The sequence below is a fragment of the Limanda limanda genome, chromosome 15 (genome assembly GCF_963576545.1).
Source record: "Limanda limanda chromosome 15, fLimLim1.1, whole genome shotgun sequence".
NCBI lineage: Eukaryota > Metazoa > Chordata > Actinopteri > Pleuronectiformes > Pleuronectidae > Limanda > Limanda limanda.
In genome coordinates, this window is record NC_083650.1 from 21714443 (window position 1) to 21858621 (window position 144179).

The window sequence follows — 144179 nt, forward strand, 5'->3', positions numbered from 1 at the left end:
GATTGTACAGTTTTCTCATTACCGACTTCACCACAGAAACAAACCCTGCACGTTTGAGGACGACCTGTAGTAAACCTAGCCTTTCCTTGATTTTACATTCAACCCAATCATTTCTCAATTTCTCCATTGACTTTTGAGTTGTGGATGGGAAAAAGTAGAATTAATAATTTAAGAAAAATAAGTGGTGAATGAGGGTTTACACTCATTCATAACAGTCTCATAACCTAGTCAATTAGAGTACAACAATATGAAAGAATGGAAAGTTCACACTTTTTGTACTTTCCTCCCTACACCAACTTCCCTGTAACAACACACAGTGTTCAATTCCTCACTAAAGGAGGTTTTTTTTTATATTTGAACATTTCCTTAATGTCCAGTGAGAAATTTCATCTCAGATTTGACACTTTTTAAAGTTAAATACTTCTTATTTGTTAAAGAGAAGGTGAAGTTTTTCGCATAATACAACACTTACATGCATGAAGTATGTTGAGAGGTATAAGTTGCTGTAATTGTTTCTCAAACTAAAGTTCCCCTTAGTGCTACCAGACTACTAAGAAACATGTTTTTGTTTTTGCATTAACAATACATATTGTAGCTGTGTGTGTACAAATAAAAGGCACCCCTTGTTCTGATGGATCCACGGAAAGGTATCTCCTGACTTGGTCGAAGCTTTTAGTTCAATGTTCTATGTTGTGCCAACTTTACTATGAAGAGCACAACTGCTTGTTGAACGATAGCTTTGGAAACATCTTCAACCAAAACCTTTTCCAACATCAGATTAGCCGGGGCTACATATGATTCTCCAGACCCGACATTCACAACAAGGTTCCTTGACACTGTGAGGAAATGAGAAAGTGCACTGTATCTCAACTTCTCTCCCTAGATTCAATTTGTTACACAATACAACACTACGGAGAGACAGTATGCTGTTAACACCATTTGTTAACCAATACCACATTTCCACCCTTTCTGTGATGGGTGGCTTTTAATCACACTTGCGATGGTGTGATTATTTGGCTCAGATATGGAAACTTACATTTTGGTAGTTGAACAACATGTCACATGTATCTCTTTATATCCCTTGCATAACTTGGGAAACATGGTTCAGTCTCACTGCTCTCATGAACTGTAACGGCGGCAGCAGCAGGCAGCTGTTTTCAGAAAAAGAAAACCAAACAAACTGGTGAATAATGAAGCATTTGGTTGGTGAGACACAACTGTGCTAAAAAGTGCACTTTCCTATTGACCAGAAACACAAGTCGATATAGTGATGTTATCTGTGTCTGTTGTATGTGTAAGTCCCAACTGTTTGTTAAGATGTTAGCCATATCGAATTCAGAGGGTGATAATATGCAAATGTTGCATTTACAGCTTGTCGTGCTGCCTCCATATGGCCGAAAAATAAAAGAATACAGTCGATTTAACATTATAAGTTAACTGCCAGAAATTTCACTTGTTTAACTCAGACTTCTGAAGCATTGGGTCAGCTTTGGCTGAACCGTTGTAGAAACGTTCTCTTGAATCTCTTGAATTGTGGACAAAGCTGTTTTCATCCATCATTAGTCACTCGTCTAACCCATTTTTTCCCACACCTTGTAGGGGCAACACCACTCTACAGCTTCATGTGAAAGCACTGCGAATCAGATCAGCTGTCTATTAAATCATTTCGACCACTTCTCATTGTTCTAAAGCCACATTCTACATTTCAGACTAGTGATGTCACATCAGCTGTAGTTTCCCCATCTTTGAAGAGTGTTGCTGTCGCACATCAGTGGTGTCTTCTCCAGCATTAATGAACATCTCCAAGCATCTTCAGATTGATCTCAGCTGTCCCATGGGGGGTGTGGGGGGGATGGCTCCATGGGGCAGGTTGAGGGAGAGTAGACAACGTGGAAAAAGATAATGATTAGATAAACAGAGGAGGGAAAAAAAAGTTTGATTGACAACCACAGACTGCAATTAGTGTGTTCTCTCAGAGCATCTGTGTATTGGTTATGTGTGTGTGTGTGTGTGTGTGTGTGTGTGTGTGCGTGTGTGTTCTTTTCGGTGATGTTTGGTTTGTGCAGTGATCTGGATCTGTAATCTGGCGGTTCTGATCCGACACCCTGGGATGGGTAGCACTGAGTGTGAGCCGCCACTGCCAGATGGCATTTTGTATACCCAACCCTGTCTCCCATGCACACACAGGCATGCTCAATCACACACACATACACACACACACACACACACACACACACACACACACACACACACACACACACACACACACACACACACACACACACACACACACACACACACACACACACACACACACACACACACACACACACACACACACACACACACACCAGTGGTCTGATGGAATGGTCAACTTGCCAAACTTCAGATCAAATGCATGCTGTTAAAGAAGTGAAAATTAATTACTCTGTTACTTTTTGGATCGTGGACTTTTCTGCATTAGCATATAGTTCTACATCAACTTTTCCTCCACACACACTATATTTATACTACAACATTCAAATGTATTACAGAAAGGAACATGACATCCCCATGTACTATTGCACCATGCAATCAACATATCATGTTCACCTGTTTCAATGTTTGGACAAAATAACTCAACAAGGCAAGGACGGTTTTTCACCAAACCTGGTGGGGAGGGGGAAGTCCAGATATTGACTTTTAGAGCAGATTGAAAAAAGGTGAGTAACAAATATATCATCCGAAATAAACATTTTCCAAGATACTTCAATCACTGTGAATGATAGGGCTAGAGAGACAAATTTAAAGCTTACAGGGATCAGAAAACGATTCTCCATCATTTATCATACGGTAAGTCGTCAAGAAATCACAGGCAGAAGTCAGAAAATTATGCCAAACGGTAAAAAAAAAAAACTATAGACACAATTGGAAGTTTTTAAAATAGATAAAAAGATGATTTATGATCATATGGTAGTCAGAAAGTAAAAAATAATAATAATATAGTGAAGTTATTATCTTTTATTAAAAGATAATAATAAGATTCACAATCTACAGTTTATGATTCAGTCAATCGATGAAAGAATGGAAAAGATTTATTCACCCTCTGTTTTCAGTGACCTTTAATTACATTTGTAGTTCAATTTAAAACTATAACACAGTGAAAAATAAAAATGAGTCTTAGAAAATACCTTTGTGGACTGGGCCAAAGAGAAGCAGCGTCCCAAGCGGCCAATAGACGCTTGATCATCACAATTATTTGTGATGAAATATTGTGACATTTATGTAATTCTTTGGAATCAATGAAGACAACATAGGAAACCATTTACCATTCGACAGCTTCAGTCTTGTTGTTCTTTCACATTGCTGAAACTTGCCTGCGTTATTATTTCTGCGCGGAAACAGCAGTTTAATAATAAAGATTTGGAGAGACATACACAGAAGCCCAGCCGCTGTTTTAAATTCATTTTCGACGTGTACTCATCACTTATTACGATATTATCAAAGGGCTTGTCAGAATAAAAAAAAAATCATGGAAATCCGCTGTTCCCTCGTGCTTCCATTTAACTCTGAATCACAGCAGAGCGCAGATCATACACAGGTACAGGACTCCTCACGCCCCGACACATGCAGCAAGTCTATTGCTGCAAATGAATGCCCCCCCCCCAACCCCCCCACTGATATAATTCTCATCAAGGTTCAATCAGTTTTCTCTTCCTTCGCCTGCAGCGGTTTATCAAAAGGGTTCTTCATCCGTCTCTTTGCCTCTTTTCTCTTTTGCACCCCCCCCCCCCTCACCCCAACCCCTCCCTGCCGTTTCTCCTCTTCAGATTGACACAGGGGACTTCAGGGGGAAGTGGGCTGGAATGGGAGTACTAGGTGCTCGTACGCTTTGTACAGAGATGGAAATGTGGAAAGGTTTCCGGAAGACTCCTTTGGGGTGAGGATTCGCTCAGCCGGGCGGAGGTGGGAGAGGCAGCGGTCGGAATGCAGATGCTCTGCTGTGATAAGCGCTACGCTGTGATGGTTTGTTGATGAGAGCTTGCATGTATACATCTGCACGCGAAAGGCAGAGGGCTACTGAATCAGAGCCGTAGGAGGAGGCTCTCTTTGGCTTGCAGGTCAGCTGGTTGTTTGAAGGGGGGGGGCAGCTAACAGGGGAGAGGTGGGCTGGGTTTCAGGGGATAAAGAGTGGATCAGAGGTCACCTTTGCCTGGGTGAAAGCTTGGCTGTGTGCACTGCCCCTTGCTGTTTCCGGAGGAGGTGATGGTTAAATGTTTTGGCAGACGGGTCAGGAGAAGTCATCCACTGACCCGCCAGTGAAGGCTGGAGCTATCTGGAGCTCCCTCAGTGATGAATGACCACTTAGTGCAAGAAGCTACAACCTTGCACCGGCCTGTCTGCTGGGGTCCCACGCCAGTACAGTCATGCACACACACACAGACATACACACACACAACCACACACACACACTTAGACAATAAAGAGCTATCCACAAAAGCACGGACATGCTTCCTCATTGGAGGGACTTATTATATCTGGTTTTCATGAATGGTATTTGCCCATTGAATTAAGTTTTGTTTGTTAAAAATGATCAAATTAGATTTAAATTATACAAAAAGAAACCACTTTGCTGTGCACATACTACTAATAATGTACTATGTGTTAATGAGTTGGATTGATATCAAGGTCTTGATCAGCTCTGTGTGTTCTAGGGCTCATACTCATGTTTAGCAGCATAGTCAGAGGAACATCAGGGGAAAAAACAACTATTAAACCTCAGTAACATTAAATCCAAATGAAACTCAGTTTAAGTAACCCTTAGTCCAGATATGATTCCATGGTGTATTGTAGTTTTTTGTTGGCACCTCAAACCCCCAGGCTGCTAGGGTGCACCCACAGTTTGGGTGTATGGATATAGGGGTGGGATTGGGGGCTAAACTACACACCCTCAAAGTGTGAAACCTTGTACCTCCCTCCCGATACCAGCGATTTAATGCATGCAAATACTACATATTAGACTCATATTCAGGTTTCTAATTTCTATTTGGGTTATTACTTGAAAAGGCTTAAATGCTGTAATGTTCAGAAAACACAAAACATTCCTGTATTGCTGCAGCACCTCTTTTGAGACTCTGACTGAAACACTTGGTTGGAAATGTTGGCCTCACTCCACGCTTAGTTGGGGGGCGTCCCAGACTAGCCGCTAGGCATGGATTATGCAAATGTGGGGTTTTAACATGTGACATAACAATTCCTTGAAAGTATCAGCCAGACTACTGACACAGGGTTTCAGGAGCTTCACTCATAATGACAAACTTTGTCATTATGTCTGTCAAATAGTTACAAAAAGACACAGATAAAAAAGGCAGTGGGATGAAGATAGGAGTAGGAGGAGACTATGGCAGCACTGTTTTTTGGGCCTTTGAGTGTGACTACTCAGAACAAGTTGCATTGAGACATGGTCAGACAACATTTCATAATAAAGTACACAAAAACCTGTCTTTAACCTGTCCTTAACCCTAACCCTAACTAAATAACAGCCATGCCACTGGTTTGACCTCTCCCTGCTCAGTCTGCTCTTTCCTGTCTGTATCTACACTATTCAATAAAAAGTCAAATGGACCTCGGGAAAAAACAAACACTCAACATACAGTTGCTAATCTAGTAGTTATAGGGCTTTCATTTGGAGTTGTGGGTTCCAGCCAAAGGGCAAATGTAAGTCTAATATTCCCTGCCCGTTATCCTTGGTTTTGTCAACACCAACTCTTAAGGGCTAAGTACGGCTCTTTGGTTGTTGAATTATACTTTATATTCACCAGCTAGTTGTATAGGTGCTAGGAAGGTTCTGTAGTGCGTTTTCTAGAGACATTTATCTTTAAATAGCTGCCTGATGCTGCCTTAATGAATGTTATGAGAGCAGGGCGAGTGAACCGAAACAGAAAGTGTATTTGCCGGACGGCCGAGGGGAGAATTCTCTGTAGGTACATAACTATGAGCGACCTCTGTCACATTGTTTTCACATTGCCATCAGTTATAGCTGCTTAATGAAAGACGTACTGTTTCTGGTTGCTTACAGTTCTTGTCCTCCCTAAAATGTGTAATAGAATTTAATTCTGTTTGAAATGTTAACTTAATGTTAATGCTCCAGAGCTACTTCAGAATTATTCGGCCATTTTTGAGGTCTGTTAGGCAATTCAGACCCAAGTTCACACCTTTTCAAAATAAAAGCTCTGCAATTCAGTTCAATAAACAGCATCACAGCAACAAGACAAACAAGACAACTCACTAAACAGAACGTAATTCTATGTATGTTGTTGTCATGACTGAGGGTAGAAACTGCTGCCCCTGTGATTGTCTGTTTCTGAGTTCAACATGGTAACATTTAAAACATAAATAAATGATCAAAATGATCAGGCTTTGATTTTGACCTTCAGTTTGACCTAGTGACAAACCGCTCCTGTAGTTTATACGAGACACTCACTGACACAGAGCCCTGGTCGCCAACTCGCACCAAACTTGACACTGCACTTCACATGACCACTAACAATAGACATCCCATTGTGAAGTTGATTAGATGCACAGTCCGCGAGATATACGTTCCAGATACAGACGGACAGAAATTAGTGAAGTAGATGTGGGATACTATGTATATTTCTATTTTTGATATATTCTAGAATAAAAAATGTGTATCTGATGAATGTATTTGTCAGTGGCCACTGGAACCAAGACAACCTGCTGACCCGCTCTGTTGGGACCCAGATGGCAATATGAGTCTGCCGGTGTTTGTCAGCAAGCAGAGATAGACTCTCTAACCTCTTGCACTTCCTCCCTCCTCTCTTCCCTTTTCTCCCATCACCCCATCCCACTTACTCACCCAACCCAAAAAGCAATACTAAACACAGTAATACCTCTGTTAGTCCCCCCTGCGTGTGGTGTTGCTGAGGTTACCCACTCAGAAGCCTCGGGGATGGAGAGAGAGAAGGTGGAATGAAAGAAGTGAAAGAGAGAATCGGACGGGGAGTCCCAGGGTGATTGTGTTGTGTCCATCAGCCGACTCCTGATGTGACTTCATTTAGATTTACATCAGCTGCTAAATTAGAATAATCACTTCCAGAGCACTCTGGGCTTTACCTCATTTCTTCCTTGCTTTCGTTTTTTTTTTCCCTTCTCTTTTCCCCTGTTATCTATTCCTGTTGCCTGTCTCTTCTGGTTTCTGTGTTTGCTGTCAATGTAATGTCTCCTATACCCATATGATAATATGCATAGAACAAACATAATCTCCCATTGTAATTCATCAAGTTTCTCCCCCTGAGCTGTGTTCGAGGAAGTGGAGGAATAAAATGTTCTCGTATACACTGCCCCACGGACATAAGTGTCGATGGACAATTTGTGGATGCAGACTATTCAAGTGAAAGAAAATTATTTAAGTAACTAAATTAGTCATCTATGAAAGAAAAATAGATGCTTGCTCTAACCATACACTTTACATACAGATGGATGACATGACCAACTCTCAAAATCTAAGCAGATGGAGCATGGAGTAGAAAATTTAAATAAAGAGACATTTTCTCTTAGATAATTTCTGTCATTTAAGGTAGCTGTCATCGCATTGACGTATGTTCAATTCCTCATTCTTCCTCATAAGATTAGTTTTTATTTGTTATTTGATGTTATAAAAACAGGGTGAAACATCTTGATTGACAGCTAAGAGTCGCTTGTGATTGGTCAGGCTGTTGTATGGGTAGAAACTCAATTCCCCTGGCTCCATCCAGCGATTGCTGCTGCACATACTGTGACGTCACGTGGACAAGATGGCAGCGTTCATATCTGAGATATTTTGGTTTCATTTCTGAACAATGGGAGGAAAGAGATACACGTTATCCATGTTTCTACTCATAGTTTGGTTCCAATTACTCCAGTCTGTAGACTTCCTATGTTTCTTTGTTGTTACATGACTGAGCTTGGGTTTGTTTGTAGGTTTTTTTTGCAGACCACTAACAGAGCTTTAGAAAAAGCTATATCTAAGGTTAAGGGGTTAAGCATCTTGCCCAAGGACACTGGTTTCGAGCTCCTGACCTACTGGTTGGAGGACAACTGCTTAGCCACAGCCAACCCCATAGCATGTCGGCACTTCCTGATAGCGAGTCACTGTAGCATTCAGTCTGTCCTGAAGAAGTAGCACTGCTCACAGGGCCTATTATATCTTTTTGAAAAAGCTGCAATTGCCGAAGAGCTTGGCAAGCAACCAGCACCACCTGCTCCCGGTTAGAAATCACATTCAGTGGCAGGGAAAAACGTACATATGAATCAGAGTCATGACTGAAGGCGCTTTTGTTAAATCAATGTACTTAACAATGTCACACTGACCTAAATTCACAAAGTTGTTTTTAACTTTCTTGTTCGCACTGAAAGTGAAGCTGATCTAGTTGCTGTGGAATTCCATGTAAACATCAAAAGAATTGGGGATGAGCAAAATTGAAAATTCGCTCAAGGCTTTTACAATTTACAGGGACAAGGGAAAAAAAAGGAAAATGATCGAGAGGAGAATGACAGTAAGAGCTGAGTCCTTGTGCGTCTGTGAGTTGTTGATGAATCGAAAAACATTTCTGGTGTAACTTCCGATGTGCAGAGAAGGGAAAAAAATCAATTTAAGAGACCTCGCAGTTTTGGCCTCCTGTCATTCACTGGACTCAGAGTCCGAGCTGTAACACAATCACAGAATACATGCATTGTGTACACTCTCACATGTTCACGGCTCATGGCGATGTGCTCAAGGTCTTTCTATTTGAAGTAAATAAACAGCCTACACAGTTCAGAGGTGAAACTTGTCAAATGAATCATGGTGAATTTTGTAGTGATCCAAAAGTAAAAGTTTTTCTTTAGGTAGTAGCTCTTCACATTTAGTTCAAACACAACTTTTGCTGTTAACCTTCCCTTTAGACAGCAAAGGCTAAAGTCCATTGTGTCTAAATGGTACGTATAAATCCAATACACTGGCTGTGCTGTAAAGTATGGCTTTTTTCTATAATATTTGAATCGTCATTTTCCTCTATGGAACATCACATAAAAATCAATAGGCAATGTAAGTTTGTCTCTCCAAATCTATAAAGGCAAAGGCCTCCCGGGTCACCATTTTCAATGATGGTCTGTCCGTACTCTCTCAGCTTTCACCCAGAAGTTTTGCATCTTTGGACATTTCCATTGACAATAAAATAGAAGTACCTTCTTCATCCAAGCATACAACAAACTGTGAGGTACATCTCGCTGAACTGACCACGATGGTTGAAAATAATGTAAATGTCAATTACAATAGTTGTATCTCTGTTTCTAATTGCAACTGTGTTCCACTTAGAAAGTGTAGTCATTGAACGCACAATTAGCCTTTGCACGTCACTGACCCTTTCCTGAGTCCTCTGACAAGGTGCAAGAGTTTTGAAACAGAATTCCACAGTCTAGATGGGTTTAACAAAAAGCTACACACACACACACATAAACACAAACACACAATCAAACACACAAACAAATGGAAAGTACATAGTCAAGTAAGGCAATCAGCACTCCCGCAAATGCACATGCACATACTGTCAGACATAACACGCATTGAGTCAAACCTCCGTACGAAAACGGAAACATGAGAACATTCTTGGCGCTCACACACTCACACACAAAAGAGTGGACAACCCTTCTTCTAAGCACCCCCACTCTCTGTCTCTCTCTCTCTCTCTCACACACACACACACACACCCACACGCTGAAGAATCCTCAATAGTCCTACTAGTCCTAATAATGCTGGAGTGTTGTGGCAACTAGGCTTTAAGCTACAAATTGACTGCTAGCTGCGGGTGGGCTCGTGTAGCGGCTTACTACTGCTACTCCACCACTGTCCATTCAGCCAGAGGAGACTGTTAGACAGATATATGGCCACTTAATTGGCCCATGATGGCAGTGTGGCGGAGTGGTGATCGCCAGCGGAGTGCTAGACACCGGGATGATTAGGGGGCCCGTGTGTGTGTGTGTTTTTGTGTGACAAACTGTGTGTCTGCGTGTGTTTATGTGTGTGCGGGATATGAAGCCACACTGAGGGTCTGCCGCTCTCTTTTTGTGTAAGTGTGAGTCTGTATATACAGTTTGTGTGTGTGTGTGTGTGTGTGTGTGTATATAAAGAGACTGCTCAGCCCAGCAGGACAGCGCCAGGCCTGGTCTTATTAGTCACTCGTCTCGAGCTGTCAACCCACACAAAAGGCATCAGACGATTAAAAAAATGAACAGCCACAAACATATTCTGCACACTGCTAGTCTTCTGCTATGTGTCAGGTGTGTGTGTGTGTGTGTGTGTGTGTGTGTGTGCGTTTGTGTGTGTGTGGATGGTGCTGAAATGCGTGTGTGAGGGTTTTTGATGGAGTCCCATTTTCCCTCTGAGTCCACTCCTCCTCTAAGTGGGGAAATCAATGCAAATAAGGGAAGCGTGGAGGACGGGAGGAGTGAAAAGAATGAGGCAAAAAAGGCTGAAAAAGAGAAAAAAAAAAAAAAACAAAGGCCTGGATTTAAGGGAAGAGAAAGACAGAGGGAAAGTGAGGGGGGAAATGGGATGAGAATGCACATTAAGGTGGGAAATTGAAGCCCTTTGCTGTTAAGCATTCTGCTTGTGCCCATATTTCCCTGATGGTGGTGCGAGATTCGTCGGGCCCTGAGTTATCCAGATGAGACCGGCAAGAATTAAAACGCCATATGTTCAGGACGGCACCTTCGCACAAATCAAACGCTTCTGTAATTTCTCTCAATACAAAAGAGGCCCCTAACATTAGGCTCTTTCCGCTTTGCTGGTTTGTTTATTTCCACCCTCTCTTTGCCATGTTGATGCAGTGATTGATTACGAGCATGCCAGCTTCTGCTGCCCTATAGGTTATGTGTAAGTGTGTGTGTAGACAACATGTTAGGTTGTAGGTAATTGGCATCTGTGTAGGAATCTCATTGTGGCCCCGTGACTTTTTCGTAATGAGTTTTCCACATTAGAGAGCCTCAATAGCCTGGAACAGTTCTTCCGTTCTGGTTTATTTGTGTCACTTAACTAAAGGGAAAAGTTTGACGGTTTGATTTGTTCTGTAGATGTCTTCAACAAGATGAGTGCATTTAAGACCCCTTCAATTATTTTGTCATTTGAACTTGTTTCCCCCCCCCCACCCAACCAGTTAAGGTCGATGAAGGAGTGTCCAAACATTGTCACAATTTTCAACAGGAATTGTTCTTATTGTGTTATATGAACAAGTGTGATGCCGTGGCCCGCGAGAAAAAATCCAGGTATTTCTGATTAAAAACAGTAAAGTTTTTGAATTAGTCTTGATAAGCCTGTACATAATAATGTAATTTAAGACGAATAGCAATACAATTTAGTTAGTTAATTTAAAACCAATTGTGTAAACTGTCCCAATTGATCTCACTTAGTGTCAAATTAAAGCCTTCAACAAACAAGTTACAATACCTACATATTAAAACAAAAAAATATCAGATCCTTTTGTAGGACAGTATATAATATTTGATTCTTTGTTTGCCTTTATAAAATGTCTGAGTACATGTAGCTGTGATTTTGGAATGCATACACACCACTTCTGAATTTAGTTCTGCTCATTCTCTCAGGGCAGAGGAGCAGTTGTATACATCCAAACCGTATAAACAATATAAAAGTGATGTTAGAAGTTCTTTGTTGGTTACAGGTTCTAAAGTTACCTTCTGACAGGACCTTTGCAACGCACGGATCACAAACTTTCTTTTTAAATCCCTCCACCCCGCCTGTCCCTGTCCTCCCCCCCCCCCCCACTGTCCACCATCGCCCCTTTTCAATAACTTCCCTATCTATCCCTATCATTTTTTTTAAATGCACCCCTGCCTCGCCAGTCCCCATTGGCCCGACTCGCACCAATAATTGTGTGTTTTCAACCTCTGCTGCCTTCGGCTAATTTAACCACAGATTGAAATGGAATGACCCCCCCCCCCCCCCCATCCAACACACACACACACACTGATGCACACACAACGTGCCGGAGAGCAATCAAGAGTCTGAATGAACTGTGTTTCCTCAGCAGACACAAGGCTGATTCCAAAGCTAATAGTCATTGTTTGAAGTGACACCGCTGCCCTGGCATTTGTTTAACCTTCTGTCTTATGCACAAGGCAGAGTCAATGCACAATCCCTGCTTAATTAATATCTTCCCTCTCTTTCCACTCTCCCACTCCTCCCTCCACCTCCCTTTTATCCCGGTACAACCACATATAGAAAAACAGAGAGATGGATAGTGTCATTTCTACATTTTTTTTTTGGGGGGGGGGGGGTGCAAAACAGATGTTTTTTATGTAAATTCACCTTTGTCTTCTCTGTCTTTTACAGATCAATGGCTGACAGCACTGTATTGGGACATGCGCCGAGCATTTCTGAGCATTTCTGAGGGACATTTTATATATATATATATATATATACCATTTTAAGAGATAGCAGCACTTACAGTTATAACCTTTAAGGATTTCATAAGTGGCCATCTGATTTTTTAAATTATTTATGGATGGCATTTTATCAGTGACAGCTTTTTAATGTATTAGAATTATGTACTAATTCTGGTGGAGTCTACCTTTGTCATATGGGATTCAAATTCACAAAAGAACCCCCACCCCTCCACACACACACACATGCACACACACACACACACACACACACACACACACACACACTAGCACCACCACCACAAAAGAAAAGAAAACACATACAGGAAACCGTGCAGAAGAGAACAGCTGGTGTTCAGTGTTTCGAAGGAGGAGCATGGTCATTATCAACTGTCATATTTAGTTCTTTTTGCGTCTTGTGTTCAATTCACTTGATAAAGAACAGACAACCTAAATGTTATAAACATACCAATGTATATGTCAGTGAAACCTAACTACTAGTAATGTCAATATCACCAATGTCCATGCATCTGCATAAAAATCATGTAAATTAAGCAAATTTGAAAGTCTTCATAGTTAGTAATGACCATCTTCAAGATCAATAATCAGTAATTCAGTAAATTGATGTGTACATCTATAGGGGTGAAGGTTCAAACACACAGTGGAAGTCCAAATGTAATGAGCATGACTTCTGATGCAAATTCAGCAGAATGTAAGGAACTAAAATGGCCCATTGACAGAGAGTTAGGAAAATGCATTTAACATCCACATGTGCACACAATTACTGCACACACAATGCATTGGCTTCACATCTTCACCTCACAATGCTTCCATGCACACATCCATTTCAATGGCAATTTCTTAAGACCTCTGTGTCTAAATTCACCCTTTTTCTCCCCAAGCCTTATTCTCAATACTGCACTACTAAATAGGAATCAATGCCTAGTTAAAAGTGAAGCCCTGCCAATAAGCCTGAGCAGGAGGAAAGCAGGATGTAAACAATACCGCGACTGCTCTGTGTCTCCAACAACCACTCTAAATTCTAATCCCTCTGCTCTGCAGCTTTCTTCTCTCTCACTTTTTTTTCCCCCTGTGATGTTTTATGAATGCTCCATCAGACCAAAGAGCAATGTAATCTATTCATTCAGTATTCACTCAGTGGTAGAGGGTGCCAAACTGTGACAACGTGACTAATCAAAGAGGGGAACAGCTGACTTGAAACTGCATCATAAACATATTGCAGAGACGTTATGTGCATCATTCCAACACTGAAATTAAATCAGTCATTCACACATGTGTTGTAATATAACAGTGATATGATCATATTAGAGGGAAACTGTTTGCTATGCTGCTGCCAGAGCAAGCATTCAACCTCTGGAGCTGACATGCAGCATTGTGTACCAGAGTATATTGAATATTGATTGTGCAGCAACATTGCCACAGAACTAAACTTAGGGAAACTCTTATGACTATGATTTGATTGTGATGACTGATGGAACGGGTCATGATATCAAACAGGTTTGATATTTGCGACTGACATCTCTAACCAATGAGGACACTGGTATATGAAAAGTCCACTCAACTGAGGTTCCTCTGTCTGCTGCACTGACTGCCTGGCCCACATCTCTTCATCCAGGATCTCACACAGACTCTGAACTTGTTTCACTCTTTTTCTGGCCTTTTCAGTACAAGTGTCACTCAGTGGTGGGAAGTTACGAAGTAGAAATACTTTGTTACTGTACTTAAGTAGATTTTTCACATATCTGTACTTTACTTGAGTATTTATTTTCCTGACGACTTTTTACTTTTACTTGTTACATTTGAACAAAAATATGTGTACTTTCTACTTCTTACATTCTCAAACTGGCTCGTTACTTGAGCAGCGGAGCACGGCGCACCTCTCTCTCTCTCTCTCTTAAGTAAAATTATACATTACCTACATTATATTCATATTGTTGTTATAATTTTTCAGTCAGTTGAGATAAATCTTGAGGAGAAACATTTTGGATTGTTTTGTGTCTGTATAGGACTACTATAAAAAGCACTTTGCATTTTTAATTTTGGTACTTGTACTTTTGATACTTAAGTACATTTCAACACCAGATACTTTTGATACTTAAGTACTTTTAATATGAGCTACTTTAAGACTTTTACTCAAGTCATTTTCTGACGGGTGACTTTTACTTTTACCGAAGTCACTTTCAGGTAAGATATCTGTACTTTTACTCAAGTATGGCTTTCAAGTACTTTATACACCACTGGTGTCACTGCATATAGAAAGTGCAAGATGCTGCTGGTTGCTGTGCGTGCTTGCTACGGTACAACAACATGCAATAGTTCCCATTGTCACAATATATGAGTGTTTGTCTGCCTCCAGAGCTCCAGTCAGAAGTTGAGTGTATTGTCCAGCGTGTTTATTCGGTTGCAAGGTTTATGCTTGTAAAAAAGAAAACACTTTTTTGGAAACAATCTTAATGTGTCCTTTAGATTTCATTTGGTCTTCCGCCTTGTCCCGAGCTTTAATAACCTTCCAGCCTTCTAGGTCACTTTAACATAATAATAAATCCCTTTTCTTGTCCATGACTACATGCAGCATACTGTGTACTCTATATTCAGACTGTTCAATCGGCTCCCAGTTTTCTTCAGTCACTGCCCAAGCAGCAACATAGAACAGCACTCAACACCATCTCCCTGAGTTAGGGTAAGGGTTACTGATGGAGCCTGTCTGACACTGGCTGTGTGTCAGACAGGCTCCATCACTCAGTCTCAGCTGTCAATCAGGAGAATTAATTCTGTTTTTATAGCATCACATAATTAACTACAGTGGTACTCAGTAGAGCACCTACCTCTGCCAAGGCCCAACCTTCCCCTTAAAATCAATCAAGCTGCACCATATGGGACGCATTCATATCAGTCCCCTAAATGGGCCTGATTTGTTTCATTAAGATCCTTGCATTATCCCCGGGGAGAACAGTGAACATGTTGAGAGAATGCCTATTTTGCAGAGAAAGTACAAATCAAATTACTGAACCCCCCCGATACCCCAGCCCCCATTCCGGATCTGCACCAAAGTTTGATGAGGTTATTCCCTGACCCATACCACATCCTTCCACCAGGTCCCGCAGAAATCTGTTAGGTAGTTGTTGCTTAAAAACCAACCAACAAGCTAATGCACACAGGTGAAAACATAACCCCCTTGGTGGATATAATTAAATCCAAACTCATCAACAACAAAAGCCCTTCAGTCAGTGGGATGAGAACTACGTAACATTTGTAATATCAATGATTGGCACCAGGCAGGTTGTTTTCGATAATTACCACAATAAGAAGGACAATAGATCAAACATGTATTTTATTTTCTCTTTGTTTCTCCTTTTAAGCAATGGACATTTTCAGGCCATCCTCCTTCGCTTTCGGAATACTGTCTCAATGTAATGCCATGTGTGATGTACTGTGTTTGTGGACAATGTTAATGTGTAACTCAATTCTGATGTGCCCACATACTGATGGCTTGGGCCCAAGACATCCATGGACAGTTAACCCCACTAGCCTAAGACTTATACCCGTGGCCCCCTGATATCATGTTGAAAATGATTGAATGTGATGTACTGTATGACTGCATTTGATAAAAGGAAATAAAAGAAGTTTAAAAAAAAAAGAAAAGAAGGACAATAGGTCAATGAATAAATGTCGTATTCATATTTGTGAAATTTCAAAGAATTAGTAGTGTGTGAAAGTTCTTCAGAGTGCTAGAGTAACAGGCTGAACAAAGACTGGTACTAGAAACAAATTTCAGAAATCAGGTTTTGGCATCAATATGAAAATACAGTGTCTGTCTAACCAGGTGTTTGCTCTGTAATGTACAGTATACCTGGGGTTACCTTGATGTGTCATTTTGCTGAGTAGCTGCAGAGGGGGAATGGCAATGTTAGACGTAGGGTTGCAAAATTCCGGGAATATTCAAAGTTGGAAACTTTCCATGGGAATTAACGGGAATATACGGGAATATACGGGAATATACAGGAATTAACGGGAATTAACGGGAATAACCGGGAATAAACTGGAAATGTTGTGGGTAATTTATACTAACTGTATTTACCTTGTCATATACAGACATAAATATAAACATTTTGTTGTGTCATAGGCTGATTTGAGCCCTGAGGAAACTTTGGGCACTTGACTATATGCTTCTGCATCGTTGTGTCATTCTTAACATAGGTCTTTGCACAGTATTTGCAAATGTACACAGCCTTTCCTTCTACATTGGACTGGGGGTGAAATGCCTCCACACATGAGATAGTGCACGTGGCATTGTTCTGTAGAATAAGATGAGAAAAAAGTTTGTAAAAAAACACTAATGCAATGCCAGAGATATAAATAGTTAGCCAAACAATTGGAATAGTCTGTAAAAATATTTTACAATTGATGGATAAATGTATGGAAATAGGCTAGATGAACAGATGAACAATCCTCAATCAGCATGCTAATATATTTCCCCAGTAATATCATGGAAACTTACCTGACTAGTCCTGCACACTACAGCAGGCCTCAATAGCCCTGCTGTAGAGTGAAGGATGCTGGGAGTTATCTGTGCATGTGATGGAAGAATGTACAGTGGAGGGTTGAAACTCAACGTGCAGCGTGTGCTGCATTCCATACATCTTTAAAATAGAGTTTTGAATGATGTTTTTATTGCTCAGGGTTTAATTTGCATAGTTTTATTTTTTTCAAAATTCCCAAAATTGCTGAGCTTAATATTCCCGTGGAAAGTTTCCGGAAAGTTTTCCGGAAATTTACCGGAAACTTTCCACCCCTTTGCAACCCTAGTTAGACGGCACATGTATTGCAAGTGACCGTCTGACTCTCTGGCTTTGTCGGACAGTAGGAGTGGACCCATCTGGACGGAGAGGTCAGCATGGTTTTCCTGCTGCATGTCTACAGTAGCCTCTCATTCTTTCCTCCTCTCTCTCTCTCTCTCGTGCTCTCTGGGGTTGTCCGATGAAGTGGTCAGCAGTTGACAGGTGCTGCCACGGCTGACAGGCCAAACACTGTGTGTCTGTGTGATGCTCGAGGGCACGGAGGTCCTGTGCTGCAGAGCATGGCAGGAACAAAGCTTCAGGGACCCCGAGTCAATGACATCTCTCTCTCTCTCTCTCTCTCTCTGCCCATCTCATCTGCTTTTGCCCTCTCGCTTCACCATCTCTCACCCTCAGAGAAAGAAGAGAAAGATCGCCTGAATTATTTCTTCTTCTTGTAACAGAGCGGACAGTTGTTGTGTTTGGGGCGTGACCGAAGGCAAAGAGGGATTTTCAGATTCATGAGCATGAGGATTTCAGGACTGAGCTCATAACTCACTGGCTGGACTCGTGAACATGGAAACTCACAAGAGACCATTCAGATGTGGGAGGTCGGTGTGTATGGGGATGGGGATGGGGGGGGGGTTGGGGGCGATTGGAAGCATCAGACGGCTACTTTAAGGAAACTTTGCAAGCTTGGCTGTGCACCATTACCAGACAGGCCACAGCCATGTTGCTGTGTAAGGACTGTCTGCACTCTTTCTCCTGATATTAGGAACATTGAATATGTTCATCAGACATGATTGCAATGTCCCACCCATACCAGAAAATCACATGTGAATATCATTGATTGATTGATTGATTATTTATTTAAGCCTCGGAAAACACATTGAGGAATAGGACCCCCATTTACAATGGTGCCGAGGGTACAATGAAGAGTCATAACACTTTCAATGAAAAAATAAATAAATAAGAATGAAATAATTATGCATATATATATATAAAAAATAAATAAATAAGAATGAAATAATTATGCATAAATATATATATATATATATATATATATATAGTAATACAAGGTAAGAGGTCATAAATAATCATTTGACGATTCAATATATAAATATCAGCAGTCAATGATGAGTTTTTATAGCATCAAATATATAGTTAAATCAAAACCTATCAGAAAACATGAGAACTTGACAACAGTGTGATACAAACTGACTATAATATGACAAACTCCATCTTTGGGAACTAATTTATGTGTTCTTTGACTCTTTAGTGTGTTCTTTGAATCTTTGATCCATAGCCCAACCACTAAACATGGTGGGGCTTATGAGCTGTATTGCAGCCAGCCACCAGGGGGCGATCGAAATGTTTTGGCTTTATTTTTGGAAGCTATCACATCTTCCATCTCACCGTGTTGAAAAGCTAACATACGTTAATCGATAAAAACACAATACAATGTCTACTGAAAAGCTGATAAAATATTAGTCTGAACATCGTTAAAAGGAAAATAACGTGACAGACAATTTGATATAAGACAGATCTTAAATAGCTCTTTTATAAGTGAGTCATTTATATTATTTTATAATGGAATTTCTCATTGAAAAGGTGCTGCACATAGATGCACTGTATGAATGTGTGTGACAGTCGGCAAAAGGCAATAAAACTGTACTGTAAAGTGCTTTGAGTGGTCATCATGACTAGAAAAGCTCTATATAAATACAAAACCATTTACCATTTACCATTTAGAAATGGCTTAAAAAGCTGCGACATCCTCTGCTCTAACACAGAGAGAGACACATGTGAGCGATCCGGGAACTGATTCTGCGATCTGTACAAATAGAAGTGTCGAGGCCGTCTTACACAAAACATTTCTGCTTAGTGCAGAGAGATATTGCTCCTAGTTGTTTAATCCAATATGTTTTTAAATCACACAAGCATTAATTATTTCAATGCCATGCTCTTTTTAAAAGTGCCTTTACTGCTCAGTCTATCTGGCACTAAGTGTTTGTACAAACCTCTCTCTGCATGTTACTGCAGCACCTCCACAGTCTTCACTTATGGCGCTTTTTTTATGCCATCACCCACCCACCCCCACCCCCCCCACGCTCAACCCCATCTGTTCTTGATGGAGCCTCGTGTTTTCCTTATCACACTCCCAGCTCTCCACCTACGATATGGTTTGACTGGTGCTAGTTGTGGATCCTCATCAGCTTTGACCAAGGGAATGCTGTGTGTGCGTGTGTGTGTGTGTGTGTGTGTGTGTGTGTGTGTGTGTGTGTGTGTGTGTGTGTGTGTGTGTGTGTGTGTGTGTGTGTGTGTGTGTGTGTGTGTATGAATGTCTCTGTGTGCGGTATCTAAATTAAATTGTCTTTATCTTCTCCAGAAAAAAAGGAATAAGAAGGATGGGAAGGGCTGTGGAGTGGGGGTGAAAATTAATTTGTTAGATCTAAAAAATATTTAATTTTGCTGCACATCAAACAAACTTTGTCTTCAGACAGGGTGTACTGAGGCGGGTCTGCTTTTCCCCTCTTCTTCTTCTTCTTCATCTGCTTCCTCTTTTTTCTTTAATTAAAAAAGCATTCTATTATTACAGCAGATGAAAAGGAAACATCTATTCAAACAGTACAGTCGTACCGGACTACCACTAATCTTTTGGTAATTATTTTTTAATTGAATCTTTTGAACACAAAAGCCCTGAGCAGATGCTTGCATTACCGCAGTCCCACATCGCACGCCACGCCATGTATACGAGATGATGCCTGTCCTCGCCGAGAGCAAACGGCAGGATAACGCGGGAAAGAGAAAAAGGAAAAAGGTGGGGTGGGCTTTGGATGCAAGGAGGGGAAAGCACAGGATTGGGAGCAAGTGTGCAGAGATGGAAAGTTTATGTATAGATAAACAGCTCAGCAGCTCTTCAGGTATCTGAACATTCAGGGCGTTTGCACATTTGAACACATAAGAATCCTTTTTGCTGATGTGCACACTCGGAAGTAAATCAAGAGGTCAAGCGGCTTGAATCCAAACTGCGTCTTCTTACCTCCGCGACTTGTTCTCACAATCCCTCTTTTCGTGAGGATGCCTCTGAACTTCTGCATCGGCAGAGTGCTGATTCCAAGCACATAATGATCGGTCTTAAGAAATGGAGAGGAGGAGGGTGGGGGGCCTCACTTAAAAAAAGAGAAAAAAAACCCAAAAGATGAACCCGGTCTAAACTTTCCAGCATTTGCCTGCCAGAAAGGACCTTCAAAAAACACCTTATTACCAAATAGCTCCGCATTTCACTGATATGCTCCTGTGTGTGAGTGAGGGATCCTCGACGATGTGTGTGTGTGTGTGTGTGTGTGTGTGTGTAAAGTTCTCCCTCCAAGATGCCTCTCAAGTGCTTAAAAGACATGTCGAGGAAGACGCAAAGAGCGGCTTAAGGAGCAGGCAAATAGGAGCGACTCGGGAGAAAGAGACATCTTTAGCTTGGCTGTATGCAACAGCGTATTGCCTCTTAATCATGTCGAGTACCCGTCAGAGCTCACCAAAGCAGGTTAAATCACATTACCAGTGAATTGTGCATGTGTGAGTGAGTGGGAAGAAGTGTGTAACCATGCTTTTTATGAGTGTGTGTTGTATGTGTGTGTCTGCGTAAGGCAAAGTGCTGGACAAAGTAAATATAAGAGGAATAAGCCCAAACTCTGCATCTGCTTGGTTTCGTGGCTCTGAGTGAAGCTTCTTTCGACATTCATCAAAAACCCCCGAGTAAGACATCAGTCCTGCATTACGCATTATAGGGCTTTATTTATCCTTACATTTAGACCTGGGACTAAGAGCATGCCAACAACCTTAACACTGGTATAGCCTGTCTCTCCTGGGATGTAGGTCAGCTCCAGCCAAGTCTCAACCTGTAATGCTGGTCAGTCAGACTCTCACATAGCACCACAGTAGAAAATGTAATCCACGTTACATTTTATATTTCCACGTTAAGAAATAGCAAATGGACTTCGACGTTTTATATCCAATGGTGTGCAATCTGTCCTAGGTGCTGCCAGAGTTTAAACTAACATTCGCAGCACCGTCTGGCTCTTTATTGGATCTAGAAAAGTTGTTGCTAGTTGTATCTGGGGCTCCTCCAATTATTTTGAGCAAAGATACATCAGTTCTCGGTTTGTCTTTTTTTTTTCCTGATGGTGAACGTGAAACCCTACCGTTTGAAAACGTAAGTAATCATGCTGATGACAATTCTGACCTTTTGCTTGGGAAATGAGGTTAGCGCAATAATGTTAATATGTAGGTAGCCATTAGGTGACCCCGTTTGCACGGTTTTCATCATAATGCTGGTCAGCCATACACGTTCAAAAGCTTTCAACCAACTCATCGAGCTGATGTTAGGGTAAATAGCTGGCTATAGGGATATCCATCCATTATCTTTACCACTTATCCTTCAAGGGTCATGGTTAAGAGGCGGGATACACCCCGGACAGGTCACCAGTCCTCATACTGGATGCCCGTGAGAAATTATCACTTCAGCCGGACAAAGAAGCTAAATATGATCTGTGCTCTCTGAAATCAAGAATTAGTTATTTCTGAATTCTGAAAGGTAAATCCCCAAGCTGCCACTGTTATAATTATAAACTGCATAGGTGCCGAACAAGGACAGACAGGAACGGAAAACCTGCCGGGGCTTAATGAATGGTCCGTCGGACAGCTGAAGATAAAATGAGGTTCTCCAAGGAGACGTGCGCCACTGGAACATCTTTGCTGAATGTGCACTATTGCACATCATATGCAAAATCCCACAGCCCCCTCGAGGGAACAGGGAACCAGACAATGTCAATGATGTTAGATTGGTAAATATCAATTTAAAGTGCAAGCTATTCATTCATTTGCATATCCTGCTCCACTTGGTAATCTAGCATTATTTACCTATGATCCCACACACGTGATACCAATCCATTCAGACTTGTCTTGATTTGCTCCGACACTGACTCTTTGGATCAGCCAGAGAGAACTTGGGGGGAATGTTTGTGTTTTAAGTCCAATCCCAAGGGGAATATGCTGAGATCAAACCCTTGTTTGCATACACCAGGACAAAAATTGTATGCGTATTTCCAGGATTAACACGAAGTCATCAATACTTGGAATGATCAAATTTGGCTAATGACAGCAAGAGGTGACGAGCTAGAGACAGATAAATGCGGCTGGGATGTGGGAGGGCGAGAGGAGGGGGGGGACTTGGTGACGGAGCGGACCCGACTCTGAGAATGTGAGAAAGAGAGATCAACAATGCCATAAATAACCTTGGGAGAAGTCACCTATCCTCCTGCAGGCGACAGCTCGTCAGGGAAATGAATGGGTTGTCACTGTCGTCTTTGTGCCCACGGCTGAGGGCACTGAAGCTGGCACCGCCGCCGCACTTGCACACAAATGGGGGGGGGGAAAAAAGAAAGGTTTTCCTTCCTTTTTTTTTTGAATGTCTTTGCAACAACCCCTCCCTCACTGCCACCACCGCTGCAACCAACACACGAGGACACGCGGGTTCACAAACACTCTTCGAAAGCACGCATCCACTTAAGCAAAAACAACACGGCGGAGTGAGGAGGTGTGCATGGGAATTCATAAACACACACACACACACACACTGACACACTCTACAACCGCTCTCATCCACCGCTCACACACCTTTCAATCTCTCCGTCCGTCGCCTAGTCTTTCCACCTCTGCATTTTGGTCTCTCTCTGGACTCCAGGTGTTGCTTGGATTTCAATCCTTTGGTGTTTGATCCTCATTTTCGACACTGATATTTACCCGCAGTTCAAAAGGCTCGACTGACAACAGCTAAGTGTCTCTTTGTTGTGACTCTTTGTGCAGATCGAGCTGTGCGGAGGGGACAGATCAACAGCTCTGAGCTATGTGCACGTCGTTCATCACACTACTAACGCCTTCATTACTCAACAGCTATTTTAGCAGAAGAAATTAATGTAGAAATATTGTGGAATTAGTGCAGATGCTCTAATGGATTGGTTGTTTAGCTGGTAGGTCTACGTAATATGAAGGGTTTCATTTTCCGCTTATGATGGATCACTAAAGTTTCACTCTCTTACTGTCCATCTGCCAACATATTCAGATTGGAGAAGCTCTGACTTGATTACATTCTTCATGTAGTTTGCCTTCGCTTGTTACCTCGCATTCACAATAAGCTTTGGAAGCAGCAGCGTGTGTTTTGTGGGTCATTTTGCCCGACGCAGGTTCTGTCCTTCTGTAAAACACAAGCTCACAGGTTGTCGGCCAGCACATAAATTGCGCGATAGACTATAAGATGAAAAATGATTGTCACTCATTCTAGATATACGAAAATATCCCAGATAAATCTGCTGCCATCTTCATTTCCAATTCATTTGGCATGTCCAATTTGCTAACTTGGAGGGGATGGTTGTATGGTCTCTACTGGAGCCAGCCACCAGGGGGCAAGAGCTCTCATATTGTCCGTTTTTATATACAGTCAATGATTGGGATCCATAATGGAATTTTAATGTTAGGTGAACTCTAGTGGCTGTAGAATTTAAGACGGGAGTAGAGGAGGAAACAGGAAGTATATTGCCAGCATTGCTTTACCTTGATTTATCTGTTATGGTTCCACAACCTTTTTTATAGGTTTATTGTGGCAACAATGGTAAATGGTCTGTATTTATATAGCACCAACTCAGAGCGCTTATCAGTAATGTTATGCCATTCACCCATTCACACACATATGCAGTGCATCTATTGGCAGCACTTTATCTGTGAGATATGATATTAGCATCAGGGGCAATTTGGGTTCAGGATCTTGCCCAAGGACACTTTGGCATGTGGAATGGGGAAGAACCGTCAATCTTCTGGTTAGAGGACATCAAACTCCACCCCCTGAGCCATGGTCGTCCCAATGAAGGCTAAGATCCTCTAGCTGAAACAGAATAGTTATTTGGATATATATTAACCTCATTATTTTACTTATTTTAAAGTATTCAAAATTATATCTTGCCTCAGATCTAAGATAGATTATTTATGCTTAAACGTTACTATTCCAACCTTAAGGGCTCAGTGTGTAAGATTTAGGTGGAAGGGATCTATTGGCATGAACTGAATATAAAAGAATCCCTGTGATGTTTTCACTAGTCTGTTATCACCAAACGTGTATGAATAGTTTTTTACTTCACCCTAGAATAGGCTGTTGATATTTAATAATATAATATTTACATCGGGAGCGGGTCCTCTCTACGGAGGCCACCATGTTTCTTCACCTTTTGAGTTTTTATGACAACGGAAGGCTTCCACTGGTTCTCTTTCATGGAAGGGGAAGGTGAGGTGAGGGGTATTCAGCTGCAACATGCAACTTCACCACAAGATGTCAGTAAATTCTACACACTGAACCTTTAACAGTGTGATTATTATTGTTACCTAGAGTTGTGACCTTTGCTGCATCTGACTCACTCTCTGCCCTTGTAACATGTCTTCCTCTAGACTACCAACTATCAAAAACAGAAAAACTAACCTCTTGCCTCATAACACATCAGAATTGTGTCAAATCTTTTCAAGTCCTCAAGTTAAGTTGCAGTGCTGTGTGTGTGTGTGTGTGTGTATGTCTGTGTGTGTGTGTGTGTGTGTGTGTGTGTGTGTGTGTGTGTGTGTGCATGTTTCTGTGTGAAATATGAAATTGCTGCTTTGTCAGTGAACATGCTGACGTGTCAAAAATGCATGACTCCAGCACTATTCCACATATTCACATCTCCAAAAGAAAAAAAAAAGTCATATGCCCCTTTTAATACAGAGAATGTTTCACAATTCATTTCAATTTCCTGCAGGGCCGAGTGACTTCAGAGAGCAAGTAATCTGACGAAGAACTCCATTTAGCCTCGCACTTACATCTTAACCCCAAAACCCACCATTTCACAAATATGACACTATTGCGTGTGGCTGTCGAGCTTATTTAATTTGAGAAAGACCCGGGTGTAACGCATCACAACCCCTCCCTCTTTTGACATCAAACCCTCGCCTTGTGGGGCACTCCACACAAGTAACATGACTACTTACATCACAAAATGGACTCTAAATGCAAACAGGCATAACCAGGGAAAGCCAAATCATACTCTTTCCCCATCTTCATTTTTCTTTTTTTTTTTGCTTCATCTGGAACCGAGTTCAGGGGTCTTTTTTCTTCAAATTTCACACTGCGTAGTATTGTGCTTGGATACAAATGAAGTGGAGAAATGAGGAGAAAGGGACGGCGTGAGTGAGAGGAGATGGAAGAAGAGAGAGAAAAATCAATAGTGAGGACATAGCTGGGGGGTTTCCATATTACATTTTGCATAGACGTCGGCTGTAATTTGCCTTTGATCTCGGTCCCAAGATGACTCACTGAAGCCATCTTCCAAAGCCAATTGGGGAGGGGAGGGGCAGAGGAGAGAGAGAAGAGAGCGAGGGAGGGATGGAGGGAGTAAGTGGAGGAGGGGGGTTGTCCACCACAGAGACTGTATGCCAGGCCAGGGCTTTCGTCTCCCGTTAACACATTCTGCTGAGATGTCTTCTGTGTAGCAGCTGTAAGTCCAGAATGTCCAGACTGATGCACTGGGCCCGGGAGACAGAGAGGGGGGGTTCCCAGGCCTTCATCTGTTCACAGCTGCACACTCGCCAGTGAAATACTCGCAAAACTGCTCTACTTTCATTAAATCAACAAAAACTGTGAATATTTAGCCTGTAACAGAATTCAAAAAAGTGTAAAATGAACAGAGACATCAGAGAAATGAAGCGTATGGTCGTGTTCAGTTTTCTAGTGTGCATAGGCCCCCTGAGAGTCTTTGTTCACTAATGATTATATTCCTCTTCAATATCGACTAATTCCAGAAATCAATGTCGGTCTATATGTGGAATGCATAAACCGTTGTTATTACTTTCACGCGTCAAATTTGTTGCGATTTGGACACACAATATGTGCATTTTAATACACTCTACAGCTGCGGCTCCTGGGACTCATCAACATAAGTGACGTCGTCAATCGCGACAACAGTGTGGTCACAGCAATGGGATTGTGTTAACTGCAATGGCAACAGCAACTGAGTTCTCCAGTTTGAGGTTCTTCGGCTTGAGCCGAGCTTCACCGAACTCTGAATAAAGAGGTGAACAGCTCTCTGTGCAGCAGCTGTTTGAAAGCTCATCAGTGAAATAACAAATAAAAAATGTCACTGAATACCTATACCCTTTTTAACTATAGCTGTCGAATGAACAAGGTGGAGAAAAAAAGTACCTGCCTGAGTATACCAGTATGTCCCCTATAGGTTACTTCCATTACTGTTGACCACATTAACCAAATGGGCCAAATTGAGTGCGGTGTGTATTTAGCCTCACATGGTGAACTGTACTGCCATAGGCTATTAAAAATCACTCTGGGCGTTGGAATGGTGTGAAATAATGAATGAAGACGTAAAAGTAATTAATAGATAGAGCCGTCTCCGAGAAAAAAGAGAGGAGGGTTCGTTCTCTCTTCTCCACACAATGCTATTGTTCCCTACGACATTCACTAGTCACTGTGTTATTAATGATCCCTCCTCCCCGAACATACATTTCATTTTTTTTCTCAATTGGCTTGGTCTCCGTCCCAGGAAACTTTTTTTTTTTTTTTTTTTTTTTTTTGCCCCCCTCTTGCAAATGTGAAGTTGTGCATGTTTTATGTCACAGGACTGGGAGGAAGAAGCAGTTATTTGTCTAGAAGTATTTTTTGTTCACATACCAACACAGAGGAAAAACGTTTGTTTGCCGTGTAGCTTGGATGTTTGTCAAGTTTGTAAAGTGTGTGTGTTTTGTGAAATATTCCAATGACAGCAGGAGTAAAGGATTTAAATCTAACTAATCACCTGTGGGAGATTTTGGAACGATGTGTCAGACAGAGCTCTCTCCGCCACCATCATCAATTAAGGGAATATCTTTTGGAAGAATAATGTTCATCCCTCCAGTAGATTTCCACAGTCAATGCCAAGGTGAACTGCAGAAGTTTTAATCTCTTATGGAGGCCCATCACCTCAGTAAGACACTTTATTTATATATATTGCAAATAATATACATATGTAAATATACTTGTTTGCATATGTGTATATAGTAAAAGTAAAACCTAAAAAGTCTATATATAACATCTTGTGTAACACATGCAAGCCTTTACTGTAACAAGTATGACAGTTCTCCTTGACGCTTGAATGAAACATACTACACATGAATAGCTCTAAATAAAGTGTCAGTCGACACTCTCTGCTGTGAATTTTAAATAAAGCTAGGAAAGTTTCAAAGTCAAACTGGCACCTCCCAATGCACCAGTTTCCACCCATGTTGCATTTCTGTCATCATTTGGCCCCCACTGTCAAGCACACTGGATGATGTTTTTGTTCTCAAGCTTGCAGCCAGTTTCTTGGTGCGGGTAGCAGAATTTGATATTATTTGAGGCTTATTCCTAATCGCCCAGACGGTAAATATTGCACACTTCTTCTGCGGTGGCCTAATGGGCATGTAACTTTATAGGCAAACATGTGAAGTGGTATTCCTGCAGTGACTGGGAGCTCAGAAAGGGTGCCAGGCACTCCCTGAAGATGAAAGACCTGTCAAATGGCACCGTCTAGCTCCGTTCAGACACTTATGAGAAGCAGGCCTTCAGGAGAGGCTAAGTGTCCAATCTCCTGTGACTAAGAACAGTAATAGAGCACAATTGTGGGTAAATGGAGGACTTTTTTAAAACCAGAGGGCCAATCTGCCTGTGTTGTGGCGTTAGCCCCCGTTGAAACATACACCTTTACCATTCCTCACAAGCAGCGCGCTGTGGATTAGTTCCATTATCACACTTCATAAATCCCCTCTGGTCACATGATTGATGATTTTCCACTGCACATTTAGTGCGGTGGATCTTTTCAAGAAATCTGCTTTCTTTTTCTGAAGTTTCAACTCTTAAGTGATATTTCTCGGCAAGTCCATGTGGCTGTCTGGGCCCATGTGGGCTAAATTAGCATGCAGCCTAATAATCTACCCTCTCGTCTCTCTTGGCCCAGTCCGCAATCCCTAATGATGAAATGAATTACATCGTCTATTGTCAGAGTGCTTTAATCATAGCAGCTTCTGCTAAAATGACAGAGCACTGTTCTGGGCCCCGGACAAAAGAAGATATCTTAGGTACAATGGACCTCGAATCTCCCTCAGTGAATTACATTAATTCCAAATAACGTCAAGTTAAGCTGTCTGTCCAAGAAAGGTAGTGAAAGAGGTTCGACTGTAGAGGTTTGAGTGGAATGGCACTTGCACCTTCATCATTGCTCCTAATGAGACTGTACAATACCGATAGATTTTCAGTGACATGCAAAAGGTTTTTTTCCTTCTCACCAGGGAATGGGTTCATTATATCCGCCTGTCTTTTTTCAGCTTTGATTATTATATCAATTCTGCTAATGTATATCTATTTGCAGATTATATGACAATTAAATCTAATTGTAGTCAAAAGTATCTGGGGCTTTATTTCAAGGTGTTGGTAGCTTCACTGACTTTACAGCTAAGTTTGTTTCCAGGTGTTGAGGAATACAGACATACATGCAACCTTATGATGTTGTTGAGGGCATTGCATGGAATCAGAAAAATGTCCTAAAGTGGTGTGACTTGAGTCAGCATCAGTTGGGGCTGGACACTATAATGAAATTGAAAATCTTGGGCATGAAGTTTGAAAAAAATGAACTTAGCAACTGACCCCTCATCTCCACTTGTGGCTGGAAGGTAGATGCTACATTTAGTCAACACCAGCATAATACAACATGATTGAACTTGCATAGTGGTTGTGACTAGGAAACCAAATGCGTGGAATAAATAAACACTTGAATCTTGAATCTTGAAAAGATGGGATCTCTGGATTGATTTCTACCCTCTGTTGTACTTAAACTGTCCATGTTACAGAAGTGCATTGCTAAATTGGCATGCATAATGCAAATATCAATGTTACATCAGTGTGTTGTAAGACGATTTTGTCTAAAGGCTGGCGATTAGTCCATAGTGAACCACGCCTCTTACCCGATGGCATCTGGGATTGGCAACAACCCCCTCGAAACCTACAAAGTGATATTTGGATGGATGGATGGAAAAGTTTTTTCTAAAACAAAGTCATTAAAACTATGGATGGTTGAAAATTGATTATTCAAGTTTTTTAGAGCATCACAAAGTCTACCGGTCTTACTAGTGCATACCTTTCACATAAACAGAAGGCCAGCTGGACAGTCAGTGAGGCAAAAAAAGTGAAGGCCTTGTCTTAGTAGCACATCCATTGTATTGATGTGAGAATGGATAATGTTACTATATTCACATAATTTTTGTCAAACCGTGTGTATTCAGTCAATATTGGCATTTTTCCAATTTCAAATGAAAAAAATGAATGTTAAATTATAGAAACATCAACTACATTTAATCCTGATGCAGTACCACTGAACACAAGCGAGAGTGCAGGCAGGCTGCAGCTACGGCTGCTGGAGAACTGTGGAGGAAACGATTGGCCGAGCCCTTAATTCAATAATTTCTTCTGGGTACTAGCCCACCCCTGTCGCTGTTCATTGATGAAGGCGCTTTAAGCAGAGCAATATTTAGCATATCTGGCTAAATGGTCTTAACAAGCCCCAGCTTGCACCGTGTTAAAAAATGTATAAATAATAAAAGAAGGAGAAAGTGTGATGTTGCCAGGGAAATAATTTGCCTCTCTTGAACTGATGATGGCATCCACTTTATGCAAATTGGTGTCTGGGGACAACAAAATCCCTCTTAATGCATATGCAGACTTCATAAAAGAGAGAGAGAGAGAGAGAGAGAGAGAGAGAGAGAGAGAGAGAGAGAGAGAGAGAGAGAGAGAGAGAGAGAGAGAGAGAGAGAGAGAGAGAGAGAGAGAGAGAGAGAGAGAGAGAGAGAGAGCGCTAGGGGAAGTCAGATGAGATGAGGAAATGAAAGGTAGTAGGAAAAGAGGTAGGTGAGAGTGATGAATGAGAAGTCATCACAAAACTTGACAAACGTGAATTCCATGTCCATAAAATCAATGGAATGGTCCAGTTCTTTGGATAGTAGGAGGTCTGGTTGGTGTGTGTGTGTGTGTGTGTGTGTGTGTGTGTGTGTGCGTGTGTGTGCGTGTGCGTGTGCGTGTGTGTGTGTGTGTGTGTGTGTGTAATAAAATGCTAAAAACTGAATAAATTCAGAAAGGACAACACATTTATTTCTTATGAGGCTTCTTAAAACATAGTACATATAAAAATAATTTAAATGACTAATATTCATATTGGCTACAAAATATAATTAATAATAATATCAAACTATCAGCTAATTTACAGTTTCAAGTAGGTTACTCTTTCCATTAACTTTATGAGTATATGTCGTAAATTTCCCAGTTAGACAAGCCACATATACTGTTTGATGATATTAAAGTGGTTATGACCTCATTTAATACAGAATGAGCTCAATTCAGACAAAACATGTTTACTTACAATTCACCAAAACCACAGTGAGTCACTGGCCCTGTCCCAGTTTCCCAGCCAACATTTTACAGAGACAAACAACATTGACTAACGTTTTTCTATTAACAAGTATTATCAACCAACATTATAGTAGTGACACATCTAACTACAGGACAGACGGGACAGGTTGATCTATTGATAAACAGTCAGTCAGCCCGTTAACATTGATTATTTCAATATAACATTAGTCCTGTCCATAGAAACTTCTGCCCGCACCGGGAGACGTTATAACATGAGTGGGGAAGATTGCAAAATGTGCGGCTTGACAATTTTTCCAACTTCATATACTGGACCCAGGTGATCTCACTCAGGCTGTTTACATGTTTGTTTTGACGGGACAACACTACATCTTTAGGGCCACACAGAGACTAAATGTGTTGAGCCAAGTTTTGAATCGGGACAGACCCTTCGTATTCCTCATGCCCACCTCAGCCCCCTCCAGGTGACTCCTGTCTATGAATGCAGCCCCTTTTTCACAGTTCTGAAGATGGTCCCTCGAGCAAATATGTTGTCACCATTTTTAAATCGATGAAAAAGCTTAATCATGTGTAAATAGAATTTTCACGATACATGTTTGTGATATATGATACTGTATATACAGCACATGTTTAGACCTTTTAATTCACACACACGTTTAAGTTTAATGTCAAAGCATGAAGTTCCTGTCAATGTTTGTTGTTGATGCTCTCTACCATTTATCATTTTCATACATAATGTCTTTATACTTTGCTCATATTGTCTCATAAATACCCCTTCAAAAACACTGTGAACATTATGCAAATTCAATCATATTGATAGATAATAACTACTAAGTTTATAAGGCCTCCCTGTTTTCTCTCATTTTCATTTATTGATGCTGTTTGCAATGGAAACTCAACGCTCCCCACATGTTATCTATTATTTTGATTAATTGGTATGAATTATACAAAGTATATATAAAGTATGACGTATACTCTACTGCATGAACTCCATCAGTGAAGACAAAATGAGTGATTATGACATGTCTGCTGTTTTTTAATTATTTATTGATTACTTCTACATGGTAGTCTCACACTACTGGGTATGAGACAATGGCGTGATACGAATACTTATTTCTTTATTAGAGAATTTACAGTATGCTGCTCCTGTCATTGGAGAACATCAGTCAAACTTTGGTGCAGTCACTCCCAATTAATACTGTTTGATAAGGTTTTTGACTGCACCTTTGCCCTCGTCTGAACAGATGAGTGACACAAGTATGAATCAATTCATGCTAAAAACATGATTCCTGGTAACCCATGACATCAAATTCACACTGTGCTGAATCAGTTGCAGTCGAGTTTAATTACTAAAAATCCAGATAAGTGCAGGTGACGAGAGCTCCTGCTCAACACGCCAAATGCCACTAATCAGTAATAAAATATTTGTAAATTGAGATTTCAATGGAAGGGTAGTGCTCTAACAGTAGATGATCACACTGTTTGTATGGACAGTGTTCACACACATGGTCACTCTACATGCATTCACCCACAAGTCCCCTGACCTGGACAACCCATATAGGTTAATGACATGTGTGTGTATATATATATATGCATATATATGTTCAGGATTTTGTGCCCAGTTCAGGTCAACGTCATTTACTCTGTAAGGGAATAACCACAACATGCATGAAGCTACTCAACTATTATGATTTTTACTTTTGATCCAAATTAAGCTCTTATTGTTTTTAATTTTCTCTTTATTTCTTGGGTGGGCCGTGCACCTGAGGGTCTGTTGCCTCGGTGGATAAAGCACAATTTTCAGAACAGCCAGGAGCAGAACCACCACTTGTTTATTTTCGCACTTTTCCATGGCCACTTGTATCATTTCCCTGTTGCTACAGTTGAAAACACAGAATGCATATTTTTCTATCTATTTTAATACAACTCAAGTTGTATTCTTATTAAAATACAACTTGAGTACTTGTTGCTGATTCTACAGCTAGTCCTAGTACATTTGTTTAACTTGAGCTCTGCATTTGATATAGTTGTTATGTTATCTTATCAACCACCTCGTAAAACTATCTTTGGATCAAGATCTTCTTCTGTTTTAATTCAGGATTCCCCTCTCATGGGTGGCATGCCCCAAGGATGGATGCTTGGTCCAGTGCTCTTTGTATTACTTTCTGTTCTACCTCTGCTTGAGATCATCTGTAGAAATACTGTTAATATACATCAACTCAGTTATCTATGTGTCACAGTCATAGATCAAACAAAACATATGTTTGTTTCAAAATAGTGCTCCCTGTGTCAAAGTCTTGTGTCTTGTCCATCCACTCTAACTTCCTCCTCTGTCATCATGACCATAGCCACTGGAGGTTGTCTGACAATAACATAGAACTGCTGGTCATACTCAGCAGCATGCACAGACGGCCTATGGGTTTGTTTTGTTGAAGAGAAGGGTCTCACATCAACACATTCACATACGCTGACTCCATTTCCTTGTCTCCACCACCACCACCCCCCCCACCCTACCTACCCCCCTTAGCTCCCCACCACATCCCGCCAGCTCCCTCTGAGGAAGTTTTGAATCCTGTCATTCCGACTCGGAGTTCAGCTCTTCTTTCATGTGTGCCTCGACAGCGGGCCTCTCCTCCTTTTGTATTGTTTTATTATTTATGCGTGGGGAGGGCTTGGGCGGTTGTTGGGTGGGGGTGTGGTGGGGTGGGAAAGGGGTGTGGGGGGGGGGCAGAGCATCTTAAGCATAAGCAGCAGCAGCATTAGGACAGATGGGGAGGGGGACTAATTCATATTCTGTTTCAGCAACATCTTAGCGAGCCGAAGAGTTCAAACATTCTCCAAGCAAATGCAGAGAAGGAAGGGGAAATGAAAGAGAAAGACAAGAAGAGAGGGACGACAAGACACTAGGGGTAGGTGCGTGTGTGTGTTAGTGTGTGTGTGTGTGTGTGTCTGAGGAAAGAGTGTGATTTTGCATGCAGTTGTCCATATGCCGGAGTGTGCGTGAGTGTGTGTATAGAATATACAGTAAGTGTTAGTATTCCACAACAGATGGAGATAAGAAGTGTGTGTGAGGGAGCGGGTGCGAGAGAGAAAAGGATGAAAAAAGGGGGAAACAATACACAGAAGACAGGATATAGAGTTAATAAGAAAAGGAAAAAAACAGTGGAAAGTGATTAAAAATAGATTTTACTTTTAGTGTGAAAGAGACACTGGGGCTATGAAGAGAGTGATGGGCCGCTCGTACTCCCACCCCCCCCCCCCGTGTGTGAATGTGCATATGTCAACGGCTGTTTGAGCGTGCACACACACACACACATACACACACACACACACACACGGTAACGTTGTCTCCCACTTTCAGACAACATGAAAACACAGTTCTCTTTGTGAAAAGTTCCAATCGGCCAAAGACGGAAGACGTCAGTCCCAGCAGAGTTTCGTGAAATTGGGACAGGATCTGTAACAGAGATATAAATAAATAAAACAAAAAAAAAGGAGTTCAGTCTGTTTTCAGTATTTATGGCCAGCTCTGCCTTGCAACAAGGTTTGCGCTTACCCACCAGGCCGGTGGAAACCTCTAGCCTTAGGTTTATCTATCTTTTACAATCAAATTCAAAGGCAAATCAATATATTTCGCATGTAAGTATCGTCTACATGTATGGCCATCAGAATGTGTTCTGGGAGAGGGATCCCTCACATGTGGCTCTCTCTGACGTTTCTACATATTTTTACCTGTTAAAAAGGTTTTTAGTAGTTTTTCCTTACTCTTGTTGAGGGTTAAGGACAGAGGATGTCACACCATGTTAAAGCCCTATGAGACGAATTGTGATTTGTGAATGTGGGCTATACAAATAAAACTTGATTGATTGATTGATTGACTTACAGCATAACATTTTCCATAAAAATGCGACACCACCTCGCAGAATATAATGTATTTCAAATGAACGCACGCTGCATGCCCTAAAATTCACTTGAAATATTCATTGTGAAATGTATTTTTAAAAGCCTTTTTTTAGTTTAAAGCGCAAATAAGTGGAACTCACACGTGAAAAGCTGCAGTTTGATCACTGCACTGTATAATGAACAGATCATGGACCGTGGGCTCCACACGGCTCTTACCGTCATGAACTTGTTTTAAAATATCTTAAAATAAACAAAAGACACAGACTGTGAAGAAGCGTGTCACACCTCATGCGTTCGCTGCACTCCGGCCGGTTCAGGCTGTGTTTAACCGGAGCTGAAGCCTGCTCTGGCCCCCGGGTGCTCCTGTCATATCAGTAGTCACCACAGCTGGCCTCGGCTCTGACACTGTGCTGGAGACTATTGCTCTACCGCCTTAACACCCAAACCATCTAGGCCAATCACAATCAGTGGATGTATGTCGGAGCATGTGTGTGTGTGTGTGTGTGAGTTGGTGTGTTTGTGTGTGTTTCCGCACTTTCCCTCCGCATCTCCAGTGCATGCCCTTGAGCATGTGCAAAATGGCTCAGTATCAAAGAGTGATGATTGAACTGAAAACATACTCACGTACTTTGAGGAAAATAAGGCCTCAGTGTGTGTTTTAAGTGTGTGAACGTCTGAGTGCACATTTGTGTGTGTGTGTGTCTTTGAGAACGCCAGATATGGGTGTTTCATGGACCAACCTCTCTCTTGGTCTCTCTCTGTCTGGTGTGTGTGTGTGTGTGCGTGTGCGTGTGCGTGTGTGCGTGTGCGTGTGCGTGTGTGTGTGTGTGTGTGTGTGTGCGTGTGCGTGTGTGTGTGTGTATGTGTGTGTGTGTGTGTGTGTGTGTGTGCGTGTGTGTGCGTGTGTGTGCGTGTATCTTTTAGAAAGCCAGATATGTGTGTTTCATGGACCAACTCCTCTTTCTGTCTCTTTCTCTCTCTCTGTGTGTGTGTGTGTGTGTGTGTGTTTGTGTGTGTGTATGTGTGTGTGTGTGTGTGTATGTGTGTGTGTGTGTGTGTGTGTATCTTTTAGAAAGCCAAATATGTGTGTTTCATGGACCAACTCCTCTTTCTGTCTCTTTCTGTGTGTGTGTGTGTGTGTGTGTGTGTGTGTGTGTGTGTGTGTGTGTGTGTCTGTGTGTGTGTGTGTGTGTGTGTGTGTGTGTGTGTGTGTGTGTGTGTATGTGTGTGTGTGTGTGCGTGTGTGTGTGTGTATCTTTTAGAAAGCCAGATATGTGTGTTTCATGGACCAACTCCTCTTTCCGTCTCTTTCTGTCTCTTTCTCTCTCTCTCTCTGTGTGTGTGTGTGTGTGTGTGACAGTTCACTGTAAAAACAAAGAGAGGCAGAGAGGCGAGGAGACATTTGCTAAAATGTATTGAATTTCAATAAAACCTGCAGTGTGGAGAATTAGGCTTGGGCGATTTTTCAATCTCTCATTGCTCTGTCTTGAATTAGTCGTGGTACACTCCATTTTCACCATGCCCAGCTAATCAGATCTCCTCCCGTCCCCTGGGCCTTCTCTCATTTGGTATGTCCCATGAGTCGTGTGCCAATCAAATTGCTCATCAATGTCTGCCTCTTTTTTCTCTTTGCTTGGTCTCTCGCTCCATTCCTCCTTTGAAACCCTTTCTTTAAACTGTGCCATGAAAAAAAGGAAAGTTACTGAAGCTGTGGACCGTCATTATGTTGAATTCATGTGAGGGTGAAAAACAGCTGAAGCCAATGATGAAGATCATTTTAGTTTAGTGTCAGTCCCATGGTCTTAGATACTTATATGAAATTATTTAAAACCCATCTGCCTGAACATATGATTTGTCAAGGTGCTATTACTGTAAACCACTCATCTGCTTTGCTTGCACCTTGATGCCAATGCATGGTTTGGTTATTTACATTTATTTGAAATAGGAATTCAAAAATACTGATTGTAGCAGCAAAGGAGACAACCAGGGAGAAAATTAGCTCTTTCTGTAAACTATTTTCAATATCCAGGTTGGATTGTCAGCGCAGTCAGACAAAGCGATTTATAGCAGGGTTAGTGTAGGAATGTCACTAAAATAAAATTATAATGTCGTCATATTATAGTTATCAATCATGCAGCAACAAATAATAAAATACCTCATTGCTTTGCATCCTGCAAACAGTTGTCTGTCTTTCGTTGTTTTTGTCTGTTTTGGATTTAACGAAAAAAGAGACAATACCACTTTTGTCCACAGAGGCGCCAAAATCAACGAAAATGAAAAGTTCCTTGTAGGGGCGTTGAGGATCTAAATTTTGTGAATAGTAACTTCACATTTCTGCCTCCTCTATTGGCCTGTTTGAGCAGTGACTTTGACATGAACACCATCATGTGAGCGTACTGCACTTGTTCCTGTTGGGCCCCCCCCAGCCCCCGCCCACCCTTCCCACTCCCGGTTGGCTGAGATATAGGATCTACTTCTACTGCTGCAATATATGTTTGTGTTTGTTGTGTCTACCAAGGTAGGGGTTGGGCCCCTTGTCTTAGACTTTCATAAATTAGGTGTCATTCAACATGGTTCGGTTTCACTTATCTTCTGCTCAGAGAAATGCCATTCCATCATAACACCAGGCCAAAGGTCGGCACAAGAACTGCAACCATGTCTTTAGGTATATCTCCCACTTGATAGAACTGTATTTCGAGCTCTTGAACCTAACAGCCCCCCCCACACACACACACACTACTCATTACAAAGACTGTTCAAATCCAAAGGATGAGTCCAAAGTTTAAAAAAAAACCCAAATGTTAAAATAGAGTAGCATCGCAGGTCTCCTGGTTAGTTGTAGTGTTTTGTATGACATTTTTAAAGTGGGAGGGGCCAATATATTCAAGGGGAGGCTGAGGGAATGGAAGTAATAAACAATGCATGAGCTGTTATTCAGTGGACTAGTTATATGTGTGGGATTTGGTTAAATATAGAGGTGAAATCATATTAGAAAGTTTTCCCGGTTTTACTGAATTTGATGCAGTCTGAAGTTCTAGTAATATCATCTTTGATCAAATTATGTAATCATGATTGCCTAAGTATCCAGAGTGAAACTAGGTAAAGTAAACCAGGGTGGGTGAGGGGGGGGCCTCCATCCAAACCTAATCTGAAGGGAGGCCAACAGTCTGAGATCACCTCCGGAATCGGTCGCTCCGTGCTGATCTGTTGCCAAACAAAAGACTGAATGAGCCGCTTGGACAAACTACTGAAGTTGAAATTCAGCGAATGTGTGTCATCGCCATGAGTTACTGTCTGTGCTGCTCCAGTGTGTTCACCCCGACTCCACCTGACGACTTTCATGTTGTCATGATGTTGGGCTGACATCATGTTATATGGTGCTGTCAAGACCGTGATTTAAAAGGCTGTGCGGGCCCCACAGTGTGCTGTCCTGCTGATATATTTAGCTATAAAGCTCCAACCATAATTTAGCCTTGTATACGTGTGGTCTCCCGGTCAGTGTGCGTCCATTCAGAGCCCAGCAACATGACTGACAACATTTTATTTCATTAGTATTATTTTGTTTTTGTCTTATTGGAATAAGACGTGCCGACACAATTTTCCTGAAAAGCAGAATATTTTTCACGGCGTGTGATTAAAGTATCACCTCTCACACAATTCCAATAGTTTCAGATTAATTTTTGGTCTCTTGTAATTCCCCTGGATAATGAAAAAAAAAGTTCTTTCCCTACAATTATACTGTTGGAGGGAACAATGTCCCATTTGAGATTTTAAGCCATTTACACAGATGATTCCAGTAATGCCATGCAAATAGAATTTAATTCAAAGTTAATTCACCCGCATTACTTTTTAATAAAGAAATGATAAATTGTAATCTCCCCTGCAATTTAATCTATTTATGCTGCTTCCGTTGCTGGAAAGTGTCCACTGCATGTCTCTCCATTAATTGGGAGTGAGACAGAGGGGGGACCGAAAGGAGAGAAGGAAAGAATAAAAGAAGTGGGAAAATAAAGGAGGTAGCAGCTAAATTTGTTATCTCTGCGCCGAACTGTGTTGGAGAAAGAAATAAAGGGTGTAATGAATTGATTTCATATTTAGTCTCAGGCGTGTTGATACGCATAGATCTTTAGTGGTCTTTCAGTGCCTGTAGCCTGCAGTATTTTCTTTCCTTTCATTAAGGTTGAGATTCTGCCCTTTGATAGTGTTATCGATTCTGCCTCCGAACACCGTGGCACCCCTGTGAAGTTGCTCTTCAGGTAGAATGAAAGAAGAAAAAGAGGAGAAGAAGAAGAGGACGATGCTATTATCTTTGGTGTTATCCTGTACGAGTGTAGCGGCAATTCACAAAACCGCTTTACTTCCCAGTGAACTGTTTTCCTCACTCTTTGTTCTTCCTCGCTTTTATTGAATTCAAGGGATAATTACAGATTCGGTGGCGGCCGCTGCAGCTCGGGCCCGCTGCAATTTCAGCAGACTGAAAATGTATCACTTAAATCATTATGATTCCGTCCCCCGCCTCTGCGTTGAATTCCTCCCCTTCGATCTGTTGCAAATGTGTGTAAAGAGGCGCAGAACTCGCTGCAGCTCCAGTCCAAATTTGACCTTGCAGTTTTTTTTTTTTTTTTTGTATTATCGTCTTAATAATGGAGAGCAAATATCAAGTGAACACTGGATCCTTCTAATCTGATACTTTGGCGACCTACATCTAGTAATTCATCACCTTCACCGAATGATATCCTCCCTGTCCTCAGCCGTGGCTCCACTTTGTCTTCAGGAAGGAGCTGGTGTGGATGTTAAGTGAGAGAAGATGGAAGGACCTTCCGGCCAAGTTAGTGGACGCCTCTGCCACTGATCTGGATCCAACGTGCAATCCGACATCAAACAGTAAAAACACACAGATGTTGTCAGCTGCTACAAACTTCTTTTATTCTTACCACAAACTGTGAGAAGGGACCACAAAAGATATGAATGAGTGTTGAGATAAGATGCATTTGAACTGTAATAGAACATGGAGAGAAACTTATAAATGAATAAATATACATTGTTTATCATCGGGGACGATGAATTGTGGTTTATACTTGACAGTTAAGCTCAGGGAAACCAAGGCCTGGGTTGCCAGACACCCAATTCTATCAAATCCAGACCCTCATGGGCCCTAACTGCCCCATATTCATCATTTCAGTTAGTTTATTTTAATTCCTATTCTAACTTGTTTGTGACTTTTGAATTTTGTAGCCTGAGGAAGTATTCGGGCCTCCTCAGACTTTGCACCTTAACGTGTTGTAGATTTAATTTAAAGTGGATGAAATGAATGTTTATGCCCATCAACCTACACTCTTTAACCCATAACGACAAAGTAAAAAAAACTGTTTTTTACATTTTTATTAGGAAATAAAACTGCGGGAGGTCCAGAAAAAAAACGAACAAAGACAGACACTATAAAATTAGTAAAAATAAGTACAAATACATATAACTCTACATATACTCGTTTATCGTTTCATTGACAAACAAGCAGTTTGTGGTGCTGTTGATTTGAATTATATTAAACAGGACAGTTGTTTTTATTATTTTGTCCATCCCAGTCAAAGCCTCTCTGTAGAATCCGCTTCAACAGCAAAATGAAACACATCCTCCAGAATGAGACGACATCTGAAACTATTTCACCACAAACAACATTATAACCTTTGTAGAGGAGGATTGACCTCAGCCATGTTGTGTTAGACAAGTGGACGTAATAACCCCTTCACTTCCACCACTTCTAGATTTTCTACCTGCTCTTTGTGATGAATATATATTATCCAAACACTCATTAAAATGAAATGTGTCAAGCAGTGTAGATGGGAAATAAGGAATATTCACTTTTCAAGACATCCAGATTTATTGGAATCCTCAAACCATGTGATTGAATATCAGGCTGACTCACTCTCTGTGGATAAATTTAGAATGTACCAACTGAAGAACTGTATTTCACATACATAGTAAAGCACTTTTGATAATATTCCAGACGCAAATTACGACCAGCGCTGTGTCAGAATTTACAAGGTGCCATATTCGGAATACTACTAATCATTTTAATGTCAGGATTTCCTGCGAATATAAAACATGCTGCCAATGGGAAGCCCTTTTTTTTCTTTAAAACTCAAAAACTTTGCTCAACGGAATACCGCATCAAACTATGAAAACAACTTAGTGAAGTTCAGGTCCGGCCCGAGACTCGGTGACCCGACTGAAGTGGACCCAGGATGAATGAAGGATCTCACCTGTGTTGTTAGAACACAGGAAAGTTCGAGACGGGTCGAGGAGCAGAAGACACTTAAAGGTGAATTTGAAAGTTTTTAACTACATCATGTGGCAGCTGGAGTCTCCTCCTTCATGTTCAGGCTCTTCTCTGTTTCTCTCTCTCGACAGGATTACGTGTTGAGCTGCTAATTAGCACCCAGAACCCGGCACACATTATTAGTAGCATGAGTGGCTTAAAGGACAAAAAGGACATGGCACTAAGTTTAAAAAAGAAACATGTTTAAAGTGATGCTGGTTGTATTGGTATTACAAAGCCCGTGGAAGCTGTAGAATGAGCAGGTGATCTCAACTCCCGAAAACAAATTCACAGAAATGACTAAATATCGATGTTATTTTATTTTTATCTCTATCCATGTGGCAATAAATGTTAAAAATAAATCACTCAATTGAAAGCGGCTGTGATTCAGTGTGTCAGTGTTTCACAGAATAAAGAAAATCTCCATCCATGCTGATCACAGCAACAAAGAAAGAATTTAGACGTTTGGCTGATGTATTCACTTTAAAAAAAAAAAGAAAGAATTACACAAGGCAGCCAAACCAAGGACATAAGATCAAACGTGATAATGTAGCAAAGCTCATTTTCCTCAAAGATCCTAATTGATTGGTTGATTATGCTTTCTCTGTTCCTCCATCTCGGTGGGTCTTCTTTAATAGCTCCATAATGACGCTACTGAACTGGACGTGTAAGACTCAGCCAATTAGAATAGTAATAGGCTCTAATTAACAAAAAAAAAGGATTTTCAATAAAAAAAAGGAGGAGATAGCGAATTTGATTACTCATATTCATTAACTTTTTTTTTCTCCTTCCTCCCCGCCGCCATCCCCTGGAACTTTGCTCCCTTCATTTTTTATGAATATTTTATCTGGTGTGAAACATCACAATACACGCTGTCCCTGGCAAAGGCCAGAGACATAACAGCAGAAGAGCCTTTCTTCTGCTCTCATTCAAAGAGCCTTCCTTTGTTTCTGCATAATGAACAAGTCGCTGATGGCGGCGGAATAAATTTTAATTAGACTTTTTTTTTTTTTTTAGAGGAGACTTGCAAGGATGATAGGTTGTTTTAAATCAGAACCTGACAGTGTGAAGGCTTTTCAGGAATAAACCAAAGTTAAGAGCTGAAATATGTTTGCACATGTGTGAGTGTGAGCGTGAGTGTGGCGTGTGTGTGTGTGTGTGTGTGTGTGTCTTAGTGTGAGTGAGACAGACAGAGGCAGAGTCGTGTTGTGCCAGCAGGTATCTGTAACAGTGCATCAATAATTTGCAGCAATTTTAACCACCTCCCTCCTCCTCCTCTCTGCCTCTCTCTCCCCATCGTTCCCTTTCTGTCTTTCTTGCCTCGGGTCAAGTTAGCACCACTTAAGGACTACAACACTGTGCCCAATCACCATATGTTGTCTGTGTGGCTACATGTGTGTGCGTGTGTACGATTGAGCGTGTGTGTGTGTGTGTGTGTGTGCGTGTGTACATACCTGCCTTGCTTGTTCCCTTACCTGATGCCTCCCGTCGCTCGCAGCCAAAGCATGTCAGCGTTTGAGAGACAAAAACAAAAACAGAAGCGAGTGGAGAGGGGACACCAGGTACACCACCATGTGCCTGCGTGTGTGTGTGTGTGTGTGAGTGTGTGTGTGTGTGTGTGTGCATCCTGCGGGCTGGTTTGCTATGAGACAGGGCCAGATGGTCACCCCAGGCGAAGCAGGTTGGGCCTGTTTACCTGCTTCACTCTGGGTCATGTCAGCTTCGTTTTCAGCTTAGCCGCAACACAGCTCAAGCCTCGCTGCCAAAAAACACGCCGTTTAACTCCCCATCTCTTCCTCCTCCTCCTCCTCCTCCTCGTCTCGCTCCCTCCTCCTCCTCTTTTTCGTTCCCTCCTGCACTTCCTTCCTGGCTCAGTGTCTTTAAAGAGTGAACTTCGGTCTCTCTGCTCCCGGGCGAACGGGCTAGGACATGACGCAAACTCAGAAAAAAATGTTTTCTTTTTTTTTTATCCAGAAGATTAAGGTTTTGACAATTAGTATTTTCAATATCGGTTCGTCAGTTAATATATTTTTGATTAATCCGTTAATGATGTAGCTAGAAAGAAACGGAGAAAAAGGAGTGAAACGAGTAATTGAAAAGGAACATGTTCCTGTTCCTCTGATGGAATCTTTAGATTGGTTGTTTTGACCAAGAGTCTAAAAATACAAATGCGTCCATTTACAAGCATGTCAAACAGAAAAAGATTATTTTTTAAAAATTTTGATAATGTGACATGTGTTTATTTATTTGATGAACAAAACTGTTGGTGATTAATTTACTAATTTCAGCTCAATTAAAAGTGGTGATAATGTGTCAAAATCTGTTAAGAAGTATGTTTTGAATTAAGTGCTTAATATTGTTGAATATAAGCATTATATTTAAAGATTCTTATCATATCTAGGACAAACCAATAAAAGCAGGGTGGCTCAGCTTATGATTTTTTTTAAATTAAGTTTAAAAGACTAATTCCATTAACACAATATGATACATACACACAACTCTACTGCTCTGAGTTGTTGTCTGAGTAACTTTACTTTTATTTCTACTTTGCCATTTTTTTAATCTTCAGACAGACTTAAAATGTTTCAAAGTAAAGGTTTCCCTGGAGCTACTAGAAGGCTTTTAATGTGAAATGTTGTTGCATGTTGTTTGAAGAGGAGCATCAACAATGAAAACTAATAGGGAACTATATTAACCTGAGATTGTTCGGTGAGTGGAAACTGTTTTTGAGAAGGGAAGAAAGGTGGAAGTTACGCGAGTGATGAGCATGGCATCTTCAGATTATTGTAGTGATCAGAGCGGATGATTTGATGCCTTATGATAAATGTGACAACTGTCAGAATATTTTCTATTCACTCAAACAGGAAGGTAGCGCCCCCTAAACATTTGTCCACGTATTAGCCTTTGTTTCGGCATTGTTTTTGCGTCAATATGTTATTTTCCTAGACACCAAGCTTTTAATTTAGCTCACAGAATCAACCAGAAACAGACCTTAATAAATAATTAATCATATACATTGACAGCATTGAGCAAATTGAAACAACGGCGATCCGAAAACAACAAATATACTAATGAAAACAGGATAAATTAAGATGAAAGGTTTGATACATATTAAAAGTCAAATTAGCACCAACTCCCTCTACTCTTCAAAATACACTTGTAACATCATATCTAGAAGCAACATTATTTCAGTAAAAAAAACCATCATCATTTAGTAAACATTTTAACAGTTAACAGCTCGATGGTGGAATCTGACCGACTGTGACCTGTGTTTGACCCACTGCAGAGGACTATCGCTATATTTTACCAGCCTTCCGGTTTCTTCCACAAAATATTGTTTTATTTTATTGCACTAAGGTCACAACTGAGTCTGTGAATGATTGCAGGTAAGAGGACCAATACGCATCTGCCAAAATGTTCTTTACTCCAGCAGCTAAGTTACACAGAATGCCTTAGACGGTTTTATGTCTTTCAAAGGCAACCCCACAAAACAATTACAAGTTCACATAGAACCTCATGTGAACTCTTATTTTAAGGTACTTTTGATTTTTTTTAACATTTGAGTTTTTTTAATGATTTATTTCAAACAGTTTTACATGTTGTTTTTTTCCAATACAAAGAGATCACCGGTCTGTAGCAGCCTCAGCGCAGCAGTGTAACATGAGGCTACTTCCAACCCGAGCGTGACAGGCCTGCCTCCCTGCCCCTGGTAACCCCCCCGCCCCCCCCGCCCCCCCGCTGCAGCAGCAGTTTGCTGGCACCGCGGCAGAGCATGATGTCCGGCCGCAGCAGTAACAGGTGCCTACGTGTTGCCTGCTGGCACCGTGCCGCGGAGCCACAGTCGCCGCCTTGGCAGCGTGTTCGCCACTCGTGCTCCAAGCTGGCCGCGTGTAATCTGCCTGACCTCCACCTCCAGGACAGCTGCCAATCAATCTGGTGACGCCGCGGTGCAGTAACGCTCCTGTGTGTGTGGAGAGGAATCACAGGAGAGATGCACTTTTTTACAGATTCGGCTGTGTTGTTTGCCTGCGATACAATCATTCCTCACAGACGCACACACACACACCCACACTGTGGAATCTGCCTTCCTTTCAACGTCAAACTCATCAGCCCCCTTTTTCTTCACATGCTACCACCCCTTACACCCCCCCGCCCCCCAAACCCTCCCTCACCACTGCACCCACTGCCCCTCAAGCCGACCGTCACCCTTTGCACCCAACATCTCCTGCCTCCCACACACACACACACACACACACACACACACACACACTCACGCCCTCCACCCTTTTTCCCATTTCAGATGCAAAGCCGGGGCCGAGGCGAGCCGTGCATATAGTCACAGCGGCAATCTCATCTATGTCCAATCTGTCATGCCACTGCCTTTCATTATTCTCCTGCGTGGGGGGAGAGATAACGCTGAGGCATATTTTATGGACAGTGGAGAGAGAGGGAGAGAGAGAGAGGGAGAGAGAGAGAGAGAGAGATGCCAATATGGTGGGGTAATGGTTTGAGAGATATGAGGGGGTCCCGCTCTGGCCGGTGGAGAAGTGTCACTCTTCACTTCATCGGAATCTAGGTCAAGGCAACAGAGAGGAAAAAAGAAAGGAACCAGATAAAAAAAAAGGCAAATGAAGTGATGAAATTCTTGAAATTGAGAAGGATGGAGGGGGTAGTGCTGGTCAGTGCCATCTCGTCTGCATTCAAAAATGGACAGCCTGAGGGGCCCTGGAGGAGGGGAGGGGGGGGTGTGGGTGGTGGGGGGGGCTGTAAATAGGCGGCAGCCATCCTTCACGGCCACTCGATGGCACCGTAAAAAAAATCGGAGCTCGTATGCACGCACGCAAGCGGGTCCGACGTTGAATATGGAGGAGTGAGGGAATGCGATGGGGGGCCGGGCAGATGAAGGAGGGAGGGCGGGGGGAGGGGAGATGGATGGAGGGACGGGTGGACGCACCGGGGGGGGTCAGGTGTTCTCTCTCTGCTGTCACCCCGGCTGCTGGGCTGAGTGGCTGTGTCTCTGCTCAGCCGGCTGAGATGATTGGGTCCCGGCCTGCAGGGAACGGGCCGGACGGTTTTACATATATACGTATATCACGGCCATTGTCGTGCTGTGTCGCATGTGCATTTGTGTGTGTGTGTGTATGTGTGTGTGTGTGTGTTTGAATATGCAAATGAGATTCGGCAATGCCTTTGATTTTGCGCATGCATTGGGGGTGTCCGTGTGTATGTGTGAGTGTGTGTGTGTGTGTTTGCGCGCGTGTGTGTGTGCGTGTGTGTGTGTGTGTGTGTGTGTGTGTGTGTGTGTTTGAATATGCAAATGAGATTCGGCAATGCCTTTGATTTTGCGCATGCATTGGGGTGTCTGTGTGTGCGCGCTTGTGTGTGTGTGTGTGTGTGCGTGTGTGCGTGTGTGTGCGTGTGTGCGAGTGTGTGTCGCTGCAGTTGTGCAACATCCAGATGTCAGCCCGGCGTTCCTCGATGTCTGTCATTGAGACAGTGGGGGTGGGGTTAAGGTGACCTGTTTTAAATATAGACAGTGTCACGACAACATGCCCGACTCGGCTTATAAAAGACATTTGCATAACGTTTCTCCCTTATCCCCCTGCTTTCTCTCTCTCATTCTTTTTTTTTTTTTTTGTTCCTTCCCCCCTTCTTCTTCCCCCGGTGGAGACAGGCAGGAGCAGGCACGTCATCCTTTTGCCTTTGTCTCCGACGTTCAAATGCAAAAAAAAAAGATGTCATGTCAAGGCTCCTCTTTCGACACAAGAGAGACACAACTGTATACCTGCGTCGCACAATAGAGAGCCGGGAACAAAATACAAACACGGTGCGTGAAGGTGATGAAGTGTGGCGTGTAAAAGAGGAAAGAGAAAAAAAACAACGGGGCTACCTGTGACATCACGTCAAATGATAAAGACTCACTAAAGCAGCTTGTCAGTACAGTGTGTCCCCGCTAAACAACACCAATACACAACTCTTAAAATAACTGACAAGACTGTAACTCAAACGACACTTCGATTCGCACATCTTTACACCTCACTCTGCATATTTTACTCCTCTTCCCCCGGAGGTGTTACTGCTCGGCGGATGAACAGATCTCTGCAGGAGGATCCGGAGAAAGGTTGTGAGAGACGACACTCGGGGGGTCGCGGTTTTTAAACAGACCTTAATAAATCTTGGACTTTGATTTTCTGATTTAACTTTTGGTGCACACCTTGTCCTTCTCGAGTATTTGTGTGCACAAGCCTTGTCAGCGTGCCCTTCAGTTTGAATGCACACTTCACTCCGGCAAACTAATTAATTATTCCCCTCTTCACCCTCCTTTATTCGTCCATTTGTTGTTTTTTTTATACCTCTGTGAAGAACACACGCCACATTCCTTCAATACCTTACCTTCTCTCAGACTCGGCGCCTATTCATTAGGAATTCAAATGAATCAGTATTTACTGTAGCGCTCGCCAGCTCGGCTCTCAAGTGCAATTTCTATCAACAAGGTTGAGTGGGCTTTTGTTTCTCAGAGCCAATTGGAATAAAGCTCGCTCTCCCTCTCTTTGTCCCTCTCCCTATTTTTTGTTTTCTTTTAGATGTTCAATTGAACGCATCAACTAGTTTGGCACGTAAGACGGAATTGACATTCTCCCACAATGCAATGCTACAAGGACTTTTCACTTGACATTCGATGAACTCTGAAATTAAGGCGCCTCAACAGTTGGAAAATGAATCTAAGCTAATTGTGGATTTTTTTTTTTTATCTATCTGTAGTGCTTGATCACAACAAACAGAGAAGCTCTAAGATCTTTCTTCACGGATGCTTCTCTCTACTACAACTTTGGTCCTACTTAGTTTGAGTTTCTTGGTTGTTTGCAACAATATTACAATAACATCATGACATTTCAACCCGTCTTCATCAGACAACTAATAAAAACCACACATCATCAGATCAGATCATCAAGAAACCATCTTTGAGAAAAGAATTGGAGGCAGGTTGAGGACGCTTGAGGAAGCAGGTTTTAGGTATCATCCTTCAGCCGGCCACCAGGTGGCGACCGAGACGCTTTGGCTTCCCTTTTGGGATTTTTTGATTTTAAAATTTGTTTTGTAGATGACTTCTGAATCACGAAGGCAGCCTACTTTTGAGTAAGTGATGGTTAAAGAAAAAATCGTAAAACATTTCCTGCTTCACAGAGAATGTTTCCAAAGTTACGAGTCAATTAACTGTTTAGCCAAATTAAACCACTTGATTTATGAGTATTGAAGCTGAAGGCACTACTTAGAATGCATCAGATTTCTATTATTGGTAGTTCATTCAAGTGATGATTGTACAGTTCATCTTTGGGTTTCATCTGTCTATTTGTGTATCTAATGTGTGTTTTTTTATTAACATACAGCGTTGTCCAAAAGGGGTTTCAGACTTCTGCCTGCTAGTTTCTACTTTCACTACGTGTCTTATTTAAACTTGTTCGTAGACTTAGAACAAAGCAAGTAATTTAAATGATTTGCCAATTCCTAGAAACATCCTTTACACTTGGAATACACACGGGGAGGAACCTTATTAATTGTTGGACCTCATTTTAGAGTCAACCAGTGAGGAAAGGTAAAGGTGTCTTTGTGTGTGAGTTCATGTTCATGCATCACTTTGTATCCAATCTCAGCTTCTACCTCGATATACAGTATGTCTTTCTTGTGTGTGTGTGTGTGTGTGTGTGTGTGTGTGTGTGTGTGTGTGTGTGTGTGTGTGTGTGTGTGTGTGTGTTGAGGGGGAAACCTGCTCCAGTTTGTAATGACTAGTGAAAAATGCAGCTACTGACTGACTGAACAGAAGTGAAGCCATTGTCTTCTGCTTTAACCGTAATGGTCTTTGTATTAAATTATGGATTGTTACTTTTTTCCAAACACCACCTTTTATTCAGAGCCAGGGTTGTGCTGACAGAGAAAGTTATGCGCTTTAATTTAACTAATCGACCCCTAGTTGGAAGTTGCCTTTTGGCTTTCGCATGCTTTCCCTTTACACAACTTCTTACTTAACAAGGCCAGGCAGAAAAACCCACAGATCTAATTGAATATTGATATGTGTGTGTATAGAGGGCCAGAGTGAGGCTCACCCATGTTAAGCCATTTAGCGCATCATCTTGATTGAAATTCCATTAGCTTGTTAGCGGAGGATAGTGGATAGTCGGTGAATACTTAGCCTTGTTAGCCGAGGCACAGGCTAAATGAGTGTGCACGGGGTCATTGTCCACTTAAAACTCTCTCTGCAAACTGCCGGCCAGCGTGAATAATTCATGGACCATGACCTGCGCTGACTGGGCTTTAAACGAGTGTAGCTTCTCTTTCTGTCTGTTTGGATAATATCTCCACTCTGGAGTTAATTAGGTTTCCACATTTTTTATTTCAGCCAGCTGTGTGTGCAGCGGTCAGGGACTTGTCCCAGTGGACGCACCGAGAGACAAATGAAGAGACAATGTGGCAAAGATGATTGTTAAAGTTATAAACTGATATTTTCCCACTCCATTTTTTAGAATATTATCACGCAAAATGCTCACTGACTGTGCTGATGTGGGATACAGACAAATGTCCAGTCTACAGGCAGAGTAAATGTTACAACCTTATATAGAGGAGAGTCATTTACGTTTTAAACCTAAGGGCACATAGCCAGCTGCTTAAGCTCTTTAGTGAGAGGAGCAGCGGGTCTTTGTGAAAATGATTTAATCAAATTGGCATATTTTTAAAAGCCCACTGAGGAAAACCCATCACACCAGCAAACCCATAAAAATCACCTCAGCACCTCTGCAAGGCAGTTTAAGATCCCCTCTGCGGTTTTTTTTGCTTTCAATACCAAAACTTTAATGATTTACTCAGCAGCAGGAAACAGGTTTCTGCTAAAGCGGGCTCTGATGAGTCCACTGCCCGGCACCTAATGGGAGTAAGCAACAGTGTGCCATTCTGCAGACAATAGCTTGCTAAACCGGCTCGTTTGCAAGCAGCTATGAATATAAAAAATCATTTAGTAGCTAAAGATCCAGAAAAGATGTGTGAACACAGACAGAGACACAACACTTTGGTCACTAGAAGCTCCACTGTGTCCAGAATTGTCCTTTTGTTGCAAGATGAAATATAGCTGGTATCGCCAGACCAATTTGTATTTGCAAAAGGATATAAAAGCTCTCAGTCCATTTTCAAGGGGCATTATCAGCCAATCACATCACTGTTAGATTTGATACACCAAATCAACAAACACTGTACACGCAGTTGTTTATATCGCTTTTTCAGAAAACATGTTTTTTAATTCCAGCGGCCGTCTTGCAAACAAACAATGCTTGGTCACTCCACCACCAGTCAGAGTATTGACCCACCTCAACTAGGCAAATATTTGTGTTTGACCCGGCAGGTTTCAGGATGGATCTGTCAAAGCGCAACACAAGCTTGCTGATTGGTCTGGTTTCTAGGCTGGATACATTTTCAAGAGAGTCAAAAAAATGGTTATTTAGTAAAACCTAATCATAACACCACAATATTTAATTTCAACCGTTTTTTTATAGTCGGATATCCTTTTTAAACTCAATCTTTTTTTTTTTTTTTTTTTACAACTTTATTTATCATTTTTCCAAATTGAAAACAGTTACATCATTAGTTATTCATTTCTTACAAAAGTTGCGTACCCGCCCCCCACCCCAACCAGGTGGCACCCCCACAAATATATCCACAAAAACACTCACGTATCACACTGACAGACAGAACACCAAAAGAAGAAAGCAAATATAGACAAATACAAAAAAGAGACAGGCCAAGGGAAAAATAAATAAATAAATAAATAAATTTTAAAAAAAAAACATCCAGGACCTTTAACATAAGAAAAAAGTCCCAACAGTCAGAATATAAGCATTGAGAAGACTAGGACGGCAATCAGAGAAGGAAGAGGGAAAAATAAATACATACTAAATTTAAACTCAATCTTAAAACATCCAAGACCACTGAAGTACAATCCAACTAATAGCTCCTCTCAAAGGCACTGTGACGAGAGTGAGATGATATCATTTTCACTAAAGCCAATAAAAGTTTAAAAAAAACTTGCAGGACTGAATAGTAGCTGTTTGTACAGTCAGCACAATGATCGGGATCATTACATTACATTACATTTCATTTAGCTGACGCTTTTATCCAAAGCGACTTACAATAAGTGCATTCAACCCCGAGGGAACAAACCAAGAACAACAAGAATCAAGAAAGTACAATTTCTTCAATCAGAATCATTTAACGCAACACCTAAACAAAAACAGCAGCTCAATGCATCTCCATCTAGTCATGCAATAAAGTTGTCGAACCTGCTATCGCTTACATGACCCAAGTGTGACCTGTCCATAACCACCTTCTTTCTAAACTCTAGCTCGAGCCCTCTAGCTCTCACTGTGTCCTCCCCCTCCCCTGTCGTAGACGTTTCCTCACCCCTTCCTCTTCTTCTTCCTCACCCCACCATTCTGGTAGCTGTCATCAATCTTGCTAAAATGACAGGCGACAGATGTTAGCCTTTGCAAAGATCAAATCTGCAGCTTCAGGGCGGCCCAGTCACACGCACGCACACACACACACACACACACACACACACACACGCTCATACACACATATGCATACGCGCATATACTGTAGGTATGCACACATGCATATGCAGTCACACATACTCAAACATGCATGCATGCATCCACATGTGCACGCACTCAGACACACACATGCACGTACTAGCCGTAACCACTGACAGGTCACATAGCTCACGCAGACATTCACATTTTCTCTCTCTCTCCTTCTGCCAATTGCTAAATCTATTCTGACACCAGAAAGACGGACTGGGAAAGAGAGGAAGGACGGTCACCATGCATGCACATAGAGTACAATGACACACACACACACACACACACACACACACACACACACACACACACACACACACATACATACACACACACACACACTTGAGTGCTATTTGTGAAATTATGAATTCATTTTTTTTGATATTTTTCTGTGGTTTGTCACTCATTGTGCCTACATTTGCTTGCCTATTTTAGAGTGTGTTGTGCATATGTGTGTGTGTGTGTGTGTTTGTGGGTGTGTGTGTGTGTAAGTTTGCTGTGTGGATCATCTTCTGGTATTGCTGTGAGTCACCCAGGCCAGACGGAAGGGGAGAGTGTTCCTTGTGGCTATGTTGAACCCAAACACACAGAAAGTTTGCAACACCTGCTGTGTGCTGCTGGCGAAGGAGGAAACAAGAGAGGGTCAGCTTCCAAACATGTCTCACCGCATTACCGAGCCAAAATATCCTATTCTATTCTTTCCATTTAATGTTTGGGGGAATCTTTTTTTTTTGCTCAAACCAAGAGGGTTGGGCTGTACTGACAATAAGACCAGGACTTAGATATTAATATATGAAAGTTCCAAGAAATGATCATGCCAAGTGAGTATTCATCAAACCATCAGTATGCTGTGGGACAGATGATGGCAGTACCTTGGTTTTTAAAGCCTGGCGTCACTGAGCAGCACACCGGGTTGCCTCTGTGCACAGACGTCTCGAAGGTTCTCTTATTCCTCACAAATAATCCAAACATCTGAAGGTCACTTGAAATGGAGACCCTAATTTGGAAAAGAAAAAGAGGGCTTCATATGACAGTACCTTGTATAAAAACACAAAGACATGCTACAGCTTTGTTTAAGTAAGAGTTAAAGGTCAAGCTCCAGAACAGGACGATATACAATATCCTGCAGACATAACATCATAACTCGGAGAAAATTGTGTTTTTATGAACACACGGAAACCTATTTATTCCAGATGGAGCGGCAGGGGTTATTTCCCTGTCATTTAAACACTGCAAAATAATAACAGCTATGTAAACTAGTCCCAAGCAGCAGAGTTCTACATCTTCATAAGCAAGCATTACAGTGCAATCACATTAGGCTCGCATAACGCATGTGAGGATTTTTAATAACACTACTTTATTGCCAGGAACTCTGTGTGTTTGTGTTTCACAATGTGTGTCCGTACTGTGAAGGATACACACACACACACACACACACACACACACACGCACACACACACAAATATAGTACTCATATTTCCCTGCGTGAGCAAAGAGCTGCACCGCAGGAATATAACTCTGCCTGATTGTTTGTGTGTGTTTTGTGTGTTGTTTGCCTGCATATGTGTGTAAAGAAACTTTTATCAGGTGAGGACAGAGAGAGGCAATACAGTCGTATTTATATACAATGGGGTATGAATACACATCCCCAAACAAACAAGATTACCTTTTTGGGCAAAAGTTATATATGGAACAATGTACATTCACAAGCAACACATAAAAACACACAATAGGAATGCTCACAGTCAAAAACATCCTTGACATTATATGAGACCACCCTCGAAAATAGAATGAAGCTGGTTTATTCAACCTACTGACTGATATGTATGTGTGTTACTGTCACATCGTAACTCATATTAACTGCCATGTGAAACTCCACCAGGTCTGTTGGAATTATGTAAATGGAGATTAGAAAAATTAAGTTATATACAATCAAGTTCCCTTAAATTACATATAAAATTGTTTCTGCTATTGCTTTTTCTTCATCTGTAACAGAAGTTAAATTACATCATTCGCCTGGATAATGCATTTAACAAAAAGTGTTGTTCCAGTTTTATTGCAGCTAAAGCTCTACCTCTATATACATGCATATGCAGTGTACCTTTGCATTTTTTATAATGTCATTGCTGTTCAGTCTCATTCTTTTAATCCTGATTGATGTGTATGGGGGCCCTGTGAGGTTTAATACTCACAACACAACCAAACCAGTGTGTTTGCATGCTCTCCCTGTGTCTGTGTGAGTTTTCTCTGGGTGCTCCTGCTTCCTCCAACAGTCCAGAAACATGCAGCCTGGAGTTGAGGTGAATTGGAGACTCTGGAGAATGACCTGAGGTGTGAACATGAGTGTGTGAATGACTGTGTGTGTCTCTGTATGGTGGCCCTATGATGCTCTGGTGATCTGTCCAGGATGTAACCCGGCCTCTTGCACAATGAAAGTTGTGTTGCGGCCTAGAAATGGTTTAATTCAACTTATTTTTTCTCTTGGCCAACCCTCATACATTTTTTATTTTTACTGTTGTTTATACAGAGGAAAATTATATTTGTGTTTTGAGCAACACAGTACGACATCAGTCTGCTTTACAGCAGTGTGGTAAATCAGTGTTGGCGCACAATCTGTACATAGATATGAATCATCCAAATGTGCCTGATTTGTTTAACCAAGATCCATGAATTACTCCCTGGGAAATTGACGAAAAATGTCCAAAAAATATCCATGCAATGTTAAAGAAAGTGAAGAAAATTGGGGGAAAAATCCTGGATCTGCCTTTCGTCTGGATCCATGCTAAGATTCAATGAGTTCCATGTTTCTTCCAAGTCTCCTGGAATCCATCGAGCAGTTTTTACATAATCCTGCTGACAATCAAACCAACCAATCAGCAAACAAACAAGCAGACCTGGTGAAAACTTGACCTTCTTGGTGCAAATTGTAAAAAATTGTACTTTAATGACTTTCACATACAATGAAAGATTTCCATTTGATAGTTCTTTAATATTTTCTCTGTGATATAGATTTTCTGTTTTCAGTCCTACACAATGTCGGATGTGAGTGTGTGTGTGTGTGTGTGTGTGTGTGTGTGTGTGTGTGTGTGTGTGTGTGTGTGTGTGTGTGTGTGTGTGTGTGTGTGCTGGTCGGGGGGGGTGACTTCTACAGTATTGACCAACACTGTAGTCGCCCTTCTGAGTGACTTTAGGCCATTTTCAAGGTGAAATGAAAAGAAGGATGAGGTGAGAAAAATGATAGGGAGGGAAGTGGGAAAGGAAGATGACAGGAAATGGAGAGAAAAAGAAAGGAAGAGTGGAAGAAGAGGGGCAGGAGGAGCAGGAGGAGCAGGGGAGCCCCTTCACATGGGACCAGGCTATTGATTAAATTCCGACATTGATTAAGCATCCCCTGATTCACAATGCCATGTGTTTGTGTATGAGTGTGTGTCAACTGTTCTGTGTGTGTGTGTGTGTGTGTGTGTGTGTGTGTGTGTGTGTAAACTTAGTATAAGGAGTCTATCAAGACAACTTTCATCATTATGTCTGCCTGAATTTACATGTATATACAGTGATGGGTGCTCCCCTGATCTGTGTGTGTGTGTGTGTGTGTGTGTGTGTGTGAGTGTGTGTGTGTGTGTGTGTGCGTGTGTGCGTGTGTGTGTGTGTGTGTGTGTGTGAATGTGCGTGCGTGCGTGTGTGTGCTTACTATAGGAGGCCTGACTTGCAATACCACTTCATTTATCCTTGTGGGATGAAAAAAAAGGTCCCTCACTCCTGTTTGTGCTACCCCCCCCCCCCCCCCTGCACTTTCTCTCCCTGTGTCTCCTTTGTGTGCACTTTCTTTTTTATTCATCATTAATCCTGCAGTCTGACTCTGGGATGTCACAGCCTCTCCCTCCCTCCGCTGCCCTCTCTTCACAGCTCTAGCGTTCTCTCTCTGTGTTATTGTCTGTTTGCGTGTGTGCAAGTGAGGGAGGGACAGAGAGAGAGAGAGAGAGAGAGAGAGAGAGAGAGAGAGAGAGAGAGAGAGAGAGAGAGAGAGAGAGAGCTTGACTTCCTGTGGCCCTGTCCCTACGCCTTTCAGGCCACCCCCCCCTTGCTCCCTCAACCTCTTCCTCTTTTTCCACCTCCTCATCCTTTCATTCCTCTTCTCCTCTCCCCTTTCTCTCCATCAGAATTATAATGCATAAAGTGCAAGTGTTACATAATCACCGGTATCACCAAAAGTGTGTTGTGGCCCCTAAACTGTAAACCCAGAGCCCTGCAGATCACTCCCAAGTCAGGAAGGGGGTTGGCTTAGGACACTCAGGTCTCCCACTAACCAGAAGGTCGGCCGTTCGATCCCCAGTCTCTCTCATTCTGTGAGCTGAAGTGTCAATGGGCAAGACGCTGAACCCCAAATTGCCCCTGACAGCTGTGCCTGCAGACTGTGGGGGATGTGTGATAGAGAAAGTGCTGCACATAAAGGCACCGTATGAATGTGTGCGTATGGCAAAACTGTGTGTGTGTGTGTGAAGGTCTGAACTGAAACCAAGGATCAGTGTATGACGCCATGCACACGCTGCGTGTGTCCACAGAGGCACTGCAGTGTGACAGTGTCAACATATACTAATGCTTGGGCTGATGCCTCTAACCAGGGGAGTGAAGACATGCAAACACAGGCCATTGACTCTTTGCCTGTGTCCCTTTTCCTTTGATGAAGACTAGGATTGCAAAATTCCGGGAATATTCAAAGTTGGAAACTTTCCATGGGAATTAATGGGAATAAACGGGAATATACAGGAATTAACGGGAATAAACTGGAAATGTTGTGGGTAATTTATACTAACTGTATTTACCTTGTCATATACAGACATAAATATTAACATTTTGTTTTGTCATAGGCTGATTTGAGCCCTGAGGAAACTTTGGGCACTTGACTATATGCTTCTGCATCGTTGTGTCATTCTTGACATAGGTCTTTGCACAGTATTTGCAAATGTACACAGCCTTTCCTTCTACATTGGATGGGGTGAAATGTCTCCACACATGAGATAGTGCACGTGTAAAAAAACACTAATGCAATGCCAGAGATATAAATAGTTAGCCAAACAATTGGAATCTTCTGTAAACTTATTTTACAATTGATGGATAAATTAATGTAAATAGGCTGGATGAACAGATGAACAATCCTCAATCAGCATGCTAATATATTTTCCCCAGTAATATCATGGAAACTTACCTGACTAGTCCTGCACTCTACAGCAGGCCTCAATAGCCCTGCTGTAGAGTGAAGGATGCTGGGAGTTATCTGTGCATGTGATGGAAGAATGCACAGTGGAGGGTTGAAACTCAACGTGCAGCGTGTGCTGCATTCCATACATCTTTAAAATAGAGTTTTGAATGATGTTTTTATTGCTCAGCGTTTAATTTGCGTGTTTTATTTTTTTTCAAAATTCCCCAAATTCCCGAGCTAAACTTCCCATGGAAAGTTTCCGGATAGTTTCCGGAAATTTATAGGAAACTTTCCGCCCCTTTGCAACCCTAATGAAGACACACACATGCCAGAAACCAATTGTATTGAAACTTCGCTCTCCTACCAGCATGGCATCTTGCACGATACAAAGAAAAATATCATTGTATGTTCTTCAGAAGTAGTAAAACGAATAACTTTACAAACGTCCTTGGCTGTTAATGTTCAATGCACATAAGGTAACAGGAAAAGTGCATTGTTAGTATCAAGACTTCAAAAATAGAAGAATCTGGCGTATTCACCCTGAGCACAAAACCGATTAAAGTAAGAGGTTGAAGTAAGTCTACCCCAATGAAACTATATTTAAGTTTGAAAGCTTTGATTTGCAACCGCATCAAACTGCACACACTTAAAGATATCACTCCCGTTAATATGTCAAGATCTGTGCATTATTCCCAGGGAAATTGGTGAAAATATCAAAGAACTACTAATATTGTAAAAGAAAGAGACACGTAGTTTTTGCGTAATCCTGCTGACAAACACGCAAAGTGGTGAAAACATAACCTCCCTGTTGGAAGTAATAAGTTATAAAAGCAACTTCATGGTAATGCTCAGCATAACAATGTACACCTCGATATTGACGCAGGGATTTTAACTTTAAAGAATTTAGGATGATTCTAGACGCCGAATGCTTGACAATGAAACGTTAACTCATGTTTATTTTACTTTAGCAAAAAAAGGCTTTGCAGGATCATATTGTGAAGAAAGTTATTATCACAAGATCCTTTCCAAGCTAATAAATTATCTCCACGTCCTTGGCTGTTAATGTGCCACCACCCAGAAGTTCAATGCACATAAGGTAACAGGAAAAGTGCATTGTAAGTATCAAGACTGCAAAAATAGAAGAATCTGGCGTATTCACCCAGATGTCGTGTTTCCATCAGTGTCGATCGGAGCGAGACCTGTGTCTCCTGCAGAGTCATTAGATGATCCATTCCCATTGCAGGCAAAGGCCAGATGTTAGCGGGTGTCAGTGGATTTTGCCTGGTGGAGAAGGGGCTCTACAGACACAAGCAATCATTCATGCTCACATTCACCGCTAACGCCAAGCAAACCCTGGCCAATCTAGAATTTGAAGAACCCTCTTGCTGTGAGGCAACAGTTCCAATCTGCTCACCACTGCTCCGTCGTTCTCATTCACATCCTATATTTAATTCAAATGTGTTCTAGAAAATCCACCGAAACAGCACTGAGTGTAGAGTGTAGAAATCTGTGGTAACAAGGAGCATTTGGAAATCTATTTTTGACTTTTTGGATGTTCCGAAATGATCAGTCTCAGCTGATGGTTCAAGATAACAGCGTGATGGATGAAGTGTCACAAGATAACGTGACATCAAAGGAACATGTAATATGGAGCTTTCATGAAAGATTGCCATTTCTGCACATAAATACGACACTGTTCAAAAAGGTTTCAGGTTTTTCAACGAAAACTTAACCCATAACGCAGTTTTTCATACTGTGAAAGAACATTGTTGTTATTGCTCTATTGTGTGTGTGTGTTTGTGTGTTTGTATACTGCTTACTGTAGGAGTTGGACACACACAAACACACATCTCCATGCGTACTGTACACTTACACACCTTTCTCTCTGCTCCCCTCTTCTAATTGGTCTTGAATGCTGACCCTCATAAAGAAAAGGTAGTTCAGGGGCAAATGAACAAAAGCATGTCTTGTCATTTATTATTGCTCCTTCATTCTTTTTCTTATATTTCCACATGGCCTGTGGTCGGTCAGAGGGGAGGGGGGAGAGAGCGGGAGACAGCCCTCTCTCTCTCTCTTTCTCTCTGTCTCTCCCTCTCTCTATCAGATTCCTGGTGTGTTGCGTATTGATCGCAGAGGTTCAGTAGCAGAAAATAATGGGGTGGTGAAAGCTTAGCAGAGAGAGGGAGATGGAGGGAAAAGGAGAAAAAGAAATCTACAAACATGTTCACACACACACACACACACACACACACACACACACACACACACACACACACACACACACACAGACACACATCACTCAACGTACACAATCCTTTTTCCCTGCCTCCTCTCTGCCCTCTGCCCCCATATGAATATTGGTTCTCCCCTAACTCCTCCATGTCGCTGGTATGTGTGTGTGTGTCCAGGCTGCCTCATTTGCATGTATATATATGTGTGTGTGTGTGTGTGTGTTATCTATGAGAATAAATCCTTCCAAGCCCTGTGCGCCTCAGGGTGATGTGATGCGGCCAGTGCCCGCGCAACCATACCCTAGCTAATTTACAACCAACCTAGTGTGTCCCCCCCCACTCCCACGCACACATACACACTCACCAACACACACTGACATACACACGGCTTGATGACACCATGGTGAAACATGTCGTCTAGACGACATTGAACCCTGAGTCCGCCCAGGGTAATTGTTTTATGCAAATGGAGGGAAGCTGGGGCTGACATGATTGGGCCAGACTTGGTGTTGATTGAAGTGTGTGTGTGTGTGTGTGTGCGTGTGTGTGTGTGTGAGTGCGTGTGTGTGTGTAGGGTTCTTGTTATGGATGTGGCCATGATTGTGGTGTAATGTTGGGCCATTAGTATTATTGTTATTGTTGGAAATGTTCTATTTCACAGCTGGCCAGGGCGGGGCAATATGGATATGTAACATGCAGAAATATGGATAAAAATGCAAAACACACACACACACACAGCGAAAATGAGAGAGAGAGAGAGAGAGAGAGAGAGAGAGAGAGAGAGAGAGAGAGAGAGAGAGAGAGAGAGAGAGAGAGAGAGAGAGAGAGAGAGAGAGAGAGAGAGAGAGAGAGAGAGAGAGAGAGAGAGAGAGAGAGAGAGAGAGAGAGAGAGAGAGAGAGAGAGAGAGTCAATAAATACAAACACACATCTGTGTAATATTCAACCAGTCATTGAACTGAATCATGAATCCACCACACAGGCTGCACGTCACACTGTTAAAGAAAATATCAATCACTGGAACGATGCTACTTAAAGAATGTGATAGAGTTTGGAGCATAAACACACTCACATGCCCACACACACACAGACACACTCATAAACACACACACACACACACACACACACACATCCAAGACCCTGTGTTATCAGGACAGCGATCAGAAGAGAGATTGTGTGCGTGTGTGTGTGTGTGTGTTTTGGTCCAAGTCATAAATTTAATTTCATGCTGGATTTCCAGAGCTCATCTGAATTGCATGTGAGCACAGCCTGATGGGCCTCAGTCTCAGAGCGGGAGAGTTACACACTAAGAGGCAGATGCTGCCGTCCATGGCAGGCATGAGCATACACACACTCACAAACACACACACGTACACACACACACACACACACACACACACACACACACACACACACACACACACACACTCACAAACAAACACATACACTCAAAAACACACGCAAACACACACAGACATACACACAATGCATCTCAAGGTCAGGACACCAACATGACCTCTGGGCATGATACCAGACATACAAGCTTTTCTATTATAGTAATCTGAACAGTTACTTTGTATCAATGGCGACTTCACGTAAGCAGCAGGCATGAGCCAAATGTCATGACCACTTTCCATGGCCTCAAATGTCAGGTAAATGTTGTCAGGTCAGGTTTATTACCCACAGTCCTTATTGTTTATGCTAATATGTTTTATCATGGAAAACTCATCAGCCTCACAGCTAATGGAAGCTACCTGTGCTTAAAACTGTTGGTGTAACAATGTTGTTGTTACCAAAGCAGGAGGCAACACACCATTTGTATTTCACATGGATTTTGAAGGGCTGATTTCTGCGTTGGGTCACAAAGGCACAACGGTGAATTTTATTGACCATAATCTTCAGGGGAATACAACAGTAAATGCACAAATAACAAATGAGCTTCTACTTCCACCAATGCCCTATCTGGCAATATTACAGAAAGTCCAAAATCATGGATCTTTCTCTTTGTTTGGATCTGGGCGCAAAACCGATTAAAGTATGAGGTTGAAGTAAGTCTACCCCAATGAAATTATATTTAAGTTTGAAAGCTTGGATTTGCAACCGCATCAAACTGCACACACTTAAAGATATCAATCAATATGTCAAGATCTGTGCATTATTCCCAGGGAAATTGGTGAAAATATCAAAGAACTACTAATATTGTAAAAGAAAGAGAGACACGTAGTTTTTGCGTAATCCTGCTGACAAACACGCAAAGTGCTTAAAACAAAACCTCCCTGTTGGAAGTAATAAGTTATACAAGCAACGTAATGGTAATGCTCAGCATAACAATGTACACCTCGATATTGAAGCAGGGATTTTAACTTTAGAGAATTTCGGATGATTCTAAAGGCCGAATGCTTGACAATGAAACTGTAACTCATATTAATTTATTTTACTTTAGCAAAAAAGGTTTTGCAGGATCATATTGTGAAGAATGTTATTATCACAAGATCCTTTCCATGTTAATAAATTATCTCCACACTTAAACCACTCAGGTGAGGTTAGGCTAACACGGTTAAAGAAGAAGATGTGCAGAAGGCAAATGTCTGTCCAGCACCCTGACCTCCACACTCTCGGTTTATACAGTTTTACTAGAAGAACCTTACCTCTGGATTAGCCCTGACAGTGCCATTGAATTTAATTTACCAATGTAGAATAGCAGGATATGAATGGAGGCCAGGGGTTGGGAGGCTGTTTCGTAAAAAAAGGATATTCTGAATAGCAAATGAATCTATCCTTCAGGTCCAACAATGACTGCATTTCCTTTCTCATAAAACATTTGCAAGCCATTTTTAAAAATTTCAGCTCATGCATTTTTTACACCCATGTTTGCTTGCGTTCTTCTTCACTGGCTCTGTGGGCACAGTACCACACTCCTCTGCACATTACATCCTCCAACTGTGAGAGCATGAAACCAGTCTCTTGTTGGGTGCATGTGCATCCTCACACACTGGAAACCTGTGTAGAAGAACAGCTCTGTATATTGACAAGTGGTCAAAACCCCACAGGGTGCCTTCATTGTCTTATTGTAGGACAAAAAAACATATTTTGAATTGTGTGTGTGTGTGTGTATTGATATTGATCTAAATCTCTTCACACAGTCACATTTTGGGGATTTGTCCCTCTTATGTAAAGCATGAACTTTTAAGGTGAAGACATATTCTAGGTTCGGAAAGAAGAACTGAGCTGGTTTCCTGTGAAAGGATATGGCAGGTGAACCATCTCTCCCTCAGTAAAAGCTTTGTCCCCCTGGTCCCGAAGTGCTGACAGGAATCCTAGCGGACAGGGACCACATCTTTCCCATATCTGGTCCACCCATCATCCAAATTATAATTAACTCATGTCTTTTTTCACAATAAAATTTGTGGTTTAAATGAGTTTTCAACTTTAACATAACATTTTTAAATTGGGTGGCCTGCTGTGCATATCGAATGATTGTGATTTTCTCTCTGCACTTGCTGGTCAGAGAGGAACTTAGTTAGGATAGTTTTAGGTTTCGGGTAAAGTTAGAGTGAGGGCTACTAAGTGTTAGCTATGGTTTAAGTTAGAGGAGGCCTCCAGGATCTTATTGTAAGTAAATGTAGTTTCCACTGAAGTCTTGGAGAAATATGTATGTGTGACTATTTGCTTCTGTAATGTATTTACAATTTATTTAAATTGTGCTATGTTTATATGAATGTGCTATGTTTTAATAAAATATAATAATTTCATATTTAAATTACAAGTCTCATAGATGGCTGTTCTTCATAACAGATCCCTTTACTTCCAGAACCTTGTACATTTTGTGTTTTTGAGAGTATCAAATGCACCACTGGTGTCAGTGAGCATTTTGTGCAAGTCCATTAGTAGTTCATCTGTCTGCTGTATGTGAGTAAGTGTGCTTTCCCCATAAGTGTGTTTCCTCACTGCACTACATCTCCATGCGCATGTTGATGCTGTATATAAAAGTGTCCGTACGCTCCTCGCCCGTCACCACTTCTAATCAGCCCCACACCCGAAGCTGTCACAACCATCATCCAACATCCATTAAGATAAAACACTGCCTCCATCTCCCTCCTCCCCTCCATCTCCTCTCGGTGATTTTCTCCCTCCCTCTGCCTTCCTCTGTACATCGGCCTGCCATGAATTGGAGCGAGGGAGCAAGCGACCCTACGGATCCATGCAGGCTGAAGTTAAAACAGAGAGCAAAAGAGATAGAGAGAGAGAGAGAGAGAACAGTGCAATTAGGAATCAGGGATTGGAGCAATTAAGGAAATGTACAGTTCAGCCAGGTTCAGGGTTTCAATTGGCCGTCAGAGGCGTTCAGAGAGCCTCATAAAGGCCTCATGAGTCACGTTTAGCTGCTCAAGGCTCTTCGCTCACGCACGGACATGCTCGCACTCTCACTCTGGCATTACAGCAGTTCTTTAACCCTTCCTGCTGCACTGAGGAGACCAAGTTTTTAGGCTGCAGCACTTTAATCTGTGACACCATCAGTCTGACCCGTTTCACCAAATAATTGTAAATTATTTGCAGGATACCTGGGCTTGTTGGCTGAATCCTGCTTGATTCCCATGTGGTTTTAAAGATACTTTTTCTATGATGTATATGATTGATTGTTGCACTTGTTGTTAATGTTTTTTTGTGACTTTCAAATGTATGACTCCAACTTCATAACTCTCTTCTAGATCAACAACAACTGTAAGTGAGGACATGTGGAGCTTTGCAACATGGAAGCTGATCTACCTGTCGCTGCTGTCAAGTCAAGAAGGAGAAACAAGGTCTACGAAAATTGTTGAATATTCAAAAGGAAATCAGTTTGTTTTGTTTTTTGTTCAACAGTTTACTTTTCTAATTGACTTCCTCACTTTAACTGTGCAGGTACTTGCTGAGGTCGGTGGCAATTCATTCTGAACCATTTCAAGGACAATTGAGAGTTTTGTTCTAAAAAGCCTTTATTTTATTCATTTAAAAACAAAAAACAGTGCTGGCTGAATATCCTAAGAAGCCAAGTGTACATTTTGTCTCCCAAGAACTCTCCATTCCTGCTCTCCTCCCCATATCTCCTGATGATGTCAGTGTCGTCCGTCATTCACGTGCACACAGAGCAATGCACTCTTTCATAATTTCAAACAGAACTTTACAAAGAAAGTTTGAAGGCGGCTGGTATCTGCTCGACTCTTGTCACTACAAAAACTCGCAGAACAAACCAGATGAAAACTTAAAACCAAAGGAATCTTTTGAACGCCATTGGTTCCCTTCTTTTCTTGAGACTACGAACACGCTTGTTGGGGGAAGTTTCTCTCAGAGCACGAGGAAAAAAGGGAGATGTTCCCTCTTTGTGGTCTTTAATTCAGGCCATTTGGACTAAACGCTTCCCCTGTTCTTCCAGTCATTGACTCCGCCGACAGCCTGAGTGTCCCACGACAGTTGGAAGGAGGCTTTCTGCAGGAGGAGAGCACCATTGTCACGGAACAAAGACAAAATGCAGAAGGAGCACATCAATATTTTACCGCCCACTGCAACTATATACTCATCTTCTAATTGATGAATCATTCAAATGGTCATGAATCATTGTGACATAAACTCGCACATCAAGCTTGGTTACGATCACTGTGTAAATTATACAACAATCAGTCACGCAGTCGGGGACGCAGGTTTAACCTGTGGCGGGCTTCCATCTGTATCAGTCAGAGCACGTGAGCCACTTCACTCCTCTCGACCAGGGTTGAATACACACGTTGCTGCCACGGACACAAATTAATTAAATGATAGAGATGTTTAAGTCATTTAAAGGGACTCTTACCTTTGTTGCATTTTTACACTTTTTTTGGATAAGGTTAAATTGGTATTAATAAGGTAATGACACTCTAAAATGCAAGACAGACCCACCAGGAGTAAAAACAAACAATTATTTCACTCTCATAATATTTAGTGAAAACTTCAACCAATAAAATTCTTCGGACCGAAGGACCTTATTGGCCGACAGACCTGTCTGTTTGCTGCATGGACATGCAGGTTTTCCGTTTGCTTCTTGTGGCGCATTCGGGCCCGCGTCATCAAGGCAATATATATAACTTACCGGTGCTTCTGAATCCGAATCCATTGCTTTGGTAAACAAAAACTCACGTGCGTGCGCGGAGGCAGTAGGTTGTAAGTGTAAATAAAGTTTCTTCAAAAAAACACAGCGGATGGGAACGAGGGGGTGGGGCATTGGAGGAAGGCGGGATGATTTGAATGTGCTGTAATTCTCAAATGCAACAAAGGTAAGAGTCCCTTTAATCGATCCAATTAAAAAATAAAGAAAGAGAAAGAGAAAAATAAAGAGTGCACACACGGACAGTGGATGAACCGGAAAGCCAACTCAGGTTTAGCCATGAAATGTTTGAAAGAAATCACAAAGACCGGAGTCTCTGCCCGACAGTGAGAATCAGAGAGACAGCTGTCTCATGACTGGGTCCAACATGGGTCAAATGCATGTTGACTTGACCCACGTCTGCTGCCTGACAGTGATGAAATCAAACTTTTGGATCAACGTCAAAATAAAGAAAAGGCTGGTAACACACACCAACTTTAAAATAGAAGAACCATGGTGTTCTCAACATGTTGTTCCATTACAAGTGCAAGCAGAATTATTTCTGTTTGGTTATAAGATTTTGGGAATGTCTGATTTTGACTCGGTGTCAGGCCATGCCCTGCAAGAACATGAGGTGTGGACATTCTGGAATATTACCCCCATAGGTTGTTTCATTTAAAGGAGTTTTGGAAGCATGTGGAGATACACATTAGATGACTGACACTCAAATCACAGCTCGAATCACACACTCAGCATAAATGACAAGTTATCAGGTGAAGGAACATTTGGAACTTGTTTTGCTGGCAGTGCAGTTTCTTTGTGGGGTCAGATGTGTATGGAGTCTACTATTTGCATGCATATCCCAATGTGCAGGTGACGTTGAATGGCCGTTATATTTATCTGAGTCTATCTAAACACACAAGTTGTCCATCCATCAACTATGGGCTGGAGCCTATTCCAACTGACATTGGGCGACAGGTCGGTTGCACACTGTAAAGTTCGCCTGTGCATCACCTACAGTCAATTTGAAGCTGCCAATTCACCTAATCTGTATGTTTTTGAATTGTGGGAACAAGCTGTATTTATACAAACAATTGTTTAAAGTTTAAACCTTAGTTTCAATGTATGGAATCAACCTTAGGATCAGGCTGGCTGTCAGCTGACTCTGCAGCACTGCTAGAAATCACAAAACTCAAGTTTTCTCTTCTTCCTTCCCTTCTTCCTTTGACAGACGTTTTCAAGTTTCTCTCATTTCCACACACCATCTCTGGAGCTCAGTCCAAGTGCCCCTCAGTGCCCCTCAGTGCCCCTCAGGATCCTGGTCACCGAGATGAAAGCAATGTCCTCCTCCCTTGATTGCTGGGTCTGACCTGGTTTGTTCAAAACTGTTCCATTTAAAATAATGGAGGGCACTGTGGCTCTTAGGAAGCTTCAGTGCAGCAATTTTTTTTTGGAGCCTTCCCCAGATCTGTGCCCTACACAGTCCTGACTCTGAACTGTGCAGGCAGCTCTTCAACCTAATGGCTCAGTTGAATTCACCACAGGTGGACGGTCAAGGTGTAGAAGCATCTCACACGTGATCAGAAGAAATGGGAGCAAAGCATCAGAATACTTGTGCCAGTGTGTTATTCCCGTATTTCATTGGTAAGAAATATATATATATATATATTAGGGCTGGGCAAGTTAACTCGTTTCAATCGAGTTAACTCAAGTGATGAGTTAACTCGATTAATTATTTTATCTCGCATAAACTCAGGTTTGATTATTTATTGTTTTATTGTGAAAGTCAGGCTTTTATTTTGTGAAAGTCTGTTGCTGACTGCTGCAGACCAGGAAAAAAGAAAATAATTGGCGGATTAAACAATCGAGTTAACTCATCACTTGAGTTAACTCGATTAAAACGAGTTAACTTGCCCAGCCCTAATATATATATATATATATATATTCATACATGTGTTTATACAGAAGGCCTACATAAGAGACAGTGTAAAAGTGTGATTTACGAAACATACAGTATTTTTTCATAGCATGCTGTGCTTCTGCAGACACACAGTGTGAGAGAGGAGGCCTTGAGATGAAACAAAACAAGCCTCTACAAACATCTAAGACAAGACAACTTTCACAAACATCCACCACACAGTGGCTCCGACTGTACTCCCTGGGTGCGTTACCTTCTGAAAGCAGCTCCAGCAACAAAGACAAAAGCCAGACACACAAACACTTGCACAAGTACACACACTCAAAGTCTTCTCCCCCCCCCCCCCCCCCCCCTGCCTCGCCTGGCCGGTCTCAACATCCCAGCGCTCTTTGAGGCGACATCCCAACAATTCCACCGGGTCCCTCATTAAGGCCCAGGCGCAGACTCTCCAGGGGAGGTGGGGGGGAGCTGCTAGGTAAACTTTGGAGAGGTCACCTCCTTGTTTCCATCTCCCACCTCCTCTAATCCCTCATTCCAGCCCATCCTCAGGTCCTGTCAGCGCAGAGTGTAAACAAGTAGAAAGGTTAGCGCTGTTTTCACCCGAAACCATCTTCTCCCATTAGGGACAAGGGGACAGGGAGCCAGTACCACCAACAAAGCCACACTTTGTTGTTTGAGAAGCAACTCCTGTGATGCTCCCCGTGTCCTGAAATATGTTACGACGCATAAGAGGAGTTTAGGCACTAAGTGGGTTAAGTTAGAAGTTAGCTATCGTCAAAATGAGCTAAAGCTAAGGTCCCAATGCTGCAAAAAAGTCAGTTTAATCATATTTTCTATGTATGATCCATGTAAGATTAAAAAGCCTAAATGCATTATGTTTAATAACCTCTTCCTGTTGTGTCATCCAGTCTGTCAGTGATCTCCTCTCATTTTGGTGGCTTCTCTGATACTAGATATTTGACATTTTGAAAGGTGCAAGTTAGGTGAATCAAATGGTCTATATTTATGAAGTGCTTTTTCTTTTCTTGATGGCCACTCAAATCTCTTAAAAGTTTTTGCCATACACCCATTAACATTCATAAAATGCATCGATGTGCAGCTCTTTGTCATGTATCGCTCCCGCTGGCATCGGGGGTGTGGTCTTGCCACAGGACACTTCGGCTCGTAGACTGGGATCCAACCGCCAACTATCTCCTGAACCACCCATGTTAGGAGGGTGCAAGTAATGTACATAACATGCACCCTTGCTATTTTTTAGGGCCCGAGCACTGATCAAAGGTCAGGTGAGGCCCTATTGAAATTGTAAGGATTATTATTATTATTATTCAGGCAAATTAATTGGCTTTTTGAGGGCTTTACCATGCTCAAATTCTTACCAAAATTTGCAGAAAGTTAGAAAGTGGTGAAAATTTACGTATTCTGGAGAAATTTTCGATGGGCGTTGCAAAATGGCTCAATGGTGCCCCCCGAGACCCCCGGAATGTGTTCACATTGACCGATCTTCACAAAAATCGATACACAGGTGTTTCATGACCAGACAAACAAAAAAGTCTCCGGTGCAATTGGAAAAACGCAACAGGAAGCCTGCTATTTTGCACTTTGTGGCCATTTTGGCCATATTCCACATTTTTACTTCGATGTACTTGTACTTGTAATTGTATTTAGTCAACAGTGGCACACAATACTTATTACTGCATCTATACTTAAAGCTGATCCGGTGGTTTGTTGAGCTTGGATAAAATACAGTAAAGTCAATGGGAGTGTAGCTGATGTAATCACCATTATGAGTACAACTGTGTATGGAGACATTTGTGAGCAGGGTGTCATATTTCCACCACCTGCAGGATACCTGGGCTTGTTGGCTGAATCCTGCTTGATTCCCATGTGGTTTTAAAGATACTTTTTCTGTGATGTATATGATTGATTGTTGCACTTGTTTAATGTTTTTTTGTGACTTTCAAATGTATGACTCCAACTTCATAACTCTCTTCCTAGATCAAGAACTACTGTAAGTGAGGACATGTGGAGCCTTGCAGCATGGAAGCTGATCTACCTGTCGCTGCTGTCAAGTCAAGAATGAGAAACAAGGTCTACGAAGAATGATGGAGTGATTCTTCATTGTGTTATCATTATTAGATATTGTTGATTGTATAAATATAGTGTGCATATTGGAAAAAAAACTACTGACTAACTAACTAAAAGACAAACATATATTGAACTGTTATTCAGCTCCTCTGTGTGTGAATTCAAAGAGAGCAGCAGCTGGTGTCCTGACCTCTGTCCAATGTCATTTTGTTTCAACACCTCTGTATATCACAATACACATTTTTCATGTGACGTTATAATGATACCAGTGTCCAGAAGTACACGCTAGTTGTAGTAATATCGTCTTCCAGGATGGTATTAAGCTCTCAACAATACTGCCTTAAGTGTCTTAGTGTAAGGGGGGATTTGGCACTATACAAATAAAATTGAAATGTGCTATAATTCAGACGTTGCTTTGTACAATACAACGATAAAACTCTTACTGTCCTGTGCCTTAAAATTATAAAAAATAACACGCTTTTGTTGCAAAATACATATTTGCATAACCTCTTTACTTACTATCTGTGATTCTAGTGTTAGTTGGACGTCATCCACTCTGCTGTCGGGTGACTCTCACTCCGCTCCACAGTGACGTCTTCAGTTAGACTCCTCACTTTTCATTCAGCTGCACTAAAAGAGGACTTCTTGCTTGCTTTAGCAAAGCTTCCTTTTCATGTCTATTATTACTGTCGTAGTTGTAACTTTTTGATGATGAACGCAATTGCAATAAAGCAATTCAAGTAATTTATTCATCAAAGACACGTCCTCCAAACAGCTTCAGGGGAGGCTCAGTGAATGAGAAGAATATTACCTTAGTTATCAAAGAGAGATAACATTGAGCCGCCTAAATGGTTGAAGATAAGGTTCAGAGATACAGTAAAGATACAGTTTTTACACACAGTAATATTGAACTACATTTGAATTTATGGTTTTCAATCAAAATTATTTAAACCGCAAAGACATCCAGAATTTGAGTGAAAATTAAACAAAGGCAAACAACTGCTGACAAAAATTTGGAAAATAAACTATCAATCATTTATTCTAGAATTTATAAATCTACAAATAAGGAAAACTGCAATTGTAAACTACTAGAAACTAAAAAAGGAGGGCCTAAAAGCAGGCCAGTGACAAGATGAGTTTCATTTAGCTATTGAGCTATCCTTTTTCTAGTCTAATTTATTACAGTTTTTCTTTAAAAGCTTGTTTCAATACTGATTCCTGTAGAGGGCCTCTCTTCCAATAACTGCCGTCCATCGTGCTCTCTCACACACACACACAGACACACACACAGACACACACACACACACACACTGTCCGGCCCTGGTGTTCCTCTCTGCCACAGTGATGCTACAGAGCTGAATGTGTCCCTGCCTGCCCGGCGATGTGTTTGCTGACTGGCTGTGGAAGGAAACCATTTAACATGCTGAATGTCAAGGTCAGCATGTGTCGTCCCTGTCATCACTCTCCACTGTAGAAGGTCAGAGAACAGCTCTCCTCAAATGGCCAGTGCTAGACAAAGAAGAGCACAGGGAAAGAAAGAAAGAAAGAGAGAAAGTCAAACACCCTTTTTCAGCTCTAGCTAACTGATATTCTACTTCTTTTGGCTCTAGTTGAGCTGCTATTCTAAGTCTCGTATTCATCCCATGTTCATCTTTCATTCATCTGTGTCATTATGAAAACCAATAATGTATTGGCAATAGCACACACATTGGCACTGCTTCCACTGGTTTACTGGAACATTTTAAACCTAAATTTAAGTTTCCTTTGGAATTTGTATTAGTAAGAGTTTCAATAATAATATGAATGTACTGTAAATACAGTACAAGGGGAAATTTGCTTTGCAGGTCACAGATTGGGGACATTGAAGGAAAAATCTAAATAAATGGATGGGGAATCAATAAGCATGCAGACGCCTCCACACAGGTGGACATGGTGCATGCTTAGGTTCAATGTATGGAATCAACCTTAAGATCAGGCTTAGGAAATCACAAAACTCAAGTTTTCTCTTCTTCCTTCCCTTCTTCCTTTGACAGACGTTTTCAAGTTTCTCTCATTTCCACACACCATCTCTAGAGCTCAGTCAGTAGGGCAACTGAGATCCATGTATGTTTTCTAAGGCTTTTGTGACTTGACTTTTGAATCCCCTAATTTAATCAGCTAATCCGGCAGTCTAAGTGGACATACAGTATGTGCATACATACACAAGTATTTTAAAGATAACACGTTCAAAGAAGGGGTTTTGTGAGGTCACAGTGACATTGACCTTTCTCCACCAAATCTAAAAACTTCATTTTTGAGTCAGATTTTTGAGACTGAACATTTGTACCGAATTTGAATATATTTCCCCAAGGTGTTCAGATGGCAATACATACGTATGTAGTGACATCCTGCGAACATAATGCGAGCAGCTGCAGTCAGAGGCATGACATTATTGAGCAGAAACAGTTGATTCTCAATCCCAAGATTCAAGATTCAAGATTCCTTTATTGCATTGGCAGGAGCTTCAGTCACAAAGACTGCTCATCTCTGTTGTGCTGCCATGGTCTAGGTCCCCTTGTTGAGTTAGGGGGTCACTGCAAAACTATTCAAAGTTGTTGTGAGTGATAACCCTCATCCTGTGATGAATGATGAAACGCTTCCATCTTGGTGGGAGTGGTGTCCTCCAGGAGGAGAGTGGCCCGACCATCCAGCACGAGGGCTTACAGGATGGTTTGATGAGTACTGCGATAGTTTAAATTATACAATCACCATATCTCAACCTGGTATGACACCTCTGGGAGATTCTGGAGTAACGTGTTTGACCACTCTCTACACTACCATCATCAAAACATTACATGGGGGATTATCTATTGGAAGAAGGCAGTTCATCCCTTCACTTGAGGATCAATATTCGTAGAATCAGCTCCAAAGCACACTGAGCCTGTTCTGGAGTCATGTGATGTCTTTAATAAGAGTCTCGAAACAATATGTTCACTTTATTTAAAACACATCAGAATTTTCGGCGAGCCGTCAAACAAGCATGCATGTCTTTCCATTCCCCTTCATGCTGCCCTCTGAGCTGCGTGTGTATGTTTGCTGTCATGTGGAGTAATGACTGCTGAGGGAGTCTATCGTTGCCTCTTCAGACGTCACCATTCCCCTTGTGATACATAACATAGAATGATTTTAATGCAGCGAGAAATTGCAATATGCCCCAACCTGCTCTCTCGCTTTTTTCTGCAGAAATTACCCCGACAGAAACTCATTCACACACGCACACAAACGCAAACAAACTGCAAACAGAGACGTTGCACAGCAAAGCATAAACTAATTTAATTCAGTTGTAAACCCTATAGGATTACACAGTGCAAAATGCAATTCATTTCTAGTTCACTGGAAATACTGGATGTGGTTTATATCAGCACCTGGCAACTTATTAATGTTATTATTTTTATGCAAACTGTTGGACAACAGATTGCTGTACATATAATTTGATATTTCATCACTATGTGTTTTTTTTCTCGGCAAGAGCAGCGCAAAAAACATGGTTATGTCATACTCTTGTCATTTTTTGCAGGTATTTTACATTAACAGCTTGTAAGGAGATTGGAAGAGTGCACCTTTTGAGCGACTGCCAGGCTTTTAATGTGAAACATTTGTGAAGGAAGTCTTTAAGTGTTATTGAGAGTACTATACCACCAGTCAGAGAAACAGCAGAGCAGAAAAGACTCAAATTAGTTCCCGACCTCAACAACATTGCTGTTATTGTTTGTCACCTCATTTATGAGTTTGCGTGTTTGTCATTCTAGCAAAATGTGGTCCTGGAAACAGGTATGGTTCTTTGAATTTTCGCAGGTGCTTGCTGATCTGTCGTGTTTGTCACCATGATAGAGGCACAGATCTGTAGAATACATGTTACATCAGACATTACATTTAGTTTCAAAACACATCGGTTTCGGTGTGTTTATGTCTGGAGTCCACACTGCTCTGCCTCAGCCCTTATTACAAAGACTTTTGGGTCAGTTTTAGTTCGAAAATTGGAGGAATACATTGTTGTCTGGATGGGCAGAAATGGAGTCATTTGGAAACGATGACACAGTCGCCCAAATTTTCTTCCAAATTAGAAGTTAAGTCACAGCTTGTTTACCAGAGGTGAGTGTAAAGAGATGCTTAAACTCACTGTAACAGCTCCACTTTCTCGTTGGTACAAGTAAAGAAATTCCTTGTTTACCATTGCGGTTCCTCATTCATCAATGTTCTGCCTTGAAGCAACCAATTCCAAAGTGGACAATCTGCTTCCTGTTTACACTAACAATAACAAAATTTAATTGGTCAAAGCAAAAAATAGCCAAATCCATGTAATCCTGACTTTTTGGGTCAAAGCCCAACAAAACCTTCATATTCCAGAACTCAGAGATCTATTTGGGTTGACACTCCATTGCCCACATCAGTAAGACTTTGTTTTTTGTAAATTTTGTTAAAAAAAATGTTTTGTCTATGCCCAAATAGTAGTAGATAGAAATAGAAGTATCCCTGGAGACATCATCAGGGGAATATTTTTAGACTTTGGACATCTCTTTGTAGAGCCAGTGGTCCTTTGGTGGTGTTGACCTTATATAGCTGAATGAATGTTGCTCTCTCCATGACAAGCAAACGGAAAGTTTTGATTACGTGGAGATTCTCTTTTAACACAGGGGAAATGTATATTTTTTATGATTTTATCAAGACAACAAGTAAACACAAAGTAAGAAATGCATTTACAGATAAAATAATCATCAGAAAATTCAAAAAACTGCAGCAGATAAGAGCACTTTCTTAAATTCGAGTAAGTATATGAAAAGAGCGACCACTAATATGAGCCTGTTTTGAATAAAGACCTGGCTGCCTGCGCAGTTGAAATAAATAGGGCCATTATTTGAGAATTTGGAGTATTTATGTATAGGTATATAGACCAGCTTGCTGTTAGCCATCCTCCCCACTCCTTCGTTCATTCTGTCTCTGTGCTTGTGCCTACTTTCCACAGCTTGAGTAAACACTGCCAACTCTCTCATTAGCCCTCTCACCACAGTCCCTCTTTCACTCTGCGTGTCTTTCATCCCCTCTCACTCTGTCTCTACGTGCCCCTGTTTAAACAGATGAATGTGATTAGAGCCCGTTTTAAATGACATTGGAAGTTTGTGTTTAATGATTCAAATAAAAGGCACGGTTATAATGTTTAAAGATAGGCCTCAACAGGAGGGCTCTGAGTGCTGCTTTGTGTACACTGTGTGTGACACTCCACAACCTCTGTTGAGGTTTGCTTTATTATTTTATGGTGCAGACAGTCAGATGATTGACTATAATGTCTAGCTTTGGAGTGGTATTCTGTACATCAACACTAGCATGCTTTGTGGCTACAAAACACATCTGTGTTCACAAAATGACTCAACGATTCTAGTTTTCTGAAGACCCAGTGTGTCAAATGATAAGATTCTAGTCCTGCGTTTTTGTAAACTTTTCATGACAGTAACAGTAAGTCACTGTGGTTAAAATGTTGTTTTCTTAATTTACAGGCAGGCAGCATGGTGGTGCAGCTGTTAGCACAGGGAAAGCAAGAGGCCATTTCTGTGTGGAGCTTGAACTTCCCCGGGTACTCCAGCTTCCCCCCACTGTCCACATGCAGCTTAGGTCAATTGGAGCCTCTGAATGGCCCGGAGGCGTGAATGGTGAGTCTCTGTATGTTGGCTCTGTGATAGGTTACATCCATATTACTAGTTTTTGTTTCACAAGCCCTTTCTGGCGCTGTATTAGTTTAAATTCCAGTCCATGCCAACACGTCTGAAATGTAACCAATCAGGTACCCTGGGCAGGCATGCACGTGACATGTTGGGCCATTAGACATGAGAATTGATGCAGATTGGTCGAATATTAGCTTGTCTCTCCTTAACATGTCAGCAATTATATCACTGCAAAATTTTAATTTTAACTACACAACAGCTGTTCGAAAAGACAACAGGGTCATCACCGCTTGTAATAGATTATCCATGTTGTGCTGCACACTGGTAGCCAAGGGCAACGCTGGTTGTTTTCTCTCGGAAGGGGATCATGTGATAGGGGCTTGACAAATCAGCAAAGGCTACATTGTGACCTAAAAGACCAAATCAGCAAGTAGTAATACGAAACAGGGCCAGCAGGATTTGTAAATGTCCCTGTTTTAGCTGCTTTAATGTGGATGGCAGGGTTATGTATTCATTGCAGAATCTATGTGTTTCCAAACAAACAAAACTTTAGTGGTATGGACGTAGCCATGGACTCCCACACTCACAGGGATTGGCTCCAGCCGGGCTCTGGGATCCTGAAACGGTTAGTGGCACAGCTAACAGATGGATGGAGGGAATTCACAGGAAATATCATCAATTTTTCTTTGGCTCCATCTTCTCTTGGTCTTGATTTATTGAGCTATGATCTCACTTATCAGTGCTACAGTTTCCACTCAAGAAGCAGAACAAGCCAGCACCATAGAAGCTGTTAGCTAAATAAGCAAGATAAAAATGCACAAACCAACATTTTATTTCCTGTATGTGACAGATCCAAACAGAGTTAATATATATACAAGGATATCTACACACAATTTTCATTTTCAATTTACACTTGCTTGGGGACAGTTGTTCCAGCTATACATTACTGATATATTATGACCCTTAAAATTGCCTGATAAGGGAAATTTGCTTTTATTACACTCCACACAAGAAGGGTATTGATCAGCATTATAAGATTAACAATTGTTCTCTTTATAAGTCTCATCTCTGCTATCTACTGACTTTTACATCATGTGGTCCACCATGTGGCCAGAATGGACTGAACCAAATGCACGAGCCCTTTCTGACATTCTGACAATATTATTGAGCACATAAGTACAGTGCAGCACTGAGGTTTAATACAAAAAATGTCCTCTGTTTATTGTGTTTTTGAATGGCCTCAAAAAAGAAAAACCTTACAGCCACAACTTGTATTTTATTAAATTTATAAAAACAAGTTTTTACTTCAACCTTCTGTCTTAACCATACTAATTAGGTGAAAAAAGATATAGAGGCTAATAAAAGGAAAGTCCTGAAATTGCACTTGGTGAGGACTTCTTTATCCTAAAATAGCAGAAAGTATGAATCATTGGCACCGGTCAACAACCGCCATCCCCACCAATTAATGTCAAATAGTCTTGTGCTTTGGAAAAGTGTTCATTTTGTACCCAATTCCTTTTCAACATTGTCTGGTCTGGTATGTTTTTTTATTTGCCCAAGATAATTTTGAGGTCATTCAAAAATTCCTTCTTATCAAATGTCATCTTAACTGTCTTTGACCTATAAGCCACAGCATTAAACAAGTCATGTGTTTGGATCAATGAGAGTCACAAGGGTTTCTATGAATGCCCAGCGTGAACCCAACATTGCCCTAAAATGCTCGGCCACTTTTCACGGTGCAGGGAAACAGAGAGATGCTGTTTGAAGGCCCTCAGGGGAGATATTCAGAACAGATTCCATGGTGTATGAATCACTGCTCAAACATGTGATGATATAAATTTGACTTTTAGTGACGAGGGATAAGACAATGATTGTAAATCCGTGTTTGGCTCAACTTAAGTGGCAAGTTTCTTTCTTTTTTTCGTGAAAAGTTAGATTTTTACGGATCCTAACCCTAACCCTAACCCTAACCCTTGCACTTATTAGTAACACAGTGTGTTGATAATGTACATATGGACAACAAGCCTGTTTTTCTTTTTTATATAATATCAAATTAATCCAGGCATTTGAATCCAACACTCATTTACTTTTACATGCTGTTCTACATGTTAACAGGGGTTCCAGCAAAGGGCTTTTCAAACTTGACAGTTGGTGAATTGGGATTATGATTATATTCACCCTGACTTGCCAGCATGTGAATCAACAGAAACTTGTATCAAGTTTTCAGCCCATGAATCCCTAAAACCAAGCCTACAACTAGAAGGCTTCCAAGGCCTTACAGTCCCCTTAAATTCAAACCAGCCTCAACAAATTTCACACACTAATGCACTCATCAGTCCCCAAAACAACGTTCCTCAAGATCCATGAAAATTTTGGAAATCAGAGAAAAGGTAAAAAAAATCACATAATGTTTAAAAAAAAGCGGTAAAAAATATCTGGATCCTTTAGTCAAGATTTGTGCCTGTTTTGTCGAAGCCTGTTCAGTCGTCCTCAGAAATCCTGCCTACAAACCAGCCGAGCAGCAACTCGTTTTACTTGTTTAGTGCTAGATCAGAACAATATTTCAAAGTACTATATATAGTAACAGGTAGAAACCTCAAGCAGAATGGGATGCAGTGTTTGTTACCCTTTGTTGCCTTAACTGGGTTGGTGAGAGGAGAGATAACGGGAGGGAGATGTGACAAAACCAAGTGAGGGGTGAAAACATAACCGAGCAGAGAAATAGTTCCATCTCACAGTAGAACTAAACCAGATGTGACACTTTGACAACATTATGTTCTCAGGTAGTTATTATATCAGGAAAGCCATAAACAAATGAGTCAAGAGACCAAATGCCTGGAGTTTCTATATTACCCAAACGGCGCTATTTTAAGATAACAACACCTTATTACCACTGTGACCATATTTGTATGAGATCATCATCTCTACATTATCATAAAATGTGGCTAGAGGCTCTCTTCTTTTCCAGAGTTACCCATCAATCAAGGTTCTGAGCAGTTCTGGGGATACTCACAACCTCCTGCCTGGCTCTGCCTGACACCTCTCCTGCAGGCAGTCCACCAGAGACCTCCAGAGATCTCAGATTCCTGGTTTCCTGATTTGGTCGTGCTGTATGATGTTTTTTAAATGTTGCTATGATCATAGCTGTTCATTTTCCGAGCAGCTCTCCTTGCAGAACTGTGTCTGCATCGGTGGCTGATGACTGATCACCATTTGGCTTTGTGTCTGCAGCCTGACTGTCTCGGGGCGTGCAGGGGTTTTGAACTAGATCACACAAGCTCCACACCTAACCTCCACACTGCTGCTGCCTGGCCACTACTAGGCCATGTATAATAATACATGAAAGATTAAGTGCTGTAGGCCCCTTTATCATACCACACACATACTATACATGAAAACACATCTGCCTGTACCCGCAACACCCTTTGCACTCTCATCTGCATATCCCTTGCTCTGCACTATAAATTCCACCAGAAACAGGCACTTATACTTTCATAAATCTCCTCCTTGTCACCTTCAAATTACAGAGATTTATTCACAGAAGAACAGACCTGAACAGTCGAGAGAACAAGGGAAAGTGCAGAGGAGAGAAAACACTTTGTCTTTATGACCTGGCACAGCATTGCAGGGGCATTTAGATTCTATGAAGTGTGAATGTGCACGTGAATCAATGTTTGTTTCCATTGTCCTGGATCTACATAAATATAATGTTTTAGCATCAAGTATTAATTGTGTGTGTGTGCGGACGCACATGTGCACAATATGTGATGCAATCATCTACTGGCCACTGCATCAAAACCATAAAATGCATTGCAGTGCTCCATGTTGATTTGGCTGAGAAATCACTAGAGGTTTGTGAAACAAGTTATTCTTGGTTCTATTGCAGAAGCAAAAAAAAGGAAATCAGAATCACAAGGACAGCCATGAAACATAACCTGCCTACAAATATGCTCATTCAGTTTATTTATATATGAAAATACATTTGTAAATATGTCCATGCCCCTTGACTATTGCAGGTCAAACCAAATCAACCGAATGAAGTGGGTCCATGGACACGTATAAGGCCACTGGCTGAAAAGGACAAACATGACACATAGCAAAAGAAGACTATGTTGCTGGATCATGGTTGTGGCAGAACCAAGTTGCAATGGTTAGATTCTCATGGTAGCTAAACTTTTCTAGTACCCAATGCAAACAAATGAATGAATGGGCTGCTGGGAAGTGCTGTAGCAGCCATTTATTTATTTGAAATAATGGCAGCAAACCCCTAACACACCTTTCACTGTAACACAAAGGAACCGAGCTACAGCAGCCCACATCCTCCACTCTGGTTGCAAAGATAAGATCAGTTACAATCGCAGCATGTGATCGTCCTCATCTAGTGAACACCCCAGAGAGAATGAACAATTATGTGCATTGTCAATGGGGGGTTTTCTATGGAGCATTTAATCCCATGTAGTGATAAACTTGGACTGAAAGAGCCACGGTTTGAACAGTTTTTGCAAGTCAGAAACTGGTGATATAATTTCACGGCACGTAGTATACAGTATGTACAGTTTATAGCGGATACCAGTTATTCACTGCTTCCTGTAGAGCATCATGTAGAATCTGATTCAGGCAAATCCGGTCTGCACAGAAAATCAATTTAAATGACATAAATGTGTAAAATAACTTTATCATTATTAATGTCGGAGTGACCGAACCCATTCTCGTCTACTTCCTCCTGTCTTCTATGTATCAGAATGATTCCTCTCGCCCTCCTCTCCTCCCTCCCTCTTGCTCCTCTGCCTCTGTCACTTTGTCAGAGGTGTTATGCAGTTTCGTTAAATGGAAAGACCTTTGAAGTTGTAGTTACTGAGCCGCCAGCTCTGCTCTTCTTTGTCTGCCTCTGTCTTGCTCTCTCTCTCTCTCTCTCTCCCTCACACACATACTGTAGGGGAACACTGTGATTCATGTACTCCTTGAGAAGACCACCATTAATTTCATGTAATACAGCTTTTATCTCCGTCCCTGGGCTTGCTATCGCTTCCATTTTCTCCCCTTCTGTCTCCGTGTCCTTTCCGACTTCGCTCCCTTACTTTTCCCCTTGCTTGTACAGTCTGCCTTCCCCGGCTTCTCAGCTCTACCCTTCAACTCCTCAGTGTCGGCGCCATCTTACACACGAGCAACATCAACCATCGCTGGTCCTTTTCATCCACGACGCTTTAGCATTATCACCATTATTATTATTATAATTATAAATATTATTATTATTATTACCTTCATCATAATCAACGCCACAATCATTGTCTCAACTTAATCCACATTATCATTTCAAAACAATCAGATCTTAATTAACAGCAAAATCATTCAATTCTTCCTATTGACTTATCATCATCATCATCATCACCAGAATTAGTCTTTATCCACACTGATGTAATCTTAATCATCCAATCAACTGCCATCCTCACAATTTTCAGTAGTATCAGCATCAGAGTGTCACTCATCAGTGCTTCATCTATAGAAACATATCATCACATATCATCAATGTAAAAACCATTACTTGTCCAAACAGAATCTATCTCCCTAATCACACAGCCGCACCCCCCCCCCCTCAGCCTACTGAGCCTGCAGTGCCACTGAGCCGTGGAAATGTCAGGGGTCAAGTTTACGTTCATGCTAAAGCGCCGGTCACCCTGGGCCACCGTAAAGGTCGCCGCCATGGCGACAGCTGCTTGGTGTCATTACTGGGGAGGCTCTTGTGAGTCACTGCTCCAAATCCTCCATGTGGCATTAACATCATTTTCTGATTTCTTTCCCTCAGTTTTTTTTTTTCTTTTGACAGATCCGCTCCATGCAACACGTGAAGGGAAAGGTCAGTCTGTATAGAGAGCATACGTTTTTTTTTACTTTGAGTATTAATTTGGATGAATCACTACAATTTTTTTAATGACTTGAGCAAATTCTGGAAATGAAACATTCTGTGAAAGGTAATTCAAATATAGCTATAGTATTGTATAATGAAAACACATATCTTATTCAAAGATAGCTGATAGTGGCTTAGGCCCTTTTTATTAAACCATCACAGCCTACACGTATGCATTGATTCGGAGAGGAGGTTAGAGCTAATGAGCAGTGATTAGACAGTTCTGCCAACAGTTCACGGCGTATTGAATTTCCTGTAAATACAAGCTGTCCTGTCGGAGAACCCATTCACGTAACACTGCTTGGGGTAATTACAGGTGAGACATGGGTTTATTTTAGAGGGCACTATTTCTTGAACTTGAAAATTATGAATGAAACATGTGACTCACAAAGCAAACATGGATGACGTTGGCAGGGGATTTGAAATAATCAGTTACAACTTCAATTGCCTGAAACTCTATGACGGGTTTTGTTCATTTTAGTTCATTTCTTGATAATTGTATGAGTTGTAGCAATGTCATCTTATCCGGCCTGTTTCTGTAGAACCTGCTTCCACGTTGATTATTTTCTGAATGTGTCATGCTCATATAATATATAATTAAAACTATTAGTAATAGTAGCACTTACGTTACAAAAAACAATTAAATAAATGTTCAGCACTAGGACTACATGAACAAAAAATCTCTGAACTAATTATTCATTATAAAATAAAGTAAAAGCGCCTGATTACAATAAAAGCTTCTCGTTAAACATTTTACAAGATGCTACAGATGTGGCTTTATCAAGATGCTGACATGGGATTTATTTAATCTGTCAATAAAAAATAGATAGAAATGTGTGACTACAAACCAATCCAACAGAAAACTGCAACTGGAGCTCAGCATGGCAACAGTAGCTCTCCCATCCACCCCCAACAGTTTCCCTTCTCCAAATTTGCTCCTGCTACAAATTGCCAAGTAGTGCTTGGGTCTTGATTTCCACATGTGTCAGTTGATTTAAAACTGCAGTCTTTGATTAATCATTCACCATTACCTTGGAAATCACAGCAGGTAAGAAGGAACCTACGGGGGCTTAACCTTGCCAAACAATGAGCTCAGCAATATCTTGGTATATTTTCTTTGTCTTATGTAATGTTCCTCTTGCTTTTTCAACCTCCTTTGCTTTATGGTTACATTGACAATGCAGTCAAAAAAAAATATATAGATTTTCACCGACAGTTCCGATGCATCATGACAGAGGACACCTAAAAGGAAGGGTCAATGGACACTCCCAGCAGCACTGTGAAAACATATTTACATGCTCTTACTTTGGAAAGGATAGAGAAACCACTTTACATGCAAAGCATACAGAGTGTATTTAAATGGGCTCTATATTCCTGCCAGTCCACTTTTCTGTCTCCAGCCTTTACCGATTCCCCAGGCCCTTTGTAGTCCCCCCTCTTTTACTGGCAGAATGAATATCTACACTCTGCCGCGCCGCAGGGGGTCTAATGTGTGTGTGCTGGAGGAAGAGAGGGAGTGTTTAGACAGCTAACGTATGTTGAAACACCAGAGCAACAACCACTCTCCCCACTGCTCACACACACACACACACACACACACACACACAAGGGTTCATATGGCCACCAGCCGTGTGGCGTAGCTGACTGGCCCACCTTCCATCTTGCCCAGCCAGGCCCCATGCTGGGCATGACACGCCCGCCTGACAGTATGCATCTACCAGGCCACGGCAGCTCACATATGGAAACCTTCCACCACCACCAGAGAGGGGGGGGGGAAGGAGGGCAGTGTTGGTCCCCAGATAGGGAGCCATACATTCTGTAAAAACAAACTCAGTTCATACCTCGGAAGACTTTTAGGGATAAAGCAGAGTGTGTCCGAAGTGGGCCAACATGCACATTTGTTTGCAGGATGGCTTTCATTGGAAATGCATTTTGACAGTGGGAGTGAATAAGTATGTGTGAATGAATCTATGAATGAACATTTACAACCAATTTCCATTGTCTACCCTGCATGCGACATAAAGTGAAAAAGATAAAACCTAGAAGGAAAATATAAGAACATATCATTTTAAAGATGACACCTCAAAAGAGAAAAAAAAATCCACGAGATTTCTATTTTGTTTTTTTTTAATGGTTCTTCAACTGGAAAGACTAATTCTGGAAACTGCAGCCTGTTAATATCAGTAAAATATCTCAACTGCAAATCATCTATCATTCCTTCGATGTTTTTTTTTCATGTAATTATTAATAAAATTACAAATAAAATCAGCAGGCTGAAAAGGTACGTGGGTTCATTTCGGTTAATCCTACAGTGTTTTTAATATCACTGCATTACTGTAATAATATTGGACTGAAATCCAACAACAATGAGTCCGCCTAAAAATACATCTACCTTGTGACATTGAACCACGTCAAGAACTGTCAAATTCAACAAAAATGTGTTTTCATTTCTATAGCCCCGGTCACAATATACATTATCTCAAGGCACTTTTTACATAGGAAGGTCGAGCCTTTACAAAATCAAACAGTTCCTACAACGAGCAAACACTTGGTGCATGTGGAAGGAAAAAACTCCCTTTTTACAGCAAGGAAACCTCTAGCAGAACCAAAGTGAATGTGGGCGGCCGCCTGCCTCAACTGGTTGGGTTGAGTGGAGAAAAATGAACACAAAAGAAGAAAACAAAAGAACAAATCTTGGATATTCATACTGGTCACCTTTCCAGCAGCATTGACAGGGACAGAGTGGAGGCGACTCTGAGTTCACCTCTGTCCTGACCTTTCATGGATCATCAACAGCGATGGCCAAGACAGGACAGCAGAGGCTTCATTCCTGGGGGAACGCACAACCTCAACAACAGCTGTCACTTAACTTCTATAGGTGTGCTATATCCCCCTTTATAACTCCATTACTGCATCACTACATGGTTCCTCTGGCTGCACCTCTGAGAATAGCAAGGCTAGGAAGATAATTTTAAAGGTTTGGGAGATAAACGTTCTACTTTGGAATAAATCCAGACAACCTGCTGAAGTCCCAAAGTCATCCACATCTGACCTGACCCTCTGCAGTCTGGCAGGCGCTACAGAGCCCGGCATGCCCACGTGGAAAGGCTGGACACAACTTTGACCACAGAGCTGTCACCCTCTCAATGACCTCCATGTGAGCTGAGGGGGCAGGTAAAGCTAAATATTGGTATTATTTGTATTATTATTAATATTCTTATATATATTTTTTTATTTTACATTAATAATTGTATTTTATTTGCATCACTTGAACTTTAACGTATGTTTAATGTATTACTTGTTTTTTAATGTATTACGTTGTAACTGTCCTTTGGCCGTGCCACTCCTCCTGTACAGCTCTTTGGTCAACAAGTTGTTTTAAATGAGCTATATAAATAAAAATTGACATTGACATTATATAAAAATAACAGTAGTGCTCAATTTTGTAATGTAATTTGTGCATGTTGTTAGTAATTTTCAGGTCAGTGTCATTAGGTGATCCTAAGACGTAGAAGATGTGGATCCAGTGTTTTGGTGCATTTTTGAGAATAATATAACTGTTGCTATGAGCTGCGGCGAAAAGAACAGTTTGAAAGTGTTTTGAAGAAGTGATCTCAGTGTAGAGAAATGTCCGTTACCAGCTGTGACGATTTTTGTCACAATCAGTTCACCTGTCTGCCTACCTATACAAAGTACCTGAGTCCCTATATGGCCATGAAATTACCCACGGCAGCAATCTAACAGAAAGACACAGGAAGAGACGGATAGCTGGAAAGGGAGGTGAGTGACATTGGGTAGTTTATGAGCGTGTGTGTGTGTGTGTGTGTGGAGTGTAGCTATCTGCAGTTCATCACAGCTTCCCCAAGTCTCAATCTTGCTCTCGTCTCTACCTTTTGGAGGCACTAAGGTCCCTGATGCCAGCAAAGGTCAGAGCCTGTGATTTATTGGTCCCCTTCTGGGAGGCCGTCTGTGGTCCTGAGATGCCTGCCGTGCCCCTGGATCACAGCCAACCTCCATGACACAAACAAGATGCTGCCAGCGGATGAAAAGATGATCTCACTTTCCCGGCGCCAGCGTTGTGGACCACACTGTATCTGCTGAATTTAGTGTGGTATGTGATCAGTAGAATGTCTCTGATTTTGATTTTGAAGGTCAAAGACAGTGGGTTATTTCACTGCCCACGGAGCTTGTTGTCACATTTTTCATCATTCCCAACAATTGCATCTGCAATGGAAACACAGTCTTCAGCAACCAATTACCCATAATTACAGCCGATTACAAATGTTAAAGCCCTTGGTGTTGCTGATAGTCACTCCGTGCCACCTCCACCGAAACGGAACGGAGCAGTCATTAATGTTACCGGTTCCACCTGTACATATTTCATCTGTGTCAAAAAGGGTAATTTTCCCTTTGACCCTTTCATGATCAAGAGCAATGTAACCAAACAGAGTTTCCAGCATTACCATAGAGTTCAATAGAGTTTTAACTGAAGGCTTATTTACCTCATGCCTTGCACATAAAGCTATTATGAAGTCATCCGGGTATGTGAATAACAACGTTCATTCAAAAAATAGTCGACCAGTCATAAAATCTAGTTGGAAAATTGCTCAAAGCGAAACTAGATGACCGTAGATACTTAGTTGGCCTCATACCTGTTGGATAATAATGCCTTCTCTCAAATATACTAAATAACATCTATCACATTGCTATAAAAACCAAAACACAATTTAACAAGTGCGTTACAATTATTTTCATACAATAAGAGCTGTTTCTTTCCACACAGACAGCCCCACCTAGATTATTCCATAGAAATAAAATTGCGTTTCATGCGATGTGACTCTTCTGAATCTTAACTGCCGGTTATGTTTAAAGCATTTTTATTTTAAGCTTCTTGAAAATATAAATGATAAAAGGAAATTGAAGCCTGTGGCTAATTACTCTTTAATATTTAATTTCGAATAAGGAAACTATTTGAATACGGCCTTGTGATGTCAAGACCTGATCAACTATGGACAGTATCTTGCCATGTCAGAATCTGAGATGTACGCAAGTGAATTGACTCCTTCCTACTTGCCCAATCAATGCTATTGATTAACTGTTAATGCCAGAGGGGATCATTGATTGTTCAGCCTGACATGACAAGGTCTCCTAAAATCTCTTTAAAATGTAAATGTCAAATTTAACTTTTTAAATGATTTAGAATTGCCAGTTGATGCTTGTCTGTTGAGGACTTTCACTAGACATAAAAACAGAAAATCATTAATTCACTGATCCTTGGAGCTATCACCGGTTATTCCTCACAACCCTTTGGCTAACTGTGCATTCACTGAAGTCATAAAAACATAAAAAGGAAAAGGTCTTACTATATTTCTTTCTTTTTTCAGCGCTGCAAAGACAAATGAGTGTTTGTGTCTGTGTCTAGGTTTGTGTCCATGATATAATTGGCATAAAATGAGAAACAAAAAGCGTAAAATCCCATGAGGCCCTGCAGTGTGTTGAGTCCAGCGTGACAAGAGCTGTGGGATATTACGCAACAGTAAAACAGAAAGTTGATAAGCGCTCCCATTTAAAAGACTTCTATGGACACTTAACTTCAGAGTTGCTGCAGAGTGCATAACCTTGTCAACTTTTTTATTTTTTTTTTTATGTAAGTACAACAATTGCATGTAAAAAAGATGTAGCAAACTAAGTGCACACATGGGTTTGCACTAAAACACAACGCAGACTGGATTTCTTCATGTTTTCAATCATGAGAATAAACATTTGTGGGGTGACTACAAATAGCAGAGAGTGCAAGTGAAACTATCAAAGCAACACATCTAGAGTAGGGTCAGAGTTTGGATTATTACCCCCTCACTACTGGGTTTGTACCCCATCTGTGCTGAGTAGTGTTCCACAGCTCCTTTGCACTGAGTACAATGTCAACACAAGCCAGTGGAATGTTGTTCCACTTGTCGACAAGCACTTGGCTGAGATGTTGGATGCTTTCTGGCTGTGGAACACACTCCCTAAGTTGCCGATCCAGAGCATCCAACAGTTGATCAAAGGGTGAGATGTCTGGCGAGGCAGGACAGGGACATCTCCTGTGTCCAACAGGGCAGTCGGATCTACGAATCTACGTTGGGATGTTAGTCTGTAGCACCAGATAAGTGTGACATCTCGAATGGACTTAACGACCTGCATTACAACGATTGTTGGCTCTCATCATCTATGGGATCTTCTTGTTTGGTCCAACTTGTTATTTTTAGGTGGCCTTGTACTGTCCTCAGTCCAAGGATTATCATGAAACTGTTTGCTAGTCGTATAAACAGTTTTTTACTGTAGCCATGCATGTCTACGTTACTTACTAGCTGTGTTTTTGCTTAATGGTCCTTCGGTAAAAACTATTTCAGATCAATCCATAAACATACAGGAAAGAAAATGTGACAAAAAAGAGTTGGTTTTTTTCAGTGTATATACATTATTCTTTACATTTCTTAAATAATATATGCATTAGAAGGAAACATAAACACTGTATTAGGTAAATGTACTTATAATTGTATATGTTATTGTTTCTATGTTGATCATTTTAAAAGTTTCATCTGTGAATGAGCACATAAGTCACTTGGTCTTCAGTCAGACCCAGAAATGTTTGAACACAGCACAAGTCTTGAATGCCATCATATTATCATGATCTTATTCCGCCTCCTGAAGAGCACTATAAACCAGAAAAGTGTTATCAGCTTAAAAGTGTCATGCGCAAAAAAAACTGTGTTCGCCTTCAGCACTTGTGAACAAAACACACTGTGTGTAACCTCGAGGTCACCAGAACATTTTGAATGCATTTTTCTTCTCCATAACAAAACAGCCTCTTAATATATTTTAAAAACTCTGCACTGCTTATGACCCAGATTGCATCGACCTGGAGTCTCTTTCATTCAGTTTTTCCGTACATTTCCGTCACCAACTGCTCACAGGAAAACCATGAAACCATGGGCAGAGAAGTCTGGATGTGTCTATAACATGTGTCCTATGTTGAACAAAAATGGGATCTGCTTTTTAAGACCTCATGTCAAGCTGCTACTGGTGGTCATTCCATCGCTTGCACACAGCCTGAACATAGGTTCCAGATTCTTGTGCTGTCTGAATAAAGCTGTAATGGACTCACACTGTACATCTGAATGTCAACTGAAGATGAAGCCAACACTGCTACATATTCCATATCTTAAAATGACTATAGGTTCACTAATTGTTTAGCATAGGACAGTTATTGGTACCAGATGAGCAATTTAACTAAGTCAGTAATTAAATAAAGTTGTCATTTCGTCAAATGTGTTGAAAACAGTGGAAATCTATTCTATTTTTGCTTTCTTCTCTTACTTATAATTCTACCTCTCTCAGCTCAATGCCAAGCCTAAAGCTGCAGAGGAGGCTCTGGCAAAGTGTCATTTCAGTGAAATACTCATTTCTAGGTGAACAAACACACACTATTGAAGGTACAAGCACGTTGCACTGCAGTTGACATGAGTAGTAGTTGCCTCCATTCTGTCAGATAATAAGTGCAGTCATTTAGTGTATGGCATTTTATTTAGAAAGTTGCGGTGTATGAATCCTTTCCACATCCCAGTCTTGCATTGCTCCACCTGCACCCTGACAGGATCACATAGCTGCGCTGTGACGAGACCACAATTTTTTCTATCCGCTTTATGGCAGCTCTGAGAAGCTACCTTGTGTTTGTTTGCTTGAGGCATGTGTAGTTCACCAGCAACAGCTTTTCATCAGTGAAGAAGAGAAAACGCCGCTTTTGAGTGAAGCGACAATAACGTGTAGAAACTGCGAGGCTCCTGCGATACAGGGATGAGAAAAATGTGAGGAAAATAAATAGAAATGTAGATGTTTGCATCGGTGGGGGGGGGGGGTGCATCCATGGAGATTCACCCTGACCTCACGAGAAAAACATCCCTTGACCTTCATCAGGATGGTCGTGATTCCACTCTTCAATAAAGCCACTCATAAAAGCTTATCTGTTTACACTAGCGCTGTATTGTAGAGGCACGGTTTCTTGGCTCACTTAGTTTTTTAAAGGATTGAAAGACCTCTGGTTTGGTGGGACACAGTGCAGCCAAAGATGGTGGGTCGGGATATTCAAGTCCGGTCAAAGCCATGAATGCACAACAACACGAAAGGACGTCAAGGACAGGAGCACATACAAGCTCGGAAGCTGAAATAGAAGATATGAACAGGAGCTGAAACACATATTTTAAATCTTTAAAGCTAAAAATGTTTGATTCTACTTTCATATTTATTTTTATTTCATTCTATGCCGTAATGTTGGCTTCCAGCAGATTTGTTTTTATTGTGTAGATGATAATTGTGTCATACAGTGTCATTTCCCCTGGAACATTTACTATTGAGAGACTGTGTTTTTGTTCCTGATTTTCTGTTTGGACACTTTGTCATGAACATTGATCTAGTTTAGCTTGGAGTGTTTTTTGGACCCTGTTTATGCTTTAAGTACCTTTGCTCCGTACTTGGTCTGTAATAAAGGGCATTTTTGTTATTTTCACCTGAACCTGTCTCCTGCATCTGGGTCCTCCAGCTCCACACTGTGCCACTGAATGCCAGCTGACATGCACAAAAGTGGCAACTGAAAAGGGAGCCACTCGCTGTATCACTGCCAGGGATAACACGTTAAAGAAACTAAAAAAAATATTCTTGGATCTTACTTCAAGGTTTGGTTATTTTTTTCTTTTACAGTGTACTTTTATTTCTCATTTGAATTTGTTTGTTTTGCTTGTATCATAATGTAAATGAGTAACAAATATAAGAGATAAGCAATAAAAAAAGATAATGATAAGACAAATAGAAAGCAGCAGAGCACAAAGAAAGCCCGGATGCACTCTCTACTCTGTGAATATTCAAGACGATTCCTGGTGAATCTACATTAGAGGTGAAAAACTGCTGTGGATAGTGGAAATAATCCTGAATTCGCCAAATGCCAAAATGCCTCCCCATCCCCCAAATTACAGAGGCTCTTATTTGACTGCGAAATACTTCCTGGATTAAAGGTGGCGCGCAGCCTAACGCTAAACATTAATCGAATAGAGGGCTTTCAAATCTGGCATTTTACCGTGGGAAAAGACAAACTACTTTGCTGTCATGTGAATGAATGGGAGAGGCATTTAGTGACAAAGAGGTGGCCTTTTCCCTTTGCTGTGTAATTCAAAGGTGAGGAGAGGGGTAGGGCGGAGAGTTAGATTGCAGCTTTATCAAACTCCCTGAATGGCTAAATGCAGAAGCTGAACACTGAAAGTGCTCATCATCGCAGGAAGGCAGGAGGAGGTAAATGCACAGGAAACAAGGCAGAAGAAAATGAGGGATGAGATTGCTGGTGGAACACACGCTGGCTCAAAAGTAGAAAAGCAGGATTCATTTTCAAGCAGATCCACGTGATTAAATTAAATTCCAGGATAACGAAAGATGAGCAGAAAGAGAATTCCTTTCCTTTTCTTGTTGGTCACCTGGCTCTCCGTGTTTGACAGATGTTTCTGCGGTTGTCAACACCCCCTCCTCTTCTTCGCCTGATGGGGTGAAAGGGATCCGCTGCTCCCTGGGACAGAGGAGACCTCGTTTTTATATGTGAACGGCTGTGAACACTGCTGAATGACACACTACAAAGGTTGGATGTGCCGCTGCCCTTTCTCTCTTAAATGGTACGTTGGCATTTAGCTTCACACATGTCAGCGGAACACACACCTCTCAAGTATTTGCACCCAAAATGTGTGGAAGTGTGTGCGGCCACATCAGCGCAGAGGCCTTTTTATCAGCTCCCCCCGAAACAGGAAATAAAGAAGAGAAAGGGTATGTGCATGCGAGAGAGAGAGAGGGATGATAAGACAGAGGGGAGCAAGAGAGCAGATTCACACGCACATTACATTTCACAAAAAGACAATTTACATTTTGAGTCTGTATTATGTTAATTCTGAGTGGCCTCTCCAGATAATTCTATTACACAGATAGCTCTCCCATGTCGTCCAGGGCAGAAACATCTTTTCACCCTGGAACACACACCTGCTGACGAGCTCTGCAACATGACAGAAAACAAGGGGCTGAGGCAGGCGGGTGTGTGTGTGTGTGCGCGCGTGTGTACCTGAGTTGTGTTTGTGTGTGAGCGCATGAAACAGGATGTGTGTTCACGGAGGCCTTGCAAAGAGCAACCATCTATTTAAACGACTGGTGATCCAGTGAAATGGTTTATCAGTTTGTCTTTCAACAGAGGATGTGCTGCCAGCGAGTGCAGGACAGTGTTCGAGCGTCTCTAGGAATCCATATCACTGCTGCGATCCCGCAAGCCACCGCACCGCTGTAATACCCTGTCATTCTCCCACAATCCTCTGCAGGCTCAATGCTCAGGGGCTGAAGCCTTGGGTGGCCCAGTTCTACAGATTCTTATGGGAAATATTGGCCTGTCAACATGAGTCATGAGCAAACAAGGAGCGGACTAGGACACAGTTTATTAAGAACAGTCTCATACAACAGTCTTGAAACAAACCTGGACTTGTTGAAGCCTTTATTATTCAGGTTTGTGTTTTAAAACTGCGTAGTTTAAACTGTGTGATCATTGTGGCGCCTGCAGTTTGTGGTGCTGTTGAACTGTATTGCATTTTGACAGTTTGGAGAAACAAAAGAAACTATTGTTTGTATAATACAATACTGTTAGAGGTGCTGCACTCAACCATCCATTTCCTTTTTGTCCTACAGTGTTTTCTACTTTCCATTATATTGTAGCTGCTTTCAGACATGCACTGAACTCTGGAAGCCCTCTGCAGTTTCCGTAGACACAAGATCCTCTGCAGGATTCCCTGTGAGCGAGTGGAAGGGTTGATGATGCTTCTAACACACAACTGACAGTCAAAGAGAAGAGACCGACGAATATGTAGAGAGTTTGTGTTGATGAAAGCAGACAGTGGTGTCTGCCTGCCTCTATCTGCAGCACCACCCCTCACCTAAATCCTGTGGAGGACTTGTTGCTGTTGTGAACGTGCTTGAGTAGAGAACCTCCCCAGAGTACCACCGTTTACGTCTGTTATGTATATGATGTGTTGTTATTTCTGTCTGGGACATTGTGTGTGTGTGTGTGTGTAAGAAAAAACTCAACCCAACAGTCTCTTCACTGCCTCTGTCTGACCTCAGTGGAACTGGTTGGCTCCTGGACCCAGGATCAGTTGGATCCTTGCCTTCAGTCCTAACAATTGTCTTACCAGTTTGCACTTTCCATCGCAAATTCCATTTATCCCCTTTTCGAATGGTTTCCCCCTCAGCATCATCATCTGGTTTTCAGCAGGTGCTATCTAAGTCATAGAGACAAATGCCAGGCCGCTGCCATCTAAAGGTAAATGTGATCGTAGCTCTTTGTTACTTTGTGCAAGAACTGCTGGGATTTTCATCCAACATGTTGAAATGGTCTAATTTTCCTAAAGTCTGGTCTTTTACCAGGTTCATATCTGTTCATTAATACCCTTTGTATGATGATGTTACTATATAAAGTAGTGTACCATTTAAAAGTAGTTTATTCATTCTGTGGTTACTATTCTTGCAGATCAGTAAATCTTTTTCATCAGTAATTATGAACTCAAACCAGTGCTTATTTGTAAAAATGTCTTGTGCTTAACATTGTTGCTCTGATACTTGCTTTTGTCTTATCTTCAAGATGATTATTTTTATGTAGCCAACTCAGTCATCTAGTTTACCAAAAGCTCAATAGAAGTGTGAAAGCATCAAGGCATGAATTTTGGCCGGTTTTACCGTAGAGATGGATACGCCTCCTCCGGCTACACATCCCACATATTGTGCAGGGAAACACTATACTGTAACATCAAACAGCAACAATTCAGTGTGATCCAACATTTACATTCTAAAGGAAAAATGCACGATATAATGAACACATTCACTTTGTTTTCGTGGATACTGTATATGAATTTCTATTCCCATCTATCTACCATCTACTGCTCTCAATATAACCGCAGAATACAATTTTCTGAAATATACTTTTAACTGTCAGGCACTGCATCTTGCTGAAAATAAAGTCTAAGCCCTTTGTGTTTCTCTCTGGCCTGTCAGAGGCCACTTTCTCTCGCCCCTCCATCCCTCTGAGCAACTCAGGATCATTAATGAAGTGGCCTTCTCATGGATATTGACTAGCCTGTCAGCTGGCCTGCCACACTCACTAATAGGAGCTATTGGTCTTGGCTTAAGACCTGACAGTGGAGAGAGGCTGAAAAGGAAGAAAATGAGTGAGCTTGTTCCTTCACCTCAAGGTGGGTTTTGGGTTCAGCCTTCAACCAGCAAAGTTTGACTCTGGGCTCAAGAAGACGAGGAGCAGCCAAGGTTTTCTCTTTAAATGTCAAGAGAACTTCCCACTGTAGAAAAGAATGCTTAGTGAGGGGTGGAAAATGCAGTCTTCTAATGCCACAAGTGCTTGTAGAATGCAAGCAAAGCCACAGTGGGTGTTACAGAAGCACAGCAAGCCAAGGAGAGCTCATTAAAATATATGTGATGGCAAATTGGCACTCTATAAAGCCTGAGGGTCCTCCATGACTTTTTGTGAATTTATGTAATAATATGTGACACATTCATATGAATAAATGGCCATGTATCACTGGTTGATATAACAGGGTTTCACTCCAATCAGTGCTATTTAGACCAGTTCCTGGACTGGGTTAAACTGAACTTAACAGTTCGTATGTCATTAAAAGCCAATTGGCTCCATGGAAAGGACGGAAACAAGAAAGTAAGTTCATCAGCTTCAGCATGGGCAATCATAGCCATATCCAAAGAGCGCCTCTGATTTCAGTGGGCACCACTACAGTTTTAACACTTGTTTATAGGTTTTGCTATATGATATACACAGCAACTGCAGAGTCCTTATCTCTACATTCAGTGGTTATAGTTTTCCGTGCTAATGAACTAAGCCTTTGGCTGAACTTTATTTCAACCTGATTTGCATAGAGGCATGGGCTTTAAAGAGGCATTTCAACGACTAAGCAAATGCATGGTAGCACATGTTCGGATGCCTTTTGTGTGTTCACTTTGTGTTCATGGTTGCAGTGCTGAGGAAACAAGATCCTACTGCCACGGTCGAAGCTGTGTTAGACTGTTGGCACAGCTTTGAGCTATAGGCTACAGTCACAGGGTTTTAACTTCCTTCAGCTCAGTTTTGGGGTTTAAAATGCATTGTCATGACTATTAAGCGAAATTAAAATGTTACATTATTTACAAATAAAAAAACAACAATTGCAATGTGCAGTGCATGTAAGGCATGTTTCAGATAAGCAGTTTGCATATACATAAAATATTTAAAAAATGCAAACATTACAACCTGAATGATTATTCATAATTTACATACAGATTTTAACTTCAACTTCACCGATCTTTTGGAAAAATTTTTTGCATTTAATTATTTTGTGTATGAACGGATGCAAAGCAGTTGTTTTTTGGAGCCCCGCCTCTTTTCAAACAGCTAATGTACCCAATGTAAGCTATTGCTTGCTAGCTCAGACTGTTTGCCCTCTTATTTTACTCCCAACACTCTGCATAGCCTCTTGTCTATGTATTTTAATAGATCAGACTTCATAAGCCTTTGGGAAAACACACACATTTTGCACAAATTGAAAGAATTTTAAGCATCTCTCTCCATTAGTGTGGCTTCTTTGTCTTGCTTTGCGCTGAATAAAGTGAGAGGATATTTAATTTATTTTTGCATTTGACCCTGAATACATCGCAAATACAGCAGTAAGCCATTGGTTGTCATAAAAAGGGAAACAGAGCCTGATATGAGGAGACGAGAACTCAGGGACAAAACAAGCCAAAATAAATAATCAGACTTATGGGGAGAGCAAGAAGTAAGAATGGTGCTGCAAAGGTTAGCTTGCTGGCCTTTCTACAGTAGATCACCGGGTGTCTGCTGATGGGAGGGTCCCTGAGTGGATGAGGGCTGAGATAGTGCGCGTGTTCTTGTGTGCGAGGGGAAGGGAAAGGCTGATGAACTTCACTTTCTATTAGCAGCCGACAGGGGCTCGCCAGCTCGGTCGCCAATCAATAGGCTGAAGGACAAGGGTGTCAGAAAAAAATGAAAGACCTTCACTTTCTGCCTGGCTAACAGAGGAGAGAGGAGGCAAGAAGGTTGAAGACGGGAAGGGAAGGAAGTGGGACTGATAGAGAGGGAGAAACTTGCAGCGTTAGAAGAAAGAAACAGTAAATAGAGAGCGTCAGTGTGAATGTGCAAGTGTCTACACCAGAACATGTGCATGAGTAACGTCTTCAGTGTGAACCGTCAGTGTCAGCAGGGTGATGAGGTTATCAGTTCAGCCATATTTCCTTCCTCCTCAAACTTCAACTCTTTTTTTCATCCGTTTAAGCCACAGGGTCCCAAGAGACCCAAGGCTCACAGTGTGGAGAACACAGAACCACCAACTATTACCAATCAGATTATCCTGGACAAGGGAAACATTCACACTAACAAGCCACTGCAGAGTCATCATAAGAGACCTTTGCACATGAGCTGTTAATTCAATCGTTCTATTAGAATAGTGACTAGTTCAACTTAAAGAGTTTAAGAGTATTGCTTTCATAACGCAATCTTCCATTAATTTTGTTTCGCGAATCAACAATGTATTATTGGCCTGTTCTGTAATTGGTTCTTAGTTGTTCAGATTAGATTAGATACGATAGAAAGATAATAAAACAAGCAGAAACGCTGGTTGACCAGGCCATCTGTTGTTGTAAATATCAAAATAAAATGTGTCATTTAATCAATATACTACAGATATAATCATGTGTAATGTATTTTATACAATAAGGTGTATTTATTTAATAAGTATTTGTTAATGTATTTAAGTCCTCCAGACTAAATTATCACATAGGTCTCTGTACCGTACTGAACTGATATTAGCATCTTCTGAAAAAGCACCCAAGTGGTGCCAAGCACACTGTTCCTTGGTTGTCATTGTTTCAAAGACCTTCCGTGGTTCCAGGGTAACATAAGGAACACAAAGTTAAACTCATCGAACAGTCATGGTTTAGTTACGATGAGAAACCAAAAAGGTTCAATTTATGAAATAATGCAGGTTTAAATTAGAATAAGTACTTCCTTAAGATTACACAATATGGTGACAAAAAAAACAACTTGATAACGCCCTTAAAGACAAATAAGGGCGATTATCTTTGAAGCCTATCCTACATACTTATTTAAACCTGGATGCATTTAGTATGACAAATGACGGCATTTATCAGGCCAGAAATGTCTTATGTCTTATTGGGAGATGTAGGATCTGGCATTTTCAAAGCTTGACACTTTCCACAGACCCTCTTCAGGTACTCTGACCAGTGTCCGTGCTGGAATTTAAAGAGGGGAAGTAGTGAATTGTGGGGTATCCTTTAAAAAGACAACAGCCTTGGTCCAAGGTTGTTTTGCATTTTTGATGCAACAAAGGGTTTTGTGTCATCAGAAGGAACCAGCATTTTCTCCGTCTGTTAAGGAGAATGTAGTTGTTTTTGAGTGAGTGTAAATATCACTGAGCATGGATGTGTTGTTTTTACAGGCGAGTGACGATTTATTTCCAGTAAAGTTTGACTGTGACTTGAGCGAGAATTTAAATAAAATTGAATATAAATTAAAGTACGTGTTCCACTTCTCATAATGTGGAATTCTCCTTTCATATTTAAAATGCCCTTTGTGGTTTTTCTTTAGTCTTGTAAAGCAAATCCTGATATCAGTATTTTACTGGGTAAATATCCTGGATGTGAGCGCACATCAGCCCAAATGAATGTAACACAACAGCCTTTCCTCTGGTCCTGTCCTCCTGACTAAAAGCCTTTTTGACATGAATTAGCATGTCGTCCTTAAAAGGTAGACAGGTCCAATTTTCCTCTGAAAGGTCTGTCTGTAATAGGTACTCCTTCACAAATTCCCGCTTGCTCTAACCTTGGCACGTATACTTCTTTTCCTTTCTCTATTCCACCCTCTCCTCCTCTTTCTCTGTGCCTGCTCTTTCTCTCCTCTCTGCAAATATAAAGAGAAAAAAAAAACTTGTCATATCAAGGATTATATATTTTTTAAAACAACAACAACAAAGATTTCATTTCCATAATGCATTCTAATGGACGGGCAATGTGTTTCAGCAGGTGAGACCAGAGAGCAAAAGCCTCCCAGACAAACACAACAATAAACCTGACAAGCACCATTATGCCATAGATATTACCGGCTGTTAGGGAATGGAAATGATGATAATTAGCTAATTCAGCTATAATCTCATTTGTTTGGCCTCACCTTTTACTAATATGAATTTGACCTGGACGCCTCAATGTTCCAAACGGCATAAATGAGAGTGCCAGGATGCTAATTTCGGAGGTATATGTGTTGCTTGTTGTACTGTTGTTGGGATAAATGTAGGTGTGTGTGTAACAGAGTGTTTCTTAAGCGTCTCTTGATGGGGGAGACATTTCCAGGTGTTATGGTGAGTTTAAGGGTTGCTTTGTTTAATGTTTCTCCTTGTTTTATAACCAACTGCTGCACACAAAATATCTATATCAACACATACGCAGCTCTGAGAGGCCATTTATTTGACATAAACTAACAATATTACTATTATAATTGACACATTATTACAGATAATGTGAACAGCTACAAACAGAATCCCTGTCACCCATCCATAACTGAGGCCAGTCTGCTACTACTAGCTGTTGTCCTGAAAAGGTTTCTCCCCATAATGGGTGGGGAACCTTTTTTTCCCTATCAAACCAATCATGTAATTTATTAACATAATGTATGGGTCATTCTAAATACGTATAATCACTCAATGAAATTGTCGAACTGCTCATATTTGGCGAGGTGTCTGATGTCAGATGGCAGTGATGATGATGATGCTACTGTTATGACCAGCTCTTTTTAGGTCACTACAATTAAGGGAGGTCTACACAGATAGCTTGAATAAAAACAAAAAAAAATTTATATAATCAAAAGAATAACAAAATGTATGAATGAAAAGTCAGTTGTCAGAGGTGTGGGATGTATTGAAAGCCATGTGTGTGTAGCTTGTGTTGTATGGTGGCGAGCAAAATTACAAACAAGGAGCAGACGCTTGGCTGTCCAGGGAGAGATTGAGCCCGCCTTTTATGTCAGCAATCATGAGTAGGCGGAGTCTCCCACTAACCAGGATGTCAGACAAAACAAAGTAGGAGACCCGAGCACAGAGGCGAGCAAACCACTTGCAACAGAGAAAACAGCCAGGAAAACAAATACGGCCACGGCAGCACACTACCCACAGCTAGTTTTAGCCAGACACAACTTCCTTACACCAATCCTCACCTATGGTTGTACCATGCACAGCTTACAAAGACATTGTATCAATCTCATCAGTGATCGCACAATTGCAAATAGGGGCTCCGCAGTATGCTGGCTTGCTGTTTTGTCTATTGTTTCATCACAAGCCAGGAGGAAAAACTGGACTTTTATTGTGGTGACCCTGTGTTTTCCAGTAACTTGCACAATATCAGTTTTCTGCTCTGATGATTCTTTGAGACAAACTGACTCTTTGAAGCAATTTGACTTTGTCTGGTTCTCACAGCTCAGCAGCAGCAACAAGGCTCCTTCACAAATTCTTCTCTACGATCAAAATCACCTCACTCACCACAAAACATGCCTGCATGATATTTCTCTCTGCCAAAAATGTGATCCTGTAAAAGCTGCGTTTTGGACACACAGCGTTAACTTTATTCAAGAGCATTCGTCCTTGCAACTCATCCAGTTCAGCTGCATGTTTGCAGCTATAATGACACTTGAGATTGGCTGAGTGGTTCCCCTGCTAACGAGTAACGCTGACCTGTCTCTTCAACAAAGACATAAACAGTTTGTCTCACAGGCCATACACAGCTAGAACGAGTGCAAGAACTTCACATCTAAGCTCATAATCACCAGACTCAATTTTTTGTTTTCATTGTGGATACAGATGTTTTATGGAGTAATGGTCAAGTAGTGTTTTTGTAGTTTTTTAGTGACTCCTCAAAGGGCCTTACATTTCATGTTGCATTCACCTATTCACACAGCGCTACTGTGTACTATCACACGATCACATGCAGAATCGCTGTCAGGGGCAATTTAAAGTGCAGTGTCTTGCCTGAGGACACTTGGCCATGCTGACTGGAGGAGCCAGGGATCTCCTGGGTGTCCAGATGTTACCGCCAAGTTGCACAATATACATTATACAAATTAAAACAAGCACAGAACCAACACAACAATCTTCAACAGGTACATGTACAAACATAGTTATTATTGAAAAAAAACACAAAGTGTGCTGGCATGCTTTTATATATTTTTACCTCTAATATATCAGCTTTATCCTGAGAAAAACATTGTGTACTGTACGGAGAGTATTCATACTACATGAAAAACAAGCTCATGAGCATAAACACGTGCATGCATAGCTTTGTTTTCTCAGCCATGTGGTCCATTGTGCAAACACCAACACATGCAGTTTAATCTCTATCATAAAATCACATACATGCATCCGCACGACGCAGCACAAACAAGGCCCTTCCTTGCAGTTACCTCCACACTGTAATCTGCTGCTGACCAGATACATTCCTCCAGCCCGGGCCACAGCACATGCTGCTCAGTCTCCTCTCTAATAAACGCTCCATAGGCGCTGGGCTGCGGGCCATGGTCCAGGCACGGAGCTGGTAGGGGGTGAGCTATGGTTATGTGTGTGTTTGTGTGTGTGTGTGTGCGAGTGTGTGTGTGTTTGCGCGTGAGTGTGTGGTTAGGCTAAGGGTTCCTTTCATCCGGTGCCAGCCCAGTCTGGGTGTGAGCAGCTAGGGGTTGAACTCCAGGATTTATTGGTTCCTCTGGTTCCCTGCTTCATATACTGCGAACCCAGGATGCTGGGCTGGAAGCAACAGTTTACGATCCACTTCCCCAATGCACCACGACCGGATGTGGGTGCAAAAACCTCACTCTTCTCTTCTCTCTGGCCGTTTTGAGCAGGACTTGCATTATGAAGACAGTCTGGAATTTGCTTGGCTCCGTGGACCCGGCTGTGTAAGGACTCTGCAGAGTGAGGCCTTTTTTTATGTTAGCTGAATGTTCTGCTTGTTTATTAGAAGTGCCCTAGATCCATGGGTAAAGTTCAGAATCTTGCTGTGGCAAAGACTGGACGGTTTTCTTTGCCCTCTCGAGCCAGCTGCTGATGATTTCCCTCAGGTTTCCTACTGCACCTCCACATCTCAGTCGTCCTGCTGCTGACGGTGCAAGCTGTTTTGGTGCCAGTTTGCTACTTTGTGCTGACTTTCCAGCCCGGGACTGTGGTCGACACCAGTTGTTCCTAACCATTGGGGCTTCCTGGCAGCCCGTTGTTTGCTGGAAAGTCTCCGTTCAGGCGCCTCTGCGGCAGATGACCCAGTCACAAAGCTATCGGCTGCACAGGACACAGGGGACATGCAGATGTTAGTCACCACCCATTCATTTATTCATACATAAATCAGGTTTGAGCAGGGTCCTATAATGTACCTCTCAATGACATTCATTATCTTAAGTCCACCCCCTCCCCCATTTGCACAGGCTGTACCCCTCACTCATGCCCCCTCAACCCCCATCTCCTTTGTGCTGTGATATGAATGCACTTTGATGCCTAATAAGTGGCTGTGTCCTCTCTGACATGAACAGCCTGTGCCTGCCCTGTTCAGCCAGCAATTAGCCAGCTCATATATCGAGCCGTGTTCAAATTAGACTGCTCCGCCTTTGTCTCTCTTTCTCTCCCTGCCTGACTTTCAGTCATCTGCCGGTCCTCCACTCATTCTTCACCTTTCTCTTTCCCTCCTTTGTATTAACTTATTCATCGGCACTGTTTATCCCTTCCTCTTTGTTGATGTGTTTAATTCAATTCCGTTAACTTTAAAATATCCTTTCACTGAATTTCAATCTTTATTTAGAGGCTTTTTTTACAGACACTATAGGTGTACCGGGTGGCAAGGACAGTTTTTTTTACAATAGATTAGGCAACTGACAGATGGTATTCTTCATCAAGAGGCACATTTATAGTAACTTTTCACAACATTTATTATGAAATGATGAAATTAGATATTGATATTGAAAAGCAGAAGAATCAATTGCTCTGTTGGCTTTGATTCAGTTTTGTTTTCATTTATTATCATGATGTCAAATCTTATTTTTCATACACATCTCTTTGAATAAATCACTGCTGGATTTATAGCCACAGTATTTCCAAAGTCCTGGTTATAGCCTTGTTCCAGCACTATCTATATGATGTGTGTTCAGTTGTCACTGAGTTATGACTGGGGTGTAACTTTTGACACGACGGGAAATGTCATTGATGCACCTCTTCTCCTCAGAGCTGCAACTCACGTAACACAAAGTCACACGCGGCAAACACACACTGATACAGATCTACAGTTTCCTGCTGTGTGTGCTGCTGGCTGGACGTAGCCTTGGTTCTCCCGTTATTCCGCCATTTTGCCAGATCTTTCACCTTTGACTTATCTGCTTTATTGTATTCTGAAGATTGTCACCGTGCCCTTCCACCTAATTATCAAACTCAACAGCTTCTTATACATATATATGGTTGTGGCTGCTCACGGGCCGAGTTGCTGTGTATCAAGTCCAATTGCAAAAGCAAACCGGTCTCCAAACGTAATTGACGAGGTTGAATCCACTAAACATCGGGGATGATATTATCTGAATTTTAATTCGCAGTCATTTAGGCCACTTTAATGGAAACGGCGAAATAACTGGATAAATAAAAAAAGGCAATGTGAAGGGATTTCATACCTAAAAGCACCAGGCAATCAGATGAAATAACAACAGTTAGGAGTTTGGCAGGTGTACAACGTCTAAAGCTTTTTGCTGTAATGGCCGGCGCTATTATGCACATTAGTCCAATTCCCTTACGAATTCAGCCCTCTGTGGTAAAATAGGTTAGAAAACACAAACACACGTACACACACACATACGCAAATGCACCCCCACCCCCTGTGTCAGGTCCAGGGGTGCTGTGGTGGTGCTGGGAGTGTTTGTAGGTTGAGTATTGAGGAGAGGCAAGGGGGCAAAAGGGACGTGCTGGCATAATGCATTTACTAATAACTGTTTATTATTGTTGGCTCCCCAGGGGAAGCACTTTATGGAAATGGCTGTATATGAAGGGCAGAGGTGCCAGAAGGCCACAGGGAAAATTAGCTTTTTAGATTCCCCCACAATGTCCAACCAGCGTCATAGCTTGTCTGCCTGCCGTGTCACCGTGAGAGCCTGGATCATATACATGTGTTTGTTTATGGTGGTGAATTATGAAAATGAAATCCCACCCCCCCTCAAAAACATTTTTTTCAAGCATAGTTTTAGCAATATGTGTAAATGTTCTCTGACAGACTCACAACACATTCCACCCTGAACCAGGCAGGCAGTATATCTCCACTTCACACTTTGGAGGACAGCACGCTAATTAACACACACTGACACAACACGCAACTGCACCGTCTCATACTTTGGCAAGGTGTGATCTTGCACTTATTTGCATTCATTAATTAAGTGCTTTGCTTCCAGTAACGCAAAAATGACAACTGCACTACATTAATGAACTGACTGGTCCAGTGACACACAACTGATCTTTGGAGTCAGTAGCTCCATTTCAGCGAGACTTCAGCATATTTGAACACAGGCTTGACCCGACAGGAACACTCACAGAACTATATCGGTGCAGAAATGCACTTTGCACTGTAAAGTACTTTCTTCCAACTAAAAATCACAGTTGGTTGTGTAACTTAGATCTCTCAAGAGCAAACCAAATTAGTGAACATTTTTTTTTTTTTATACATTTTACACCTTTCTGGGATTTAATATCTTCCGACAAGGCACGTCAGAAGTAATGAAGCGTAACCACTGGTCTTGCATAGTATCGTTCTTAGGAGGAATGTGCAGGGACAAATTCTCTTCCTTGCAGCCCTCCACGCTCTAGTGTAACTTCAGGGTTATTTGTTGAGGTTAGCCTGTGGTGGCTAACAGCTCCTAGCCTAGCAACATGTCTGCTTGCTGCTGCGTTCGGTGTGGAGGGGAGGAGGGGGGGTGGTGGTGGTGGTTGTGGGCATAGACATATATAAAGGCTAGATGTCTCGTCTGCGTTGCCGGCCAACGGAGCCGGACGTCACCACATGGCGGCCATCTTGCTAGGGGGCATCTCGCTCACCCATAACATTGTGTTGGTATTGGTAAATAACCATAACTTGCTCAATTTTCAACCGATTTTGAAACGGTCTTGTTTGTTATAAACGTCAGAGATGTAGTTATGACACTGCATGAATTATTCAATTTTATTTAGAAAATAACATAATTATTCATAAGTTGCAGTGTCATATCTAGCCTACATCTCTGACGTTTATAACAAACCAGACCGTTTCAAAATCGGTTGAAAATTGAGCAAGTTATGGTTATTTACCACGACCAACACAATGTTATGGGTGAGCGAGCTGCCCCGTAGCAAGATGGCCGCCATGTGGTGACGTCCGGCTCCGTCGAACGAGACATCTAGTCTTTAAATATGTCTATGGTTGTGGGGAGCAGTGGTGGTGGGTTCGGAGGCTGGACTGGTACCGGCTGGGTGGGGCTGAGAGAAGAGTGCGATACCATGATGACATCATACGAAGAAGAAGTGAGAAACAAGACGTTTCTATAACATATTTCTTAGAATGGACTGAGTGAAAAAGTCCGTGGAGTGACTGTTTTCATATGAGGGTCCCCACTGACCCCACTTTAAATAGTTATGGATAGTAAAAGCGCAGAAAATGACATACATTTTTTTTTTTTTGAATATTTAAAAGCAGCCACACAGTTGTCAGTCATTTAACCTAAAGCTCCACAAGTACATTCAGGTTAATATTTAAGTTTTGGAAATTTAACCTTGATGCTAATGTTTTGCATTGAGCACAAATGTATCCCCACAGAGTCTTAATGTCTAACCCTACACTGTAAAGTCTGAAAAGTTATATCTAATTGTTATTTTAACACAAACTTCAAACGTTATGGTATTTCCATAGATTTGTCAAGTTTTTCCTTCTCAAAAGTGACTTGCTCTGACTGAGTTCTAGTGGTTCGAATTAAAAAAGTTAGTCCGACTTACCTCAATACTTATTTTAACTCACAGAATTAAGGTAACTGATTTTCTTAGATAAATAAAGTAAGCACACAACAGAAAGATCTGTTCACGTTGTTTATTGATAAATTGCCAATTTGAGCCGATGTCAAGAAGACAAATAAACAAGACAATCAAACACTGTCGAACCATTCAAATGATTTTTAATACAATCTACAAAATATTGAGACTCGACTTCTTGATCATGGACTAGAGTTAATCTATAGTTACAATATTCTATAGTGTCAATAAATGAAGAACACTGATGTAATATAAACAAGCATTGGTATTACCTTTTACAGCTTTAACTGTATGGATGGAGCATTACCTTTGTAATTTTTAGTTGTCATCAAGCAACCTTTTCTAGACCACAACACAGAAGGCCGGAAATGTACAGATATACTTGGTAGTGGACCAATCCTGTATATAAATGAAATTAGCATTGTATATTATTGAGATTATACACAGGATTGGGACACATATGAGGAGGAGGGCGGTTCAACATCACGACAAACTGTACAACTTCTTGATCAGATTGTAACCCACACCTCACTAACACGATTTCAACAAAGACTGTTTTGTTAAACTCTATTTGTCTTTTTTCGCTGTCCCTAATAATGTTACAACTAAAAGTGTATGAGCATGTCCAGGCTCAGAGTTCCTGTTTGTAGCCAATCATTGTGTAACCTTTTTTGATTTAAGGAACTGCTGAAGTCATATACATCTGTGCTCTGCAAAAACTGCTGAGCAAAGTTCTGTCTCTGGCTTCTTCTACAAACCGCAGCAGTATTTCACTGGTGGGTAGAAACTTAATGTTGGATACTGTTTTGTTGGACTATTGAGGGAACAAAATAGTAATAAATTAAAGAAATTGTACGACCAAACCCAATGAAAAACAGATCATTTGATTTAAAGAGGGATCTATTTTAGTGGAAAAAGAAGAACAATGGAAATATCTGACAATGTGCCTGGTTATTCACAAACAATTTCACTTGGAACAAACTTAATCCTCCATTGAAACAAGTGCAACTTCTGGAACCAGAGCAGAAGAATATCTGGCAGGACACTGAGGTCCTTTTATTGAACATGTCTTGAAATAAGCCTTGCGTAGCAGGATTGTAGAAAACATTTGTCACGCATGATCATTTTTTACAGAGTGTGTGCGCCTACGTGTGTGTACTTTGTAATGACATGGCTGGATGAGCTTGTTGACCTCACAGCAAAGCACCAGGAGAGGCTATTTTCCCCCATTCTCCAGAGGACGCAGGAGTCCAAACCCCGCTGGTTTTGGCTGCGGGATGCGTTTGTCTGCTGTGTTAGTCTTCAGCCTGTCCGCCGGTGCTGTTCTGCGGTCGGGAAGAGTCCACATGGAGCGTGAGCCAACTATAATCCAGTCTGGACCCAGATGGATCCCATCGTGAAGAAACCCCAGATGTATGGTTAAACACATTATAACTGTCTCTCTCGTGTCCCTCTTCACATGTGAGGATGAAACAGATGCAAGCCCTTTGTGCTGGACAGCCTCACATATATATATATATATAACCCAATCAGCCTACATAATAAAGTGACTCTACAAGGGGAAGAATGTCTCTTCACCACTAATTAAAGGGGGATTACATTTCATTACAACTTGGAACTTCTGTTTTTCCAGCATTCCTGTTATCATTCCACTTGTCAGACTACTTGACAGGTTTTCAACAAAGTTCCAGATCAAATAGACTTACTTAAAAAATACACAGAAAACAAGGGGAAACTATTCAAACTATTACCTACTCTGTCAGTTGCCAACTTCCATCACAGCTCTTTTGATGGTTGGTCAAAACAGTTGGATCATCCATTAGATTACAGACACTATTTTAAGGAAACACAGTTCATACAATAAATATTTGTTATACACCGTTTTTAAATATTTCCTATAATTAAATGCATGCAATCAAATTAATTGGAGATGCTAACTTGACTGTAGGTGTGAGTGTGAATGATTGTTTGTCCCCGATATGCCGCCGACCTGTCCAGGGTGTCCCCCACCGCTTGTCCAATATCAGCTGAGAGTGATTTCAGTCTCTCCTCATGTCCCTCAAAGGATGGATATATATATAAAACTAGGCTCTATTGATTCAGTTGATTTAAGGATATTTGTTTATTGTTAAAGTTGAGTTTGTGGGATGACCTGATGGCCAAATGTTCTAACTTCAAGGGGTTTAAGTAAAACAAGTGATTCCAACTTACCAGAATGGTTGTGGTAGCTCAGTAGAATTAAGGTAACTGATATATTTGAGGAATAAAGTAAGCACATCACAGGAAAATTTGTTTCAATTATTTGTGGCTTTTTAAGCCAATGACAAAAAGACAAATACATGAGACAATCAAACACTTGTGACTCCTTTTAAAATGATTTGACATTGGTGCATATGCCATTGGCCAGCCGGACTATATACCGTCTCACCTCATTTCCTGTCTCTCTTTCACTGTGCAATACAAATAAAAGCCTAAAAATAGTGCTCAAAAATAAATAAAAAATGAAACTGTAGGAACACACTGGTATCAATTGATAGAGCCTCAGTGGATAATTCTCCTGTGAAACATCAGGTCTTTGAATAAAGTTTGAATAAAGTGGTTGAGATAATCTGCTTCAACTCATTGTTACAACATGTCAGATCATCGTGACATTTTGTAACAACGTCACCGTGTCCTCAGATCACAAAAAAAACAAGTTTGAATACACTGTGGTCACTGTTTTTGACAGAGGGAAGGTCAGGATTTGGTAATGGTATGAGCTGTGTAACAGTTATCCATTATTTTCATTTCAACAATCTGTTAAGCTTTATGAGAAATCCTGACTGAGCCTGTTCTTTGACCTCCACCAGACCACACACATGTTTGTTTTGAATCATGAATTCTTGGTAATGAGCTTTGTAAAGTTTAACTAGATAGTCTTTGGGCCGGGCCCATTTGAAATCGCCACATGCATTACATCATGTCCGTTTGCCCTCTTTAAGAAAACATAAACAGATTCTCAATCCAACTGACGAAAGGCATACCTTAGCATGAGGAAGAACCGGTAAGGCAGCCAGACAGCCGGCCTGAACTGTAATTAATGAACAAGTTTCTCATGATTAACTTTTATTAAGCGATACTCCTGAGTCCTCTAGGCGGCAGGTAATAGGAGAGGCCTGGGGAGCGGGATGGTGTGAGAGAAGGACGAAGGAGGGAGACACTCGACCCCATTATTTCTCCTTAGTCACTCGTAAAAACAGCATCCCGTAAACTCATAAAACCCTTTCCCACTGTAACTGGGCCCTTAAGCTGCGGCCTGGCGATTTAGAAGGGCACAGCCAAGGAAGCCTACTATAGAAGGAATGTTACACGTTTGCATTTTGAGATGTTATTTATTTTATTGTGTATAAAAATACTTTTTTTCAAGAGAGATTATTTTTTTATTATAAATGCACTGCAAAGTAAGAAACGGTGCTGTACCTGATTGATTACAGAACAGTCTTCAGCACTTTTCCATCCACTCAACGATAAAACACTTTTGCAATAAGACACATCACACCACACACCAAAACCCTTGCAGGTGCTCAAACAGGCACAAACAATCTCCACTAAGTTTCCAGTGCTCAGTGGGAATTCTGGCAATCCGTCAGAAATCTGGCTCCTATTTTGCTGTGGTCACTGGACAGCTCCAACAGAGTAATGCTTGGATTTCATGTGTCTCATGGTAAAAATTAGAAGAATCAAGAGTCTTCAAAAACAACACTCAAATTCAAGCTCAACATGAGAATGACCAAGTCTGTTTTAAAAAGTGGATTTCTGAACCTTCTCTGTTACGCTTTGTTCCAGGCAAAGTGAAGTGTTAGTGTCTCTGACTCTTATTAGTTCATGAATTTGTCATCATTCTACAGATTAGTAGCACAAGCAACATTTCTGGCTAGATGATGCCAAACCACCCACTGTCTGTCTACCTGTCTGTCTGTCAGTCTGTTTGTGGAATGCATTTTTAGAAAACTATTCATATTGTTGACTACACACTTGGCATGTCCGTTGAAAATTGCCTGTTGAAGTGCGGTGTCGAATTTGGTGCGAATTGGACGTGTAAACGTTCAATATTTTAAATTTGAATAAACAATCAACCAGCTCTGTCAGTGGGGACAGGGCAGTGTTGAGCATGTCTTCTTCTATGCGTTTGGATAAACTAGAGCAGTGGTCGACAACTGGTCAAAATTGATGGTATTTTTTCTTCACCATATCAGACTGAGATACAAGATTCAGATAGACCAACCCGCTGTGAGCGCCAATCCCCGTCACTACAACAACATTAGGAGAATCATTTCCTGTTTGGCAGTATGTCTTCAAAGTAAAATCATGTTTTTTGAAGCAGCAGAGCTTTATACTGAGCAGATTGGCAGAGCTTTTTTTTAAAGGTAGTGAACTAGGGTGTGAAGATTGTGTCAGTTTTTTTTACAAACCTCTGATAGAACTGAAATGAAATGTATGGAAAAAAAGTAGTAGTTCAGTGAATCAGTCCAACTTACACATAAACCAAAGAAATGAACAGTTATAAAGCAAATTCTGTTTCATTATGTGAAATAACATTGACAATAATATTGTCATTGAAGATATGTTTTCTAACAGCACTACAGCCTGTTTATGAAACGCTCTGCACACAAGGACCAGCACCCAAACAATAAAAAGTGACAGCATATTGTAGTTTGAGGAGGACTCACTAAAAACAAGGAATAATTCTTAAGTAGCTCCGTAGCATTAACACCGACCAAGTCTACAGCCCATTCCTAACAGGCAGGTTTAGAACGGACACTGCACTTAAACTCAACTCTGAAAGTGTGGTACATTTAATTCTAAAGCAATCTAAAGCGGTCTTTGGGAAGCTTTCTACCTTAGGGGACCTCCTTGGATTTGTTTGCATATAGGTGAGGGAATTGGGGCGGGAGATCAGAAGTCCACCATGTCCTTCCCAATGTGATGAAAATAGTTGTGCATTTTGGGGAATACAATAATTTGCCTTTCCAAGAACGAGAAGATTGATTCTTCTCTCGTGCCTGTGCCACAAGTGCACACGAGTATAAAGGATGGAGCTCAAACCAGGAGGCAACTAGCCAAGGGTAGCACAAACAGTGGAAAATGAGACGTTTAAAATTCATTAATCACACCTACCAACACCACAAAAGCTGATTAATTAACACCTTGTGTCACAGTTTTAAATCCGCACACGAACAGATATATTGAAATGACAATTCATGGCTCAGTTGAAAGCTGAAAGTGTTAAAGGAAGCTGGGGTGTATATGTTGGACCTCATTTAACTGGCTATGTACAAATTGTTTTAAAAAAAATAAATTGGTATAATTGATCTATTTTCTTGCCTGCTAAAGCCAGAGCAGGAAAATTATTCGAATTATAACTTGTTTGTATTTTTCTATAGTTATTATTGATTTTTATATCTATTGTGTTATTTAATTTCCTATCAATAAGAGAACGAGCAGTGTGTCTGTGTGTGCATGTGTGTGGGGGTTTTGTGTTCAGTTGGCCATTTGTAATAAACTTGCTTTGATTAGAATAAAAAATAAAATTCTATATTTCAATTCTGACCCAAACCCAACAGCATGGTTAATAAAAGGAAATACATCACAGTATGAACAAAAGAAGCACGTATGGAAAATGCAAGCAAAGGGTTAGATGTAGCTCAACAGCCATAGCTTGCCCCCCACCCTCCACCCCCCACACCAACTTATTGTACAGATACTCTGATATAGGTTTCATAATGCCAAAACAAATCACATGTCATTCATATCTTTACATTCTCCATATCTCTGTGAAAAGAAAAGCCGCGGGAACAATTTTAGAACAAATGAAATCGTGAGGGGAAAATGAAAAGTACAGTGAAAGTGATTCACCGGTGAATCTCGCCCCTGCCGAGCACAGTTCTTCATGTCCAGCAAAACTCACCGGCGCTCCAGGCTTTGTAGGAATAAATGGAGAGGAGCATCAAATCAAAAAACGGAGCTCATATTTCCAAATATAATAAACAGGGATCTGGGCGGCTAACACCTAGTGCGGTCTGTGGCTCAGTCCCCTGAATCACACAGCACAAAGCCGGCGTGGTTCTCGTGTCGGAGCGTTTCATAAGGCCAGCATCCTCCGAAGACGCAAGCACTTCATAAAGGAGCATTAGCCATTAGCCACGAGGGCTCACGTCTCATCCCGGCCGCTTTAAATCCGCTGTGTCTCTTAGCATGCCGGCTAGCATATGTTATTAAAATGACACCTGCTTTTTTTTTTTCAAACGCTCCACATGGGTCACAGCGACGGTCACAATCTATTACCTGTCTGGAAAAGGAAGAGGTGAGGTATGTAAGGTCGGGAAAAACAGCGGAAGTAATGAAAAATGTAAAGAGCAGAAAGTCCGTGAAACAACAGGGGGATCAGTTTGAAAGCAACTCTGCAGTGTCTCCGTGATAATCTTTATTCACGTAGTTACAAACATACCATCCATTTGTTTCATGCTCTCGTCTTTCTCTTTCTCTGCCGTTATACATGTTCGCTCTCAAGCGCTGTAGATGCACTCAGCGAACAATAAATCCTGGTGCGCGTAACAGCAGAACTACAAGAAAGGGGACATCAGTAATCCTGCATGTGTGTTTTCTATTTTCTATTTTCTATTTTAAATTTTTGATGTTCTATTTTATTGTTATTCTATTTTATTCTTTTTTATTCTATTTTATACTATTTCTATTTTTATTTTATTTTTTCGGGTTGAAATTACTGAGCATTGCTTAAAGAGAGCCTGTGACCCAAGTATTTCATTGACAGTGACTGCTTCATGTTATCTCTGTGCATTTGACAATAAAAAATCTTGAATCTTGAATATTGAGTGTGTGTGTGTGTGTATGTGCAATAGAAAAAGGTGCATATAAAACATGTGGGCACGCATAGGACATAAGGATAGAATACAGGTGTATAGGCATGTGAATGGAGTCGAATGATTGTATGTTCATTTCTGTACAGGGAGGGGTGGGATGAGGAAGGAGCCCATGTGCATTTACAGAAGTCTACGCCTGCACTTGCATACAAGTGTGTATACATGCATGTGTGTGTGTGTGTGTGTGTGTGTGTGTGTGTGTGTGTCACATGCTTCATGCAGATGTTGTTATATCAGGACAAAGAAGCACGCTGAAGCGAGCGGAGCAGCTGCAGCCGAACAGACAGACACACAATGCATCTTTCCTCCCAAATATGGCACCTATTCAGTTTGCAATCCCACTTATCTATGTGAGCATCAATGAAAAGTGCGTAGAAAAAAACATCCAGACTGTATCTATGTCCACCATGCCGAGCGTAATAAGTTCACCTCTTGTTTATGAATAAAATCAGCGACTCGGCCATTGCTACCTGCGGTGTTTGGACCTTGACAAAAGCTCTGAATTTACCCCCATATATTTCAGGATATCTGTGTATGAAGTGAAGACACACAATGGGAACGACAGCTCGGCTGATGTATCAGCTCGCAGCGTTCCTCCGGTCCGGCTGACACCTCTGGAAATTGAAAACGGCAGCGGCCTTGTTCGCCGACGAATGGTCTTCGCAGTGCGGGTTGGCGCACAAACACCACGCACGCGTCCAGGCATTTCACATTCATGGAATATATATTCACATGCAGCCCCTGCGCCAGATATTTTAAAACGTGAATGAAATCTAAATGAAATCTTAACATACTAGCGTGGGCGCCGCACATCCCTCGCGCCTCGTGTGGATTGCACGCGTTCAGCCGAGGGTTCAAAGTGGGGCGACCTCGGTAATGGAGTCGCTGTTTGCACGGCAACACGGGTTTAATGTGAGCGACTGCAAAACTCCCGGTGCATTGCCGTCTTCCGTTTGTCGCTCGCTGTGACACTAGTACATAGAAACTGCTTGGGGGAAAACACATCGGGTGCTAAGCTGCATTGACCGTGAACCAGCAGACAGGTTTGAAAATGTATTGTTCATCTGCATTGGGGAAATTAAGCCCGGATGTAATGACAACGTTTGTGTAGGCGTGAAACTGCGTCCTCACTTTAAGCCTTTATGGACAGGAACCCTGCAGTGTCTCCGCGGAACATCCTGTGCATCACGCAACCTTCCACTCGCCCATTAGCAGTCTTATTTAAATCAATTTGCTGTTTCTGTAATAAAATCAATGGAGTAAGCCTTCAGCCCTTATTCAAATAACATAGCATGTATTAGTGTCACAGGACTTCCATCCTGACATGTCAGAGCGGCTGCAGCTTATTGCTTATTGCCTAAGCCATTAATTGATTTTTTCTTCTAGATCCTATAATTTAATATGTCCAGTATATGTCAGGGTGTTCACTGAGCAAACTCCTCTCGTATGGAAAATGAAGAAAAAAGAAGTCAGTCCACCACATTAAGTCGGACAACTTAATTCCAACAGCGCAAATTGCATTCTTTTACTATTGTTTCAAGTAAGTGGTTTCAAATGTGGCGGTGACTGTTTCCACTTATGTGCTCTTAAAAGGGATGAGTCATCTTAAATACCTCCACGAGTGCACTTAGGGACAGAACAACTTGATTGGCTTTTAAAAGAACAAATATATGTAGTTCAGGGCAAAGTGTGACGTGTCTGATAATGACAATTACATGTTGTATATATTAATATATACAGTGGAGAGCAGAGTTATTCAGCATGGTGTATGGAATAAAATCTTTTCGATCTCAGTCCTCTGCAAACTGATGAGCAAGGCCGTAAACCTCTGTTCTGATCACTTCCTGTGTATTTTTGACTTTTGTGAAGTTTTGGTTTTGTAGCAACACAGCGAAAGTTTACTCTTGAAAACACTTTTAGTTAAAATTAGGGCTGGGCAAGTTAACTCGTTTAATCGAGTTAACTCAAGTGATGAGTTAACTCGATTAATTATATTATCTGGCATTAACTCAGGTTTGATTATTTATTGTTTTATTGTGAAAGTCAGGCTTTTATTTTGTGAAAGTCTGTTGCTGACTGCTGCAGAACAGGAAAAAAGAAAATAATTGGCGGATAAACAAACTCATCACTTGAGTTAACTCGATTAAAACGAGTTAACTTGCCCAGCCCTAGTTAAAATACCAGTTAGAAAAGTTTTCAGATTTAAATTGTAAATTTTAAATTGTAAATTATCTTAAAGTTAAAAAACACATTATAGCATTTGATCAAACACTGAATACGAACTTTCAGTGCAACTACTTTAATTAACATTTTCATTATACTCTTGACATATTTTTTGTTGGTAGTAAGAATATTTTTAGCTTAAAATATGAAAGTCACAAATGACCATGGAGATAACCTGTTAGCAGTTATCAAGCTTGTAGGCAGTAGACCAGCAGGGTTTTAGTATCTGGAGTACGGGTCAATCACTTCCTGGTGCTTACTACCTGACTGTGATAGGCTGACTCACCTGTCAATCAAGCAAACATTCTACCTAATTTCTAATGACCAGTATTTAATGCAGTACAGTTTGGAAACTGGATTTTGGGAAATGCGGTTTAGAGTGACACTGCGTAGCTTTTGCTGAGACAGAGAAAAGTGGTAATTACTTTTGTTTGTCTTCTAGTCGGAGCGGTTAAGTTGTTTTCATGCAGAGTAAACAAATCTCACCAGTGTCCTCACCAGAGCTGATCCACGGCTTCATGAACCAGAAGAGCTGCCGCTGTAGCAAAAACACTGAACTCTGTTTGTAATTCTTCACATCTTTTATATTTTTACTCACTAAATATTAGAGATAAACGCTTGTTTTTAATGACTTCTAAGTCTTTTTTAACTGATGAAGCTCAGCATTACTCTTGAAACTGCTGTGCCTGTTTAAAGGGACTCTTACCTTTGTTGCATTTTTACACTTTTTTTGGATAAGGTTAAATTGGTATTAATAAGGTAATGACACTCTAAAATGCAAGACAGACCCACCAGGAGTAAAAACATACAATTATTTCACTCTCATAATATTTAGTGAAAACTTCAACCAATAAAATTCTTCGGACCGAAGGACCTTATTGGCCGACATACCTGTCTGTTTGCTGAATGGACATGCAGGTTTTCCGTCTGCTTCTTGTGGCGCATTCGGGCCCGTCATCAACTTACCGGTGCTTCTGAATCCGAATCCATTGCTTTGGTAAACAAAAACTCACGTGCGTGCGCGGAGGCAGTAGGTCGTAAGTCTGCTTGTAAATAAAGTTTCTTCAAAAAAACACCGCGGATGGGAACGAGGGGGTGGGGCATTGGAGGAAGGCGGGATGATTTGAATGTGCTGTAATTCTCAAATGCAACAAAGGTAAGAGTCCCTTTAAAGCAGTAAAGCTGTGACTTCAGTCAATAACTTTTGCAAGGACAGAGGTTAAGGGTGAAGTGTGGGAATTAAAGCTGCCTATTACGTTTAGGCATTGAAGAATCATAATCAAAATAGTTGCTTCAAAGAAGTTGCTTTCAATACAGTCAAATTAAACACAGAGTAAACAAAGAGGTGGAGGCTGTTTTGGAGTAAATCATTTATTAGAAATTTCTAAAATGTATCTATTTTTTGACGAAATTTTAGATTTTGTTTTGTGTTAAGTCGTCTCATACAATTTTACGTATGCACTTACAAATAAAAAAACACTTTTGGAAAACCATGTGATGACTGTGAATTAACTTATCAATTATTTAACAAGTGATATTTTCCTCTCCAAACACTACAACTGGTTTTTAAAAGAACAAACGTCTTAGGTTCTTCATCTACCTGCCACATTTCAACTCAACCTGAATCAAGTCGCCATCTGAGATGAAAGATTGCATCGCTCTCTCACTCCCTCCCTTTTCCCACCTCTGTTTCCCCTCTCCTCTTTTTTTCTCTGCTTCTTTTCTTCTCCCAGCTATTTCTCACTCATCACTCGGAGTGACGAGCCTCGGTTGATGAACCCGAGTCGGGGAGTCAGGCGGCGACACCGGCCCCGCCGCATCTCTCGCTCTGCCACGTCGCCCGCCATCCACAGTGTTGACGAAAAACAAGGATTTACACATATTAATGAATAAGACACTGTGACACCTTGGGAGAGGTCTGGGAGGAAAGGGAAGAGGGGAGGAGTGAGAATGGAGAGAGGGAGGGCTTGGATTCATTCGGTATCAATTTAGTTGCTATTCCTCAGGGGATATGCTAATATCTCCGGAGTAGCTGTGTTCTCGCTCCGTCTCTTTATTTCTGTCGCTCCCTCTTTGTGACCGCTCTACCTTGTTAGGGCTGTGGCCTCTCCCTCTCTCCTCCTCCGCAGGAAGCAGGAAGCAGGAAGCAGCGGCGGCGGCGGAGGAGACTTAGAGATGAAGAAAAACAGGTAAATAAATAAATAAGTAGAATGCAAAAAAAAAAAAAAAAAAAAAAAAAAAAAGACAAGAAAAGAAAAGAAGAGTGATAGAGGAGGGGAGGGTGGGAAGGCAGCACCTTGACGCCGATGTACAGCTGCTCTCTCTCTCTGCGTGCTGGCTTCACCTTTCCAACCCCCCGCCCCCCCCCTGTCTGTCGAGTGACGCGTTTGATTTCGCCGCATTCATACATCAGTGCGCCCTGTGCAATGCTGACACCTCATCTCAGCCCCGGCCCGACTTTGGCTACCGAGGCCCTGCTTTGCATAGTGCATACCCCCCCCCCGCCGCCTCCTCCTCCCCCTCCTCCTCCTCCTCCTCCTCCCTCGCTTCCTCTCCTCCTCCTCCTCTCTTCTGTGTGACACTCTGCCCATCTTTAAAGAGAGAAAGATAGATCAGGAGGGGAATGCTGGGTTTTCGGAGGGGGGGGGGGGGGAGTGTGGCGCAGAGATTGCAAGTGACAGAGAGGAGAAGAGAGGGAGAAGCATCTGGAAGAAGAAATCAGAAGAGAAAAGAGAGAGAGGCGCTTCTCGCTAATTTATGCTATCGCTGTCCCTCATCTTTTCATTGTTGCTCCCTGTCAGTTAAAAAAAGATTCTCACAGCTTTCTGGCTGATATCTTTTTTTTTTCCACCTCGTTTTTTTTTTTTTTTTTTCCGTGCCAATCACCTGCTCCAACCTTTACCTTTGACTGGCTGCACATAAACACATCATTCCCCCCAAAAAACTGGGACACTGCAATAATGACGAATGAAGACAATGCCCATTACCTCCAATGCAATAATTATGTTTGTCCAATTAGTAAGCAGCTCGAGCTGTAAACGCACTCGGAGCTGCCTTTCTTCAGAGAGCTGTTCTTATTATAATCCTGGACCACATGGTCAGGATGGAGAGTTTGGCACGCGCTCGGGACAATATGACAGCTCCGGCTTTTTTTTGATATGCATATTTCCTCTGCCACGTGCTTGGTAATTGTGTGCTTATTAGTTTTAATGGGTTTAGTGAAATAAATCTTCTATGCTAATTTGCGGGAAATGCTTGCAAGGCCCAAACTGGAGGTGTTGGCTTAATAACAGAACAGCTTACAAGTGTGCTACAATACAAGTGCTAAAAATGATGATTTGAAAAATAATCTGTTTTCCCCCCATGACCTTGATTAATGTCAGATGTTCCCAGGCAGTAGTGCAGCTTGTTCTTCACACTGTCCTCAGCTGTAATAACTATATCTTTGAACCGTTGCTGTGCTGGAGCTTTTGAATTATCAACCCATTTTCAACATAAGACATCTGTTTCAAAGATTAAGACCGTCCACTTGTCTAAGCCAAGCTGAACAATTTCAACCCTCAATTTTCGAGCAATGTCCTTATCCAAAATCTCTTCTGCAATTCCATGACAATTGGGCAAACTCCATCCGATCCAACTTCTCCTGGATAATCATGACCCAGACGACTGAGAATCTTCACAGACAACACATGGCATGGCAGAAATCTCCGGAGCAGCCACCGAATACCCCTCTGCTCAGATTGTTTTCTCGTTTATATTTCCAGTCTCATTTCGGTGATGTCGAATTTAAGTAGAATTGCTGTTTCCAGAGATGTCAGCAGGACCGAGGGAAGGCTCGATGCTGATGCGTCAGTCCAGCCATGTGCACAATTGTGCATCTACATCAAATGTAATTAATATCACAGCATCAATTAAAAAACAGTACATTGATTGAATCTTGATCGGACAGTTTGTACTACATTGGAATAACGGCAAAATGTAGTTAGGACAGAAAAACCACACGTGCATAATGATAATTTGGCCACTTTCAACATCTAGCGACATCAAATTGGTTTATGGAATTTTAAGCAGTGGATAATCGGTAAAATGTCAAATTATCATTCATGAACCCTGGGAAAATGTAGTTAAGAAAACTCTAAAACTTTGCAAGTAAAAATGATTGATCAGAACATGTTCAATCATGCAGGCCTACAAACACCACAGAGAACGGCCTAACTCTGAAGTAAGAAATGCAAACCTGAAGTGTACAGATTAATTGTGTGTGTGAGAGTGTGTGTGAGAGTGTGTGTGAGAGTGTGTGTGAGAGTGTGTGAGAGTGTGCCCTGGTTAGAAGTGCTGGTGGGTGACTGATCCTGAGCTGCTGGCTTTACAAATACACCAAAGTATCATGAAGGTATTGAGACTAATTCTCTTTGTGTGTGTGTGTGTGTGTGTTTGTGTGCGTGTGTATGTGTGTGTGTGTGTGTGTGTGTGTGTGAAAGTGAGAAGGAGGACAAGAGAGAAAGAGCGGAGTGTGAATGTCACTTTGAACTGTCACACTGTTGCACCCCCCATAACACACTCACACACACTCTCACAAACACACACACACACACACACACACACACACACACACACTCGTCCTAATGAGACAGAGAGGGGCTTCCGCTGTGCCAACCCAGGGGCCAAGGTGGGAGAAACAGTTCTCCACCAGCACCCATTGTAAACACATCGAACACCCCCACCTCCCAAACTCCATACCCCCCCCCTCTCTTCCATCTCCCAACAGACACGCGCACACACACACACACACACACACACACACACACACACACACACACACACACACACACACACACACACCCACTGAGGCCTCCCAGGGCCTGACAGGCTCAGATAAATCAGGCTCTCGACACTCCTCCGCCCTCCCTGACTCTCCGTCCCTGCTGCCCCTCCCCTCACCACCTGGGGTAGGAGGAGAGTGTTAATTTTCATCGGGGAGAAATGTTTGGGTGGGTGTGTGGGTGTGTGGGGGGGGGGGGGGGCAACGGGGCACGGATGAGTGTGTGTGTGCGCGTGGCGATTTGCGGGGTGTTAACACAGACTTCTAAACACCTGCTTGGAGAAGTGGGAAGTCCTTGGGATTAAAAGACGTGCTGATGTGACAGTGAGCTCTCTCTGTAATGATCAGTCCGACTTCTCCCACAAGATGAACTGCATTGTCCTTGCAAGGAAAAATGGTCTTGGACTAAGAAGCCACCAAACCAGCAAAGCATAACTGTAATACATCAATACATCACTGGACACAATTTAAAACTCCCATACATGACATTATTAAGCAAAATTTGCTCACACATTGTCAAGTTCAGCTTGTATGTGTGGCAATTACCTAAGAGCCCTTGTGCAGGATGACTTAATGAACGAGCTGAATGATGTCACTTCTATCACATTAGGGGTCCTATCATCTAACATCAGCTTTTACAACAGTAAAAACAACTTGGCCATAATAGTCATTCCAAAAGAATAAAAGAAATGTGCGTAATTATGATAAAGAAAAGTAAATAAATGTAGCAGTTTTTTTTTCGTGTTCTCTCCAGACACTACCATTTTTAATTTAATTTCTGAGTCATCCATGTTTATTATTTCACTTGTCTCTACAGTCAAAGATCAGACATTTGCACAATTTCCGATATGAAGGACAAACAAAACAACTTGAATGGAACTCGACCCTTATGAATTAATTTCGCTGGATTCTGTTTTGTATTCGGATCTGCTTTCAATTTCACACACCTATATCAGTCCTCATAAACGTGCCTTTACTATTTCATCAAGACCAATTAATTATTGTATTAAAACAACATTTTAAAGAAGGTGAAAGAGGATTCTAGGTTCTCCCTAGTTCATCCTCCACTGCTTAACAGAATTTCATAGAAATCAGTTCAGCAGTTTTGTGTGTGATCCTGCTAACAAACAAACAAGCAAACAAACCAATGCAGACAATAATATAACTTCTTGTTGGAGGTGATAATATTTTCTTATTTGCCTCATATACACTGGGCAAGTTGGATTTCTTGTCTCGCATAGCTGCTTGTTTCATTAGTGTGTGGTGTTGTTCTATCATCACACACAGTTTAAGTGCCCAATGCACCTTTGAAAAAACAATTAAAGGCTCCATTTATCATCTTCTACTCTTCAGGTCCGCAGCAGATAAGGGTGAAAGTCCTGCATGATTCCACGTGCACCCTTTTCTTTGCTCTTCATTCAGAATATAGAAATGTAAAACAATTGATATCTGGAAATCAGGTCAAAATCCTGTTTACTCTGGAAATTATACATTTATCATGGACCAGTATTGATCCCTGTACCCTGCCCCTCTATTATGTTAAATACGGCCGCTCTCACACTGCAGTCACACTCTCCACTGTGTTCCCAGGATCTGATGAGTGATAAGATATGACTTGGTCATTGTGATGAAAGCTGCTCTGGTGTGAGGCGTTCAGATGAATCTGGTAGTTTCCTGTCTTGATCTTTGCTCTGTATTGAAACGATGAGAGCTCTGAGTTCATGTTTGGACTGATACAGACAAACAGTGAGGTCAACAAGCAATATTGATGCCAACACTGTTCCACTGCTATTTGGTGCAGAAGACTCAGTGAAATGCTGTTTTCCATCCTGCTAAACTGGCCTCTGGGGCTAATTATTCTGTTGGCTGGGTTCAGATGCCACACAATGTGAGATTTGGGGGGGGTTGGAGTGTGTGTGTGTGTGTGTGTGTGGCTGTGTTTGTGTGTGTGTGGTGGTGGTGGGGGGGGGTTGATAGGGTGGGCAAGGGCAAAGACTGGGGGGGGTCGAGGGAGCGTGCACACCCAGGTGTGAAATCTCCATGCTTGTTTTGCTTTGACCTCAGGGTCAAAGCCACCACAGACCGGAGGCTTTTCCTCACCTGGATTTACCCAGCTGTTTTTTTTAGTTTTTTTCTTGTGGCTTTTCCACAGCCCTCTCCGAGGTGGGAGGCGCCCGGAACAACCACAGACGTCCACTGACGGCCAATGAGCAACTTGACTGCAAAAAACAAAAGGCTCAGTCTGACACGGACGCAAACAAAAACCCATCTGTGTGTTTGTGCACGGCGGTTAAGACAATGACTGTTTCAGATTTTTTAATTGAAAGGGAGATATGGCCCCTCATGGCAACCCATCTGTTCAAAATTGATATCTGAGCGACAGTTGCCCTCTCATCTCCATCGACGAGCAAGCGTGAGATTTTCAAGCCCTATTTCATTTATTTCAGGTAATTGAAATGGGAGGCACGCTCGCGGGTCGATAACGACAGAGGGAACTAATAAACAACACACTGTGTTTATTGTTTTAATCACACAGGATGATTCGTTATTTTTTTTTTTTTTTTTTTATCTCCTGACTTTAAAAACTTCACACTCACGCCACCAGAATGCAGCAATCAGATTGTGGATTTAAAAAAACAAATGTAAAGGAGGAGAGAAAAAAAAAAAAAGGCAGAAGCGGCTTGTGTTGGACAGGTGGAGGAGAGCAGGATGGGGACTGACAGGGAATCTGTTCCCCGGTCGTCCCAAGTACAGTATGGAGGGATGACGAAGATGAAAGAAAAAAAAAAAGAACCGCCAACAGATGGTGGAGGAAGAGTATGAACAAGATAGAGAGACAGTGGGAGGGGGGTGAGGGAGAAAGAGAGGAATAATACACTGTCGAGAGGATCTAGGAATACAACCTGCCAGAGTTAAAGGAGAGAGGAGAGGGTGGAAAAAAAAATGCTTGCATTGTTGTTTTCATTATCTGGCTGCTGTCATTCTGCAGCCTTTGTATCTGTGAAGTGAAAGAGAGGGATGAGGAGGAGGACAAGGATGAGGGGGGAGGAAAAGGGGAAAAAAAAAAGGAGGGAGAGGGACACGGGAGAAAGAAGAAGAAGAAGACGAGGGAAGAAGAAGTAGAGGGGGGGGGGGAGAAAAGAAAAAAAGCTGTGAAATTAATCTTTTGTGCGTAGCCTTACACAGCCACAGACATGCTCAGACAAAAGCCCGGACCTGGAGAAGCTGCCTGCGTGTGATTGATGAATAAAGTAAAGGTGTCAGAAGTGTATTATGTAAATTAGCCCAGGCAGGGACCATTTCGGAGGCGAATGAAAGAGCGGGACATAGGTGGGTGTGCGAGAGGGAAAGAGTGTGTGTGTGTGTGTGTGTGTGTGTGTGTGTGTGTGTGTGTCACGGAGGGTGCGATCGTCCCCCGAGCGCCACGCCAATGCCATCTTTCATCTCGCAAGACAACCTCAGACGGCAATCTCTGCCACGGGTTGCCGGGTTTCAACCTGAGAGAGAGCGGATGGACAAAGACGTGGGGAAAGGCGACGGACAGATGTGTGCCTGAGTGAGGACGCTTTATGGGACAAGAAGGACAAGAAGGATGGAGAGAGAGTGGGGTTCTGAACGGATATGCAGCTCCCCCCTGATTGACCAGTGCGGGACATCTCTCATCTATACCGTACACACCGTCCCTCCTTCTCTCTCTCTCACTGTAGTAAATGTATACAGTTACATTTCCCACCACCACTTTATCTCCCGCCGGGGAATACAGTTATTTCAGTCAGAGTCGTAAAGACCACCATAAAGAGCCTGTCTGTCTGATTCCCAGCGACAGTGTACAGGCTCTGGGAGGGCACATTGAGCTGTGGAGAGGCGGAGTGCGTGTGTGCCAATGATGTTATGGACAGAAGCAGGCTGAGAGTCTTTTGTGGTATAGAGTGTGATTTGCATTAGATATCAAGGTCTGTCACGGGGAGAGGAAGTGAGAGCCGGGCGGGATATAAATTGTGAGAATGGGTTTTCGGTTCCTTTTCGAGCCGTAACACGGGGATGCAAACACATCTCCACCACCCTCGGATCCAACGGGTGTGTTCCAACCTTTAACCATTAACGGATTCAACATCACTTTTAATAGGCTGACAAAAACAATCTATCATGCGCTCACCTGCACAGAGCTCTATAAAACAGGTTAAGGGAAATTGACGGCATCCTCGGCCCTAATTCTCACCTTGAGTGGCGTCTCCCCGTGATTGAAACAGACAAAGACGTATAGGGTTATCCCTGCGCCATGGACGCGCTAATTGCTGGCGCTTGTCGTTCGCTGAAGCATTGTCTCTGAGGCTAACTAGAGCGCTATCCCCCTCTTTCTTCCCCTCTCCTCGTGCGCTTGTGTTTGCGTGGCGGGACGGACAGGCTGCTGAGAAAGCTGTTTTCATCACGGCGGCGGCAACCGGTTATTAACGGGTTCATAAGTAAGCCCGGGCCCCGGCTATTTCTCTGTGTTAGTATTTATTAGGAGTCCACAAAGAGAAGCCAGGCCCCATGCCTATAATGAATGAAAGAACCTCCGTGTAATTGAGCCTTATTAGGCCACAGCCGAGAGAGAGGGAGAGGAAAATAGGACAGCGGGGCTGAGAAGAAAGGGATGCGATGAGAGAGAGAAGGAGCGAGGGAGACTTGCATTGTCAAACCCCGTTCCGCTCCCATGCCTGTGTTTATTAATTTCGTCACTGAGGCACGAGGCGGAGTAATTTTCAGATCTCTTCCACTACACTGCTCTCCATATTTACAGCGTAAGTATGAATGACAGTCCGAGCGGGACACGCCGTGCCATACACAGTGGTAAACACTGGCAAACACGTCAGGCGGGCATGCTCTTTCCAGGCACTCTGTTGAGGGAGTGAGAATCTGCCGCTACTCACTGACGGAGCCTGAAAATGAGCCGCACCATCGAGTGAAGAAGTCAGGATTTGGTCCAGACTGGTCAAGGCTGGTTGACAGGAACAGTTGGGAAGGCTGTTAAACCTGAGTCAGAGTTCCTACCCTGGAGTTAGTCCTTGTTACAGGTGGTGCATGAGTTGTAGTTATAGCAGCATAGTTGTCGTTGACTGCTCCCCTTCTTCACAGCTTGTTACTATGCAGTTCCGATAGTTCTCTATAAGTGTTAGGCTTTCTCAGTATAAGGACCCAATCGCAGACCAAGATGCAAAAATACTTATTTATTTCAAAAAAGGGAAAAACCAAGGATCCAAAAAGGCAAAAATGACATCAGCAAAAAACTGAAAATCCAATTCAATAGTTGGCAAAAACAGAATTCCAAAAAAGGGAAAAAACAAAGAGGATCAAAAATCAGAATGTCAAATATCACACAAGATAACAGATCTCAAAAACTCAGAATCCTGGCATGGCTTCTCACAGGCAAAAACGATACAATCCGACAGGGAACAACAGAAAGACTGGGCTTATATAGAAGGAGGAACAACTTATTGTTATTGATCTTAACAATAAGTTGAAACCCAATTTTCGCAAAGATTACCTTCATACTTATAGTGGGTTTGAATTATCTCTAAAAAAAAACTCTGGTTTTAATTCTGTACCAACATGATTTCTTCAATGTACATGGAATTTGTTCCAGACAAAATCAGGAAACATGCTTTTATTTGGCAATTTCATCATGCTTACCAAAAGGAAGCGAGGACACTTTTAAAAATATGAGGATACCAAACAGAATTTTGTGTATTTGTTAGAGCTACAAATTTCAGTTCAATGAGTTGACTACATTGTCGAGGCTCTGGTCAATGATTGATGGCTTTGTTTTTGGACATGACAATTGCTTAAGACTCTGAGCTCAACAGACTTACCACTTCTGGCTGCAAATGGTTGTTCAGCTAAACTTAGTGTTGCTCTAAGGTTTGGTGAAGTGTAGGCTTGGTGAGGTTCAGTGAAACCTCATAGTTTGGGTTAAAATGACAACTTGGTTCAGGTCCGTGGGAGCTTAGTGGTCACAACAACACATGTGATCACGTTTTGTGAACAAGCATGAATCATGTTGCTTGTTCAATCACAATCATGGACACTTGATGATTTGTTGACCTATTCATCCGCCCCCACCTCCGACTCCCCCACATGGAAAACTATGGATGACGTGATTCATAATTCCTGCAGCTGCCAGAGGGCTTTGCAACTTGAATGTCAACATACATTGTTGTCGGGCACTTTAATCAGGTGCTAACAGAGAGAGACGCCTCAACAGTAATTCAATTAATTTATTAGATCTGCTGTGCACAATAGAAAAGAAGAAGATACACTGTAGGTGGGGAGTGTTCAGATATAAGATCATATTATCATCATTTAAAGGTGTAGTAATGTCATAGCTGTGAAGGGAATTCCCTTGTGGACATCTAGGTGACCCCCAACTGGTGGTGATGGTGGTTTATGGTTGAGGAGCAGTGGCTGAAGATTACAATAAATGTGATTCACAGTGACGTCTGATGAGGTCAGCCGAATGCTCACTCTGATGAAAGCTGGAGGAGGTGTTGGTGTTGATCTCACACAGAAATGATAGCAGAGAGAGGGCCTGTTTTTTTTCTAAACCAACAAGATGATCGACTCACAGGGGCAAAGGCGAAATTTCATTGGTTTATCTGAAAGAGTGGCCACCATCAGTCAGCTGAGTGAGTTGCAAGCAGGGAAAGGAAGGGAGAGGGAAAGAGAGACACGGGGAAAAGGAGAGAAAATGGAAGGTAAATGTCGTAAGTGTGAATTAAGTTTTCATCACTGGACTTTCACAAAGCTTAATTCACTATAATGCATGATTCTGTCCTTCTGTTTGGGAAGACAGTCTTCAAAATCCACAGTTCTTCATTTAGTTGCAAGAGGAGATGACTGAATCACACAGGGCATAGATCTAGACTCTAGAGCTAGGCCCTGTCCCAATCCCCCCCTTCCTTGATCCTAACCCTAGATATGAAGTGTCCTTTGCCCGGGAGTGTCCTCCTTCAAACTGAGCCACAAGGGAGAGGGGGACGAAATCCTCTCATCTGAATTGGGACACCACTCTCTACGTCATCAGCAGCCAACCAACGTTTTACAGTGGCAAAAAAACATCAACTAACGTTATTATAAAAATTGTTTTAGTCCTGTCTATAGAAACTTCTACCCGGCATTGAAAATGTAATAACATGTTTTTCAAACTTCATGTATTGGTCACAGGAGTAACGAATGTTTCTCATTTATCTCTGACTCCGGAATAGTGATTGTCCTGAAACGCTTGTCACAGTGATCCAATTATGTTTTCATTTGCTGCTGGAGTAAAATAAGATAGTGATCCTGGTTATTTTGCAAGATTTCATACTAACGTTTATGAGCTTTTTACCCGCAGCGGTCGCCATCTTGATTTGCTTCGTCCGTTCATAAAGCACTCGGGTATTTCCGTCTACCCCTTTATTTTTATGAAATAGGATCATGACCGAGAAAGCAAGGTGAAGTCACAGAAATGTGGGTACCCGTGTATTAATGTAGTAATGAAATCTGTGTACTCATGAGTTGTGGCGTCACCATGCAGAGAGGCATTGATCCCATTGGGCTGTGGTTCAGTTTGAGAACCCCCTCTTTGCATATGTATACAGGGCTATGGTGAATGGATATAAACTACATATATTTTCATGTGAAATACATCTGAACCACAGTGACATCATCACCTAGTTACACTCTAATAGACCTTAATACACTAGACATTTTGACTCATCATTGCAGGAAGTGCACACGTGTGATACATACATGACGCCCACTTTCTCCACCAGCAAGTTCCTGCTATTAACTCAATGGCCTGATTCAGTTTTCATCATTTGTATTAATTAGAAGTCAAAATGTCAACAGACCTTTTTATGTGCTCTGACAAAATACCCATTGATGTCAAACCAGGGAAAATTAATGTTAGTCACGTTAAAAGTCTCTCTGCGTGACAATAGTGTTGTGAACCCGTTGTGTTACTGGAGGTCACAGCACACACACACATATTCATATTTGGACATTCACAGGTTGAATTGTAATTTTCCCTGTGTCATTCAGGTGGTTGCTGTTTGAGGTCAGTTTTATCCTCAGGCTTAGTATCACTATCTATCGCCGCATATTCACCCCCTGATTTTCTACGGTCTTCATACTTTCTCTCTGCTCCCTCTCTTTCCGTCTCTTTTTCGGAATTCTGCCTACAGCTGTATAGGCAATGTCTTTTTTTCAAAAGCAAGAATTTATACATATAGAGGGATGATACAAATTTATTTTGAAAATATATATTGCAAAGCATTACATAAAAATCATATCTTTAGATGACTGGTTAGATTTGTAGAATTGTGGTTTGTCTTTTCTCGCTTTGGCTTAGCTGTAGAGTCTTGTCAAAACAGTGAGGTTACCTTTACCTCCACTAAACCATGTGTCCGCTGACCTGTGGTGGAGCTGAAGATATGACAAAAAGACGTCGAGGGCAGATGGTTTCATCGTGGTTTTTCAGCCCTAATAACATAATGATTTTCACACTCTTTTCACCTAGAGTTTAAACAAACGAGACATAAAACGTAATTAAATCAGCAGCGAGCTCTTTCTGTTAAACAGGACAAACTATGGAATGGCTCCCTCCAGCTCTGAACTCAACACACAGAGCAGTATCAAGAAAGCAAATACAAATATTTGCCTATATTGTAAGTCAATAACGCAGTCAATTATACAATGTGTAAATTAACAAATCATTATGTTACCTATCAGGAACAAACTGGACATTACAATAACTTTTTTTTGCCCTTGAATGTCTCCCTCCCTCCCTCTTTTTTTCCACTCAACTGTACTATATGCTGTGTGTGTGTGTGTGTGTGTGTGTGTGTGTGTGTGTGTGTGTGTGTGTGTGTGTGTGTGTGTGTGTGTGTGTGTGTGTGTGTGTGTGTGTGTGTGTGTGTGTGTGTGTGTGTCGGCAGTGAGATATACCCTGTCTTCTTCTCCCAGGAGTATTTTTAATCGTGAGATGTCATTTAGCTCATTTGAAATTTAACACTAGAGAACCGCACTGGTTAAAGTAAATGCTCCTTATTTTATTGGAGGGTTTTCATTTGAGCAGGAAGTACATCTCTGTCTCAACCTCACAGCCCAGCAGTGACCACATTTCCTCTTCTCTTATTGGTTGCCAGATGTTGGGCTTTCAGTTTGGGGTCACTGAGCCTGGACCTGGTCAAGGATCGCTCTCTGCTTCCATCCCTGAAAAGAGGTGTAACCTTCTGATCTAGTTTAACTTTCTTCCCTTTGGTGTAGAAACCAATAATGTTCTTTGCTTTTGCAGACCTGGTCAGTTTGGTGGACAGAAGGGACAGGGGACTTGCTTTCAGGCTCGGCTCATGGGTTTGGAGGGTTTTGGAACAGAGGGTGTCTTGGGGGGCTGGTTCTCTCTCTTTCTCTTTACTTTGGATTGTCTAAAAGGCTGAGCTAGTCATATTCCCCGAACCTGGCGATTTTTCAAAGCCGGATGATGTCTTTCTCTTTATTCAGGCCCAGAATATACACATGCACACACACAACATTTGCAGAGTGTTCCTATATAGAGCACATATCCAAGCTCACATATACACCCTTACTTCAATAACACACCGTGCTCCGTTCTCTGCATCTAGACACTTCTTTCACTTACGGTGTTTTTTCTTCTTTTTTCTTTGTGCCTTTGTTTCCCCACTTCATCCCAGGAATAGACCCCCACTCCAGCTCCTTCATCTGATGTAATACAGTGCAGATACAGCTTTTACACCTGTACAAGCCTGAAACTGGTATAAAAAAATCAGCAATGTTTAATCCCAAAAAGCTGTACTCAAACTGAGTCCCCTATCAGCTGAGCCCCATTTTGCTCTTCTCCCCACTCTTCCTCATTTTCCCTCTCCGTGCCTCTTCAATTTCCCCGTCTCCTCCTCTCATCTCCCTCTGTCTCACGTTTTTTTTCCCTCACCCTGCTTCTCTCTAATTCTCTTTCTCATTTGCCTCCCTGTTTCTTCTTCCACATGCGGGAACTGTCATTATATGTTATGGCGTATCGGCTCTCTGCATGCATATGAGCCTCTCTCTTTCTCTCTGTCTCTTTCATGTTTCCCTGGCAGTCACACATTACGTTGGAGAGACAATACCTCCTCCAGATAATGCCATAAATGAGGGAATTTACATACATATGCTCGCATATGCAGCCGCAGCCTCTCATATCTGCCGCACTCAACGCAGTCTGGATTTCAGCTTGTGTGTGTTGGCGCGTGTGTGTGTGTGTGTGTGTGTGTGAAGTGGCGCTCCAGTGGGACCATCATTAGAGTGGATCTAGACTAATGACACAGGAAACTGATTCAGAGAACTTCTGTAAAGCCCCCCCGCCCCCCCTAACCATACCCCCAACACACAGACACATCCACACACACACACACCCACATCCACACACACACACACACAGGCATGTAGCCTCCTACAGTGTCCTCCTGCTTCTAGTAGGATTTCAGAAGGCCATTCCTGAATTATTTACTAATTTAACTGATTGGTAATCCTCCTTAATGTCTCAAAATAGACTAAACACATTTATTCATCATCGATTATTTATGATTGATTGACGGCTGGATGGAACACGCTCACTTCCCTAAAACGAGCACTTCCACTGAGTTTAATTTCAAAAAGGTGCATGTCAGTAACAATTAAGTGTCAAAAATGCATCGGCCTTCTATGAATACCAAATCATTTGGTTAGATAAAGCCACATTTTTACATCTCATGTTGAACGAGTACACAGAATCCCTCTTAATCAGCACATGTCTGTCTTCAGCACAGGGAACCCAGGGAACAGTTTCCCGTACATTTCATAACAGATGATGATTTTATACTGATCATTGTGTAATATACATGAAAAAGAGGCGAATCCGACGAGAGTCAATCTCAGCACAAGCAGCATTTACTAGCTGCGCTGGATCTTGATCACATCACAACCCTGATAAGCATTTTCTACCACAATATCAATAATATTAACAACCTGCACCTAAAGACTTTTTTGTTTGTCTGGTCATGATACACCTGTATATCGATTTTTTGTGAAGACCGGTCAATGTGAACACGTTCCAGGGGTCTCGGGGGGCACCGTTGAGCCATTTTGCGACGCCCATTGAAAATTCCTTCAGAATACGTAAATTTTCACCACTTTCTAACTTTCTGCAAATTTTGGTAAGAATTTGAGCATGGTAAAGCCCTCAAAAAGCCAATTCATTTACCTGAATAATAATAATAATTATAATAATCCTTACAATTTCAATAGGGCCTCACCTGACCTTTGATGTCAGTGCTCGGGCCCTAATAACAATGTTGATAATTTTAAGAAGAAGAAGAGAAAGATGATGAAGATGCTTCACTCAAAAGCGAAACAAGGCTTGTCTCATTGCTGTTTCTGAACATTGTGTTGTTGTGGTGACTTTGTTGAGGAAAAGAAGAGCCGGTGAGAAACAGAACATCTAACTTACAAACCTGCAACTCTTACGAGCCTCAAGCAACTTTTATTTATTTACAAAGAAGCTCCTGGCAACAAAGTTAGTGCCTGACCCCTGGGTCGGACCTCTCCTCAGCTCATGCAGCTGTGGACAGACTGTGTTGAGTGAATTATGGAGGGCAGCAGCACATTTAATTGACCAATCAAACCTGAACAAGCTAATAACCAATCACTGATCCCCACTGTTTGTCTTGGGAACCCCTTCTCCATTGTTATTGTACAAGTTTACTCCAGTGCTCCTCGGTGTCCTCCTCTTTGTTCAGTCGGTACATCAGCCCTCATAGAATGTTCTTTTTTCTTTTTTAATTAGAGCTAGATGTCGATGAATATTGATGAGATGATAGCAACTTGAAAAGTAATACATATGAATGACACAGCAAGTTATTAAACATTAGTTTAATTTATTTTTGGGGCCCAAGCACCTAATGACGCAAAAGCTCTTGTATCTCTTATTATCCATCATGCGATGCATTTTAAGGGTCCCAACATGTGTGGCGGCAAAGGTTCTCGATTTTATCCCCCCGACAGTTTTAAATCTCAAAGCCCCCTGCTTTAACTTTGGCCTTATTGTATTAAATTTGGCTCACATGTCTCTTTGGACTTGGAGACAAACCCTAAAACCTAACAAAAATCTGCTATTTTTAATTTACTGTTCAAACTTTGGGTATTTATTTGTACACATTTACACACATCACACATAGATGAGGGTGTTGGGTTAGGGTTTGCTGCAGATTTAATTACATTTTATGTCTTGTTTGTGTATGTGAAAATAGTGTTAAAATTATAATATGTTATTTTAGGGCGAGTTATGTGTTGGAACTGCTTCTTGATGAAACACAATGTAGCCATCTGCCCTCTTTGTCTTTTCTCTGCAGCATCTTCAGCGCCATCACTTTCAATTTTTATCAGTCTAATCTTAAGACTTTGTCGATGTTAAATTGCAAAGGTTTTTTTTCTGCTCCGCCTGCTGTTCCCACATAATTGATTGTATTGTTTTTACATTGATCTTAAACAGCTGCTTTCTCCTTCCACCTCTTTATTCTATTGTGTTCCTGTGTCTGTATAATGTATTTCTGTTTCACCCAAAACAGTGAGATTCAAAAAGTTGTCTTTTTGTTTTCATGGCTGTTGATTGTGTTTGTTTTGTTTACTGACTTTGGTGCTCTTTTCTGAGGTAAAGGTCTCTCTGCACACCAAGTCTGTATTTTGTGCGTTTGTTTGTTTAATCTGTCATCCAATAAAAAATCATGTTTCCATTCCAAAAATTCACAGCAGGCGATAAAATGGAATCCAGCATTGAGGATGATTTTGTGGTCCTCAAGCTGTTTAAGAAAAGAAGAGAAAACACTTGGTCCAAGAGCGTCCTGACAAATGTCAGGAATAAGGAGAATTCCATCTTCTGATCAAAGAGCTGTGAAATTACCCATAAGTCTATTTCAGAATGTCACTGGTCCAATTTGGACACTGGAATCCCATAATCTAATGCCAGATACAGCATCCCTCTATTCTTTACATGGTTCTCCTACAGAGCATTGTGCTGTGAGACGAGATGCATTTGCATTTCAGATTGCACTTTGGGAGGAAACGTCCTGTTTGCAAGTATGGTGGCTCTGAGTGCTCAAACAACTCTGAGGAATGCCTTTGATAGACACAGCAAATAGAAGCTGTGCCAAAAAAATTAAATAATCAACGCAAAGAAGTTGGAGTGTTAATGTCGTGACACCACATGAGGTTGTATTTATTTTAAACGTGCGTCACTTTTGGAGCTTATGTTCAAAGACCCAAAGTCCACAGAGTCGGTCGAGACATTCTGACACGTTGGCTGTTACAGACACCGATTTGCCAGGTTGAACACATGAACTGGGCACAGGGCCTGATCATGTCTTTCACACCTCTGTCCTCTCTGACATGTTTTTCCATCAGACACAAACTGTGGCTTTAAAAAGCACCATGCCTCGTTTGATGGACTTGTTTTTCTTCCGTGTGCTGTTCAGAGCTTGCATGCTGCACCGTATTCCACTGTATTTCCCAAACTGACGGAGCTCACCATGAGAAAACACTGAACAGATGTTGTTTTAACACAAAACGCTCACTTGTGGAGCGGCTTTAATCCCCACCTCCCTCATCCGCCACTGAACACGGCACCGGGCAGAACCTGTGAATTAGCTCAGAGACTAATTGTGCCGTGTTGTAAACTTCTCCCGTCACGGACTGGAGAAGGTTTGTTTAAAGAAGTCTCTACCGGGTTTGACCACTGTGGGATTTTGCTGTTCATTTTCTTTCTATAGAGTTTTAGGTTTGATGAATTTTAATAACAGAAAATGTTCCATTTTTATCGAGTTCCTAGTACAGGTGAAAGCTCATGTGTGCCCATGTTCTCACCGCATTTCAAAGCTAAGACATATATTACTGATGCGCAAGAGGAGCTTTCAAGCAAATCTAGGTCCTCTTTTGCCTCCTTATGTTTAAGGAAATCCATCAGTTCAGTTTAATACAGCAGTGATGACAATAATCCAAAGGTCCACGTAAAACAACGTGAGATAAAAAGTCATGTTTCACAGTCAAGCAACCTCCAAATTCAAAAAGGAAGCAGAAAAAACATTTTAATTTTCAACAAAATCCTCCTGAACGACTCTTCCCATCTCTCATTCTCCATCTGACTCTTTATTGTTTACTTTTTAATTAATCGCACCGGTTCATTCTAAACACGTCAGAATAAATACATTTTTCATCCCGGTGATATCGGCCCGCCGCTCTGTTATTAATGCTGCAGAGAATTCAGCCAGTGTTTGCAAATAATATCCTCAAATTGAATCATTGTTGCATGAATATATGCAAAATATTCATTTCAGGCGGCGTGAGGGTTGAGTGCTTTTAAATTGGAGAGATCATTCATGGCTTCACCTTTTCAGGCGAGATAAAGTCGTGTGCAGTAACATTACAATGTCAGTGTTCGGGGGGGGGGGGGGGGGGAGGGGATGAAAAAGTGAGGGGCGAGGGAAGGAAAAAAGGTAGAAATAATGACGAGAGAAAAGCAACGCGAGTCAATAAAAAAACAACGGAAATCCAAAGTGAATGAGAATCTAAGACAAAGGAAAAAGAACAAGGACGGAGTGAAAGATTCTCTCTCGCTGTCTTCTTCCATCATTTCATAAGAATCACACAGCGGGGGTGTAACTACAGGCTGCTGCTGTTAACCAATCGGTAAGTGACAGAAAATACAAAATAACAGTAGTGAATGGTTACATGTGTTTTTTTTAATTATTTGCTATTTTGCATTAATACATTTCTGTGTTTCTTTGGTCTCTTTATCAGGGTTGACCTTTTAGACCATTTCAGTTTTCATATCATTCCTCAAGGGTCAATTGGAATTACAATAACTCGAATCTCTCTCTTATATGATGGCAGCTTCGCTTTCACTGGGGCATCTGATGTCAGATGGTAGTGATGATGATGACGCTACTCACAGCTGGTTTTACCTAAAACAACTAATAACAAATCCTCATGTGACTTGCAAGACAGCAATCGCTCTCTTGAATCACACCAAAAAACATGACAGAGTTGTGTGTTTTTTTATGTTGTATGTTTGCATTTACCCCCCCACACTCCTCCAGTTTCGCTCCATGTTTGCAGCTGCTCTCACTCTGGAAGGTGGCCTTTCATATCACTGCAACGATGTCCCTGTTCCCAGCTGACATGGGTCAAAGGGCAGGTTACACAGGTACAGGTCGTAAGGTCAAAGGGGGGTCAACATACAGCGACATTTAAAAGTCTCTAATTAACCTAATCCCAATCTGCAAACTTTATACAGAAGGGCCTTGGCTGAACCGCTGTGAAGCAACAGTGCTAACAGTCATCTACCGTCAAATTCTAAAGTGATCAACCAGCGATTTCATCCAAAAGTATTGGAGTAAGTGTTAGTGTTGGTAAGTAAGAGGCTCAGCTGTCGCTTTTTACTTTTTTTTAATGATTTTGACATTCAGTTTTTACAGATTCACTTTTCACTGTCATCTTATTAACAAAAAGCAGCTAATGAAAATGTTGATAGTCACCTTCAGTTGACTGTGTGAGCATTTAAACTTTACAAGCAGGTGATTTTCACACTTAGTCAGTAAGTTTATATATAGTTCATATTCTATTAAAATAATAAAATAAAACGGAATTCCTAATATTTGAATTAGTCATAAATAGTAGGAGGTCACAAGAGCCAGTCACAATATTTGTTATTTGGTATAATGGAATACATATGAATGCAGGAAGGAGCTTGACCTCATTTTGCTTCCTCATTCTAAAGTCAAACTTAAACACCTATTTATTGTTGGTATTCCATTACATCTAAACCTCAGCCAACACGTAGAGCCCCAATCAAAGCGACATCTTACTCTTCTGTCTTGTTGTGTTGAGGAAACATTTGTTTTCAAAAGAACAAATCCAAGAGAACTACTGTAAATTCTTCAGATGACCCAAATAACCCAAATTCGTTTGACCTTGTATGCGTTTGGCTTGTTAAAATGTATTTATTCCTGACACTGGCTCCACCTTGCACGCACCTTTTAAAAGTTTCTATGTCCTAAATCTGATTTGGGGGGGAAAAAAAAAACGAATATCCAAAACCAAATATTATTCCCTCCCCCACCTCTGCCCCCACTTTTTTCTCTCTCACGCAGCTGCAGATTAACGAGTCTAAACACGGCACAATCACGGGCAGAATCGAATTCCTCAGATATGAATGTGGCTCCCGCCAATATTTTATGGTGATACAATAAAAAAATGTAAAGTTGAAAAATAGCAGTTCCTCTTCTTCTTCATCATCTCCATCTTTTTTTCATTTTTAATGTAAAAGGTAAGCTGAAGAGGGAGGTGTGCCGAGAGGGCGGAGGGGGGGTGGGGGGCTGAATTGGTGGGGGGGTTTCATCACATGGACCGGGGCCTCGCCGAGGGATAGGCTGTCGCTAGGAGACAGAGGCAGGGAACGGACCAGTGGCAATGATGTATTAACTGGCGAAGGTGGCTGACAGTAATCTTTGTCACTAGATGCAGTGGCTGTCTAAGTCCTGTCATTTTATGCATCTCATGCAAAACAGATGTACCGGGATACTACAGGCTCAGGGAGAGAGAGAGAGAGAGAGAGGGAGAGGGAGAGGGAGAGAGCGACCCAGCCAGGGTGGAGGATGGAGGGGTGTGGGGGACAAAAAAAATCATTATCCAGCTAGAGGTTGGAAGGGCTGTCACAAAGAATTTCATTATTTTTCATCCGGTCCCGAGAAGGTGAATTCTGCATATTGTAATTTATTTATTTATTTATCTATTTTTTTTCCCCGGCCACCATAAGCCACTAAATAATTTGGGAAGTTTCCAGGGCAGAAGTTTCCACCTTTTTCCTCTCCGCTCATTACCCAGAGTTCAGGGCAGAGGTGCTCAATCACCCCCGAGCTGAAGGAAACGCTTACACACAGGAACACGCCCCGCGATACCGCCGTCGCCACCTCCGTCTCCTCCTCCTCCTCCTGTCCTCCCCTCTGCTCTCCATCCACACTCCATCCTTTACCACTCCATCTACTGCCGTCGCCACCTCCTCCCCCTCCTCCTCCTCCTCCTCCTCCTCCTCCCCTCCCAACCATTGTCCTCGCTACCCGCTCGGTCCTCCCTTTATTCCCGCCCTTTTGCTTGTCTTCCACTTTCACTTGCTTCGATCGCTGCTTGTTTTCGGCGCTCTCCTTTTCCTCTTCGCCACCTTTGACCTCTTTAACCTTGTTTCATTCTTTGACTCTCTGGCCCAACGTTGCATCTCATGATACCATGAGATACCTAACCCTAACCCCAACCCTGTTATCTCTTACCATTATTATTATCCCTCAACTTTCTTAAACTATTATCCGTACGGAATGAGCAAAGAGCATAGCAGGGGACTTTTCCTCCTAATCATCTCTAAACCTGTCGGCGTTAAGAGCTCATTATTCTTTGCTTGCAAAGATTGCATCAACTGGATTTATATCCTTGTATTTAACATGACAGAATGGGCCTAGAATGTTTTAAAAAGATAGTTAAAGTTTTCCTTCCTTACAATCCAAAGTATTTTTTTTCTTGTTATTTTATTATGCAGGTCTGTCTCAGGTCCACTTTGGATATGGTTTCAATTTCAGGCCAGAACTCCTGTGACACTATGTACACTTAATATAATGAATTAATAAATAAATAAGTGTATTTAAATAATATAATATGATGTTTTAATAATAAATGAAAGATTAAGATATTTACACAAAATACATTTAAATAAAACAACACAAAACAAGACAAAAAATAAATATAAAACGAAAGAAAATATTAAAAACATATACCATCCATTAAAACCAGTCCAAAATCATTGCATTACATATCATCTAGCCATTTGAGGTCCAGCATGTTGCCCAAGGACACATCAGCATGAGCTGGGATTCAACCCTTCGACCTTCTGGTTGGAGGATGACCACTCTACCCCTCAGCCACAGTCGGTCAAATCAGGCATTAAAGGAATTAAAATGTGTTTTAGGCATTGATTTAAAAACAGGTAAAGTGCTGGCAAGTCTAATCTACTCAAGGCAAGGTCCTGATGGAAAAAGCCCGGTCACTCTCAGTTACCAGCCTTGACTTAGGAACAATACGAGCAAGTGTTTGTTAGATTACATTTGTCTAAATTCATCACAGGGGTTGAAAGGATAAAAATACTATATATTGAGGTGGATCATCTAAAGGAGGGTGAAGCTTTTATCAAAACTACACATGCACTGATTCAGAAACACGTCCATGAAACACGATACGGTCAAATCTACTTTTAACACCACACATACCTGTGTTTTTATAAACACTAAACTGATATACTGCATTGGTCTACACACACTCGTGGGCCCTTCCAACTGTACTGCGTAAAGTACACTACTTACATTTTACTCTTCTTCTTCATAGCAAAGCGACACTGTTGCAGTATCTTAATTGCACCTCTATTTGCTGCAGAGAAGCACATCACGGCTTAACGACAGTGTACATAGTGCATGTAGATGGCAGCAGAAGGACAATATCTTTTTATCTACCTGCAGTAAAACTCACCCTCTGTCCAAGCCATGAATAACACTTATACTGCCAGCTCGTTTCTTTACCCAGGAGAGAGAGAGCGAGAGAGAAGGGACGAATTAGGGGGGAGGAGACAGAGAGGAGATTAAGAAAAACTGTATGTTTAGAAACAGAGCAGAAGAAAATATGTAGAGGAAGATAAGACCACGTGAAGCCACCTTTCTAGTCCTTCTCAACTTTTTCACCAATTGATTTATTTTACAGAAATTATATATTTAGCACTGTACGTTTATTTTCAACCATTTTCAATGTTTATTTTGAACAGCGACTATGTTTTGAAGAAAATGAAAATGCTACATCTTCTATTATTATTGTAAAGAGGATGTGCTTTTAATCAAGTCTGAAATATGATGATACTGAAGGCAAAGGAAAAACCATTGAGTTCTCCAACAGTAAACTGCAGGACCTCTGATGGTTCATCCATTCCTCCTCATTCATCCATCCACTGTTCAGACCTGGTCAAACAGAATTAAAGCTAGGGTTGGTAATCCTGGAAAAACGATAGCAAGAACAGGCTACACTTTGAAAAAATGCAACTGATACATCCCACCCCTTCCCATTGGCCCTCTCGTCAAACCCCCAAAACACATGAACTCCGCCTGACTCGCTTGATAACGTCTGGCGATCATCTCAGCTTCAGCGGTGAAGACCTTTTTCGTGTTGTGAAGACGGTCACGTGCAGTGAGAGCACAGTGCCCAACGCAGCCAGTCAGGTACGTCAGCCAATTATTTCATTTGTTCCAGATTGCTGGTGTTTTTTCAATACAGTCCAGTGAGGGCCACAGACACTGGCTTCTTTCCTCTCTTTTTCTCAGGCAACTTTATCAAGAGATGGCTATCGGCAGAGGGTTTCAACAAATAAAGTCAAAAGTGTTTCCGAGACAAATGACCAAATCACTGTTACTCAGCAACGGTTACATTGTGTTACTTTGATTTAACTTAATCAAAAAAAACTAGCACACATTATTGAAAAGGGGTCAGGTATTGCTTATCCAATTATTATTACCAGTGTGCTGGTTTGTGTTTGGGCCTATAATGAACTGGCAGGGCATTACAATGGACAGTGAGGGCTAAACTCGAAAAGTTTCTATGGGTATAAAGGCATCAACATACTAGTGGGTATGTAGTGTAGTTTATCCACACATGTTAACCACTGCACTCCCTGTAGAAGAGGAAGAGAAAGACTTTTTAAATTACACATACATTTGTATATAAATGAGTGTGTGCATGTGTGAATATTGGAGGAGAGGAGGGAGAGGAAAGGGTCACAGCATGAAGGTGTAATAGAGAGACAAAGAAGAAGGGAGAGAAGAGGAGAAAGAGATGTAAGTGGGCTCTGCGGAGGCCCCGGTCAGTGGCAGTCTGTCTCTGATTTCCATTCATTGTTAAGATGGATGAGATCCCAGCCGGACCGAGAGCAGCCCGCCGCATTTCTTCTTCTACCACTCTTTCTCTTTTTTTTTTTTGTTGGATAGGGGGCATTATTCAAAACAGAGCTTATTTTTGGTGGCCATTATGCATGCACACCTGATCAGCATGTCAACCTGGCCTCCCCGCATCGCATGATGGAACGGCCCAATTTACCTCTTTCACCTGCCTTGCATAAAGGCACACGGAGCACACACCGGCAGGCACTCGCTGTCCTGTACAACACACGCACACACACACGCTCCCTCGCTCGCTCAGTGGAGTGCAGGTGGGAGGATGGAGTCGGGCATTAGTGTGCGCGACCATACACTGGTGCACACGCACGGGAACACACACACACACACACACTGCTGTTTATTTGCAAAGTGTGTATGAAAGTGTGTTCTTATGCTCTGTATAGCCTTCTGAAGTGTTGCCTGTGACACACACACACACACACCTACTGCAGATATACACACACAGGTCTCCCACACAGATCCTAACTGTGTCACTTGTTACTGAGTCAAAACTGAATTCATTAGCAAGTCAGGACTCTCTTGCTCTCTCTCTCTCTCTCTCTCTCTCTGAATCCCTCTTGCTCTAAATCTGGCAACAAACAGATACTGTAAATCTGGATCATAATATATATTGCCACATCCACAACAGTAAAAAGTAATTTCATTGATCAATCCATTGCAATAAATCACATGATGAATAAACTAAAAACTGTATTTACTGGACAGTGCCTACTTCTGATGTATAAGACCCATGCATCTATAGTTCATACTGCTTTCACAAAGGGACACCATCGAACTGCCTGTGTCTATTTGCAGGGTGTATCCAGCACAGACTGTGGATTTGGTCAAGGACATCCTCAGTTTGACCCCCAAGTATTAGTGTGGGATTTGTTATTTCTTCCCCTGTATGAGCTTTCCTTTTAATTTGGTCGCAGTGCGGCTTGGCCAAATTAGCTGCAGCTTTCCTGAAGCTCTGCACAAGCCTGTATTTATGTTCTTACTCATCACATCAACTCTGGCAGAACTGTTGGAAGAAAGCAGATCTACAATGTGTGCCTGAATGCTATAATCCTTATTTCTCCACAGAAATAATTGCATCTTTAAATTTGTTTTGTTTTGGTCCAAACCTGAAATGTTAAAAAAACTAAAAATATTGTTTTCTAGGCAAAGTGGTTATGAATGAAGCCAACAAATATAATAATTAAAATACATTTGCATGCCACCAATTCTAAAACAAGTACATTTTGGCTGAAAGGATTAGCAAAATGTAGCTACGAAGCTAGTTATAGCTGCTAAAATCTACAGCAAAAGATGTCCGCCATTACATCCGGCAAAATGTAGGGGCTGATGACATCAGGCAACATCTCGCCAAAGCAAAAACTATGTAAATGCATTCACCTAAATTATACAAAAATATTAAACAATTCTCTCCAGCAGTATGACTGAAAAAAAAACAAACGTATAACATTTCAGATGAGCGCATGTAAATAAATGTTACTTTCTTTTGATTTTGCCTGTTGTTCCTCCTAAATTTCATTGAGGTAGTTATATAAATATATTTTTCAATGGAAGTTTATAATGTGACACAATGTCAACACCAAACTGACCAATCAGTGTCAATGAAGGCCACAAACTGGCCAGTCATCAATCAGAGCAGAGTTTAGGACACTGAGAGGCCAATAGGTAAGGTATAGTAAGAGAAAGAAAAGAAATAAAACAAATGGGAAAGTTAACTTAGACTTTAACTGTCATATGTTTTGTAACTTTACAGTGATTGAAGAATGTCAGCTCTCCAAAGTGTTATTTCACGTTGAATGATTAATACAATAATAAAATGTCACTGCTGAGAAATTCTTAAAATGACAGCTTCAGCTTAAAATTACAGCCTGATATGCTTCACCTGACAAGGCTGATTTTCCCATCACAAAAATGTCTTTATTTTCTATCACATTCTGGAGTATTAGTAAATATCATGGAAGTTTAAATAAACGATGAGCAGATGTCCATAATTACAGAAGAAAGTTTTAAGTCACAGGAAGTGTGTTATCCAGACAAGATCTGGTACTAACTTTTGTATTATTTACATAGCACTCAACTCAGCAAACAGACTATAGGTGGCAATAAAATATTATAAAAACCTGGTTGTCACACTTTTATTAAGACCTATGCTTTAGCTGATGTCTTTTGTCATACATCTGTAATATAAAATAATTTATTATTTTGCATACTGCTGACTTTCTCTGGAGTTAGACTTTCACATATGAAAGCAGCAGTAGATTTCTCCTTCAGGTGAGGGGGGGTGCAGCAGGCAGAGGCTGGATGTAACGTTTTATTGCCAATGTGTCGGTCATGTGTTTTTGTGTACAGCACAACAACTTATCACCACCTTCTGTTTCTCACATCGGATCATTCAGACCTTCCCCAGAGTTTTTAACAAGTGGACTGAGCAGGGAAATTCCAAAGGAAACACGGAGGTTCTCACTTGGACATTTGCGTTCTCACATACAGGCCCTCCACAGAAGGAGAAAGAGTACATGTCTGAAAGCAGTTTTAGTGAGCAGTTATTTCAATAACTTTTCCCCCTATCTTTTATCAGTAACTTGGTTTTATTTTAAGGTTCATGTCCTTCTACCAAAAGGTAAAAAAGTTTTCTGAAAATAAAGACAAATATAATTTAGTACCTGAATCAAATATGGAGTAGAGGTCAATTCTGAGTATATAACATTACATAGTAATAGTACGCACTTGCAGTATTCTGTTGGCAGCACCACACTAACATTGAAATAGATTTCCCGCTGAATCTTAATGCTGAATTATTCAGCTACAGAGGTATTGTTTGGAAGGTGTTGTGAAGGTGTTTGTCTATGTGTTGATAACGTAAGCGATAACTTACAACAACTCAGTATTGTTTTGTCTTTTTTTCCTTTTCACATTTCTCTCTCTACAGTTTGTACACTGAACAATTCTTGAGAACAACTGCAACAGCTTTTTTATTATGATGAAAACTATCGACAGAACAGTTACGTTTTCAAAGAATTTTAGCCACTCTGGCTCCCATTATTGACAAAACAACTACAAACAACCACATATTTTAAATTAGAATGAGATGCAAAGAAAATGTATCTCTGCCACATTTCCAGAAGACAAGTTTGACAAGAGTGAGCAGCTAGATGCTGTACAGACTGATAAAATAGATCTGTTGCATCTGTTGGTGCTCTTTCCTGTATCTTAACCTCTGTTTCATTTTGTTTTTAAAAGCCTTGTAAGAGTGAGCCCACCCCAGAGTACAGAACACTCTCAAAGGGCCTGCACTGTGCTGGCAGCTAGTTATTATAACTAACACTGTTGGCATAGCCATGCTGTGCTGTATGCACAGACTATAAACATAAGGTGTATTCACCACAGATAGCGGTGAAGGGGTCCGTTCAGCCCATTTAGAAATGATGCAACATAAGGATGTATATAGGCCTAGGACAGGGTGTGATGTACTGTGCTTCTCTGTCTGACAGGTGCACTTTTTAATGATGTCATCATTTTTAAGACTGATAAAATACATTGTAATTCCCTGAAATACAGATAGGAAGATGAAATGTAGTTTTTTCTCTTTCAGCAATCTTAGCCTGCCGAAAAGTATCGTTTCAGACAATGGCTGATGATCTTAGTGAGGCGAGTGATAGTGAGAGTTTTACTGATGAAAACAAGGAACAATGAAAATAACAATGAAGAAGATTCAGACTTACCTGCTGATAATCCTCAGTCGGTAAGATCGACTTTAGAGGAAGAGGAGGAAGAAGGGGTGGGATTTTGCAGAGGCTGTAACGATCCAGATGTTAAAGCTACCAAACCCTTCTTTCATCTCTTTTATCTGCTTTAGAGAATGAGAATTTTAAGTTTATGAACTGTATATAATGGCAATTCTGTCAGCTCTTCAGAAAGTCCATAGGTTTTAAGGTGGTTGTTTCAACCTCACTCAAAATTTGTGAGTGTTTACATTACTGCCAATTGGAGCTAGAAACGATAAATAGGTCGGTTTGACCCTGGAATAATTACCGATTTTACCCTAAGGACAAAAGCTTGATGTTGGTAAGTCTAAATGGGTTTTTTGTTCAGTGTTAAATTGGCTGAAATAGGAGAGCTACTCTTTTTCAGGAACTCCCTGACCACACTTATGCAACTAAAAGCATTGACTCCTGGAAGCTGGCGAGCTGAACCACAGCCTGACCTGCTGGTCACTGAGCAGCTCCAGTGGAACAGTCAGGGTCAGGGCCCTCATGTCAGTGGTGGTGATGAGGGAGAGGGCAAACTTAACTACATCAACCAGTTGTTCAGACGAATTACATTCTCATGTGGTCGCTGTGACGCTCAGACCACTGCCAATGTGCACCAGCCTTACATTGTGTTCCCTGAACAGGATGAATGTTCTGCTTGTCTATTTCTAAACATCTATCTATATTAACACAATAAACATGTCATAAACCTTACAAGAAAGAAAACAATAGGGACTAAATAAAGCACCATGTTTCTGCAAAATAAAACACAAATGAAGCTCAACGTTAGTTCAATCAGGAAGACTTCCCCCCATTCAATCAATCTCAATTCTCTCACTCTCTCTATGCTTATTAATCAGCTGATTGTGGGCGTTTCTAAATGGCCAATCAGATTCTGCCACAGTCTTCCAGCCAATCATGTGGCTGCTGTCAAACTTTAAATCCCTTCTCTTCTCTTCCTCAGTCAGTTGTCATTCAGTAAGGTAAGTCTTTCGCTCACTTTGCTTATTTTTACATTGTCTTTTCATCTTGATGTCAGACTCTGACAATGATTATCCCCAGGAGGTTTTGGACCCGAGTAGATTTCCTCATCACTCAGCTTCAAGATCGTGTCATTATGCTCCAGGCCTGCCTCCTTCTCAGCTCAGCAAGCTAGCGGTTCAAGCAAGCTGTTCATGTATTCTACCTGATCGTGAGTCCCATCCCGAGCGACTCCAGTCGGCATCGCCAAGCCTTTTCACAACCGCAAAAGGACCAATAAAGCGGCTTCATCCAAAGCACCCCCCCCACCGAAGAGAAGTAAAACATAGTCCATCTCCCGAGCTCCTGCAGCCACTTCAGCTTCAGATAATATTCGAATGAGCACCCTGAAGTCCCTGGCCCTCACCATGCAGACAACAACCCTTGTCTAAAAACATGAATTGTGCATTGTATTTACCCTTCAATCTAAGGACCTGTTCATAATGCTGAGTTAAATTTTAGTTTGGTCGTCGGACCATATCATTTTATTTTAGCCTTTTATATAATTTGGTCTTTGGACCTTAACTTCCGTTCGGTCGAATAACATTTTATTTAAATTTGGTGTTTTGCTGACCTTTTACTTCTATCTGCATTATACATCCTTCATTCAACAGGCACTATATCACTCACTGGCTCTGGTTGTGCTCGTTATATAAGCAACTTTTCTGTTTTGAATTTGCACTTTCTTAAGATCTTCACATTTGGTCACTCTCCGCACTCACTGCATACTCGTCTTTGGACACCATATGATCTTCGTGACTATGCATTGAGCCTTTCGGTCTTTGGACTTAAATTTCTGTTTGGTCGCTGGACCATATCATTTATTTTGGCCTTTTATATAATTTGGTCTTTGGACCTTAATTTTTGCTTGGTCGAATGACCTTTTATTTAAGTTTCGTCCATTGCTGACCTTTTATTTTCTTTTACATTGTACATCTTGCACTCACAAAGCACAGAATTTTATATCGGACTTCAGACCCTAATTTCTGTGTGTAATTGGTGACTTTAATTTCTTTCCGGACGTCTGACCTTATAATGTTCAACCTTATATTTTAATTTGGTCTCTGCTGACTATTTATTTTGTTTCACATTTGAGACCCTTATTCACTCATTCATCATATATTCTCTTTGCAAATATTTCTTCACTCACCCTAATTTATTTTCAATTATGATCTTTACTTCGTTTGATCTCCCAAACCTTTATTTTGTATTTCTTAACATTTGCTAACAGCTGCATTCTAACAAGAGTTATATAATCCCAAAATGTTTATCTGATATATTTTTAATTATCATTCGTTCATGCTAAGGTGTCTTTATTCTGTCATTGCTATTCCTAGAATACCACATTTCCAAGGTAAATATCCTTTATCGAGTTTACTTCTTCTTCAGAGACCGCAACCCCTTCACTTTTTCCTATTCTTTATTTTTGGGCAGGATTCCTGTCCTACATTCTGCTCTCACCCCTTCTAATGCTGATGACATCACAT